The 135,096-nt window shown below is 40.7% G+C and overlaps 2 protein-coding genes and 1 long non-coding RNA gene across 3 annotated transcripts; 2 read left to right on the top strand and 1 right to left on the bottom strand.

Moving 5' to 3' along the window:
• The first annotated feature begins 33,115 nt into the window (after positions 1-33,115).
• On the top strand, positions 33,116-80,072 carry LOC142143845 (ovocalyxin-32-like). The gene is made up of 12 exons (XM_075202056.1): positions 33,116-33,438; positions 52,448-52,510; positions 52,638-52,812; positions 53,397-53,533; positions 56,116-56,178; positions 56,268-56,395; positions 75,338-75,488; positions 75,960-76,022; positions 77,272-77,443; positions 77,533-77,669; positions 78,680-78,742; positions 79,734-80,072. The coding sequence occupies exons 1-12, from the start codon at positions 33,223-33,225 to the stop codon at positions 79,836-79,838; spliced, it is 1,473 nt and encodes a 490-aa protein (XP_075058157.1). The 5' UTR covers positions 33,116-33,222; the 3' UTR covers positions 79,839-80,072.
• Positions 68,265-92,967, bottom strand: GFM1 (G elongation factor mitochondrial 1). Its single transcript, XM_075202055.1, has 18 exons — positions 92,583-92,967; positions 90,977-91,129; positions 89,929-90,061; positions 88,033-88,237; positions 87,820-87,936; positions 87,580-87,730; positions 87,320-87,474; positions 86,063-86,147; positions 84,791-84,928; positions 84,317-84,418; positions 83,746-83,802; positions 82,806-82,943; positions 79,898-79,980; positions 71,955-72,117; positions 70,786-70,930; positions 69,933-70,093; positions 69,669-69,722; positions 68,265-68,891 (listed from the first exon to the last, which is right to left on the bottom strand). The coding sequence occupies exons 1-18, from the start codon at positions 92,655-92,657 to the stop codon at positions 68,760-68,762; spliced, it is 2,247 nt and encodes a 748-aa protein (XP_075058156.1). The 5' UTR covers positions 92,658-92,967; the 3' UTR covers positions 68,265-68,759.
• Positions 92,968-101,942: 8,975 nt separating this feature from the next.
• LOC142142720 (uncharacterized) lies at positions 101,943-107,615 on the top strand. Its single transcript, XR_012689299.1, has 3 exons — positions 101,943-101,967; positions 102,637-102,708; positions 107,244-107,615. It is a non-coding gene; the product is annotated as an uncharacterized LOC142142720 (long non-coding RNA).
• Positions 107,616-135,096: the final 27,481 nt, after the last annotated feature.

The raw sequence follows: 135,096 nt of genomic DNA, 5'->3' as shown, positions 1-135,096 counted from the left end.
TGATTCAATTACATTTTTAACGCTCTTTTTTTTTTTCTTATGAAACAATCCTCTCGCGCTCCAGTAGAAGGTCCATTGAAAGTATAGGGTGGGTGAGAGCCCGCCGAGTTAAAAGCTATTCAATTGTTTTTCAACGCGGTGTGTTAAACAGGCCAATGTGCTGTTTTATCTCGTACCACTTTGGGGTGTGCTAAAAATAAAAAATCTAAGAAAACTATTTGAAATCATGTTATAATGAAAAAAAAAAGATATACTATGTTTATCAGTAATGCATAACATGAAAAAGTTGATTTTATTTAAAAAAAAAAAAAAATCATTAATCAAATATATTTATGTATGTTTTTTGTACAAATATGTATGTACTAATGTGTTTTGACAGGGTATAGATGATTCTATAGTGAAATAAAAAAATATGCTAAAGAAAGTACTGTAATGTAGATATTATCAAATAGAATGGTTGTGTAATGCAATCTAATGTATGCAAATGTATGCCAATCCTTTTTTTGGTTATATATGATCGCGTTAAACAGTCCCCTTCATTCCCCTAAAAACTCGCAAACACCAATGATTAACGCACGGGGGCAGCGTTATCTCTTTTTCACTTGAATTGCACAAGTTTTAACGCTGCGTCAACTAAAAACGGTCGCTATAGCAGTTAAAATTCCGCGTGCGATATTTTTTGTTAACGCCGCTGGAAAATAAAAAACTTGCGGTCAATTGAATTCCCCCCTCTGAATGCTTTTCCTAATTACTGTACCTGTGTATTCATCTGGCCTGTTCAGGATTGTTGCTTCGTTGTAGTTTTGCTAACATAGTTTATATTTTATTTCCCTTATAATTTATATGATTTACTTAATCTATTATTATGTTTTTTGCTATCAATACTGCTTTCGTGACATCACCATTTTGCATGTTAAACTCTGCGCTTGTATCTAGAGTCCACTATGGCTTAGAAAATAAGATATTTCCTCCAAAAGTTTGTGAAGACTTTAATAATAAAATTAGAATATTTCACTTGTAGCCCCTCATAGTAATGCTTCTGTTTTTCACAAGTCTATATGTGGCTGGGGATGTGGGCTAACAATAGTGGGTGGAAAGCATTGATTTATTAGTGTGGTCTATGTAATTTAATAGTGGGGTGATGTTAGTGCCTATTAATTTTAGGTGAGGTTATTTGACTAATACTGGGGAGGTTTGAGGGCTATTCATTTTTTATGGCGCTGAGTATGTTGGGAAGGAAAACTATTTATTAAACGTGAATATTATTTAATTTTTGAGCTGTAATGTATGTACCTTTTTTGGTCTGTATACTGATATTTTCATTCTATTGAGAATTGTGCCACATCATTACTGCCTGAGTTTTGTTTTTTTCTATTTTAGACTGCCTTGTGTTGCAAATTTATGCAGATCTCACACGACCCTGACTTGACTCAGATCTATCTCACTCTGTATGGGCTTATTCACACTTTGTCTATAACAGACAGTGTAATTCCATCCATTCACCACATTGATCATCATCATCACCATTTATTTATATAGCGCCACTAATTCCGCAGCGCTGTACAGAGAACTCACTCACATCAGTCCCTGCCTCATTGGGGCTTACAGTCTACATTCCCTAACACACATGCAGAGAGAGAGAGAGAGAGAGACACACACACAGACAGACACACTAGGGTCAATTTGTTAGCAGCCAGTTAACCTACTAGTATGTTTTTGGAGTGTGGGAGGAAACCGGAGCACCCGGAGGAAACCCACGCAAACACAGGGAGAACATACAAACTCCTCACAGATAAGGCCATGGTTGGGAATTGAACTCATGACCCCAGTTCTGTAAGGCAGACGTGCTAACCACTACGCCACCGTGCTGCCCACGGTGCTGATCTTGGAGTGGGCCATACGAATCACTGATACCTATGGCCAATGCATGAACACCGCATTTCTAAAAATAATCAAAGCATTGAAAAATTTAACCACACCACAGTTATGCCGCAAAGCGCAAATAAGTCCTAAATGTCAATCACATTGATGGTAAAGGAATTTATAGAGGGAAAAGATGAGGAAAACAAAAAGGTCTGAGGAATCCTCACGGATCAAAAACTGCAACCTGAATAAACATATTTTCTACAGAAGAAACTGCCTAATTTTGTACTTAAATGCAGAAATACGATTTAATTTAGCATGGAATTAAATATAAGGAGAAGAGCACATTTACATAGTTATTCCCAACTTTATGGACAGGAGCAAAGCTTTTTTCTTTCCAACAAAAGAACTTTAATTCTTCGGCAAATCTGAGGTCCCAGAAATCAGGTTTTAATTCCTATACTTATAATGGGATGCACTTTGCATCTTCCAGTTAAGCTCATGCAGAACAGCATATTTTCATTGTAATAGAAAGCTTCAAACACACAAAATTGACAAGATAGTCTTGATGTCCCGTCACTCAAGCTTCTTGGAGAAACAGGCCCTTTCACAGATGTGCAAAGTTCCAGACATACAATCTTTGAGTTCCAATTTTGGTCCTTCATTTTACATTGTATTTGTAAATTATTTTCAATATATAGTCTATTAATAGAGCTGTGTTGATAACGGTTTCAAATAATTCTTTGCTACAGAAAAATGCCAAATGTCGGGCCAAAATATGGGATGAGGTAAGTAGCCTGCTGAACAGTTTTGAAAATTTAGCTCATACCTTTGTATAGGGAGGCTTATGGTCACAGAGGACAGCTGTGTGCCATACCGGCATCCCTGACACCTTGCAAAACCCTGGCAGTCCTCCAGGTCACCTATACATTGACGTACCCATGAGACTCATCATCTGACAGAGAGAAACAAACATTAGCAGCATGTTCTGACGTGCGTTGCTATCAGAGTCCCCAGGACATCTGTTGCTTGGGACAGGAACCACTGTGTTGCAAAGATGCTGGCAGCAGCTCTGCCCCTTTAAAAGAGCGCTGCTTTACATGAGCCATCGCTTACTGGCCTTCCATAATATGGGCGCCCGGCCTGATTAAGCCATTAGCGTCCCCTAGATAGATAGAAAAACCCTTTAAAAATGTTTATATAAGTACATTTTACTCCACAGTAAAAATGAAGTGTGACCACTGAAGCCTTGTTTCCTGCGTCTGCTCCCTATCAGGCAGACATGAAAAGATATGCCTGGGAGCTGGCAGTCCTGGCATCTAGATCACCAGAGCTTTCTTCTTTGTTCCTTTGTGTGCACTAAATAGATAACGTGGAATTATCACTTGGACACAGGTTTCTGTGTTTGTCCATCCTCTTTCTCCAGTGTACACATTGATATATAATAGCATTGGCAGGAGCATACATGTTTTACAGGCAATAATGGAGCTGATTATTGTACACTGGTGTTCACACCAGCTTCTGTTTAAAATGGGCCAATAACTTTTAATTATTTCCCTATTATTTGCAATAGATAATGTTATCTCTCTTTAGCTTTACCATTTGATAGTTGACCAGAATGTCACAGTGCTCAGTAAATGTGTAAATGAAGCCATTCTCTGCAAATATCCATACACTATGATTATTTTTTGTTTTGCCGTCTGATTATTCCCATGGAGAGTATGGATAATGTTAATAAAGAGAAATTGTGGAGCACCTTATCAATCACACACGTTTCCTGTTTAACGGGACTTATCCAGCCATCAGTCTGGTCTTAGCAATTAAAAAATAAGATAGCTACAGAAGAATAAGCACAGTTACAGCGTACACTTTTCACGTCTGTTATTTTATCTTATTTATTTAACACATACAGAAAATTACATTCTAAAGATAACTTTTGGATTGCAACATTTATTGAACATTTTACTGTGTCTCCTAGTAGGGTGTGTACAAAGGTTCTGCGAAGGCCTTACCTGCTATAATATGTCATGCAGGTGTTTCCTATGTTCTGAAGACCTCACTATGCATGCCTGGGCAGTAGCCTAAAATCTCAGCTCTTCTCCAAAATTGAGCAATTGCTGAAGGCCCAAGGTTTCCCCGTGTGATTTTCCACCCATGGCAGAAGCGAGCACTTTCTACATATACACATGTGCAATGTCTGTGAGAGCGAAGTTTCTGCATTTTGAATGGCCACCCCATTCTCTCCTTGATCTTTTGTTTTTGACAACTCATCTTACTCTTGAACCCTCGCTATCCTTTGAACTATTCTACTGGCTGATGTTCAACACCCAGCGTCGGACTGGCCTGCCGGTGAGCCGGGCGAACCACCGGTAGGCCCCGACACTGGTTAGCCATGCCCCGCCTGGTCCGTGGTTCCGAACAGGTGAATATGTGATTTAAGTGCAGAGAGCCCAGACGCGACTGCGGCTCTCTGCACATGCGCCGTACAGATGAGTCATGTCACATGATATGTCACATGACTCATCTTGGAAGAAGAACCGCCCACGTTGAGGACGTCCTGCCGCCCAGAGGAGCTACACGCAGAATGCAGGAGCAGCAGGTTAGTAAAGCGCGCAGCAGCGAGCAGCCTGTCATTTTGAAGGAGAGGGGAGAGAAACAAATGTGGCATAAAAGATGAGGTGCAATAAGGGCATGAGAGAGATGGGCAATAAGGACATGAGAGAGATGGGCAATAAGGACATGAGAGATGCTGAGGGGCAATAAGGGCATGAGAGAGATGGGCAATAAGGACATGAGAGATGCTGAGGGGCAATAAGGGCATGAGAGAGATGGGCAATAAGGACATGAGAGATGCTGATGGGCAATAAGGACATGAGAGAGATGGGCAATAAGGACATGAGAGATGCTGAGGGGCAATAAGGGCATGAGAGAGATGGGCAATAAGGGCATGAGAGATGCTGAGGGGCAATAAGGGCATGAGAGATGCTGAGGGGCAATAAGGGCATGAGAGATGCTGAGGGGTAATAAGGACATGAGAGATGCTGAGGGGCAATAAGGGCATGAGAGATGCTGAGGGGCAATAAGGGCATGAGAGATGCTGAGGGGCAATAAGGGCATGAGAGATGAGGGTCAATAAGGGCATGAGAGATGAGGGGCAATAAGGGCATGAAAGATGAGGGGCAATAAGGGCATGAAAGATGATGGGGCAATAAGGGTATGAGATATGATGAGGGGGCAATAAGGGTATGAGAGATGGTGAGGGGGCAATAAGGGTATGAGAGAGAGAGGCCAGAGCAGCATGGCACAGGGTGATTAAGGGGGGTCAGAAGCAGCATGGAGGGTGCAGCGTGATCATAAGGGGGCAGAGGATTGTGATGAAGAGGCGCAGTAATGTGTGTGTGATGGCACAGCGGGCTTGTGACAATGTAATATGTGTGTGGTAGGTGGTGGCTAACTAATGGGTGCTATTTTGTTTGTGGGGTGATGGTGGGGCAATTTAATTTTATAGTGGGGACTATTAATTTAAGATGGGGTGGTTTGGGGGCTATTATTTAAATGTGGGGTTGAGTTTGAGGAGCATGAGGTCTATTTATTAAATGTGAATATGAATTATTTAATGGCAGTGACGGTTGCGGTAAATAGGTATATTTATTATACTTAAATGCTATTTATTGCTGGGACTGTCTGGAGGGAGGGAAATAGGTTTATTTATTAAATGTGAATACTATTACTTTAATGTTGGGGCTGAAGGAAGGCCTAAGCATTAATTGTGGGTCCTATTGACTTAACGCCAGGGCTGGTTGGAATTTTCTAATTGTACCCATTTTTTTTCCAAATAGGGAACATTCCAGGATCCAGACAAGCCGCAACTAAAGAAACCAGCAGCCACAGGTGGTGAGTGACAAGAACAGGTAGGACAGTCTGTCAAATGTTCTGAGTCTAGTGGGACAATCCCGATTTTTTTTTTTTGTGACTGTTCCGCCCAATCTAAGGGTCAGGTCAAGACTGTGTACTCTTTATATACACACTGCATTTTTTATATACGTACTATACTATGGTGCTAGTTGTCCTTCGTGGGCTGACCATTCCCCCTCTAGTGTCTGATCTTGCCTCTATGATGGCTGGCCACACCCCTTTGGTGGGCCCTAGCATTGCAGTCCCCTGGTGGGCCCTTCATGTCCCAGTCCGACACTGTCAACACCCCACTATGGAAACAATTCTTGCATTATACAAGTATATCACAAATATAATTGCGATACTACAAAAGGTCAGCTAAATATTATAATTTATTATTTTACTGTTCTCACAACATAATTTTGCCTTAATGTGTCATACATGGTATTGTATCATTGTTAATTGTGGCAAAGGAAATCTATTCACAAATACCACTGCTGGGTCGAAAGTAAAATGTTATATAAATTCTATATGTTCACATTATTCAGAATTATTATTTAAATACATTTAGGGATTGTGTGCATCTACCCACTTTTTTACACTTTTCAGGGGTCAAAGCTGCACTAATACCTAAGTGGCAAAACATTTAAGTTTGCCACTTTTAAATGGCTGTGGAGGAGTTGTGGGTATGAGGAGAGGGAAGGAGCTTATTAGTAAACTTTAACAATAGGTTGTAATGCAGCTTTATTAAACACATGACACACACTTAACAAATAGGATAATAAAAAGTCATGGTAGTGGGCTGTTCCCACTATTGGTAAGTTATTAAGATTCTTTCATCCCTATACCCCTCAGGTCCTTTCCAAACCTCCTTGGAAGAGTTCCATCTTAATGTGGTGACAGGGGAGGTCTGTGCCGGTCCCTTATTGGGTCAGGTCAGTGGTCCACCTGTACTATTTCCTCAAAGGTCGCACAAATGACGCAGACTGGGTTCACCATGTGCCACTATTAGCTGCACGTCATATAAAGGCACCTTGCGGTTACTCTGTTAAGACAGGGGGCGCCCATGCACGCCCCCTCTACCTAACATCACCTCTGCTCCTCCTGTAAGTATGCAGTGCCTGAGCACCTCTCTTTCTCCTCCTGTTTCTGTCCTTGTTGCTGTCCCCATTTGGGTATTCCTCTATCCATTACCCCCATCTCTCTCTATTTCTTCGTGTTTGCTTCTGTCCCCCAATGTGTTGTTCTGTCCCCCACTGATCTTGCCCCCACCACCCATTTTATTCACCCTGTGCCCCTCACAACCAACTTTTCTTCTTGCTCCAAGACTTCTCCCATCACCTTCTGCTTCTTCCGTTTCTCCCCTATTCACACTTTACCGTTCTCTTCTTCTGCTGGGGTTTACAAAGGAGCCCTGTTGGCTGCCAGTCAGAAGCGATGTCAATGAACTGGGACACAACGGTGTCCAATGCCTCATAATTAGTGAGGATGACAGGTAAGTACAATCTCCTGATTTCAATAATTTTTGCTTAGTGACTGAATACATTATTAATCAAGCTCAAAACCCCATTAGTACACTCACTATTGGGGTTTGGAATCTGCTGGTTAGGAATTCCTCATTGAGGATGTATGCACTAAGAGGCAGATCTGTCAAGGGGCAAACAGCAATATCACCATCAAAAACAGGTGTTTTGCCAGCATTAGGGTGTTTTTCATTTTATACATTAAAGGGTTACTGCCAGCAATAACACTGCTAGTGCTGGCGTTACGATTTGCCAGCTTAATGTTCTTAGTGGAATTTAACAAGTTTTATGGCTGTACTTGTATTACTGCAATACCTGTTCTCTTATCGGTGCTTTGTCCCGATAAGTGGGAAAGTTTACCATGCAGAGCAGCAGTGAACAGGTGCGTGTACGGAAATGAATGATGTTTGGAGGGGAGGAGAGATCAGGGCAGCCTAGCGCTTCAAAAGTGCTAGACACGCCCCCTTTGTGTGGCAACGCCACACCAACATATGGTCATGCCCCCTGCTCCAAAGCTGTCTACCCAAATGTTGGTAGGTTTGCTATGGGCCTGTGTTGTGTGCTTGCTTCCCCCAGGCTAAAATCTGACAGACAGCCCCTGGTGTTACAAAATTGTAGCAGACTCTAAGGGGGGTATTTAATTGTTGCCGTTAACGCTTCAAACGAGCACTCTAAAAATATTAGCGTTAATACGGTAATTACTCGCTAAATTTCATCTCGCAGCTCTGAAATTCAGCGAGTAAACTACCGTATTAACGTTATTTACACGCATATTACCGTATAAACTGTAATATTTTTCGAGCGCTCATTTTTTTTTGTTTTAGCGTGTTAAAAGCAAAAATTTAATACCCCCCCTTAGGGGGTATTCAATTGTTAACGTTAACGCTCTCAAACGAGCGCTCAAAAAATCTTAGCGTTAATACGGTAATTACTCGCGGAATTTCAGCTCGCTGCTCCCTGAGCGGCGAGCTGAAATTCCGCGAGTAAACTACCGTATTAACGCTTTTCGAGCGCAATATTCTTTGAGCGCTTGTTTTTTAGCGTTAACGCTAACAATTGAATACCCCCCTAATATATAACTCTCCAGATGGCACACTTTCTTCATAAGTAGGAAATGGATAAGCAATGCAGTTTTAGCAAAGGGGGCCTAGTCAAACTTGTTTGCTCAGATATCATCCTCCTGTATGACTCACCTTGAATCCCTCTATAGGATGCTGATCACTTGTTTTTCCATATATACAATGTACCCCAACTGTTTGCCCAAGTGCGGAAGGGGGTGCAGGGTTAAGGTGGATCTTTTCCACAACTTTTTGTCATTACAAAATATAAAATATAATAGGGACTGTATGAAGTTCAGCCTCTGCAAATTCACCAATATCTGCTTCTTCTCAAACTACCGTGATGAAACAGAACCTTGGCAACTAACTGTGTGCTACATTTAGACCCATTGACATTAATGATTAAAGTTTGAGCACAGTTCAGATATAATGGGTTAATATCTGCCAGAGACAGAAAACCATTAAGACGTTACAGGCCGTGTAGCATAAAGTCCTTGATCACGTCATTAAACCGCAGAATTGATTGCTGTTCGACAGTGTGTTGCAATAAATTCATTACTTATGTTTTCATCATTTATTACAACAACAATTGTTTAAAAAGGCCAAATGCCCAGTAAATGTCTTTGAAAACTAATGAGCCAAAGGCGGGGGAGAAAAACTATACCCCTTTATGCACTGCTGGCCACTGTCCATGGTTACAAATACAACATACAATTCCACGCCCAGAGCAAATAAATATGCGTTCATGTGTCGTCCTCTGTGTTTTCCTTGCTGAATACGTTCTAATGAGTGATTTCTATAAATATTTATATAAAACGAAATGAGCACAAGTGTGGTTGTTTCCAGCTTCTTTGTGATTTCTCTTGCCAAAAAAATCAGGATGATTATGACGATAGAGGAAAATGCATGCAATTGTGAATTAAGGAAATACATTCAAAGCACTAACTGACTTGTTAATTACAAGATCAAACATTGGTAACAATGAAGAGGCAAATAAGCAAAAGGAGGAAAGGGATCAGGGGGTAAATGTATTAATGTCCGGATTCTTCAACTACGGCGTGTTCAGCGTCTTCGGCGATTAAATTTAAAGCGGCGCTACATTGTAAAGGGAAGTTTCCCTTTACAATGCAGCGCCACTTTAATATTAATCGCCGAAGACGCTGAACACGCCGGAGTTGAAGAATCTGGACATTAATACATTTACCCCCAGGTGTGAATAACATGGCCTGAATCTAAGAGAAAGCAATGTAACCCCAGTGCAGATCACCTACTGATCTCTTCTCAATCACTTTGGATACACATATGTTTCTAAAATAGGAAACAGGATGTACATACACTTCTGCATTATGTAATAATTTACTAATTGCAAAATATGTTTCCATGTAACACCTTTCATGTCGCTCGATTTGACCATATTTATTAATTATTGTGCTTTTTCCCAATACATAACAATTGTTATTGCTGTTGGTTACTCCTAATTATAAGAGATATTATTTAATTTTGATAGCTAGGACAGCGCTTCTTAGAATAGGCTGCCCCAGTGAAGAAGTGTCCAGTGCATGTTCACTTTCACTGATGAAAGACTTGTTTAGCTGTACAGCACATTAAAATGTAATGGTTTTCTCCGGCGGGGCTGCATCATCCAGAGATGGCATTAGAATTTCACAATAAGATGCTTTAGAAATTGGGTCATTTCACCACCCGCATAGAGATCTATGAAGACAGCGGTATGCAATGTTAACTATGGTAACATCAGAGAAAACAGTGATTCTTCTGGCATAGGGCTTTAATAAATAGCCCCATTACTAAAATGGCCCTTTCACTGGTGAAAATTGCTCTTTTTGCCAAAGTTAGGACTTGATATATAGGCTATACTTGCCTACATTTGACAAGTCGTATCTGGGAGAGGGGTGTGTCTAGAGGGCAGAAGGAGAAATATTACATTTTGTCGCGGGGGCGGGGCCAAAATGATGCGATTCGCAGTGAATCGCGTCATTTTAGCCCCGCAATTGCGGGATGCGGGAGATTTGCCAGCTCTCCCGGGAGTCCGTGAGACCGACCCGAATTTCAGGAGTCTCCCGGACATTCTGGGAGAGTTGGCAAGTATGATATAGGCCTCTTACAGGCTGGTGTACACAACATTCTGAGGCTTCAAATGTCTTGTATTGTCAGCTGTCTGTGGATACAGTGTTATCCTCAAGGGAGCAGAGTACAATTCAGAGGAGATGTCAGAGGGGAGAAGGGCCTGGAGCAGCATGAGTGGCAGGTACATGGAGCCTGGCTGCAGAGGGTCCCCGACAAGCCATGTATATTGCTCACTGACCCCTGAGCAGAGACATGAACTAACACATCCAGGGTACTTTGGTAGAATATCTAAGAGCTCTCCCCACATCTGTCTGTGCATCTTGCAGATAAGCGTCGTGTTGCAATCAGATTTAGTTCAAATGGCAATTTTGTGTGTAGTCTTTTTATTTTATTATGATTCATGTTGATATCATGGTGTGCATTTGTTTCGGGTATAAGGACTTGCTTGCTTTCAGCAATATATTCTGTTCATAGGAAAAGCTGGCTTAGTTTTTCAGATGTGGGTCTCAGGCTAATTGCACACCTGAAAATTTGGAATTTACTACAGACTGTATCTAATGGTTAGCAGTTCATTTATCACTTTTTATTCAGGTGTGTTAGCTACATCTTGTATACCAGAGGTCTTTTATTGTGATTATCTGTGTATATGTTGTATGTACTTGCATACTTAATCTTAGTGGCTAAAATAATTTCTGTTTACCTTGGGTATATTATGTCTAGTGATATTTTCTGGATAATTGTATCACATGAAGCTTTTGTTTGTACTTATACACAAATAAGAGTACTTTGCTATGTATGACAGCACAAATCTTGAGATTGTGTCCTATGTGTATACACAAAAATCAGTGTGCCACATAAATTGTGGCTTTCTGATTACAAAAAATTACTCAGAAAAGCTTGCATCAGAATGATACACATGTTATTGTTATATATGATCATACAGAATCTGGTGAATGTGTGCTATGTCTATACACACCTACCTAATTACTCTTGGTGGAAGATGTGATTGGACTCTAATGATCTGACTGATATTGTTCATATGTTGCTCATCTGATTTCTTTATTAGCTTCCTGCTGCTTAACCTTACAGTTGTGGCCACAGTTATTGGCATCCTTGCACTTTTTTCAAAAAACTCACAATTTACTCAAAATATGAGTTGAAATTAGCATCAGTATTTGTTTTTCACAGTTCTATATCATTTAATATACAGAACCAGCTTCTGATTAAGGGTTCAGGGTCCTACGCTCATAGCGCCCCCTTGCCTTCCACACCAGGCTGATACGCAGTAAGCAAAAATGCACTTGTCTTAGTTAAATATCTGCCTTTTTTCACCTCTCAACCAATGAATATGTTTTCGAAACTCAGCTCTACTTGGCTTTTAAAAAGGTAACGTCAGTCTTTGTAACTCAATTAGTTTTCATTAAGATCGGAACTGTTTGAACGAGCGCTACTGAGGGTGAGGAGGTGGAGGTGGGCTGTCATACCTACGCCTGTCACCATCCTTGTCTTTCCCACTCGTTTATCCTCAAGCGCCCACCCAAGGATGAATCATTGTCTTCAGCCTTTACCATTGGAATATGTTAAGATTAAAACTTTACTACATTTTTCTTTCATGTTTTCCTTTTACTTTAGAGAACAACTATTCTCTTATATTTTAAAATGAATTCCTATCATAATTTTGCACCCCCCAAAATGTTACAAGTACATACAAAGTATACACAGAAATCACAGGAACATAACCATAACATTTGTGGTGGTGGTGGTGGTATATTTAAGGAAGCCAGATTTCAAATTAAGGTTGAGTTTTTACCTACCATGTATTATCCTGGTGTGGAAGGTGAGAGGGGCTACAAACATATTGGCCTAGGGCGGCCTAAACCCTTAATCAGGCCCTGGTCTTTGGTAGAAATAACTGCTATCAACCATTTCCTGTAGCCATTGATGGGCTTCCTGCATGGCTCTTCCAGATGTTTGTTCCACTATTCTTGTGCAGATTGCTCCAGTTCTCCCAGATTTGAAGGGTGCCTTCTCCCAACTGCTCTCCACATGCCCCATTGTTGGCCACTTCTGAGAATAGTCTAGCATGTTGTTCTGAACCATTCCTGGGTGCTTTTTGAAATGTGTTTGGGGTCATTGCTGAACACCTCATGACCTTTAACAGAGCCCAACTTTCTGACACTTGGTTCATTGTAGGGATGTGCACCGGCGACTTTTGGTGTCTCGTGTTTTGTGTTTTGGATTCGGATTTTCTCGATGTTTTGGGTTCGGATTTGTTTCGCAAAACACCTGCCAAAAGGTTTTGGTTCGGATTTAAGGTTTTGGATTCGGATTTTTTTTTAAAAAAGCATAAAAAGTTCAAAAATCAAGTTTTTGGGCTTATTTTCACTCCTACGCTATTATTAACCTCAATAACATTCCATAACAATCATTTCCACTAATTTACAGTGTATTCTGAACACCTCACAATATTGTTATTAGTCCAAAACGTTGCAACGAGGTATCTTTCTGGACTGCGTAGTGGAGTGGTCCCCACAATATAATAAGAAAACCATCAACTGGTATGAATCGCATCAAAAAATGTACCTGGACTGCGTAGAGGAGTGGTCACCATAAAATAATTTAAAAACCCTGAACTTGTATGATTCGCACCAAAAAATGTACCTGGACTGCATAGAGGAGTGGTCACCACAATATAATTAAAAAACCCTGAACTTGTATGATTCGCACCAATAAATGTTTCTGGACTGCGTAGAGGAGTGGTCACCACAATATAATAAGAAAACCATCAACTGGTATGAATCGCACCAAAAAATGTACCTGGACTGCGTAGAGGAGTGGTCACCACAATCTAATTAATAAAAAACCCTCCACGGCTCTGAATTCCCCCAAAAAAAATTCTGGACTGCGTAGTGGGGTGGCCCCGGTACCCAATTTGATACCGGGGCCACAATATAATAAATACACCCTCAACTGGTCAGAATTCCACCAAACAAGTATCTGGACTGCGTAGTGGGGTGGCCCCGGTACTAAATTTGATACCGGGGCCACAATATAATAAATACACCCTCAACTGGTCAGAATTCCACCAAACAAGTATCTGGACTGCGTAGTGGGGTGGCCCCGGTACTAAATTTGATACCGGGGCCACAATATAATAAATACACCCTCAACTGGTCAGAATTCCACCAAACAAGTATCTGGACTGCGTAGTGGGGTGGCCCCGGTACTAAATTTGGTCCCGGGGCCACAATACTTCCTCCAAGTTCCAAGTGTAGTGTTTATAACATATTAACACTACACTAATTCTAGCACGTCAATACCTCTTGTTTTAAATAATGACAGGGCATTTAACTTTTGATTTAATTTTTTGAATTTGTTGACATTTTCTTTTACTTTTTGAACATGGCAAACGACTGTTGAATGGTCACATAATGCCAAAAAAAGAGTTGCAAGATGGAATTGTCCTTGGGCCCTCCCACCCACCCTTATGTTGTTGAAATAGGACATGCACACTTTAACAAACCAATCATTTCAGCGACAGGGCCTACCAAACAACTGTGGCTGAAATGATTGGTTTGTTTGGGCCCCCACACCAAAAATACAATTCATCTCTCCATGTACAAACTAAACAGGCTCTACTGAGGAAAGATGTCGTCCTCATCCTCAACCTCTGATTCCTCTCTCCCTACAGTGTGTACTTCCTCCTCCTCACACATTATCAATTCGTCCCCGCTGGACTCCACAACCACAGTCCCTCTGTACTGTCTGGAGGGCAGTGCTGTACTTCATTGAGGAATTGATTATTCATTTTTATAAACATCATTTTTTCAACGTTGTGAGGAAGCAACCTCCTTCGCCGCTCACTGACCAGGTTCCCCGCTGCACTAAAAACTCTTTCCGAGTACACACTGGAGGGGGGACAACTCAGGTAAAATAGAGCCAGTTTGTACAGGGGCTTCCAAACTGCCTTTTTTTCCTGCCAGTAACAATATGGACTGTCTGACATGTCTATTTGGATGGTGTCAGCAAAATAATCCTCCACCATTTTTTCAATTGTGACAGCATCCAATGCAGCGACAGTAGACATGTCTGCAATAGTTGGCAGGTCCTTCAGTCCGGACCAGATGTTATCAGCATCCCCGCCAGCGGCTCTTTTAGGAAAACTGAGCTTTTTTCTCGCAGCCATAGATGTGGAAGAAAATGAGGGTGGAGCTGTTGGCATGTCACGGTCCTCTTCAGAGGACAATCTCCTGACCAGAAGGTCTTTGCACCGCTGTAGACTTGTGTCCGCCGGAAACAGAGACACAACATACGCTTTAAACCGAGGATCGAGCACGGTGGCCAGAATGTATTCCTCTGACATTAAAAGAGTGACCACCCTCGGATCCTGGCAGAGCGTACGAATGGCTACATCCACAAGAGCTACATGCTTGGTGTAATCGCAATGGTTTACCAGCTCCTCCCTCACTTTCTCCAGCTACTTCTGCAACAGCCTGATCAGGGGAATGACCTGATTCAAGCTGGCAGTGTCGGAACTGACTTCTCGTGTGGCAAGTTCAAACGGCTGGAGAACCTTGCACAACACGGAAATCAGTCTCCACTGCGCTTGACTCAGGCGCATCCCCACTCCTTTGCCTATGTCGTAGGTGGCTGTGTAGGCCTGAATGGCCTTTTGCTGCTCCTCCATCCTCTGCAGCATATAGAGGGTGGAGTTCCAGCGTGTCACAACCTCTTGTTTGAGGTGATGGCAGGGCAGGTTCATGCTTTTTTGATGTGCCTCTAGTCTGCAGTAGGCACTGGCTGAATGCCGAAAGTGTCCAGCAATTTTACGCGCCACCGCAAGCATCTCCTGCACACCCCTGTCACTCTTGAGGTAATGCTGCACCACCAAATTAATGGTGTGGGCAAAACATGGGACGTGCTGGAAATTGCCCATATTTAATGCCCGCACAATGTTACTGGCATTGTCTGACACCACAAATCCCCATGAGAGTCTAAGTGGGGTAAGCCACTGGGAGATAATTTCCCTCAGTTTCTCTAATATGTTGTCAGCGTTGTGCCTCTTATTAAAGCCTGTAATACACAATGTTGCCTGCCTTTGCACGAGCAGCCATTTTGTAGATGCTGCTACTGATGCAGCTGTTGCTGTTGCTGCGGAAGGGGATGCATCTATCCAGTGGGCTGTCATAGTCATATAGTCCTTCGTTTGCCCAGAACCACTTGTCCACATGTTCGTGGTTAAGTGGACAGTGGGTACAACCGCATTTTTAGAGCACTGAGGACACTTGATCGTACTTCTCTGTACATTTTTGGTATCGCCTGCCTAGTGAAGTGGAATCTCAACGGGATTTGGTACCGGGGACACAATACCTCCATCAACCCTCTAAATCCCACTCCACTGATGGCAGACACCGGGCGCACGTCTAACACCAACATTGCAGTTACAGCCGCAGTTATACGCTTTGCAATAGGGTGACTACTATCGTATTTTGTGGTCATGGCAAACGACTGTTGGACAGTCAATTGTTTTGTGAAAGACTTAGCGGTCTTACGACTTCCCCTCTGGGAAGATGACCGACTAACAGCAGCAACAGCAGCAGTGGCAGTAGTAGGCGTACCGCTGCAGGATTCCTCGGATGAATCCCGTATTGAAGAGGACTCAGTCTGGCTGCTGACTTGGGCTGCAGGACTGAATCTGATGGAGATCGTGGAGGAAGTTGACGAGGAGGGTGTTGCTGGTGTGTATCCAACTGGACCACGAGATTTAGGTGTCCCTGTACCGATGACGGTCCTAGCCCCAGTTCCTGAACTAACCACTGAACTATGAAGGTTATTCAGGTGACGTATAAGGGAGGATGTCCCTAGGTGGGCAAGATCCTTACCCCTGCTTATTTGAGCTTTATATAAGCTACATATGGCCATACATTGGTTGTCCGGATTTGGATAAAAATAACTCCAGACCGAAGAGGTGCATTTTTTGGTCTTCTGACCAGGCATGACGATGGGCTTTTTCATCCCATGGACATCAGCTGTTTCCCCCCCTGGTGCCTCATTTTCAATAACCAAATCACCATCCTCATCATCAAGTTCCTCCACAACGTCAGTTACATCATCAATAGCCTCCTCCCGAGCCACCTCTTCCCGTACAGTGATGGGAAGGTCAGGCTTGACAACCACCAACACCCTTGGACTCGCCTTGGGGATTTGTGATAATTTCTCTTTAGAAGGCAAAGTTGTTTGCTGTTTTGTTGCTGACAGCATAACTCTCTTCAATTTTTTGTAGGGTGGGAGGAGAAGGAGGGCTAAGATCCTTGGGTGAAGCTGGACCACTAGTCATGAACACGGGCCAGGGCCTAAGCCGTTCCTTGCCACTACGTGTCGTAAATGGCATATTGCCAACTTTACGTTTCTCCTCAGATGATTTTAAGTTTCTCTTTTTGCTATTTTTTGAGAACTTGGGCTTTTTGGATTTTACATGCCCTGTACTAGGAGATTGGGCATCGGGCTTGGAAGACAACGTTGATGGCATTTCATCGTCTATGTCATGACTAGTGGCAGCAGCTTCAGCATTAGGAGGAAGTGGGTCTTGATCTTTCCCTACCTTATCCTCCAAATTTTGGTTTTCCATTATATGTAGCACAAGAGAGCGTACCCCTAAGCCACACACACTCGGCAAAGCCTTTAAAAATTATATGCGGCACAGGAGAGTACCACTGGACTTATACTGCTGAATCAGTGAACTTTGTAATAGCAGTACCACTGGACTTATACTGCTGAATCAGTGAACTTTGTAATATATCAGTACCACTGGACTTATACTGCTGAATCAGTGAACTTTGTAATATAGCAGTACCACTGGACTTTTACTGCTGAATGTGTGAACTTGGTAATATTGCAGTACCAATGGGCTTATACTGCAGGATTGGTTTTGCAAATTTTGTTGTAATTAAAAAAAAATTTAATTAGTTTTTTGTATTTTTTTTTATAACTTTTTTTACATTTTTTAAACACTTTAAAACTCAAAATTGACAGAGCACAGCACACAGCACCACTGGACTGATACTGCAGAACACAGCACAGCACAGCACAGCACAGCACAGCACAGAACTAAACAGCACAGCACGAGATCTACCAGGACAGAGGACCACCAACACACCCTCCCTCTACCCTGATCACTGCCCGAGTGAAGATGGCGGTGACTAGCGGGGAATTTATAGGATCCGAGTATCGCAAGATCCGACAGCGGGATTATGACTCCGAGCCTCGTTTTCAAGTTTTCATTTGACGCCAATACCCGGATCTGTCTCGGATCCGACTCGGATCGGCAACGTTCGGGTGGGCTCGGATTCAGGAAATCCGAGTGCGCTCATCTCTAGTTCATTGATCTCCAAAATGGCTTGGTAATATCCAGATTTCATGATGGCATGCACACGTTCAAGGAACCCAGTGCAAAATGTAGCACTGCAACCTCAAAACATCACTGAACCTCTTTTATGTTAAACTGTAAGGAAGGTGTTATTTTCATTTTGCTTTCTGTAAACATAGGGATGATGTGTTTTATCAAATAGCTCTAATTTGGTCTCATATGTCCACAGGAAATTCTCCCAGGCAGTATTTTGGCTTGTTCAGTTATGTTTTGGTAAACTCCAGTCAGGCTTTCTTATTATGTCTCTCTATCAAGCATTGGGGCCCTCCTTGGCCTCCTACCATATAAACCCCATTCATTGAGTTGGCGACTGATGGTGTGAGTTAAAACTATCATATATTGTGTCTGAAGGTCAGTTTGAACCTGTTTAACAGCTGAGCAAGGTGCTTTGTCCACCATTTGATCAAAATTGCGCTGCAGTCTTTGATCAAGTTTTCTTTTTCCAGGGATGTTGTCTACAGTGTCACAGGCCTTAAACGTCCAAATAGCTTTATGTACAGTAGAAACAGGAACATCAAGGTCTCTGAAGATTTATTTGTAGCCTTGAGATTGTCCACGCTTGGCTATAATATTCTGTCTGACCTCCAGACAATTCTCTGGCTTTCTTTCTTTTCTCCATGCAGTACACACAGTGACACAAAACAGGAGAGTGAATCACATTTAATGAGTGACTTTTTTATTGCAGGCACCTGCTACTCACCACAGATGAGTTCAGTTTTTAAGTGAAAAGGAGTCACCCGCTTGAAATCTAATTACTTCCAACTACTTCTAAAATGTACCAATCATTTTTTCCAGCCCGTGTAAGGATTTCTGTGATGAACAAACTGCAACTTACTAAATGTTTCTGCTTTTTGTGTGTTCATTCTGTGGAAAACCATAAAAAAACATATGTGGATACAAAGGGGCGTTTCTGCATCCTGTAATGGGCAGCAATGAGGGCTATTTACATTACTTTAAAAGATATATGCTAAGACACAAAGACTGACATTTTTTGGCTGGGTGGTGTCTTTGCAACAGGTCTGTAACCAACCGCTCTGCTCACATTACATTGTCTGTCATGGCCAGAAAACCTCATGATATGCTGGAGGACCTTAATAACAAGTTTCCTTTTCCCATTATTTCTGACACACTTCCTCATCATACATGAATGCAAGAGAAGGTGGGCAGTGAACTAATCATTCACTGACGTGTCACTGTACATGGACTACATCTCCTAGATCTCACAAACTGTGACAGGCAGTGGGAAGAGCTGGAGGGTGGCTGGTTGCAAGTTGGGTTTACATGGACGTGATCCTGCCAAAATAGATTTTTTGTAAGCGAGAAATGTGATTTTGCTGAGCTGACGCCATCTTGTTACCTGTCAGCCATTTTGTCCTTGTATAGCTTAAAGACATCTTAGATATAGCTAGTTTGTGGAGGTTATTCATTATTATCTTGTTGTTTACAAGGAGCTGAATCCATGACCTTGGATATGGCAGACAGGAGATAAACCACCAGCCCCCTTAAGAGAATTCCTGTGAGAATGTAGCAAGGTCTGTGTAATGAAATCATGCACAATGAGTGGTTAAGACAAAGATAAGACAGTTAGGGGCGTAGTTTGCTGAAGTACGTGATTTTGTGTAACCAGAGTGCTATAAGTATGTGAATTTGTAAACAATAAAGTAGAGCTTATTGCACGCACAGAACTTGCAGTGTCTTTTATTCTCTCCTACTGATGAGCTCATAAACTGGTAAACTGACGCTTACAGGTGAACTTACTGATTAGATCCGGCATAAGGAACAAATAAATACTAACTTGTGCCCACTGTTGACAGGTGGTTGGCTGTCTGGAACAACCCTGCTATGACCTGCACAGATATGAAATGATATATTATAATACATGTTTAACTGTATTTTAGTTTTTTTTCTTCATGACAGCATAAAGTTGATGTCGTGGAAACAAGAGGTAGGTGGAGTGTAGAGGTGTCCCCGGGAGCCCTGGATCCGGTGCTCGGGAAGAGGGCGAAGATGAAAGCTGCTGGCGTGTCCCTGGAGGGACAGAAGATGGCCCTGACTGCTGTGCCCATCAAGCGGGTGAAGAAGGAAGAGGACGTTTACTTACCGATCCAGCGTGGGTGAGTATTCTCTTCTTCCTGCAGGTCTGGGCAGCGGAAGAAGGATGAGCCAATCAGGGCTCGCCTATTTCCGCTGGCCAATCAGCGGCCGGATAGGTGAGCCAATCACGGCTCACCTCTGGGCGTTTGAAAGATTGGCGCCGCGGCGAGCCAAACAGCACTCGCTGTGATGACGCCGCGCCGGCAAGTATAGAAACCGCCGGCCGGCGCCATCTTCTCAGAAGTTCGTCAGCGGAGAAGAGTGAGGACGTCGTGGGAAGTCCGGAGCTGTGGCTCAAGACAAAGAAGACGCCGGAAGTGGCAAAATAGAAGACCGAAGGAGTGTCAGGATAAGCCAGCTCAGAAGTGAGCAGGTAACCAGTTTCAATGCAAAATGTAAGAGGTCCACTGGAGGAGGGGTGGGGATGTCCAAGCGCCCAAATGCCGCAGGGGAGGAAGACCCCTGACTGTGTGCAGGGCACTCGTTTTGATGTAAGGGAAAAGGGGAGAATACGGGAGGGACAGCTCCACAAGGTGAGTGCACCAAGGGAACAGCCCTCGCCGCGGCTATACTCACGTACGCGGGTCTACGATGACGACTCCCTCTGTTCCTTCCGCACACCTTGTCTTACGACCAGCACCTGTAAACCAAGAGAGACAGCACAAAGACAATTCCTTCCCAACACCCCAGATACTTACTCAATCCCGAGGGATCGCTATGGACTGCACCGTACCTTGCTTCTCCTCACATGGACCACTCTCACATCCTGAGACGCTATACCTCACAGGCCTTCGCCCGCGGCCCGAGCCCTGGCTTTTAAACCCGCCTTGTCCTGGGGCTCAGGACTTAGAAGCCCTTCCGGATGGATGGAGGGGTTCTGTAAACCGCTCCAGACTCTGCCTCTTAACTACCAAGGGACCGAGTATCCCCTACACTACTTCGGGACCTAGACTGCTAGTCCTGCTAGACCTGGGTCGAATGTCCACTACACACTAAAAGGGTCTACTGCCCGCTCACCATCCGAGACCTTATGTCCCTCTAACCGCAAGGACCCGAAGTCCTACTATGATACAGGGCAGCCGCCATGCTACGCTTGCGGGAGTATATACCTCCCCTTGCCAGAGGCCTCTGCCTCTCTACACTTCCAAGGGCCTCGTGCCCTGCTACGCTCAAAGGGCCTCATGCCCTGCTATGCTCAAAGGGCCTCTTGCCCTCCTCAAGCTCAGGGCCATGCGCCCTCCTGACTGACTAGGGCCTTGTGCCCTCCCCAGAGAAACTATGGGAGCCTTGTGCCCACTGAATACCTACAATGGCCACCGCTACCTGTGCCACAGGCCTAGTGCCTGAAAGGTGCCCCCGGGCCTTGTGCCCGACCTAATGGAGTATTTTATACTCGCCTGCTCTGCGCAGGAAACTCAGCTTGACTCGCCGTCTTCGGGTCTTCCAGACCCCCCAGCCGCCAGCGCCTCTTCTCCTGTTCAGCCCTCCTTGAGTGTTCTTGGCGGTGGCGCTCTAAGCCCTTACAAGGACTCCCCGCCTATGTTTACCGCGCCGGCGTCTTCGCATCTCAGAGTAGCTCACAGCCCTTACAAGGGCTCCCTGACACTACTGGCGGCTTCTGCAGCGCTGGGCGCCGCTGAACGTGTTCTTAGTTCTGCTCCGCCACCGGACTGAGGAAATGGCGACACTCGGCGGCTTATAAAGCCGACGTCATCAGCTGTCGCTGCAAGCTGATTGGCTCGCGGCGGCGGCGCCAATAGTTCAAATGGCCGGAGGCGAGCCAGAATTGACTCGCCGGTCTAGCCACTGATTGGCCAGCAGCGGGAAGTGAGCCGTGATTGACTCACTTGCCAGCTGCCACCGGGAGCTGTGGAAGCAGAGAGAGAATACTCACCGCTGGAACGCCGGCATGGTGAGTCGCTCCTGTCTTCTTTCTTCGCCCTCTTCTCTACTCTGCTATGTGCTGCTGCTATAAGAGTGCATCAGTGTCAAAGAGATGACTGCGGACACTGGGCTCCAGGACCTGCGGAGAAGAGGACAGAGGGAGTGAAACAGACACTGGATCCGGTAGGTGACAGTCGGAATCCTAGATCAAAGCGTGATATTATACCCCCCCTTAAGGGTGGACTTTAAATACCCAACAAAAGATGTAGTAGTATTTTTATGGAAAAGCCTAAAAAGATATAATCAATCTGTTGATGGTGAACCTGTCGATGGCCAGACTGTTGACAACAAAGAGGCTACAGTCCGAATGACGACAGGTTCAGTATGTCCACATGGTTAAAATGGTGACATTGTGACTGTCGACAGTTGCACTGGTATGTTTTTAGGGGATTTGTGATGCCCTTAAACCCTTTCCCCAAGACATTTTGTCCAAAATTACAAAAAATAACCTAAAGTACCACATATGACCACCATGTGTCAGTGTATAATATCTAAATCTAAAAGTAATGTACAAATGAGCTTGTAGAATAAACTAGGGTTTGATTCTTGCATGTAGATGTGGTATGGTATTTGACAAATAGTAAACATTTTAATGCCACCCATCAAAATCCACTGCTGCACCATGCTAGTTCACATGCTACTATACCATTTATATTTGGAATTCCCTTCTTGAAATTTCTGCACTTGCTCTATGTAGCTATGGCAGACCTAGATTACGGATTACAGGAAAAGGAGACAACTTCTTAAAATGATTGGGGGTGCTCATGTTACCGCCCTATCTGATTGAAAATGCCATATATAGACATAGCTAGTGGCTCACAGTGACACAATATTGGGGGTGTTCAAGCACCTATAGAGCTAGCTCCTACAGGTAAGGCAGAAACATTTGAACAATAAAAAGTTGCCGTGCTAATCTCTGTCCTTAATAAATTTTGTACATGCTGAAGAATATATAAGCCTGGTTGTAAGAAAAATGTTGTGAAACTTGCAGAGTAGATGTGATTCTTTTCGAATGAGGAACTGTACTGAAATTTCAAGTTATATATAGATGTGAGGCTCGTTAGGTTAGATTACCTATAATTTTACAAACCGCTAGCACTAAAAATCTACAAGTTAGGATAAAAAGACAGTAGGGATGCTCAAGCTCGGTTCCCCCGAGAACCGAACACACCTGAATCTAGCAGATCCGAGTACTGAGCCGAGCCGGTACTTTCGCGCGACCTCGGAATTGAAAATGAGGCAAAACGTTGTTACTTCTTCGGATCTCGCGAGTTTTGCATATTATAAGTACCGCCCTCCACAGCAATCCAGTGCCATATCACAGAAAGGGGTAGAGCAGTTGGGCAGCGTCATAGGTAGAAAAGAAAGAGGAGGGGTAGCAGTGTTCAACAAAGTCTACAGTGACATTCAGGAGAGTTCCATTGCTAATTGGTATTGCTGAAATAGAATTAATAGGTCTGGCAGGCTTGTTTTTCTAAATCTGCAGACACATAATGTACTGTGTTATATAGGTAACACACAATGAGGAGAGTTCCATTGCTCCATTGCTAATTGTCATTGCTGAAATAGAAATACTAGGGCTGGCAGGCTTGGTCTTCTGAATTTGCAGTCAAATTGTACGGTGCTATATAGGTTACACACGAAGAGGAGAGCTCCATTGCTAATTGTCATTGCTGAAATAGAAATACTAGGGCTGGCAGGCTTGGTCTTCTGAATTTGCAGTCAAATTGTACGGTGCTATATAGGTTACACACGAAGAGGAGAGCTCCATTGCTAATTGTCATTGCTGAAATAGAAATACTAGGGCTAGCAGTCTTGGTGTAAATCTGCAGTCACATTGTACGGTGTTATATATGTTACACACAAAGAGGAGAGCTCCATTGCTCCATTGCTAATTGTCATTGCTGAAATAGAAATACTACATCTGGCAGGCTTGGTCTTCTGAATTTGCAGTTAAATTGTATGGTGTTATATAGGTTACACACAAAGAGGAGAGCTCCATTTCTCCATTGCTAATTGTCATTGCTGAAATAGAAATACTAGGGCTGGCAGGCTTGGTCTTCTGAATTTGCAGTCAAATTGTACGGTGCTATATAGGTTACACACAAAGAGGAGAGCTCCATTGCTAATTGTCATTGCTGAAATAGAAATACTAGGGCTGGCAGGCTTGGTCTTCTGAATTTGCAGTGAAATTGTACGGTGCTATATAGGTTACACACAAAGACGAGAGCTCCATTGCTAATTGTCATTGCTGAAATAGAAATACTAGTGCTGGCAGTCTAAATCTGCAGTTACATTTTACTGTACCATAGCTCACTCAGAAACAGGAGAGGTGGCAGGGTTCAGTGCTTAAACAGAAATTGTAATAATAGGACTGTCAGTGTTCTTAAAAGTCTCCAGTGACATTATACTGTGCCATAACTCATACAGAAACAGGAGGGTTAGCATTATTCTTGTCACTTTCCAGCCTCAGTCATGATGATACTAATGAAGTGGGTGGTAGAGACCCTTTTGGGAGGGCTTACCTGGGACGTCTGCGCTTTGTTTTGTTGTTATGAAGGTAGGTGCTGCCTTGACGGATGTTCCGGATGTTCCAGTTCCGTTTTTTGTTGGTTGTTTCCTTGTTTCTTCCGTGGCGCGACCTGTGAGGAGAAAAGATGGGGAAGGGGGGGGGGGGGGGGGAGAGAGAGAACAGGCGAGACAGTATACACGATAGCGGCCGGTCCGGTGGCTCTGCTGGAGTGGGAAATGTTTATAGCTCCTTTTGCAGTATTGGTCTATAGCTCCTTTGCCTTGTTTATAGCTCTAGTGCCGTGTATACTGTGGTTATACTAGGGGTTCTCAGAGTAGAAACTCTTGGGGATGAGGCGGGCAGGGGGATTAAATTGCCCTGTTCGAAGCTTTTGGTTTTAAGCTTTGCAGGAAATCTGCTAATTGGTATATATGCTTGCTTGTTCTATATAAATAATAATAATATGTATGGCTATAGGGTGACGGTGCAAGCTTTAAACAATTTAAAGTATAAATTTGGTTGGGTTCCCTTTAAGGGATATGGTGTAGGGATGTGATGAATGATTGTGTGAGTATTGTGGGTTAAATGGGCTGACTCTTAAGGAGATTTATTATTTGTAAACCTGTGGGGAGTACAGGGATGGATTTGTGGAGTAAAGTGTGGTGTATGGGCTTAATAAGTGTAGGTGGGTGGATCTTATCAAGATGTTACAGCGTTTTTGCTTATTGCTCTAAAAAGGGCAGTTAGAGTGTTTTTCTTGGTACTTCACTGTGGGTGGGCGGGTTGGCTGCTGATATGGGTGTTAAACCGTAGCGCTGGACGAGCGGTCGGGGTGGCTGCGGCCCAGCGGCTTCCTTCCTGTGTCCTTGGAACGCAAGAAGCGTTCCAAAAGCCTCACTTCCGGTTTTTAGGTTTGGAACGCACAGGCGCCTGTGCGTTCCACTCAGGGATCCCTGACGAAGTCCGCCCGGACGAAACGCGTTGGATTTAAACACTTCACCAGACCTGTCTGTTACAACTCTGCCTGTTATTTGTACCTATCAGCAGTACCTTATTCCACCAGAGGTGCTGCTGTTCTGTCCTAGACTCTTCTGCATGCCTGAAGGAGTTAATCTCCTTACCTGAGACCTAATTGGAACTGCACCTGTGGCACTGCTTTAAGTACCTGCCTCAAGCTGTTCTCTGAGCAGTTCATCCTTGTTTACCTGGCTGCTGCTTGTGGTCCCGTTTGTTCCTGCTCATTTCCCCTTCTCTGCCTTTGGATTGATCTTGCTGTGTATGACCTTGGACCGTGTACTGGACTCTGCTGTATTGCTTATGACCTCGATCTCTGCCTGTTTCCTGGATTTGTTGTTTGCCGCCAGCCCTGACCTTTTTGCCTGGACTTCACCACCGCTGTATGCTATTTCACAATATCCCTGGACTCTATCTACTTTCCTGGACAGCCTTGTGCCTTCTGGACTGGGGTAAAAACTTATACCTGTTTATGAAAACCTGCATGTTCATGGAACCATTCATTTCTGTGTACCTTCCTGCCATACCTGTTCATTATACCTGTTTATGAAAACCTGCATGTCACTGGAACCATTCATTTCTGTGTACCTTCCTGCCATACCTGTTCATTATACCTGTTTATGAAAACCTGCATGTTCCTGGAACTGAATCCCTGTTTATATATTTTGCTGGAATAAAGACATTTGTATTATCCTTCCGTGGCTGCTTGCTGAGGTTACTAGGAATCATAACACTGTCTACACAAAAGACCAGAAGATCCTGTACTCGGAAAAGCTCCACAAAGCATCAAGCTCCCCGACGAAAGGCTAATCACACCAAAGTCAAGAATAGCACGAGCGGAGAACCTAGCTCTGCAGTGGAACGCACAGGCGCCTGTGCGTTCCAAACCTAAAAACCGGAAGTGAGGCTTTTGGAACGCTTCTTGCGTTCCAAGGACACAGGAAGGAAGCCGCTGGGCCGCAGCCACCCCGACCGCTCGTCCAGCGCTACGGTTTAACACCTATATCAGCAGCCAACCCGCCCACCCACGGTAAAGTACCAAGAAAAACACACTAACTGCCCTTTTTAGAGCAATAAGCAAAAACGCTGTAACATCTTGATAAGATCCACCCACCTACACTTATTAAGCCCATACACCACACTTTACTCCACAAATCCATCCCTGTACTCCCCACAGGTTTACAAATAATAAATCTCCTTAAGAGTCAACCCACAATACTCACACAATCATTCATCACATCCCTACACCATATCCCTTAAAGGGAACCCAACCAAATTTATACTTTAAATTGTTTAAAGCTTGCACCGTCACCCTATAGCCATACATATTATTATTATTTATATAGAACAAGCAAGCATATATACCAATTAGCAGATTTCCTGCAAAGCTTAAAACCAAAAGCTTCGAACAGGGCAATTTAATCCCCCTGCCCGCCTCATCCCTAAGAGTTTCTACTCTGAGAACCCCTAGTATCACCACAGTATACACGGCACTAGAGCTATAAACAAGGCAAAGGAGCTATAGACCAATACTGCTAAAGGAGCTATAAACATTTCCCACTCCAGAAGAGCCACCGGACCGGTCGCTATCGTGTATACTGTCTCGCCTGTTCTCTCTCTCTCCCCCCCCTCCCCATCTTATCTCCTCACAGGTCGCGCCACGGAAGAAACAATGATGATACTAATCCCTCTACTTCATGTGCTAAAGCCTATGTTCAAGTGCATAGTGGTTTTAAGTCAGGGAAACAAAAATGTAAATAAAAAGCTTGTACCTTTGTGTTACGACCCGAGGCGGTACGCCGCATCCTGGCGTGAGGTAGCAGCCGAGCACGTGCATTAGTTACAATGCACTGTTATATTTTTGGCATAGAGTAGGAGGGTGTAGGGACATCCTCCAACTCCAGGGGGAGCTCTCGCATGGTTCTATTTGTCATTTATACATGTTCCTGGTTTGTGATATGACCTATGCTAATTCTAAGTTAGTAATTAATTAGCAGCCTCCTGAGGCTGATTGTCAGCCCTGTCCTCCTCCTTTCTGATTTATACATCATAGTTTAAGGCAGTGAGGACTGGGCCTCACTGCTTGTTATAGTTCCTGCTCTGTGCATACTTACCTGCTCCCTGCTCTGTTCCTCTTCTCTGCCTTTGGATTGATCTTGCCGTGTATGACCTTGGACCGTGTACTGGACTCTGCTATATTGCCTGTGACCTTGATCCCTGCTTGTTACCTGGATTCGTTGCTTGCCGCCAGCCCTGACCTTTTGCCTGGACTACACCACCACTGCCCGCTGTACCCCTTGACCTTAGCCCGTTTGGACTTTGTTATTCTTCCACCTGGCCCTCGCCTGCGCTGTGGTAGGGTTATAAACTTGTACTAACTTTGAGCTTAAGACCTGGGGGCATCCGAGTACCTGTGAGCACGTTCAGCTCTACGGGAAAGGTGGCTGCTATAGGCGAAGACCTCTGTGACCTGTTCTACAAGTTTATGACACTTGCCGACAACCCTAACACTTTGTAAAGAAAAAACACCTCTCTAATAAAGGTGAAAGTTTACTGTAGAAAAACATAAAATTGCCAACATGCCATTCTACCCAAAATATTACCAAGCACACCAGCATCAGCTAGCTAGATCTCAGCTAGATCTCAGCACCTGCAATCTACACTGTCATCATATTCACCCTCATCAGTGTGTACATCATCCTTAAACAATACTAATTCGTCCCCGCTGGAATCCACCATTACAGAAGTCTGTGTACTTTGATGTAATTGCAGGTAATGGCCTTCCTCATGGAATTTGTAGTTCATTTTACGGAAGAGCTGTCACGATTTTTGGAAATTCTTTTAGACCAGTCCAAATGTCAAAATGTTGTGCAGACTCATCTGCATCACCACTGAGTGTCTTGGGAAAGCTAAGTTTTTTCCTAGCAGCAATTTCCAGAGAAACTGAAGTAGAAGACGTTATTGTGTCATGTACCACTTGAGCTGTCAGCTTGCTGACCAGTAGCTCATTGCATCTCTTGAGATCTGGGTCAGTTGGAAAGAATGAAAAGAGATAGCTCTTAAACCTAGGATCAAGCACAGTTGATATCTATGATATCTGCTGCGATGCAATGATAGTAAATAAGAATTTTGCGGTTAAAATTTTTGGGGATTGAACACACTTTTTATTTTCATAACTTAATTCATGTTAATAAGTTCTGACATTATTTACTATTAAATCACCAGACAAAGCTAGAAAAGTGGTGGTTAAAAACCCAAATAATCTATACATTAATATAAGTTAAAAGGAAACACACAGAAAACATGTACTGAAAAAATGAACACATTTAGAGAACGTATATCTGTTTTATAAGAATAAAGTACGCTATTCAGTACTGATATTTTCATTTGGATGCTGCAGGAAAGAATATTTAAAGGGGGAAATAACAGATTTTTATTTAATTGAATTTAATAACATATTGAATGGTAAATTAGACTTTTGTATTTATTAACAATACTTTTCAGACACTTTTTTAAACTGTTTATTGAAAGTACAGAAAAATAATATAAGAATAATAGAGTAGCGTGAATATAGATTTTGGACATAGCTTTTATTTTTAAATATGTTATGTTCAAGCAAGGTAACTGTTACAGGAATCAAAGAATACAGTCTTAGACATGAGCTTCCTATGCAAATTATTACATAAGGTAGGGGTGTAGGAAAGGAAGGGGGGTAAGATAGGGGTAGCCCGCAGCTGGACAAAGGTACTGGGAAAGGGGGGGATTGGGACCACAGGTGAAAGCTTACAGGAGGAGCTTTGATCCTCAGGTGAAAGGAGCAGGGCAAAAAAGACACTGACTCAGTTTATGGGTATGTTGGGGGAAGTCTGGATTTATCACGGAAAGCAAAATATATTTAGGATTATAAAAGCTGTACAATTGAAAGCAAATGAAATTACTTCATTCCAAAACAGCTGGAGTTTGGGACAGCTTCACAAAACTTGTATGAATGACCCCGGCTGACCACAGTTTCTCAAACAAGCATCTGTTGCATCGGGAAAGATGCTACGGAGTTTGTTTGGAACGTAGTATCACCGATAGAGCAATTTGTAAGCGTTCTTCTTGATTTGTATGTTAATAGATTTCGCAACCGCATATCTTATATATGTTAGCCCACTCTTGGGGATCCAAAGGCTCGTCAAGGTCCGATTCCCATTTCATCTGATGCCATTCGAGATAGGAAGAAGAGCAAAATAAGGCCCCTGGATTTTAACTGAATGAAAAAATGTCTCCAGATACTGGTGAAACCATCCCTTCGACAATCCAGGCAGATTGTTCAGATCACAGAACTAAGGTAATATGCCTGTCCTAGGGAGGCTGTTCAGGAAATATATGCCTACTTTGGACCACGTTGTGGCTATGTGTGATGAGAGGCCTGGGGGGAATCCGGGTTGCCCCATAAAGGAATTATAGGGGAGATAGGAGGGATAGATTACACCTCCTATTACAGCAAGACCAGATGTCTATGGACAGAAGGACAACATAATGAGAGCATGCAGGAAACCCACCCAAAGCTTCTATGTCCACCCAAATTCTGGCAACTGGAGGAGAATGCTATTGAACACATTGCGCCAACTGGGCTACATAATAGCATTTGTGAAAGATCAGGATGCCCAGGCCACTTGATTCTGTTGCTCTCTGGAATATGAGAGCATGAATATGCGTTTTTCTACCAGACCAGATAAACTGCATCACCAACTTTTACAAAGGAGGACCTTGGCGGGGAATCTGATAGGCAGAATATAGAAGTGATATAATAACCTCGGAAGGATCTTCATCTTTATTGAGGTGATTCGACTGATCCAGGACATAATTGGACCATGCCATGAAGTCAGGTAATTTTTAATGTGATTCAGGAGGGGAGGATTGTGGCTGGATCACTTATAAATAACTTATTTTATAAATTTATTTCAATTATTTGCTCAGTGCACCAATGTATACTACTGATTTTTGTATTAGACATGTATTGATTTCTGATGCAGCAGACATATGTTGGTTGAAATGTGTTTTTGTAAGAAAGAGGAAATCACATGAAAATTAGGCCTTTTCATGTGTGAGTGACCAAGATCTCTTTCAGCCTGAATGCACAGGAGGGGGTCGCTAGACTTTCATCCTGTGTCTTAGAGAGATTGGAAACCTTACAGCAAGTAATTTAGAAATCACAGATTGATGTCAATTCTGTTAAGTTTAAATTGCATTTAAATCTAAGTTTAGAGAACATATTACATCCTGATGCTAATCATTGAATGTAATATCTCACATTGTGGTGCCAGGTAGGAAAGAGGTTAGTTTACCTCCTGCCAACATGTGTGTCAGAAACAGTATATAAAGAGCTCTGTTTGATCACGTAATGTATTATACCATCTGTACTTCTGGATGATCACTAGTACCTCCAACTAGTGTGTAATGGTCCTTGTCTCCTCAAGCAAACATCACTGATTTAAACTTCTGTCTGATGCCTGCTGTATCCTGTGACCCACAGATAAGAGCTTACACTCTAATCCGTTCCCTGGCTGTCCTGTGTTGAACCCAGAGTCTCTGTGTCAACGCTCTGCCTGCTACCCAACAGTCCTGATCCATAGTAAGCGGTCAGGAGCTACCAGTCAGCCCACAGCAAAGAGGTACTGCAGCAGCTATACCAGCTACCCAGAAGTGGTTCTAAGTGCCGCAAAGGAGTCTAGTGATGGCAGTGAGGTTCTCCTACAGCTATTGCGCAGTTGGCATTCGCAGTCAGCGCGTGTCTGGTGGCCGGTGACACCAGGAGGAGTGGTCAGTAATTGTCTGTTACTGATGGTGCGAAAGAAACCCAGATAACCTGTTCAGAAAGACCAACTCTTCATCCCTCTTTCCTGAAAAGACAGAGGGGTGAAGTAAGCCCATCCGGTCACAAGGATAATTAGCTTGGTAGAGAGTTTCCACTTTCTTAGTCACAATAATCCGCAGGTACTTAATCTGTCTGGAGTGCCTACTGACTGAAAAGCTCCCCTCTTTGGAGGGATGAAATCTAAAATCTCCATCTTGTCCATATTTATCTTAAAATTTGATAAAGCTAAAACGCGCTGAATTTCATTGAACAAATTTGGGAGTGAGATCAGGGGCTGACACTTCTGTACATTATTATATTGAGTAGAAATAGAGTAATGGAACTCGACGATCAAAAGCATTGGTGGTCAGTGGTTAGCAACACACAGCCAATCGCCAGGCTGCCTGTTGCTGTGCAGCAGACCGGAAGCAGGACGTCTTCACTTCCTATCTGCTGATCTGAGGAGAGGAGCGACGCTGGCACAACTACAGGTAAGTGAAGGGGGGAACTGCCCTGCATATCTATAGGGAGGGGGGGACGACTACCCTGCATATCTATAGGGAGGGGACGGCGACTACCCTGCATATCTATAGGGAGGGAGAGGGGGACTGTCATGCATATGTATAGGGAGGGAGAGGGGGACTGTCATACAAATCTGAGTGAGATGGGGCTGGTAGAGGTTTGTATTTGATTGACAACAAATATTCAGATATTGCTTATATATGCCTGTCCAATGGGGTACTTTTAGCTGGCCATAATGGAGTGTTTTGTTTTAACTAAAGGGCCTAATCATTCAGGGTTTGCATTATAATACATTTTTGCATTTTCAAAACAGGACGCCAACTTTCCAGAAGCCAGCGAGAGGATAACAAAGTTGCAAGAGAGAAGAGCAAGAACAGGTAAGAGACAATGGCACAATCTGTCTAAATTTGAATGCTGGAGAATACACCTGAACATTCATATTCAGGAGTGTTCCTATACACCTATATATTCGGAGGAGGGGGGGCGCTGCGGCCGTATTAGCCTAGGGCGGCCAGAACCCTTAATCAGGCCCTGTCTGTATGTGTGTGTGTTAGGGAATTTAGACTGTAAGCTCCAATGGGGCAGGTACTGATGTGAGTGAGTTCTCTGTACAGCACTACGGAATCAGTGGTGCTATATAAATAAATGGTGGTGATGATGATGATGATAAATATTTTATTCCTTATCATTGCAATAAGGAGAATGATTGTGTCAAAAATAAGGTTATTGTTAAATATGATTTACAATTACGTAAACACCTTATCCACCATAATTTCATGTATATTCACAAGCAATATATAAGGACATTAGAACATGCTGTGAATTGCTCTGATGTAAATGTTTTGCAGAAAAATAAGGTCAGGAAAACTTTGATATTGATATCAAATTTATGATTCATGTATTGGATATTTTTATATAGTACGGTGTGATCATATGACATGTATAGTCATCCCCAATACAACCTTCTCATCTGTCCAGTTAAGTACTTGTGACAAAGTTATGTTGCTCGAGTGAAATATCATATTTCACTCGAGCAACATAACTTTGTCACAAGTACTTTTTGGCTATATCTTGATGACATATTTCAAATATGTCATCAAGATATAGCCAAAAAATAAAAAAACGAGGAAAAAAAAGACAAATGCAGCATTGTGGATCTCAGGAAGGAATCAATCGGTCTGGGGGGTAGATACCAGTCAAGCATAAGCTTATTTATGGGAAAAGACGCTCCGGAGCTGGAGGATATCACGTCAAAGACCTGGCATAGCTCAGAGAGATAAGACTGGTGGGGTAAGGAGGAGGGGGTATATCTTTCCAGTAATGACAGCAGGCTGATGGGAGGAGCTCACAGGCTCTATTAGTAGCAGGACTCAGCACTGAGAACGCAGAGACACAGCGATATTCACTGTACGACCGGATTATAGTCTGTGCATCACACAGTCACCATGCAGAGGGTTCTGTGTCTGCTGGCGATCATGCCCTTTGCCATACAAGCCCTGCCCTTTGTCGTGTCCCCAGGCTCTTGGTCCTCCCGGGAGATACCCACCAACAACAGAGAAGCGAGGCAAGCTGCCCGACTTGCTATTAATTACCTTAACTACCTCTCCGGGTCTCCCCACCAGCTGCTGGAAGTGGTTGAGGTCAAGAAAACAATCCTGAAGGTAAGTGACCATTATGTCTATAGGTCGGTTCACTCTGCATACATGACATCATGATGTTCATCCTGAGTGTAGGCTGTGCATGCAAATCTGGACCAGTCCTGGCTAATAATGGTAACCGTACACTAGGGCACATATTAAAGACATTAGTATTTTACATGTTTACTCTACACGACCAAACCAACTTTTATATATTAGGGTAGATTTTGGAAACAAGTTGGAGAACTGTCAGCCTCTGCTGCAACACTCCCACGCATGATGGTCTTTGTGTGTGATTGGTATTTCTCATGTGCCTCTCTTGTATCTGCCTTTCATACGAAACAATTACCCTGTTCGCATAAAATAAAAAGCTGTGAATTAATGAAAAACCAACTGGTTGCTATAGCAGTCTTTGCATAGTTGAAAGGTTGCCGTAAAACACACAGTCAATTGGTTTTATTTTGGATGCATCACCATTATTTGGGCAGCAAGATTCTGTTTAACCAAATTTATTTGCTTCTTTGCTTTTACTTACAAAAGAATAAATATGTAGATGCAAAAGTTAAAAACTAGGAAGACTGCGCTAAATTGGATCCATAATGACAGTCAACATATATAATGCAATAATTATGTTGCAATAGCATTAATGGTAAATTATTGTTATCAAATAATTGTTACAACTCCTTTATATATACAACTATCAATTTCTTAATAATACTACCCTATTAACAAATACACAATTCAAATATTTCTTGTATCTACATATATGTGAGGTCTGCACATTGTCTGACAATTAATTTATATTTTCATACAGCCAAGGGTATTTTGAATCTTCATATATCTGGAAGTGGATAAACTGATTGTCCCTTTGGGTTGATTCATATATCTATTAAAAGAATAAATATCCCTATTCAGACAGGGGGCTACAATAAAGCCGTGCACTTGGGCATTTCTCCAGTTGGTAGTATTGGTTAGAGATGTATCACAGGTAATAATGAGGTAGAGATGTGTCACGCAGTGGGCCCCATTATCTCCTTGGGCCCTGCTGTGCAGCACCAATGGCAGTTCCGCCACTACCCCCCCCCCCCCCCTTTTAAAATGTGTGCCCCAAATGCAAGCACATTCATGCCATTAATCCTCACCAGAGTTCTCCTTTAAATCTGCAGGTGTTTTTGAACTAAGAGGTCACATGATACACCTATATTTGGAATATAGGAGTTTTATAAGGATGAGCTGCTCTGTAAAATTATTGTGTGTGTGTGTGTGTGTATATATATATATATATATATATATATATTGTTTTAGGGGTGATTGGAACAAGACAGTGATATGTGAAACTCTATAGAGGTGATAACTACTAGTTTACTAGTGGCTAGTATGGAAGGTAAGAGGTATATGCTGTAAAAGGATAGTCAGTTATGTGAAAAATAAGGTTAAGCTGAGACTGGGGGAAAAATCCATCTATGATATAAACAATGGGAGTTTTTAGGGTGAAGTATTTTGGAAACTGTATTTTTGTATCACATGTTGTTACTGTAAATCATCCACACATGCCTGAGACCCATTACAATGTTTGACTTATTATACCTCTTTCTAACTAACTGGCAGTGAACATATGAAATAAGTCAGATAAAGTTATATATTGAAGATTTCAAGTAACATATTTCCTTCTGGGATGAAGAACCCTTTGGTTATTTATTAAACTGATATGTGGTTCCTATGGTGCAGAACTTTCTTGTAAAGGACAAGAATGTAGTTAGCCCACACTATGAGAGGTGAGCTGTCAACACACGTCATAGATTAAGAGGACACATGAGGCCCTGCTTTGTTCTAACATAAAGGTCACTGTACCAGTAACTTCTCAGCTCCTTCGCTGTGAGGCTTGGCATGTGTTACTGAGTTGTTATCCTAGCCCACCAGTCATATCAAGGTTATGTTTCCCAAGTGTTCCTCTTTCTCCTGTGCTAGATACTGGCAGCTGATTTCACAGGAGGACATGGCTAAGGCTCTTATCACTTCCACACTGTAACTTCACCTTGAGAAGAAGAGCTATAACTCCACCAATCAAGGCCGGACAATAAACATGCATCTATTGTTTTTTCTGATAAATTTGTAGGTCATGTATTATGTCAAGGGTGTAAGAAACAAAAATGTTCTTAATTCTGTCTCAGTAACAGGACTATGGTGAACCTGTGTGTTATTTCATGCTGTAAATGCTCAATTTTATCTATAGTCAGTGACGTACACAATGAAATATACAGTCATTTTTTTTCTTAAAACTGTCAATTAATATAGTAGTATAGCTCCAGCCTTAACAAAAAACTATAATTTTATATGATTTTTTTTCCCCATTGAATATCCGCCAATAAACAGAACAATGGGACGGATCCCGGGGTTCAGCAAATACTCACCTCTGCCAGCTTTGCATCTAATACTTCTCCCAGGCTAACAGCCGAGAGAAGGTAAGAGTTAATTTCATCCATTGTTAGGTCAGTGAAGCTGATAGCTTGGCTGCTGATATTGTCCAGCCGATTTTATCAACAACCGTACAATGCATGCGGTTTACTTTTAAAGTTGTCAGTCTGGGAGAGGCATCAGGTATATCAATGGTGGCTGAGTATCTAACAAGAGCTACATCAGGATAACAAGTCCGAGTCTGACACACATTTAGTTTGTGCTACACTAGAAGTACACGCTTTTCTGTGGTATTCTGTGCATCTGTGCTCTAAATCAAACAGCGCTACAGCGGTTCATCTCTGGGAATATTTAATGCTTTCATTTCATACAAGTTAGTGCAACAAGTGGATACTTCCATACTGTCTGTTTTCAGATTTTTACTTCCAATCCTCAAATATAAAACTGAGTCGTTCAATACATTTAATAGCATCAGTTATTTCTCATAAAATATTTCATATGCCTCGACTTGTAAACTATGCAGCCAATATGGTCAGTTCCCTGTTAGATTTGTCTAAAAATAGAGATAACATTTCACTTGGAAATTCCTCTGGGCAGAATTGGCAATTCCTGTATGGTAATTACAATGCTATTGCCATGCTTGTTGATAGTGTTTCTAAAAAAGAGAATAATCTAGATAACCACCTTGAATGTAGCTTGGTCCTAAGTGAGTGCAGTAAGAGAGTTACTATGGGTTTGAGTCTCCAGGGCTCTAGGTATCCCCACTCAGCCGTGAGTAGGTTAGGGACTTGTCTATTCCTTGGCAGACCTGTTGTCATGGCAGAGAGTGTTTTCAACAGTATACAGTCACAGATTGCATTTGTTCTGTATTATACAAAGAAGTAGTTCATACTTGTTTTCACGGCAGCATTTAAGATTTTCCTACACCTATATACATACATGTGCTTAGAGTTTCCATCAGTAACACTGGGGCTGCCTTACAGTCAAGATGAACGTTTAATCTACTGATTGAACATGCAGACATACACATAGCCTGTCCATGACATACAGACATAATGTGTGCACCACTCAGACCTCAGACATGATACACATAGTTACAAATATATCAATCCAGTTCTCAGGACATTTTGCAGCTGCTCAGCCATGTTGGCTTATATGGTAAAAAGCCTGATGAGAGTCACTGCAAGAGAGAGACAGAAACCTTATAGTATATAAAAAATTTAAATTGTATCAAGTATATAGGACAGAGTCTCCTGAAGAACATATATATATATGGTGAATTGCTGGACATCTAGAGTCACCTGAGAGCCACCACAGAGAGCCAGCGATAGCTGCTGCTGGCACTAAGCCGTATCTCTGGTGAAACCATCCACTTGTGCCAAAGGACTTTTCTCCCATTAATAAATATAGATACTAGATGTACCATCTTCAATAAAATAGAAAATTGCCTACTTTAAAAAGTAGATAACTGGCGTATTTGAGAAATAACTGGGTGTACCACATAGCAGAACAACCTTGGTTGCTTCCAATAAGGACATATAGCAGTTAACAGAACATCCTTTCCCCAAGGGCTCCCTTGAGAACATTTACCATTTTGTCACCCACTGTAGAGTTAGTCAGTCTTTATTGTACTGCTCTTTATTATTCTTATGTTTGTATTAAGCTATGTATGCTAATGAGATGCAGATCTCGCAACAAATGATCAAGCAAGTACAGTCCTTGTGTTCGTAGCTCTAGGACACTGCACCAGAAGTCCTGCTCCAATAAGAACAACTGTAAAAATAATTAATCAAAAAGTACACTTTCTCCTTTATACTTTAAATGCCTTGTTATAACCTCATGAGAGCCAAACATAAGCTCACAGTGATGTTGATAGCAACATGAGACTCACATATAACCAATTCAATTTATCTCAAAAACAGTTTTTTTCCTCCTGGTGTGACATAACACATCTAATTTTGCACTTTCACCAAATATGTTGTATTATTTTTGCTCTGAATGGTGGGAGGATTGGGGAATGCCTTATGCATAATGATACTGGGCCTGATTCATTAAGGAAAGTTAAGCAAAAGTAAGCCATACTTGCCAACTTTGGCAAGTTGCGATGTGGGAGATTGGGTAGAGAGTTGGGCGTGTGGGAGCGGGGCTTGGTGAATGGCATCATCGTGGCCCCGCTCCATAACTTGTCCTAATCTTTCTAAGCCCATAACAGAAAGGGCGGAGCCACGATTATGCAGGAGTCACGCCATAAGCCCCGCCCCCGACACTCAAAGAAAGACATTGCCAGTAACTGGGAGGTTTGCCCGATTTTCCTGGGAGTCCAGGAGGGGTTGGGTACTATTTAGCCACTACCCAAAATCCTACAGCACTTTAGCTGATAGTATAACTCCGATTGTCATGTTCCCTACCTTGCTGTCACATCAACTGCTTGCAATACATCCTGGAAACAATTGCAGCCAATGAACATGCCGCCGTGGAGAAATGATGTCAACTTGAACTGCGACACTGACATCCTACGTATTAAGGTGGTCATTTAAGGAAGCGCAGCGTCTACAATGTAGAATAAACATTGTAGAAGCGGACAGGGCATGTCCTAGAGCAACTTTAAATTTCAGTGTACAGATAAGCCATCAAGCATTTGTGTGCTACATGAAAAAGCAGCCAGTGTTTTTCTTATGTGCTAAATAATAAACTCATTGCACCCCTTGCATTGCAACATGATTTTGTCCAGAAATCTTGAGTAAGAAAACGTACTCAATTGTTTGCTTAACTTTCCTTAATGAATCAGGCCCATTGTTCTTGTGTCGGTAAGCATCCCTAACGTGGCAATACACAATGTCTAATGCTTTAGTGGCATTCAGATCATTTATATGGCAAGAGGATGGGGCAAACTGGAGCATAACATAGAGTGGGTGCATAGGTGCAAGTAAAGCATTGTCCTTGAAAATACAAAACCCATGAATACAACTGAAATACTGCACATTACAGGCAGCATAAGCTCTAAGTTCCTTTCTGTTTTGAAACATCAAATAGATATATGAGGGTAAAACACGCAGCTCATGGGAAACAGAAAAAGTTCAGCAGCACTTAAACATGACCATTTCACTTTTGTATCTAATACACTTTGGAAGTGCTGTAAACAAGGCACAATGATTGAATAAAAGCATTTCATTGTTCTATAGTGTGTAGGTCTAATTGTGTGCTGTGAGCAAAAGTTGGAGCAGCCCTGAAAACTAAATCAACATGACATTCCCTTTAAAAGTAAATGACAATTACTTAACACCAAGGAAAAATGGAATAAAAGGAAAGTTGTGTAGGGCATGTAAAGTAAACCACACCATTATTATAAGGAGGATTTCTTTTTATATAAATTTTAAAGAAACCATATGAGCATATCTGTATCTCTTACTTATTACAGTAGAAATGATCTCGCAGTGCTCCTTTTACTCCACCCTTAATCAAAAGTACAAAAATTTGTGATCAATTTTTAAGGTTTGTGCACGCCGGCATTTCTTTAAATTATTTAATGTGTATTCTCAAAGTGAGACATTGATAGTCCAAAAAAGAATGTAAGCTTTGCATCAATTTCAGCATTGCCTGAAGTGTTCAGAAGTTTTAAATTCTAAGTCCAAATTTACAATGGAGTTCTGTGGGAACATTATTATTATTATTATTATTATTATTATTATTATTATCATTATTTGTTTGTTAGGCGCCACAAGATTTCCACAGCGCCGTACACAGTACAAACAGTAGACTATACAGGGTGAAACGGTACAGAACAATAAACAAAAATACCAATACTTCAGAAACTCCAGGCAGGCTAATGCAATAAACACGGAGCAGAAGAACAGGTGAGGAGACAGGAGGGAAGAGGGCCCTGCTCATGTGAGCTTACATCCTAAGGGAAGGTAAACAGAACAGGCACAAGGGGAGCAACAGATGAGGCAAGGGGGAGAGAAGGGAGAGCGAGTGGAAGAGATGAGGGTGTTAAGTGGATGGTTGGTAGGCCTTGAGGAAGAGGTGAGTTTTCTGTGCACGTTTGAAGGAGCACAGAGTAGGAGAGAGACGGGTGGAACGAGGGAGGTCATTCCAGTGAAGGGGGGCCGCAAGGGAAAAGTCTTGGATTCTGGAGTGGGAAGAGGTGATAAGAGTGGAGGAGAGGTGGCGATCATTGGCTGAGCGCAGGGAGCGTGCAGGAGTGTGAATGGAGAGGAGGTTAGAGATATAAGGGGCAGTAGAGTGGGAGAGAGCCTTGTGAGTGGTGGTGAGGAGTTTGAAAAGGATTTTGTAGGGGAAGGGAAGCCAGTGTAAGGCGAGGCAGAGGAGGAGCGGCGTGAGAGGAAGATGAGTCTTGCAGCCGCATTGAGTATAGAGCGGAGGGGGGAGAGATGGGAGTGGGGGAGGCCAGTGAGGAGGAGGTTGCAATAATCCAGGCTGGAGATGATGAGTGCATGGATGATAGTTCTGGTGGCATCCTGAGAGAGAAAAGGCCGGATGCGGGCAATGTTGCTTATTTGGAAGCGACAGGCTTGGGCAAGGGAATGAATGTGGGGGCAAAAGAGAGAGAGGAGTCGAGGGTGACACCCAGGCAGCGGAGTTGGGTGACAGAGGAGATGGTGGTATTGTTGACGACAATAGAGAGGTCATGGTGGGATGGGCGTCTGGGCGGAGGAAAGACAATGAGTTTCGTTTAAGAGATATTGACATCCATATTTAGAGACATTGAACATTCAATTAGCACTTTCTAAGCATTTGTCAGGAAGCCTCTGACCACACTGAAGGCTGCAGCAAGGCTCTGGTGAAGCGTTCTGCAGCCCATTATCTATGTACTTCTAATGCAATGTGAACGCAATCTCTGTGCACTAAAAAAAAATTAAAGATTTTGTCTATTGTGTTTTAAAATAATCAATGTGTAAAAACCCTGTCTGTGATCATAAATGTTAAGGAATATGGCAACTTCTCCTGTCTAAAAGTTTTTCTCTCTTGCCATGTTCATTTCCTTAGTTGCAACCCAGAGAAATTTGATCACCACCGAGACATATTAGAGAGGATACCGGTGGCAGTCATTTTTCCGACCCTATAAATGTCGGCACTTAACCTGCTGACATGAAAATGTCAGCAGGCTAAATGCCCACACTTTCAGTGTGTAAACAGGTGGACGATGTCGTCAATGTGATTAACGACATTACATTCACAATGTCGCCATTCACAATGCCGCATTAAAAGACTAATACCAGCGGCTATGTTGCCAATCACACCAACGAGATTGTCCACCTGTCTACACACTGCAAGTGTCGGCATTCACAGGTTGGAGTAATGTACCCTACCCACTGTAACATCAGAATACAACTGGATTCACTGGTGCTATTACCATTTGTTTTGAAAATGCAGAATTTGTTAACTCATTTAGGTATGAAAGCTCTAAGCTTGTTAATTGTGCCTTTAGCACGTACATGCATAAATACATACTCATAATTCTTTGCAGTCCTATGCTGACATATCACATGCTGAATTCCACATTTCACATAGCTGCTACAATTAGACCTGAATGTTAGACACAAAGATTGTTTGCTGCGGTTTCATAGTGATAATGTTTGGCATTTGTATTTCCCCTTTCCCTTTTACAACCACATGATTATTTCTTATCATTAATGTACACAATAATTATACTGGCTGGTAATCATTTCCAATACTAATGCCCACATTTGCTAAATGGTGTTATGGTTTTTAGGTTTATATTCTTTAACAGGCCACATACTTGCCTACTCTCCCTGAATTTCCGGGAGGCTCACAAATTTTGGGGAGTATTCCCAGACTTCCGAAAGAGTAGGCAAACCTTCCGGATCCTATAAAATTCCAAAATTCACGGCATTGAATAGCGGGGGTGTGGTTTAATCATGTCATTAAGCCCCCCTGCCGCTAGTCAATACCTTACATTTCTGTAATTTTATTAGATTATAAGTATTAGGTTGCACTTGGGTGTAGACAGGTGAGTGACTAGGAATAAAGGGGTCCCATAGCAACCTTTTGAAGGGTTCCTATCTCTTCTTCACCTTCCCACACAACACTGCTCTGTGACTACTCTGAGACCAGTGAGTAGTCTAACGGAATACGGGTGGTTTGCTTAGTCTAGACAACTCTGCTCTTACATGTTGTGTTCCTGCACATAGAGGGCAGCATACACTGTAATGACAGACTGTAATAAGGATAGGTGTGGCCGCATTTCTCCATCCATTCCTGCACGATGTTTAGCTGATTGTGCCCAGCACTGGCTAGCACTCGATCTATGTCTTTCTTCTGATGCTAGAGCCTGTAGTTAGCCAGCAGAGCCTGGGACAACCATGACAGCAGGGACTGGCTGGCAGACGGTAGCCCAGGGGGAACCACACAGAACTGGCCCATAAGTAGAGGCCCATCCTTAACGGGTGGTTTTCAGGACAATATATAATATAAAATAATGAGGCTTTTTTAGTGCTGCTTACCCCAGCGGTACTTTATTATTATAAATGATAAATCTTAAATAATAAAAAAATACAACAAAAAACAAACCTCACTTTATATTGTATTTTATTTTTAGATGTTCCTTCCCCCTACAGCACCTTTTGGTTTTTTTTACATACCTGGTTGATTATAATGGGGTATGTATATAATACTATAGCAATAGATTATATAATATTGTTCTATTACAGTTCTGAACACAGGGGCTGATTTATACATGCAACCGGTCGTTTTGCTTTAAAAAACTGATGCTTTTTGCCCGCAAAAGGACTTGAGCAGAGCACTGGGTGTCAATCTGATACCCTGGCCCGGAGCTGGATTAAGGCTCTGGGGGGCCTGGGGCATTAAAACAGGGGGCCCCTATGATGTAACATGGTTTAATTTTAGGCAAATTGTAGATAAATACACTGGCAATATTATTTGTACTACTGTTAGGCGCAGGCAGTTATGCCATCACGAGAAGTACAGAGTGAAGCAGGACATACCTCCCAACTCTCCCTGTAGTCGGACCAAATCATGGCTAAAGGACACATGACTATTTTCATGATAGTCACAAAGTAATATTGAGTAATTGCTAATACTCCTAGAAATAAGTGCACGCAAAATATTTTTCACAATCATCTCAGTTTAAATGCGGTAGATGACTGAATCGATTGCAGTAAGAAACATACACAGCCAAGAAATACTGCAGCCTATTCAGTGCCTGACAGTCTGTGTAACACACTGCAAGCCTTTTCCAAAGCATGCTATTGTTCCCCATTCTGGATAAGGGGCACTGCTTTTCTGCTGGTAAAAGCAATTAAGTATGAGTTTGTTCAGAGAAACATAGGCGGAAAAAGAGAGGTCAAGGGATAAAGTAGAGAGAGACATATTTGGATGTGTACCCAGGATTATCTCTGCTGCACAGATTTCACCACGGTTTTGATTTAGTGGATTGAAAAGCTGGTATTGTAGTTTGTCTCAGTAAGTCAGTGACAGACCTACAACCTTAATCGGCTGGAGCAAAATTTGCATTCGCTGATCTATTCTGCTTGTAAGGCAGAGTTGTATCTAAAATAATAATTTCTTCTGCTTGAAAACATGTGTTATAATGGTAAAACTATAGGGATAACCCTGTAACCTTGCCAAATGTAAATACCATGTGCTGTTTTCGGTACCATGGCAGAACATTTTGTGGATGGCACTTTCTCTGCATAGACTATTGAAAACGCCCTCAGAAGCAATACGCATTCATTTAATGACAGTGTTGTTGGAATGTTTATTTCTGTGTGTATAATATAGAGCTTTACTTATAGCACAAAATAAGTGGAAATTCTACATAGATATTTATTGGAGATATAAGATGAAAGATCTAGGACGTGGATAATCTATCTTATGTTCCTATGGGAAGACTCTGCACAGTTCTTGAGTGAAACTAAAGTTCACAGCTATTAATATCCTCAGCAGATTGAAAGTGTATGGGTTTAGGAAATAACACGGACACACATTAGGTAATAGGTGCCTGAGAACTGCATCTTGTTTTACATGACGCATTATTAATTTTTAGAATGAGTGAACAATCACTTACTCAAACTTTATAAACAATATATATGAATCAGTCTGTAAAGTTAAGCAATAGTATGAAATTCTTCTGAGATTAGAACATTCTGTTTTCCTTCTACTAGGATTATTCTTTTCCTTCTCTGTTTTTCTAAATCATGTGTTTCCCCCAAAGCCTAAAAAGTTCACATTGAAATTAAACATTTTCATTTGAAAAATCATCATAAAATGAAGTTAAATCATTAATCTCTCCTCAGTTCTGTTAAAGCAGCAATTCCACATAGATTTAGGTTTGTTTTTTAAATTGCAACTTATGTACCTTTTAAACATTATCCCATTGTCATTTTAATTAGCTATCTTCCTACAAATCATTTTTTCAAAAGCTCTCTGGTTCCCAAAAATAAATTGGCTGCCAGACACAGTTAGTCTGCTACACAGACACAGGTCCACAGCTCTCAGTTTGTCATATGATTATGAGAGTGGGGAGAAGGATGTCACAGTACAGACAGAACTCAGGGGAGTGTTCCAAATGGATCACTATATCATGTGCCATGAGACTGTGATTGCCATGGTAGTACAGAATCATAAATCATTAATAGTAGTCTTTAGAAAAACAAAGCAAGGGTAAATATCAGCATTCTTCTTATAGCCTCTCACAGCGATCTATGTTTAAATAAAAAACATTTTTTTCATGGGATTGCTGTGTTAACAATTAGGCTGACTGGCAAATATTAGCCTGGGGGTAAGACTCGGCTCAGCAGCCCATTAGGAACATTTTAAAGGGAAGAAAAATGCAAGTAAACAAGTGACTCATTCCAAGGTTCCCACTCTGGGAATGGCCTGGGTGGCACATGCCCCCCCCCCCGTGCAGCCAGCTCCTGTTAACGGTGCTATTCCCTCTCCATCCTTGTGTCCCTGTCGTCTTGCTATTTCTCTGTGTCCTGGGCAGATTTTCAGTTTGAAAGGCTCTAGTGCAAGCCAGTGTCTAAAATAAATACGTATATGGGACTACATGTTTCTTGGTTTTAATAGAACGGCCCCAGTTCAAATAACTATTTTCTCAGAATTCAGACTTCTGATTGGTCAACAAAAATAATCAGAATCGGATAATATAACTTTATTACAGCATTTGGTACCAAAAATAAAACCAGGAGTGGCTGTTTTGGAATGAGGTCATCCTCAGTTTGAGAGCCACTCTTCTAAACCACTACTTAAATTATATACACAACAGTGATTACATGTTTGCATAAAAGGAATGTGAGTCTTTTCATGTTGTTAAAAGATAAATCCACCAAAAACTGAAAATTCCCATGCCAAAAAATGACTTACTTTGTGTCCAGCAATCAGGCTACCCATCATGTCCCCCAACACCGTCTGCGAGGCTGCAGGTGCTCCACATGCTTCTGCATGCTTAGTCTTTGGGAGCATATGAGGGCAATAAATAGAAGCCAGACCCATGTAAGTAATCTTTTGGGACTGAATTGTTCTTAAAATATTAAGGAATTAAAATTTAAATGTAGCATATGTTAATCCATGTGCTAAACATATTGGTTCTCATTCATGCTAAACGTTTCCTGCCGTATGTAGATACACACAATAGACTGCAATATACGCACAAGCATATTATATTTTTTACATTCGGACATAAATTGCATACAAATACATTCATTGGCGTAATGTCAGTTTCTGAGCATGCGCTGAGCTATTTCATGCAAGATACGGCACACAAAGACCTGCGTCCAAACATTAATCAGGACCATTGAATGTTTTTTTCTTTTCAGAACCAAACAAATTTGAAACCATCTCCATATTAGAGAAAGTGCAAGGTGTACATTGCAGTTTATAGGGAGACCATATCGTATGCCTCTAAATAGCTCCTTCATTATCATTAAAAGCTTATATTTTTAGAGCCTTACTTTCCCTTAGGCTCTGTTACAATAATTAATATACTGTCAAAAAGAATCATACCTGGTGAACCCACTGTTGTCAGACTGCCACCCTTCAGCGAGAGTGTTGTGCTTGGTAGGGCGCTGGGAGTCCATGGATGCAAAAAGCCACAGTGAGGCCGGGTAAGCTTCGGCTGATGGTGATTCTAGGCCCCTGGAATCTGGTCGGATCTTCTGGAGCAGAAGACATAGATATAAAATGAAGAACTAATTTATACATTTGTAGGTAGAGATATGCAAATCACACGCTAATTTCTCTTTTTATTGTTGTAAATCCACCATTTTAACAGCATAAATATAACCAGGCTTACAAAACCGTAAATTGAATTTGCAAAGAGATTGCTTAATCTTATTACATTTTACTGACCATCCCGCCACCCTAAAAGCCTTCTTAAACAGAACATGCTCACATGCTCATAGGAGGATAACAATGATCCCAAATGGTTTAATACTAACAATTGTTGACAAAGACATGTAGATCATTATTGCATACATACATGCAAACAGATTACTCCCCTGATAAGATTATGGAGATATTTACTGTAAGTAAAACACAGCAAAAGCCATCTTTAAAAAAGACGTTATTTGCCCATAACTAGCTTGTAACAACCAGCATTATCTCACAATAACAGAGAGTGAAAGATTTAATCACACTAGGATATATGGGCGGGGGTGTAGAAATCACCCTCTTTTGGTCAGTCTGCTTTGTGGGCATCTCTGCATATGAAATCAATATTTTACCAGCCTAGAAAAAGACAAAGATGTAGTTCTATAGATTCAACTTGCAGAGAGATGGTTCAATCTTATTCAAGGTTATTACTGTCTGCAAGGAGCCCAACAGACATTCATTGTAAAAATATAGTAAAAACATCCCTATAATAGAAGATATTCATGCGGCAATGGCCATTTTATAACAAACAGCAATATCAGACAAAAACAAAGATTGAGGGATTAATTCATCCTTTTTCTGGGAATTGAGAGTAGTGACATACAAAGAAAATCAACAAAGCAGTTTCTGTTATAAACACATGTAAAGTAACAACACATTTACTAAATTTTTAGTTTAGAAATATTAGAATATTCAAGTTTTAAAACCAGGAAGACAAAGCAAAGAGCAGTAATGGAATCTCATGTACTCCCCTTTACTCTTCCTCCTGGGAGTAGCCAGTGGTTTCCCATGTATCTGATTGGTAGAAATTTCATGGGTCACTTTACTTTTGAATACATTTGTTTAAACAATTGTTTATTTTTTATCTAAAATAATTAGCACATAATATTTTTTTTTCTATTAATAGTCATTTTTATTCAACAGAAAATGAAATTTAAAAATGTATTCACAGTAGTTAGCTAATGATAGCACTTTTGATACACCTAGTTTTTTCCAACTAGTTTTAATTTTGTACACTATGGTGTTTGAATCATCAAATGAGTGAATTTTTGTTATAATAAACATCTTTTTAAATTATGACATTTTGTTTTTTTGTTTTTTTACTTTGCCACTTTTGAGAATTTGACTTATTACATCCAGGTGCAAAACTTCCACTGAACCACAGCAACCAATCAGCAATGAGCTTTTATCGGTCTGGTCCAAGTGGTACAATGAAAACTATTTTTTATTTGGTTGCTATGTTAAATTGTCAAATATTGTACCTAAGCTCAGTGTTCATATATGAGCTGTTTTGTATGTTTAAGGTACTATATATATAAACAGTGACTTGTGTCTCTTTTCCCTATGTGCAGCAGTTATTGGTGGAGCGACTAGACACCCTAGTAATTATTATTCTTGTCTTGTGTTGCAGCTAAGCAGAATGGAACAGGCTGCTGTAGAGACAGCTTATTACATTCCACACTTCTGCCAACACTCTGCTCAATTACAGATTTAAAAGGAAATAATACTTTCTTGAAACAAAAAAGAAACTTAAAATAAACACTACACTAGTAAACAGAAACAATTGTAATATTCACAATTTTAGAAGAAACGTATAGCTTGACATACAGTTTCACATTTTATTTTCTTACATCATGAAATCAAAATGGATTTATGCAGTAACTCTTACCACTGATCAACACAACATACGCTATAATGTCAAATAAATAAAAGACCCAAAAGCTTTCTCTTGATTAATTACAAATAAAGACAATACTTGAATACATAAGTATTCACCTGCACCATGCTTTGTGTCATTATCCTGTTGGAATATAAATATTCAATCTTCAATCTCCAAAGTTCCAAGGTGCAGACTGCAGCAGGTTGTCCTACCGAGATTTGTCTAAATCCTGCTCCATCTAATTTACCCTCAAGACAAGTCTTCCAGCACAGAGCAATCCCTATAGCATTATGATTCAACCCACTCTATGGTAGACAGGGCTATCTTAACACCACATTATGGGCCACCAGGCAAAGCAGTGCACCGGGGCCCATATATATATATATATATAATGTATACATGTAATATAAAAGTGCTGCATGCATATATATATATATATATATATATATATATATATATATATATATCTATGTGCATGTGTATATATGTATGTATATGTATATATATATATATATATATACATGTGTGTGTAAAAAAAGAGTGGTTATATATATATATATATATATATATATATTTATCACTTCTTTTTTTAAATCCCCCTTAACTTACCTTTCAATCGCCTTGTTCTCAGAGTCCGATCCCCTCCTCCTCTTTGTCACTGTCCTGCGCTCCTTCGTGCTGTGCTCGCAGTGACTGTCGGGCGTGATGACGTAATTCACTGCAAGACTTCTTGCAGTATGGAAGAGGGAGGGAGCCAGATCACCATCTGACCTGAACGGTCAGATGACCACAAAATTTAAGTTGTTTTTTTTCAAGGAGTCTTGCCTCGGGCTCCCTTGTCCGCTGGGCCCTCGTGCACTTGTCCATCGTGCCCAGTCAGAAAGACGGCCTTGATGGTAGGGATAGTGGCTTTGGGATGAAGTGAAGTGTTAAGCTAGGTACACTCTACAGAACATTTCTCCTAATGCCATATCATTAATGATTTTACCAGCGACTGAAAGTCCTGATCAGCATGTTGATTCATGTGTACACACTATACACGTTTGACAAGATTTACCCTCAGATCTGTGCTCTTCATCTGTCATATCCATCGGCTGAAGATATTGTGACTCTGTAAATTCTATGGAGATCTGCCTACATTGCTGGTTGTACGGGCATACACACTTCAGAACTACAATCTTCCATCGTTTATAGAGATTTTTAGTCCATTTATAAAAGCAAATTAAACTATACGATGTGGTTTGGAACGATAAAACATAATCTTGGAACGTACACACTAATGTGATATCAGAGAGTCGCTTATCATGTGATTGGCACGATTATCGGGTGAAAAACCTTTAGTGTGTACCTGCCCTTAGGAGCATGTCAAACAAAAGGCTTAGTTTTTCAAGCCAAAAAGTTCAATCTTGGTCTGATCAGTACGTGGACTCTTCCTCCACTTGCTGTGTGGGTCTCCCATATGCTTTCTGGCAAACTCTAAAGGACTGATTCATGTTCAGACATGCGTAGGTTTGCCTGCTGTACCTTGCTTGAAATAGTTCTGCTCATGCCCAGAAAAGAACATTACACCAATTTACACAATTGCAAGTAATTCATGTCCAAATGCAAATGACACAACTGTCTGTGACTTGAGAGGCGAAACAGGGGAGGGAAGTGGCGACTAACGTAAGGCAGTACAGTAAGGGCGCTCCAACGCAGATGTGGACAATTCAAGTTCTGCGCGTGTTTTCACCCATATCTTTGCCCAACTACAGGGCAGGTGTAAATGCCGACTGATAGTGATGACTGAGAAGGCATAGACTTTGTTTTAAAAATTACATGATGTGACCTTTTATTGTACATATGCATGTGCGTATTCTGCAGTAATGTTTAGGCAGAGCGTGCTCCCATCAATATTTGAATGGAAACATATCTTGCGATTTGCTTGGTTTGAATACAGCTGGAACTATACTCAAGTTACATGCTCTTATTTAAAGCAAAACTTATGTGCAAGTTGCATTCGGCATCATTCAGGGCCTAACTGAGAATTCATGTGCATTTTCTTCAACATTTTTTTTTATTTTTTTTTAAATATATTTTTATTCAGATATTTGTCAAAAATAAATGGTACAGCATATGTTATGATCATACAACTCATAACAGTATTAACATCAAGAGTTTGTAATATAGGTAAGGTAAAGAACTCAGAACCATCACAAACAGAGTGGTCCTCAAGATTAGTAACATACAGGAAAACGAGAATCAAAAGAGTTATAGTTATGAGATATCCGGAGTACCATGAAGGGAAAGTGGAGAGGGGGAGAGGAAGAGGAAATAAGAGAAGTGGAAGACAGAGAGGAGACGGTTTATAGGGGGGGGGGGGGGGGGGGAGGAGGGTGTGTTAGTAGGGGGAAGAACAAAAAAGAAGGAAGGGGAAACAGGACCTAGCGAGACTCAGCTCATTTCTTCAACATTTTTATTATTTTCGCAACCTTTCTTTAAAGCGCATCTTTCTTATTGTTATTATCATAGATATGTAATGTGCCACAGTGCTCCGCAGGACGGACAGTGGGGAAATCAGGACAAACCTAAAACTAGGACATACAAGGTAGACAATATACGGTAAATGCAGACATGAAAACAAAGGGTAGGAAGGGCCTTGCTCATGAGAGCTTACATTCATTTGTGAACCGTTGTTGCATGTACAGTTTCCCCAACTGTTTCAGAGTTGTCATAGGCTGTTTGGTGGCCTCCCTCTCTAGTGACCTTCTCGCATAGATGCTCAGTTTTGGAGGATGGCCTTTTCTAGACAAATTCACAAGTGTGTCATATTCTCTTCATTTCTCTGGTGGGAAATGAAAAGTCTTTCAATTCTTCTCATATCCATACCCCGATTGGTGCTTTTCAATAACTTTTTCTCAGATTTGCTTTGAATGATCTTTGATCTCCATGATGAAGCTTTTTTTTAGGAAATGCACTCACCAAATGTGGGAACTTTCACAGACAGGTGTATATTGTAAGTCATGTGTGTGAGATGTTTGAAGACAGTACAGGCTCAGGATTAACACTGTCACTTTCCACATCTACTAAATTTGCATAGGAATGCAGAGATTTGGCTAGGATAATAGTTCTCTGCCCTTTGTTTTCCTGCGTGCACCTTTTAGGGATAGTTATGCATTGTAATTGCATAAGAAAATAATGAAGCATATATGTAAGGTTATAAATATTTTTAATTTTTTTAAAACTTTTTATTTTTGGTATGCCATACACAAATATTCCGCATGAACACAAGCAGGCAAACATAAGTGATAACTCGAAAGCTAAATAAGGAAATTACACCATTCTCGGAAGGAGCACATTGTACAAAGGTGAACGTATGATTCTCGCTGAGAGCAGATAAACAAATTGAATGAGGCATACAATAGTATATGGGTGTATGTAATAGTTAAGGGGGAGAAGAAAGGAGGGGAGGGAATGATGAGACCGCACGTGGAAACCCTGGTGTTCGGCGGCCAGTTAGACCAGTGAATCATTTGTTATCCTACCTAATAATGATAACTATAATAGAATTGAATTTGGCCTACCCAACCCAGTTTATAGGAAGAGAGCTGAAATATTCTGGGCTTGGTCAGGCAGTGAGACGGGGCCAGAGGGTCTACTGTAAAGGAACCAATTGACCCAAAATTGTCACCAAAAAACAGATTTTATTGAGGAGTTGCTGTCTGGAGGGGGATTTGGATTTTCCAGTGTTTTGCGACTTGGCATGTAGTAGTGTTATGTATTTGGGCAGACTGTTTCTTGGTACTTATCCAGGATCTCTATAGCAGAACCCAGGAGATAAATATTTATTTTTAGGTTATTGTCTGATCCTCTCATTAAACACAGGACAGTCTAATGAGAGGATTAAATATTGGCAATAGCAAACTTCTAAAGCTGGGTACACACTACAGGGTTTTTGTCCAATAATCGGCTCAACCAGCCGACATACGACCGCTCGTTTGAAAGTCGGGTCAGTGTGTGCAGTGACACGATGGTCGAAAGTCTGCCCAAATGGACGATTGTCGCCTCATTTGGTTGGTCGTACCATTGAATATTTTCGTTCCAATTTCCTTTCTGTTGTGTAGTGTGTATAAGTTTCCGACCGATCCACAACAGTGAGTACGAAATTACAATCATTGCTCATGACAACATGGCTGTAAAAAGTCGCTAAAGGGACGTCCGCTCTTCCCTTTATCGTCCTAAACAAGCCTAGTGCGTATGCAGTCCATGGACCGAGCGATCGAACCATCGATCGGATGTAAAATCGATCGGCATAAAAAGTTGGTGGAAAATTCTGTAGTGTGTACCCAGCTTAAGAGCCTGTGGTAATAAAAGTTGATTCCCCAAATCGTTCTTCAGTAATCTTGTTTATTAAAGTTTTGTACAATCATAGGAAAGTTTAGCACTGGTAGTGTTATCAATACCATAGAAACACATTACTAAACAGTAATTAAATGCTATTATTACTTTAGTTGAGGCACATTTACTTATTTTATCAAAAATAAAATAACTGACACATATGTAGCAACAGTTTGTATATTAATGTCAAACATTTTTTTCTTGCAGTCTGTCCCAGAAATTGGACATAAATACTATGTGGAATTTACAGCCAGAATCTCCCAAACTATGGTAAGTCCATAATTTATCTTGATTGACCGTATAGTAAATCCATTTGACACGTCTGACAATTTGCGTCAGACTTTGCAGCGCCCCATATACTACATTATCTAACGCCTGAGGACTTTCCCGTCTGTAGGAGAACATAGGACTGTGCACAGCAACAGTTTTCTTCCAACAAGAGAAACCGCGACCTGCCATTAATGTCAACTGTTCTAGCAACAAAATCCAGAAGCAAGCCCGTGACGATGACTACAATTTCTACCAGCTGATGAAGGCACAAACTACCCCTATTACTGGAGAGCACATTCCTGGTGAGACTTTCCTTTTACAGTGTTACTTAAGAGTTAGTATTAAACATTAAATCAGTCATTTTCAATACAAAATGTGACTCTATACTTTTAAAGTTGGTTATAACTCTAAATGAGCTCACTGAGGTCATGGCTTAACTACTGTCTTCTGCAATTATCGCAATGAGAAAGTAATCGCATTACTTAATATATATTTGTAGTTAAATGCATCACTGCTTTGCTCGTGTAATGAGATAATTTATCTCTTTGCACCCATAGTATTACACAGCTATGTTAATACTTGTTTTGCATGATCTACAGTCCCAGCAGTGATAACCTTGAGCCCAGTACATATTTCCCTAATGGCATACATGGCCATACTGTAACTGAAGCGCTGCTTGGTCACCACATTGGTTAGCTCTGTTTAGTACAACACATTATAATGAAACATATGGGCATTTTACAGTATATGAAGCCACATATAATGCAGAATAGATTATGGTGCCTGTTTAGGATGTTTCCCTTCCCTATGTGATTATGTATATAAAGTACAGGTAATCTGACATCATGGCGTACATGACTGATTGGTTTCCCATCTGATTTCTCAGACAGCTTTGGGTACATTGAACCACAGTTAGAACCTGTGTGGAATCTGGCTATTTTAGGAAGCAGCTATGTTATATGGGAAAAGACCACAGAGAACCAGGAATACAGCATGGCACAAATCAGACGTGTAAAGCAATTGGTAAGAATGAACTATGTATTATTAAAATAAAAAATAAAAGACATTATTTTCTACATATCTACAACTGCACCCTAGCTGTAACCAGGCTGCTAGACCGTGCTAAATTACAGTAGGTTAGGGTTAGTTTTGCAGAAGTGTTAGGGGTCTGTTAGGTTTACACAAGATGATATGGAGGCTACAATGGGGAGATGAAGCACTCGGACTGGTCATTTTTAATCAATGGCTCACTCTCCAATTGAAGCCAATTATTTCTGGGTGACCAATGTACATAAACTGTCTGTTTTACTCCTAAATTAATAATAACATCTACATTATATATTTATATGTACAAATCTGTTTTTTAAATCATAATTTGTATCCTAAAATATCTGCTTAGCTGAATGCATATGTCAATAAAAGAAAAAAAGGTATCTATTATAATACAGTTATGTGTTCCTTTATAGCCATTTGTAATGTTTAGATGTGTTTATTATCAATTTATACAAAGCCAACATATTCTAAATTGTTGTTCATTCACTATATATATTATTTATTCATGCACATCAGGTCTTGCTGCAGTAGAGCTTTCATTATAACTTTCCTGACACAAACATACTAGTTGCAATTTATTCAGAATCCAATTTACCCATCAGGGGAACACATACAAACACCATAACAATACATAAACATTAATTAAATGTCATGAGGCAGCAGAGTAAAATTTGATCACCTTTGTTGGTATATACACTGTAGTTTAACAAGGCAAGATAGTGTTGCCCAGAACATTGTGAGATACCACAAAGCATTGTGGGAGATTACGGTGCAGCATATGAAATCAGAGAGCGGTAGGCTGTGTCACATGAGAGGAAAGCAATGCAGGGGGTCAGGGGCATCGAAACGCTGCCTTTAGTATCCCGGCTTATATTGTATGGCAGACTTTTTCATGTAACTGTGTATACTGTTACTGAGCAATTTCATTTATTGCATTATAGTGAATGTGTCACAGGACAGCATAAAGCATCATTTAGTACATAGAACAATGTACCGTGACATGTATAATCACAGAGTAGCATATGGTCTAACACTATATTATGGAACAAGAGATTACAGAGCATTTTAGGTAATGTGGACACTAAATGTCTGATCCATTTTCGAACGCAATGTGAATGCAACCTGCATTGAAAAAACCTGTTCATATTCAAATACAAGCGGATGTCAAGAAACGTTTCCATTTGAATCTGGGTATAAGCACACTCTGGGGTATATTTACTAAACTGCGGGTTTGAAAAAGTGGAGATGTTGCCTCCAATCAGCAACCAATCAGATTCTAGCTGTCATTTTGTAGAATGCACTAAATAAATGAAAGCTAGAATCTGATTGGTTGCTATAGGCAACATCTCCACTTTTCAAAACCCGCAGTTTAGTAAATCTAGCCCTCTGTCTACACTTTCCGTATGTAGACAGACAGAACAGGCTGCAGTATACCTACATGCATATGTGTAATATAAAGTCCCATCAGAACATATGTAACTTTTTTTTATATAACATTAATCATAATACTATAATCATTAATAAAAATATATTTTTAGAAAATACTTTTTTCCCATGAGATACCTAAATCAGGATGCTCTTAAGGCATACAGTACATAAAATGCATTTCTATAGTATCTCTTACTTGCATACACATGTTCTGCGCTATCTTGTGACATGTATACGTGTAGTCATCACTATCAGTCAGCACGTACACCTGCCCTGTAGTTGTGATACCGCTAAAAACATGGTTCTTAAAAGATGCCCTGAACTTGAATTGGCCGCATGTGCGTACGCTCACTCTCGGCACACCCCTAAAGGATGTTGCCTAAGTTAGTCCACCCCTTCCCTCCCTCGTTCTGCCCTTCAAGTCGTAGGCAGTCGCAAGTGTCATTTGTGTGTGGACATTAATTGCATGCAGTTGTGTTTACTTGCGTAAATCCCATTCTGGTACACGCGCAGAGCAACCTCACACATGATACCACACTTGTGTTCAAAGATGAGTCAGACCCTATAGCTCTGGATAGAATTATATAAAAAGCACATTGTCTCCAAACTGCAGTTTCAGCTTTCCTGGTTCTGAGTGGGATAGAGAGAGTGAGAGTGAGTACCCCATTGCCAGAACGTGCTGTAATTGGGCAGGTACCTACTGGGACAGCACAACATGGAATAGTATAATAAGGGTATTCTGAGCTGCTACCCTGGGCCTTGGACAATAAGGGGGCCCAGACCTCACCACTGATGCAGGAATGCCCACTTACTGTATATGACAAAAACCTGGCTAGATTTTTTTGTGTCTATTGCAATTACTTGTATAAGTATGAAGCTGCCTGGATATATTAACAACAGGTTAGATATTGAAGACATATTAGTGCTTTAGTGGGTAACCAGACTTTAACAATTATATGTATTTGGGGCCAATAACAAAGCACCACACAGACCCATTGTGTTGTAATTCACCACTAACAGCACAACACATCACTATATAGTTATATCAGGGTTTGTATTAATCTACACCAGATGCAATTGTCCAAATAAAAATCACGCTTATTTCTTTTATTTGTTTTTTTAAGCTCCGAAAGGATGATTTAATTGCCTTTGATTATGATATCGATCTTCATGAAAAGCCATCAGAGGTAAGTAATCATGTAACCATGTATTTGTGAAAATAATTGGTGGAAAGACTGTTCATTACCACATGAACATATTACATGCTGTATTCCAGGAAATGGTGCCCTGCAGTCTCCATGTTGTCTGGATGTCTGGAAAGTCGCCCAAAGTGGACTATAGCTGTACAGAGGACGGCTCAGGAAACAAGGCAGAGGAAGGATCAGCTTTCCTGGGAAATTTTAAGTAAACATACAATATTTTCTGAACTATAATGTTAGGGGTCATTTATGAACAATGCTAGTGTCTAAGGTAAGGGTGCCACCACTTGTGCACACCAGGCATGTCACAAAAGGTGCTGCAGTTTTTATTTTACGACAAGCCCAGTACTAGGTGTAGATTTTAATATACTTTGTAACTTCTCCATTTTCTCATCTGTCTCTGTTCTGCAAACAAAATAAAATGAAAACTACCAAATGAGTCAGGAGAAGATCACATGACAACATGATTTCTAGGCCACAAAATTTACCTGGGTACAGTTTTCAGATTTCTTAGAAACCCTACTTTAGTCCATTCTAGACTTCACCCATTTTTGAGGGATATTTACTACAGCGCATACTTCGGCTCAGTCCAGAGTATGCCTCGGCTACACCTCTGGCAGAGTCTCACTGATAAGCTGTAGTCACAGTGATGTGAACTGTCGGCTACTTCATAGATAATGTTTTTCTTACACTTCGACGGCCAAGTCTTCATACACATTGAAGCTCGTAATACATATTCAAGGCGCCTTCTTAAATCTTGCTGTGGACCCGTGCACAAACTTTCTTTGGGGGAGATCCAGTTGCCGGCTATGTGGCGCGCAGACATCGCGACAAGCTCTTTTCCGGCAATTACAGTAGAAATCTCCACTCATGAAATGAGCAGATTTCTGTCCAATCTCTGCCGCAAAGTGTCTCGTGGAACATTCTGGAGACCTTTTGCGGCTAATTGAATCTTCCCCTATATGTCAATTTTAATGTTGCATGCAGCGTTCAGAATGGCTAACGTTCGGTAAACATTACAGAGCTTTATGAGAGTGCTCATTAAGTACATAGTACATTAGGTTCCAGGAAAGATTTGAGAACACTCTTCGAACACTTTTTTAAAACAAAAGACAACGTACAAGGTTTTTTCAACATTTCTTAACTTCCCATGTCTCCGAGCCCTAACAGCCATATCAGTTTTACTCCACCAACACTAGAGATGTGGTTAGTCATGCTGACAAAGGTTATATGTACTGGTGGTGCACACACACACTATATATAGTGTAGATCCAATGTAAACTATACACAAAGTAAAGCTACATTGTAAGTGTATGAAAATTACGTATTTTCATAGCTAGAACTATAGAAGCTTAATTTACTAGTGTAAGATGTATATATGACTCAACAGCACAGAATAAAATGGGTAAAGTGTAATTCAAGTAAGTTAGGATAAAATATAGTAAAAAAAAAAAAAAAGCTTATGTTTAGAAAAATATACTGCATTACTGATAGCATTTTACCCACACTGATGCAATTTGTGGTTTTAACATTGTACTAAGAATAATCAATGCACAAAAAGTTTTCACTTGTGCACAATGTAACAATTATATTGTGCGTGTTTCTTTGACTTTTGTTATAAAAGTGAAAAGGTCAAAATTGTGCACATTTTTATTGCACTCAAGCACAAACATATATATAAGGATACATGCACAAAAATCTGTTTAATTAAATACCATCTGCAGAGTAGTTTAGTCATCAACCATGTCAGTAACAAAACCAGCTTCTTCGAGGCTACACCATAGTCATGTTATAAATCCCTGGCAATTGTCAGAGAGTAAATTTTATTAAGTAACTATAATGATTTTGCAACCTACTCGATTTGACTTAAGCTTTGCCTGGTAAAATGAATTGTCCAGTGGCAGGGTGTGGACTCCAAAACTGATTATGAACAAAATCCTGCCCTATGAGGAAATAGTTTGACTTGGAAATTCAGACAGCTTTGAAAAGAATTGTGATCCGTTTGTTCATTCAAGTATCTAAACCAGGCCTGGACAACCCGTAGCTATTAGCTCATACTTGACTACCTTTAGCAAGCTGTATCCGGGAGAGGGGCGTGTCTAGAGGGCGGGAGGGAGCGGGGCACAGTGAATCATGTCATTTTGGCCCTGCCCCCGCATCAAATATGCCGTTTTGTCGCGGGGGCGAGGCCAAAATGACGCAATTCACCGCGAGTCGTGTCATTTTAGCCCCGCAATTGTGCGATGCGGGACATTTGCCAGCTCTCCCGGACATTCCGGGAGAGTTGGCAAGTATTTATTAGCTGGCTTTTTGGCTGGCAAAGCTTGCTGGCCTTGTAGTTTTACAACACCTGGAGAGCCACAGGTTGTCCAGGCCTGACATAGACCATTGGGTCAGTACAGTTTGACATTCTCCTGTCGCAAAAATGCTCACAGATAGTCATTGTTTGAGCACCAATTGTTTCACATGCGTCTGGTTGACAGTGGCGGATCCAGGGGGGGCGATTGGGGCAATCGCCCCCCCTAGCAGAGGCTTGCTGCCAGCGGCTGCACACTATGTGCAGGTCCGCTCGGCAGTGACAATGTGCTGCCCGGCTGCTCTGATTGTGTTTTAAACACAATCAGAGCAGCCGGGCAGCACATTGTCACTGCCGAACAGAATTGCACATAGTGTGCAGCCGCCGGCAGCCTTAGAAGTCAGAAAGGGGCGGGGCCTAAATCACCCCTCCTAAATCACCCGGGGTAGAAAAATTTTCTAGATCTGCCCCTGCTGGTTGATTGTTGAATATGACAAGCTTATTTTCCACACCACTCTCTTTTTATTAAATAAACATCTACTTAATTTAAGTTCTATTTCTGCAGACTTGCTACTTAATCTGATGCACATACTTTCAAGGCCTTAAGAGAAGTAATATGGCTAGAATTCCCTTCTGAACTGTTACTCAGTTTTGGTTTGCAGTCAGTGTCCCACAATAGTGCATTACCAGCATTGAGTTAGAGGCCATAAGAAAGGTTAATAATAACGAATAGAAACAGGTTCTAGAGAGCAGGTCTGAGAGCAGCACCTGTGTTTTGAAAGCCAGCTGTAGTTTGTACTTTATGTAATTGTAACCAGCGATCACGTCTATTGAAATGTAATCTGTTGTTCCATTAATCTATGTCCAGAAACTACATGTAAACCGCCAAATGAAAATATATCAAATAAAATGTCTATTATTTTAATTACAAAAGTGGTTTTGTGCATCTAAGATTCATATGTGCAGTTTTAGCGAACAAATATCTTCTGTACTTGCTTAGGTGTTCATAGTTGCAAGCTGTCCATACTTTCCAGTCTTCTCATAGGAGATGTCCCTATTTTGTATATTAACTAACTGCTGTGTACTAATCTTGCATTGGGTGTAACTCTTAATATTCTTTTTTAAAACATTCTTATACAACAGCACAATAATCAGGTTCATAATGGGGATTGCAGTGACACCAAGGTGCACCTATGTAACACTACCTGTGACGTGCCTGCAAGTGTTGGATAACTGGATATGAGTTTAAAATTTTGGGAACTACAGATGCTAGAATAACCTTGCTTTGCTGATAAATGGCTGCAAGAGTAGGACCATTGAAATACATCTCGGCTGCCAATGGGCATGTCTACTAATGTAATTTAGAATGAGCAAAATAATTTAAAATTCAGAAACCCAGGAACACACACCTCATGATCTTTGGAAACACCATCCAAAAATGAAGTTGTTCCTAGCTTTGAGTATATACTCTATATATGTGTTACTGAAAATGCACATGGTGGAAACCGTAAAAACATCATATTGAAGTTCAAACTACCACTGTTTTATGACTACCACCTTAATTATACTGCCTAGTTTAGTATTATTCATGGTTTTAATCATGACAATGAGGGGGCATCATGACTGTCTTCCTACTTTTGTGTGTTTAAAGCTTTCTATTACATTAATTGAAGTGTACCTTTAAATGCGCTGAGCAGCACAGTGGCTAAGTGGTTAGCACTTCTGCCTTACAGCACTGGGGTCATGAGTTCAATTCCTGACCATGGCCTTATCTGTAAGGAGTTTGTATGTTCTCCCCGTGTTTGCGTGGGTTTCCTCTGGGTGCTCCGGTTTCCTCCCACACTCCAAAAACATACTGGTAAGTTAATTGGCTGCTAACAAATTGACGTGTGTGTGTGTGTTAGGGAATTTAGACTGTAAGCACCAATGGGGCAGGGACTGATGTGAATGAGTTCTCTGTACAGCGCTGCGGAATTAGTGGCGCTATATAAATTAATGATGATGATAATGATGCCTTATCTTGTACAAGTACATCATCAATTCAATCATATTTTCATATGTAAGTTTTAAAGTCTCCTCCTGGCATTACCATACCACCAAGTACCACCTTGCCAATGATTTTGAGTATTGGCTGAGAGGAGATGAATCCCAAGGTTTCAGGTTAAGAGGGTCTAGTTATGTCCTCAAAGTCTTTCCTTTTGAACTGAGATTGTGCCTATAAGGAACAAGAGGCAGTCATTCTAATACAGAGGCTCATGTTTTCTTTCAATGCAAACTCTTGCAGATTTTATTCTGTCAATAATCACATAATCTACTTTCTCAGTGTCAATGGCCATAAAAGCACCCCAATAACCATGACTAGATGGACACGCGTGTTATCCTCATTGTTATTCAATTTGGCCCTCATTCCACTACTTTATATTCTAGAGACCATGCCTGATTTTAAGGGTATCTAGACTAGTAGATCAGAAATAAAGATTACGGCATTTGCCGATGATCTTCTGCTATATCTATCCAATCCTAAACACTCTCTCTTGTTCTGGATACCATTAATCGGTTTGGCATGGATTCAGGATTTACCATTAATTGAGATAAATCGATTGCCATGATTCTTAACTCTACCTCCATACCTCATTGCCTTAAACATCTAAAATTATCTTGGGGGAACTCTACTGTTACATATTTAGGAGTTCAACTTCATAAAAATATCCACCAATTGTATTCCATAAATATGAGGGTACTTATGAAACATGTACTGAAAGAAATCCATAGTTAGTCACATTGTCCCTCGTCTTATCTGGTCTGAATCAGCTTACTGAAAACTGTTGTTTTCCAAAATGATTATATGCCCTCCAAATACTACCTATAACTTTAACTCCCGTTGATGAGACACTTCTTAATGGCGAATTCCGCAACTTTATCTGGCACAACAAACGTATAAGTCTTATTAAACTTCAACAAAGCTCCTCTGGTTTCCCTAACCAGAAATTGTATAACTATGCTAGTATCCTACAAATCATTTGTGACTGGCCTACATTCTACAATCTCCTATACTAATATTCTCTTACACTACTCATTTCTGTCTGACTCAGATCATGTCTCTTTCCAACATACACACAAAGCTGAACTGTCTCAGGAAATCTTAGATAATCTCCTACTGATGTCTGCATGGACAACATGGAAAGCTGTTCGGGAAAAAATGCAATCTTAATAGTTATCTTAATAGTTATCAATCCTTGTTTCTGCCATTTTTAAAGAACCCTGCTACCCACGATTGTAAAGCCTCCTAGTCCTTACCCACAAGGTGTGGAGAATCTTGTAAAAATATGAGTTACCAGGGACACGTGAATCTCTTCAGGCTAAAAAATATGCTATAACAGTTTCGTAATATTTTATCCCCACATGACTGGTCAACTGGCCTTGATTCTTGTCTACATCCTTATGTAACTGGGGAGCAATTTCTCTACATAACAAACTCCTTTGTACTCCATTTGACCATAGCCTGGCTCCAACAGGCCCATCTCATTGGCTCACAATTTTTCTGGGTATCTCAATTGAACACCTTCTCAAAACCTTATGATATCAAGCTCTACCACATCAGCTATATAGGGAGATGTTCCTCAATATTTTTCATCAAGGTTATCTTTCCTCTCAATGTCAATATGCCATGGGATTATCTGACAATGATGTATGTTTGAAATGTGGCTCATCAAGGGCTTCCTTTGTACATTGTATATGGGTATGTCCACAAATTAAACACTTTTGGAGACAAATTCAAATTTGTGCCTCCAGTCAATTCCTGAATTATATTCCACTTTCACCTGAATGGGCTATTCTTGGAGTGACTGACCCTCTTTAAAAATGTCTAAAGGGGGTAGAAAATTGTTGCTCACCTTTTTGTCTGTTTTACCCAGTTTGTTTATTAGTTCACTGTGTTTGTCCCCAATTGTAAAACACTACGGAATATGTTGGCACTATATAAATAAATGATTATTTCCGCAGTGACTACATTGGTGTATTACACCAATTGATATATGATCAACCTCCTACTCTATCTTTATTTAAAACAAAGTTATTCTTTGTCTTTCGGATGCATTGGCTGGAGGCATTGTCATGCAAAGAATCTCACACGGAAAAGTTGATTTTTTTAATAGTTTACCAGATTCCACACAACGCCTTATTTGCCAATGCTTCAAACATACTACCTGGTATGAAACAAGATTGTTATTAGAAGATCCTCCGATACGATTGAAAGCCCCGAATTGAGATGTCCAAACCTGCCATTATGCATTATGCTTTTTCTTTTCATACATACAAATTAAATGTCACCCCTTGTAATTGTAATTTCTGTTTTGGTTCTCCATATCTGATTGTTCTGTTGGGTGATTCTGTCTTATTGTCACGCGTTGGGCACACCTGGTACCTTCGCGAACATTTGTTTATGCCACATAATGTTATCGACGGCTATTTTTGGTGCTGCCTTTTCATTTTGGGTATTTATCTTTACACACTGCAAAGTATTGTTCATGTTTATTTCTCCTGCAATTGTATATTATACTCTATGTATGGTTGCTTTTTTATGTGATTGGATTTATTGAACACTATTATACTGTATTTTATGTCCTATACTCTGTTTTGCTATGTTACTCCAATAAAAAAATATTTATATAAAAAAAGAAGCTGCCACCTAGTTGCGAGCTCTGGTGACATCGTTAAGATAAAAAAAAGCATTGAGTACAGATTTACCTAGTGCGCTATGATTAATTTCTCTCTTATGTTGCTGCATGTACAGCTTTGCAGCAACTGAAGTTTGAATGACATACACCCGTCCACAGAGGCACTTTGAGTAGTACCCTACATCTGCTGTGTCACAAATACTAGAATGCTAATTTGTTACATTTAGTGGGATGAGTGACATACTCATCTTTAATAATAGAAGAACTTTAAATTACAACTTATACATATGAATGTGCACCATTTTTAAATCATGTTTACATAAAATGTCTCAGATTTCTGTCCATCTAGATAGAGGACTAGTAAATTAGGAAAATATAGACCATTTTTATTTTCATTTTGAATAATGGGCCAACACATCATTTATTTTTTGTTTGATCGCAGTGTGTGCGCCTTCGCTGTATGGTTTGTCCTTCAAAAGTGAATCAGGATTTTTGAGATGCAAATCACTTTGGATTTTGCTTCCTTGCAGGGATATTGTAACAACCAAACAATTGGTCTCGACAGAAAATTCCTATGCAAATTTAGTAGCAGGATGTGAAAAGTGAGTTCAATTAAATTGTACTGTTTGTTATGAAGAAGTTCTCTAGTGTAGTACAGTGGCGGATCCAGGGGAGGGTGATCGGGGCAATCGCCCCCACCCCAGCAGGAGCTTGCTACAAACAAGTCTTCATAGAACGGATCTAGACATGTCCTCAGTGATGTCTCCTGTATCTGGACAAAAACCAGCTCTGTGCAGTCCAACATGAAATAAAAGTAAATGGTAAAGTGCGATCACAATGGGCCCTCAGTCTACAGCAAGTATCTCTGCGACAGCCCCTTTGTCACCCTTAAAATTAAATGGCCGTATTTTCCTTCAAGCTTCCAAGTGTTCTCCTTTCTACAATAGGAAGATTATCCCGTCTTTTTGATATAATCTGCCTCAATTTTACTTTGCTTTTTACAACCTTTTCAACAGTATTAAAACTTCTCCACAATCAGTATAAAACCACTGTTTTCTTAAACCGTAGTCACTATTCATAGATGTCATTCACTAAAACTTACCTCTAACTTAAGACAGCTATTTTGCTATTAAAGAATGTTCAGCTAATAAGTTTATGATAGGGTCAACTACCAACTGAATCTACAGCAAATCTTTATTGCTATGGGTGCCCTCAGGGTGTGTATTGTTCTTCCTAACATTCTTTCTTGATCCCTTTCATCTTTGGGATACATAAAAAAAAACAAAGTGACTTGATCATGAACTCCTGGGAGTCACTTTCACTCCCAGTGGTTGATTAATTTTAGTACTACCCTCTAAAATCTCAGAGATCTGTAGTCGTTGATCCCTGAATCTTTCTTCCATCATGGGAGCTCACTGATTCCTCACTTCCATTTTCCTGATCTTTCACATAAATCATCTTTTAAACATAAGCTCTCAATTTTACCTTTGTTATTCGCCTTAAATGTAGCATTTTAACAACCAAGCTTATCTAACACATGAATCCTTTAAGAATACAGGGACAGAACATTACAAAATGGAGTTTAATATGATGAGGAAAGTCACAATGCTTATTGTATGAAAAAAAGATAACAAAATTGAATAAAAGAAATACAAGTCCAAACAAGTATCTTAAAATAAACAGGAATAAAGCTGAAACCAAAAATTCACATTCATGAAATCTGGACAGGGAACGCTGGAAAATGGAGAGAACTTCAATAGATTGATTCCCAAGAACCGACAATTGACTGAGGTCAATAAAATAAAGTCTGTTTACGTGAATTGTTTTTTTTACAACCCTTGTATATTCTTTGTTCAAAACACATTTCTATTCAGGAATGCTTATACTAAGCGATTTCTCTTCTGGAACATCATACCTCCAATAAACAGAGTATGGTTTTCGTCACAGCTATGGGACAGGATGCAGAAACTAGGCAGATTGCTATAGACATCTATGTAGTTAACCACTGGTTTACTTACACACAATGCTGTCACATAATAGAAACAATTCCTATCTTTGGGATTATTTATGTTTTATTGTCTTAACTCCAGTTTATGTGATAATCACAACAACATGGGTTTCCCAATACTAGTTTTACCACCCTATAAATTGCCTTACGCCAGTCATAAGTGCCTAGGTAAATTTCTATTGGTCTATTTAGGCCTTCCTTTGCATCGCTCTTTCACTGCTTAGGTTGTTTCGTTATCCTCTTATATTGTATTATTCTCTTTAAGTGATAAAAAAAACCGCTATTACTGTAGTATACATCTGCATGTGCATAATTTTGTACTTTATATATTGCTGCACTTTGGCCCTTGATGTTTTCTTTTTCTGTTCAATTTAACCTCGCATGGTGAAAGCAGATAATGCCATTGACTGAACTGCTCAAAGCCTTCTTAGCATGTACGATATTCAGACGCATTCTCTGCATGGTGAAAACAGCTTAACTGCATCTTCGGTAGCGGTTATAGAATTTTATAGAAAATACAGTTACTACACACTACCTGTTTTTCTAGGATGGAAAGGACCAAAAACACTAAAAAGAAACCACGCTAGGTCCTTCCCATATTATTTCGTTACCACTGCTACATAACCAATGCTAAACAGCCACTTGTTGTTTTTCTCCCTCAAACTCAATGGTTTGACTTCTTTCATTATACTGCAAACGATGAGTTGTTTTATCATCACTAATTATCTAACAGGCAATTAATACCCACAGAGCTAGTGAGTGAAAAGTGCAAGATATATCACAAAGTTTGAGCTGCCAATCCAGAATGGCTCTGGTGGAGACACAGTGGAGCTGCATACACATTGATTTCAAATGAATAAAACAGAGATAGCTCATGACATAGGTGTAGAGGAGTTTCTGGTGCCTGTACTTTGATTAAACTACAAGATATATGCTGGCATCTCCACTATATTAATGCAGCAAATGTATACTCTACTCACAAAACTTTCCACAAACTTATGATAGAAACGGTAAATAGAAAGAAATTGTACCTATAGCCTATGCAGTGGGCTGACACTATATTAAAAACGCAGCATCTGTGTCACCAGTTCCTAGTAAATTGATAGCTGCATGCACAATATTGGTTCATGGCTGCCTCTACTGTGAGTATGTGAAGTGTAGACGTTAAATAAACAATATTGTGTGGTCCTTTAAATAGATGAAAACTGGGGAAACGGACAAACAAGTATTTTCAGAGTAACACCCATCATATGACATTATTGGCAGATCTTGCACTTATAAAACAGAGAAACACACATTGCACAGAAATTTTTCTTGTGTTATGTCACAGGCAAAACAATCAGTATTGAAAAGAAAAAAAAATACAAACCAGAGGCTCACCCACGTGACATAAACATGATGATACATCACTTCTTATGGACAACTGAAATCTAATATACTGCATAATCAGGCTGTACTCTGGTAACCCCTATGATATGTAGGTGGAGAGCATGGGGTAATAAGAAGAAATAGCCCATACTGTAGGAGGCAAAATGAATACACTAGAACATATATTGCACATATAGGAGCATTACCTCTCCCTTATAACAATGTCGGTTAGGGTGTAGAAAATGTACTTGCTAAGGCTAGTCCCTTAAACTTAATAGAATAAGCTGCCGTTTGTGCGTTTTTTGGGGGAGGGGAGAGGGTAAGTGTTTTTCTATTTTATCTTGGGTAATGCTGCTAGGAAACAATGCTGAATGTGTTAAGACAGTGGAGGGACAGTTAAGAGTCGGAAGTAAATCCATATAGCAGGTGGCAAAAACATTGCGCTGTGAAGGAGGGAATTTAAAATTAAAGTTAGATAAATTACAGTGCTAAGACAAAGCTGCCCAGTGAGTGTGTTGCATGCCATATTATCCCTGCAAAAAAAACAATTCAATTTGCACTTCTTGCATCACAGCATGGCTGGATTTACTAACTCTGAATGTGGCCCATGATATAGAACAGCATGTGACTTTGTGACTTCACACTACGGATGTGCCAAGAGTGCAGGATAGCGTTTGATGGCAAATCCAGTTATAAACTGGCAGCCAACTGCAGTAATGTTCAGGAAACTTCACAGGAGAGCCATCAGACAATGAGAGCACACATTGTAGAACTACCAGCATCCAGTGGGCGTGGTCAGTTTATAATATGTGCCACGTGGGAGGGGATTAATGGGGTGTGTTTCTTTGCAAACAGGCCCACCAGGAAGTGATTGTATGTAGGGGAACAATTGCCCAACACAACTGATTGAACAGATGTGTGACAATAACAGCTTACACCTATAGCTGCTGGGCATCTTGGAGGTGTAAATAGAGGGTGCACTCATTTAAACACACACTGCAATAGTGAATCAAATGTTTTGTGATGTACAGTTTATGACCAATAGATTTATGGAGTTGGGGTAGCACAGTGGCTAAGTGGTTAGCAATTCTGCATCACAACGCTGGGGTCATGAGTTCAATTCCCGACCATGGCCTTATCTGTGTGGAGCCTGTATGTTCTCCCTGTGTTCGCGTGGGTTTCCTCCGGGTGCTCCAGTTTCCTCCCACACTCCAAAAACATACTGGTAGGTTAATTGACTGCTATCAAAATTGGTGTGTGTGTGTGTATTAGGGAATTTAGACTGTAAGCTCCAATGGGGCAGCGACTGATGTGAATGAGTTCTCTGTACAGTGCTGTGGAATCAGTATGCGCTATATAAATAAATGGTGATGATAGATGCATTTAGCAAAAAATGTGAAATGGAGCCTGTAATCACAGACTTGCTCTATGAAAAACATAACATAACATGGATGGGCATAAAAATAGGCTACCGTTTTGGCATCTGTAAATCAATATACAATGTATCCATTGAAGGGATTTAAGTCAGGTAACACAGAAAAGTTGCAGCTACCATCTGTGTAACTAAAATCCTTTGAGCTACGGCAGAAACTGAATATAGAACGTAGGATGATTACTGACACGAAGCTTATTCTATCATATTACACTGCTGGAAATGTAAATATAAACAGACACAGACAATTAATGAACTCATTGTAAATAAAAAGAACAGCAAAATGGCCACACATGTATTACATATTCTTTATTCCATGGTGGGTCATTGGGCTTGGCTGTTTTCTTGTAGGTGTATAAAAAGCTTCTGTATTACAGGTAGAAGTAACCTGTGGCTCTCTCAGCTCTGTCGTTAGTCTAGAACGTCCACTATATTCTGCCAGCCAATCAGAATTCAGCAGCACCTAGCGGACTGCCATAGAGTAAGGATGGAATGAATGCTGTTCAATTTCCCACCTATGCTACAGTATTCAGTAGTTAAGAAATGATTGCATAATTTATACAGTGGCTTCCTCCTTAACCAAACCCACACAAGATTTGCATGTATTATAACTCCATTACATGTTCAAGGGGTTTCACAAAAACCAACAATGAACTCTACCTATCTGCTGTAACCACCCTCCAGAAAGTTCTGTAATGTAAACATAACACAGCGGAAAGGCTATAATTTGTCAGATAAAAAAGCTGGGACAGGCTCAGGTCTCTATAGGGGGAATCATAAGAAACAATGTCAGCTTTTGTATTTTCCTTTCTTTGCTGGAAGTTGTCCAGTGGCTTCCAGATATTTGTTGACCATTTCATCTTGGGTATTAGACAAGCAAGGTTGATATTTGCTGTACTCCATTGTGTATTCACCTTTCCCCTAAACAAAAAAAAAGGATTAAAATTAGCTTTAATGAATAGTAAAAGGTTTTAATTTCCTGTAGACTGTGGGCAGTTAAAAGATCTGCAAAATAAACAAATTCACCCCATGCTTGATGTCAGAGACGATGAATAGGGTGGTCACATAACCTGGTAGATAACAGAGGTATAAAGTGTTTTCTATATACTTGGGCCCCAGTTATACTTAACATAGCATAATCTACCTATACTTTGCAGGAATTTGATATACTTATATAGCAGGGCAATAGCAGTGTGTACACAATAAAAATAGCAGCACAGGTGGTGGATGCAGAAAGCTGAACCAGTGGTTGACCAAGTAGCTGTACAGTCTCCGTAATCTCTTAGAGATTCACTGTTAACAAAAACCAAAAAGCACTAGCCCAGTGGATTCCAAACTTGTTCAGCTCAATAAACCCTTATGGTCTCCATAATTTTTTCAAGGCACCCCTAAGCCAAAATAATTACCAAGTAATCCCCCGCCTTGCTTACCACTGGCCCTGGCCGAGGCACCCCTCTGTGAGATCGCCGAGGCACCCCAGGCGCACAGTTTGGGAACCACTGCCCTAGCCTAATCTTTTCCCTAAAACGTTATTTCTGGTTATCAGACATTTCTTTGAGCACAATATGGACAAAAACTACATGGTCTAGTTGGCTTTCAAGATCACAAATATTACAGAAGTGCAACATATTACTTGTAACTATCCAGCCTGGCACTGTTCTTAATATTGAGTCAGTACCACATACATAAAATACATACCTCTGTACAAGATCGCAGTTCACTTGCATAGCCAAACATATCGTTCAGTGGAACCTGCAGAACAAAATAAGATGTCACCATATTGCAGTTTAAATACAATTGAAATCCAATCAGTTTGAGTTTGTACAACGGTCACACTTAGTATTAACTAGATTTACTGTAGTGCGTCAGGGATAGAACATGATGAAACATTTAATAACTTATGAGAGATTTGTGCACTACAACTTGCAATGAGTTCTGTCTGTTAGACATAGACATACTTACATCCGCATAGAGTGTAAAATAGTCCTCTGATCCGTCTTGACCTACAATCACTCCATGTCTGCGGTTAACGCCAGCAATTACAGGCCCTTGGAATTCATTTGGTGCATTGACTTCTACAGACATTATTGGTTCAAGGATAGATATTGTTGCTTGCTCCAAAGCTGTAGTAAGAGATGCCAGATCAGAGTTTAATTTTCTGTTTGTACATTTTAGAATTAAGACATGTTTTAAAAGGTTTGCCTTTGTCTTACTGAAAGGTGAAACAATCAAGAGAATCTCATGAAGAGTTCATATAGCTAGATTGTAATCAGTGCCTTCAGACACTAGAAATTAGGATAGATGGAATTGTGCACACAATAATCTAGAACAGGAGCGATAGCCTCTGCAGAACAAACAACGGAACTTATTCCTAGGCTGGGTACATCTACAGTGCTTTCAGTCGATTATCGGGCCAAGCAAACAATAAACGACCGTTTGGCCCAATATTGCATTAGTGCGTACGCTGGAACCATGAGCGATTATTGTACCAAAGCTCATCGTATCGTTTCACTTGATTTTCAAACCGCACTAAAAATTTAGTTCAACAATGGAACAATGTTGTTCCAATTCTGCAGTGACTGGCAGTGTCCATAGATCTCTATGAAGTGTGCAGTCACAATCCTTTCAGCCGATAGTTATGACAGATGAAGAGCACAGATCTGACGGTAAATCTTGTAAAACGTGTATAGTGTATACACATGAATTGGCATGTTAATTGGGACTTTCAGTCATTGGTAAAATCGTTCCCAATATCGCATCAGGAGATATTTTCTGTAGTGTGTACCCAGCCTTATTCTTAGCCAGATATGAATACCTTGCTTTAAGGCTCCCTCGCCAGCTCTGATAAAGGAGATTTCATTGGAATCCACAATGTGATTGGCACCATCTTCCAGGACAAAGCGTATGCCAGACACCTTGTGTCCAGTAAGAGGACCTTTCTCACAAGCATCAAGGAAACCCTGCAACAAACAGATATGCACCTTATACAAACAGTACTTGCTGATAAATAGCGGAAAGAAGTGGCCTCTTTACACTGACACATGACAAATTAAGTTTAGTAACCAAGTACACATATGTATAATGCTTCACAGAGAAAGCTTCAAATTGTGCAACAAGCTCCACCTAGTGACACTTCGCACTATCCAGAAATTAAGTAACAAGAAATTACACACACACACATTATATATATATATATATATATATATATATATATATATATATATATATATATATATATATTTAGCATTGGACTGGCAAGAACTTAAAATTCAGCTAAATTTGCCTCACTGATGTTTATTCTAATTTGGAAGTTGCTAACTTCTTACTGCCATAAGTGCCTGTCTCGTATATCATTCCAGTTTATAGCACTGCATTCCATAGCAATTTTTATTACTATTTAAACATAATGGGCCTGATTCATTAAGGAAAGTAAAGCCAAAAAAAATTAAAAAATGAGTAACTTTGAACCCTGGCAAAACCATATGTTGCAATGCAAGGGGTGCAAATGAGTTTATTAATTTGCACATAAGGAAAATACTGTCTGTTTTTCCATGTACAATGCAAATACTTGATAGCTTTATTTTTACACAGGCATTAAAAAGTTGCTACAGAACATGTTCTACCAGAACTATAAATCTGTCCTCACATTTTAAAATTTACCTCCCCACAATGCAACATGGTTTTGCCAAGGTTCAAAGTTACTAATTTTTTTTTTTTTTTACTTTACTTTCCTTAATGAATCAGGACGAACGTTTTTATCTCACCCTCCTAACACACAGAAAGGAGGGGGAAGACGTTAACTATTATTAACATTCCAGCTGTATGAGTAGATGGACTTAAAGATTTATATTTTCTGTTTCTAATTCAGCAGATCTCCAGCTTATTTTCTGGTTATATATGGTAGTGTCTGCAGATTCCAGTTAACATATTCTTCCAATATGCATGTGGTTATTTATAATAAAGTTCCATTTGTCTTTGGCTTACTTTCTCCACAGCGGGGACATACTGTTTGGGGACATTTGTTCCTACTGTTCGATCTTCAAATTCCACCTTTGTGTAATTTTCGGCTTCAAGCGGCTCAATAAACCCAGTGACTCTACCATACTGGCCTGATCCTCCAGACTGCTTCTTATGTGTGAAGTCAAACCTGGAGAGGAAGAACAAGAGATTACAGTTCTCCCAAAGCAGATACATGTTACTTCTCCCCATTTACAGGGAATAAAATGCACCTCATACCTTCAAAATACAAAACAGACTAGGTGCACTTCATGCATGAAGGTGTCCAGGAAATGCCAGCGATAATAAAAGATATTAACACACATTAAAATGTAGAGACTTAATTCACATACTTACACTGCAGCACACCTACCTGCACTTCTGATAAACATGTTAGGTACAAGTATATGAAAAATAATGCTTTATGTGGATGTATGATGCATGCTTTGTGATTATTGTCTCTGCTCATTAGAGAATAAGATACATAAGGCAGAAAGTAAGTCTGTATTCTGGGGGGTATAGCAAGAGTGTCGGCTCCTAGAGCAAATGGATAAGGGCCCATCAAGAAATCAACCTCCTAAATAATGCCTACTCTCCCAGAATTCCAGGGAGGCTTCCGAATTTCGGGAAGTCCTCACGAACTCCCGGAAGAGTAGGCAAAACTCCCGAAATTTGGCGAAATTCACAGAAGTGAATGGAGGGGGTGGGGCTTAATTGTGTCATTAAGTCCCGCCCTTCCCTTAAATGCCATGAATTTCCGCTTTTTATAGTGGACTTCTCCTCCGGGGTAGAAATCTTAAAAGTGGGCATGTATGAAATAATGGTTACATTAAGACAAACATTATATCTATATATATCTCTATATCTATCTATCTCTATATCTATCTATCTATCTATATATATAATCTATCTATCTCTATATCTATATCTATATATATATATCTATATCTTGTGTATGCGTGCTCATGTTTTTGTATATATTGCTTTTGATCTTATACATTGCATGCTATAACAGGAGTTTGCATGTTTTATGTTGTATAGGTCCTTGTTATCCAAATGTGTTTTCAGTTGTTGTCTTTAACAGGCCTCATGCCTTCAATAGGCAGCCTGACAGAAAGTTCAAGCGCATATGATAAAACAGGAACATAGAGTTTGACAGCAAAAAAGAGCCTACATGTCCTTTTTTGTGTGTGTTTTTTATATTTTAATCTTAACCATAATTTTGTCCCATGCATTCTTGAATTCTCTTACTATAAGGAATTCACACAACCGCAGAGAGACTACATAGTGGATCTTAGGCTGGGTACACTACAGATTTTTCAGCCGATTATCGGGCCAATCACACAATAAATGAGTGTTCGTCCCGATATCGCATTAGTGTGTACTCTCCAATGATGAACAATTATCATTCCAAGGCTCATCATACTGTTTCATTTGATTTTTAAACTGAACTAAAAATCTTGTTCAACAATGGAATGTTGCTGTTCCAATTTTGCAGTGTGTATGCACTCACGACTGCAGTGTCTTTATGGGCAGAGTCACGATCTTTGCAGCTGATGGTTATGACAGATGAAGAGCACAGATCTGAGGGTAAATTGTGTAAAATGAATCGGCATGCTGATCAGGACTTTTTTTTTATTTCATCGTTGGTAAAATAGTTAAGGATATCGCATCGGGAGAAATTCTGAATAGTGTGTACCCAGCCTTAGTCTTACTCCCAAGGTGTGTCCCCTTTTATTTTTTCAAAATACAGCCTTCCTGACCTTTGTCATCATCATCAGCTATTTATACAGCGCCACTAATTCCGCAAAACTGTACAGAGAACTCGCACACATCAGTCCCTGCGCCATTGGAGCTTACAGTATAAATTCCCTAACATACACACACACACACACAGACCGAGAAGGACAAGGGTCAATTTGATAGCAGCCAATTAACCTACTAGTATGTTTTGTGGAGTATGGGAGGAAACAGGAGCACCCGGAGGAAACCCATGCAAATACGGGGAGAACATACAAACTCCACACGGATAAGGCCATGGTTGGGAATCAAACTCATGACCCCAGTGCTGTGAGGCAGAAGTTGTAAACACTAAGCGTATTAGTAACTTTGATATATTTTAATGTTTCTAGGATATCCCCTCTATCACTTTTCTCCTCTAAGCTGCACTGTTCAGCTCTTGAAGTCTTTCCTGATTAGGTTAGTTATACAACTAGTGCACCATGTAAGTTAAATATCTCTGTACGGTTTGTCCTGACTTTTTGGTTATGGAGATCAGGCCTTCAGACATTGCTGGAAGTGAGGCTTTACCAATGATATACAAAGCGGCAATATATTCCCCTCTTACTATGAGGAAAAACCTCTTCTTATACAACCAAGTTTTCCAGTGGCATTTCCCATGGTTTGCTTACCTTCATACTATCTGAGCCTATAACTCTGCTGTTGTTGACAATACCATCAATTCTGCTTCTAGATTGCTGTCCCCCACATGCAGTATTTTACATTTCATGTATTAATCTTAAGAATCCTCACTTTAGTCCATTCCTCTATTTTCTCCACATCACTGAGCATTTGTTTTACCTCTTCTGGGGTATCAACCCCGCACGATATGTTTACCAGCATTTCATCTACGCTTACACCACTGACTATAGCATTAGGTCCAGCCCTTAGCCAAACCTTTATTCCACTATCTGATGAAAGGATTCTCAGTTTCTGATATCATTTACCGAAGGATAGAAATATATCAAATGTTTAGCAAAGATGTAAATAAGCAATGTCCACTGATCCCCCCCTCTATCCCTTTAGTTACCAAGGCAAAAAAAAACCCACTATATTTGTTTTACATGATTCCCCAGCAAATCCATGCTGTGCATTGGATCTTGTAATTTATTTGACTCTACCTGAAACAAAATACAATGTTTGTCTATTGACAGCGTTTCCATTAATTACCCCGATATTGATTAATCATTACTTATGTTAAGATCCTATGATGTTTTAGTTGGTCCTACAAACCAACATGCTTTGTCTTTAATAATCTTAAATGCTTATTCACAAAGGTTATTTATTCTTATATTTTGAATGTACAACTACATACTTTAATTAAGCTCAAATGAAAGCTAGAACTCTGTAGTCCAATAAACATTTTCCCCTGCAATTTGTGTCTCTTAATGCTATTCCACGAGTCCAAAGTCTCTCTCCCCGTCTAGCAAAGACAAGCTCCTCTCTCCTCCCTTCCTGTGATGTCAGCACTTTGCAGCTTCCTGATTGCTAGCTATACAACTCCTGGCAGTGGTTTTGCAATCTCATTTGTTACAAGACACTGCAGCTCTCGCACACTGTAAGAACACAGCAGATTCATTGAGTTCTCTCAGTCTTACATCTACAGGAATTATGGAACCTATAAACCCAACACATTACCCAGCTTCCAGAGCTGCTGGTGTGGCTGTGAACTACATCAACTACAAACTGGGGGGCCCAAACCGAATTTATGAAGAGCAGCAGGTGACAAGTGCCAGCAAGGAGGTGAGATTAACAGAATGAGGTTTGAGGCCAAGGCACACAACACATATGTATATTAAACTGCAAACCTATATTTCTCTTCACTGTAAAGTATAACTTGTAACACACATGATCATTTATCTAGAAAGCACCAACATATTAGACAGCGCTGTACCATTGTCATGTACATTGTACATGACATGAAACAGAAGGCAATTACGACCCTGTCCATATGAGCTTACAATCTAAGAGGTGAGGAGAACACTTGATACATAAGATAGTGGAATAACAATTCTAGTTGGTAGTGGGGAAAGTGTGTGTGGCTATTGTAAGGCAACAGCATTACCAGCCACCAATATTAGCGCAGCCATGGGGGACTTGCATTTTGTGCAGCTTACGTGGTGTGGTCCGGTTAGGAAATATAACTCAAAAAAGGGAGTTTTCTAATTCACAGGACAAAAGCAGTAAAATAAGTTTATTCCTTTTCTTTGACAGAGCATTGCAGGAGTGGGCACTAAATATCAACTCACATTTAACATAAAAGACTTTGTGAATGAGGTAAGTGAAGAATGTAAGTGATCCTACAGTACACCAACGTGGGCTATGCACTATCTGGCATGTTTTTATTATGCAGCCTACATTATACCAATTCTTAAGACACTGCTGGCTCAATTAAATGGGCGATACAATAAAATGTTCCTATTGGCCAGTCTAACAGATTCAAGTTATACCAGTGAAACCAGTAGTATTAATAACAAATCCACACCTAGGTTTACAGGCTATGCCATCTCCTCCTTGAAACATTATTTATCTAGGGCAGAGCAAGTGATCTATACCAATACACAGACAATATTCAAAATGATTATATCAAAATGCAATCCTTTAATAACTAGGGAATATAGATCTGTACACATGCAATATGGTATTACAGAATAATGAAGATTACAACGGATTTCCTCCTTTAGTCAATAAGCTACTTTCGGCTGTGTCTCAATAGTTTTAAAGAGGTCAGGTCTCCAATAATTTCTTCACATGCACAAAATGCTTGAGAAGAATTGAGTAAGTAGAGCGAGACTCTCTCTCTCTTGATCATTGATGTTGCCCGATAGTGCCTGACATAGCTGTTACTAGGGGCACAGGAAAAAGAATATATGTAACAGAACTTTTTATTAAATAAGTACTTAAGCATTTATGGGATAGGTGTATGTAGGTCCACATTTAAAACACTGGATAATATATACAAGTGTATATTAGACAGAACCTAACCTATTACTTGCACACAATGGAGACATCCAATTTGTTTGCTGAACTAATATGTATGAAAATGTAACCTATCAATTCAGTAGAAATCAGTACCTCAGTGATGTCACAGGTTCCTAGCAAAACGATAGGCTGCAAACTGGTTCAGTCAACAAATTGTCTATAGGCGATTTGTCTACTTTTAATCAGGACTTGCAAACAAAAATATAATCTGGGCTCCCTATTCGCCAGACTGTATTCATCCATCCAACCCAGCGACATGTTCTAAAATGAACCAGACTGATTTTCCAGAATTCAGTATAGAGAGGGCTACAATTCCAACAGGACCCCTAGCAGGCGCTGGCTGGCAACATGCAGCCTAGGGGGTGCAAAGGCGGCCGCATCACGTGACACGCGATGCGGCCGGCCCGAACAGTGGTCACTCTGATCGGCCCGGGGAACAGATGCCCCCCTGCCCAGCCCGCCCCTGCCCCCTAGTATGTTAATCAGGGGGGATCATTTATAGATTGAGGTGGATAGCTTTAGGAACTTGTTCTTTTCTCCCCAGCAATCTCCAATAGCCTGCACTGCAGAGGTCCTGTACTACACAAGTGACCAGCCTCCTAAAGTGACATTCACATTACAGAATGAGCCGCAGAACTACACAGCGACAAAAGACAAAGAATTTTACAACAGAATGAAGAACGTTTCAGAACCACTTGTTGCTAAAGATATTCCAGGTAACCTAATACATTTAAACCATGGAAATGGCAATACAGAAAAGAAGCTGAAATTCCCTCTGATGTTTATTTGCAATGTAAATCTGTAGATAAATTTGGCGAAGTAGCACCAGGTATGGAGCCTGTACGATATTTGTCGCTGGCTGCGGCTGGTTACTCCAAGTGGCAACATTCCACACAGAACACATTCTACAGAATGACAGTTATTGAACGCGTGAAGCAGCTGGTAAGTCCTATAACCTCTATATACTGATCTAGTAAGTTCTGATGTTCTGGTTGTGAGGGAGTGGGGCTAACAGAACAAGTTAACCATTATATACGTCTTAAGATGTGTTTTCAGTTTCAGCTCTGTCACTTCTCTAATGTGCTAGAAGAGATCTGTCAGATAAAGAGACTTCTTTAATAAGATGAAGCAGAAATAGATTTGTGAATATTTCATTAATTAATTCAGTGTTCATTAATCTAAAGTGTACTAGACTGACAAAAGCAAATATATCCCATGCTCAGGTACAGGAAACCAATGCTATATTCATCACAGTGCTGCATAATGTGGGTGCTTTCTAAATACATAACAATAATTGTGAATATACCTCACAAAAATCTGGTACATAAAACATTTGTTGTAGTCGTCTTCTTTTATGGAGTAATTAATTCATGAATGTGAAACCAATGTGACATTACACAATTGTATATTTCCTCACATTTGAACACTGCCACCTCCTTAATTCAGGTGAAGATTAGATTCAGCATTTACAATGTGGTCTGGGAAATCATGATGATCTAGCGGTCTTAGCTCTCCCTGACACTGGGGCGGTATGATAGTTAGTGGTTTGGAGCAGCTGTCTACTTTTGGACAGCTCTGGATATTCTGTCCCCCCCCCCCCCCCACGCAGTCCCAAGCTCTGTAGGCATGTACTGTATATGCACCAGCTCAATGGTCAGGAGCCACAGTCCATGCAGTTAGCTGCTGCATACAACGTACACCCTGGCCCTAGCTGCTTGAATAGCTAGAACAGGTTCAGTGCATAAGACAGTAATAGTAAGATGTAATCACAACTTTAATATCTTAAACACGAACTCCATTCTAGAGAAAAATCATCTGCAAAACAATGACCCTGTCTCTCTGGCACCATCTCAGACTGTTTCTCATGCTGGTTATCTATTAGTCAAAGGCTACGTGACTGATATACTTTTCTTGTGACAGAACCCCTCTAAAGCTGTGCTTGTTTTGTGCAGATCAGACAAGATCATTTCCTGGAATTCTATTTCGATATGCTGATCCATGATATGGTCTCACAGGTAATATTTATACATATATAGTAAGAAAATAAAGAAAAAAAAAAATCATATAAAAATAATAATAATAATTTAGGCATGGGATGTATTTTTAGTAATTTGGAACTCCATACTTAAAATATACTAAGGGCTAGATTTACTAAGCTGCGGGTTTGAAAAAGTGAGGATGTTGCCTATAGCAACCAATCAGATTCTAGCTGTCATTTTGTAGAAGGTACTAAATAAATGAAAGCTAGAATCTGATTGGTTGCTATAGGCAACATCCCCAGTTTTTCAAACCCGCAGCTTAGTAAATCTAGCCCTAAGTAACATTTAAAAGTTACCCCTACCTTTTCCACACTGCCCCTGGCATTTCTCTGTTCATTAAATAGTTTAGCAGTGCTCCTCACAGTGACCATAGAAGGAGACACTTGGTGATGTCTGTGTATATGAGATTATGACCAAGCAGCAGTAATGGTTTATTTTTCTGCTTGCTGGAAAGCTGGTTTCCAGAGAAGAAATTCCATATCTGTACTAGGTTAAGACCAGAAGTATTTTAGCATTCTTTTCTAGTAACAATCCATACAGAATGTAAATTGTCTTACAATGTGTCTGTAAAAGAAGAAATGCAAGTTACAATATCAGGGTACATGTTCTTTTTACTGTTATGCTAGTCACAGACACAGTGATATTGTAGCATGTGGCCCAAAAACCACCACAATGTCTGATTACGTATTTAAATCAATCAAGCAGGTTGGTATACGCATTTGGGAAATGACTGCAGAGAACCACTACTGGTCTGTGTCTGGTCATCTACCCACCACAGTAATTAGCCACAGTCATACCAGAAGTGATCCAGCCCATAGCCCAGAGGGGCTAAACATCCAGGTTTCATCCAAGCCACATGCACATTGGTCCTATTGCTCAGCTGGCCACACACTGGCCAATCCAGCCTTATAGATGGAACTGTGTGATAAACCAGTAGATTTTGCACTGATAAACCTCACCATTGCAGGAAATGATTCCATGGCAAATCGTAACTATATGGGACCCAACAGAAGGATTGAAAATAAAATCTGAAAAGCAGCTACCAAAAAGGAATCCAGATGAGAACAACTGACCTGCAACACCTAAGAAACCAGCAAGAATGTAAAGTGAAATATAACAAATACTACTTACTGCACCGGTTTTTGAAGTGTTTCCCTGAATGCAACTTTAGGTTTGCCTATGGTGCAAGGACAGTCGTATTCCCTTTCCATCCGCTGAGGTGATAACAAAAAAATAAAATAAATAAATAAAAAAATGGACATGAACTTTACAAACAAATAAATATTGTCAATAACCATCATCAAAATGTATTCTTATTTGATTGAATTATTTATATTTAAATTTAGACAACATTTCTTCATACAGGTAAACCAAGGTGACTTCACTAGTCACTAAGACCCCTACTACAGTCTGGAGTTCACTGCAAGCTAATGGCACTCCATGTTGTACGTTTACTTTGTAGTGATGCATCGAATCCTGGATTCAGTTCAGTGTTGGGACCAAATGCAGCCATTGGTCCACAGATTCAAATTCAGCCAAATCCTTTTCAACACTGAACAATTACTTATTGAATACATTCATTAAAGACAACAATTACCTGGCCTTCAGTAACAGAAACAGCAATGTGGTTGTCACTCCCGCAAAGGCTGAGCTGGCAATGCAGGAGGGACGGTCACACTAGCGCAGCACCACTTGCACATCTCCACCCAAAGGCAGGACTAGGGAGCTGTGGGCCCCAGTGCATGGAATGGGGGAGGGGAGAACTGGGCCCCACAGCTTGCTAGTTCCGACCCTCTGCATCTGCCCTGCAGCGGGCTGCATTATGTCCATGGGCCCTGGTGCACTGCACCGCCCGCACCAATCCTAGCTCCGCCAGTCTCCACCCCTCCTTGTTGCCAGGCCAACAGACACCGGGGATAAAACAGCGCACCTGGAAATATTCAGCAGTGGGCACCTCTCATCTCAGATAGAGATATACTATTTGGTATGCGTCTGCAAATTGCCCATGTTGGAGAAAAAGGTTCTGGTTTTTCTTTAAACATGGGGCATTTACTCAGACAAGTAAGGAGTTTTCTGGTTACAAATCAGGTGCATAACAAACTAGAGATGAACTTTATCTTTATTCTTACATATTCAAAGTTCAAAGATTTAGATACTGTTTTTGTTGATTTATTATAACAGGTGGATTTGGTACATCCCTAGTATTTCTGCTTGGAAATAAGCCAGTTGTTATAAAAGCAGATTAGATGTTCATTATTGCAAAGTATACACTCACATACATGTATGTGTGTGTCTAGACAAGTGTATATGTTTGTTTTCGTTAACACAAAGCACCTTTCCCTCCTGATTTCCTGCCAACTGATTCAGTTATTCTGTGCAGCTTTGGTTTTTTTTTGTCTTTTTTAGGGGGAACGGGAGGTGGGATGGACAACACAATAACAACAGTATTTTTTTATCCATTAAAGCTGCAAAACAATTAAATTTCGAAATAGAATGCAAAAGAGATTTCATCTTGATACAAGATAACAGTAACTGCTCGAGATCATGATATTAATGCACCACTATAAACACCAAATCAAGATCACCAATTAAGTGACTGCGTTTGATAAAACGTAGCCACAATGAGCCAATTTTATTAAAAAAATTGATTCACAAGCCATAATCAAGTAGAGATGAAAAAGAATTGGAAGGGGAAATGCTACTTTTTGGTGATTTACAAATCACTAAATCTAGCAATTTTACTAGATTACTAGTGGAATCTAGTAAACATACACGAAAATCTCCATTAATGAACTCACACTGGTTTCAGACATATGAGATATGAGGGAGAGAAAAAAATTAATGAGACAAACAAAACCCTTTCATGCATATACAGAGCTTTGCCATTTATTTCTAAGACCATTCATATCAATTATGCTTCCAGTGTGTGTGTGCTACATGCAGAAAACCATTTGAAATGAATGCTAAAGTTCTACCAAATAATTTTTTTTTTTTTTTTTAAATTAGATATTGTGGCCCTGCAAATTTCTCAGCCAGTCCCAGCATTAATTCCCATGAAAACAGGGAGTGTGGGCTGGGCCCAAAAAACAAACAGGAACCAGTGTGGGGTCCCTGTGCTAGAGGGAACACCAGACCCAGCCTAGGTGGACTGGGACAAGTGTCAATATTTAAAAGGGAAAAGAAGTGCGTGGGTACCCCAATTCATTTGAAAGGAGTTTCTGTATGTAGCACCAGCTGGAAGCCCCACTGAAGCCCCAATGAAATGAATGGGAAAAGCTCATTGGTGAAAATATGTTTCTTCAAATGAATAAAAACCGCCACAATTCACTTGATTTAGGAAAACAAGTTGCTATTTATTAATGTAAATAAAACGAAATAAAGCCTTGAAAAAGACCCCAGTCAGGGGTAGAAACGCGTTGGCTTCTGCTGCGATTCCCGTTGTCCTATTGCTGTTACAAGGAAGGAGTTTGTCCCGCAGTATTTACGATCACTGGCTGGATACCTTCTATGTGATTTGGACTTTGTGGTACAGGCAATATCCTCATTTGTTTGAGGATTTTTATGTTTGTTTTTTATACTATAGCTATATACTATTTATTTTATAAGCACATGATTAATAGAATTAGCTACACGAACACGTTTGGTGTTGAAGATTTACTGGATTTCTCCACCTCTTCTATTGGGAACTTTGGTAGCCTTTACTATTAGGGATACCTATATTGTCAACATATTACACTATAATATTTTGTATTTTTTGTATATATTGTCTGATTAAATAATTGTAAGAAGAACCGATCCTTTTTGCTCTATATGGACATCTTTGAGCGCCTTTGTATGTATTATTTTTATATAAAAAGACATAAAAGTTACCCTTAAGGGCAACCCTGCTGCTCTGAGAACTTGCAGAAAAGCACTCACACTTTAATATTACTTTACATTCCTAAATTATACAGGTATTTTTGTTATTTATTTTTTAACACACCTGTATAAACCATAAATGTCACTAGACTGTAAGTACATATATATATATTCCAGTCACCTGTGCATAAATCTCCAAGTGCAGTTCTCCCATCCCAGAAACGATGGTCTCCTTGCTTTCCGTATCAAAGAACACTCTGAAAGTAGGATCTTCTCGAGTAAACCGATTGATACCTTTAGAAAATTTATCCAAATCATTCTGGTAGTAGAAATAAAATAAATGTATAATTTACCTTTTGTTTCTTTAAACCCCCCCAATACATTATTAACAGTATTCACACATATACCATACAATTAATAGATAAAGAATAATTAAGGAGAACAGCAAATATAAAGATAAAGTGGATGTGGCATCCCCACATATACTATATTCATGAGTTTAAAACATCAGGTAAGGATTAGAAACTCGCACAATAATAGAAACATAACAAGACGGCTGCAGAGTCACAAAGTAACAACTCTTTCTGATTTACATGGGTGGTGGGGTCAGGGCAATGGACAAGACTGAATCTCCTGCCACCCCAGGGGTGGTTATGCAGCCTGTTTATTATACCACAAACGGAATATAGATAAAAAGACAAATTTTAAAACTAAACTGTGCACATCCACAATGACGTGACGTGCACGCCGACAGTAATGTTTGTACACTTAAGGAGGCAGTTGAAAGAGGCACCGCCTCTACAATGTTTATTAGTAAGGCTTACATAATGTAGCCTTAAGCTACTCTATAACTGCCCCCTGAAGTGTAAAGATTACTGTCGGCGTGCACATCCACGTCATTCTGTGCTGCCGGCCTGTTCATTCATCGCACTCACTCCAAGTCACTTTGCTAAACAGTCGTGATTAACAATATATCGCGCTGCTGAGGATCCGCAGTGAAGATGTTGCGGTGAGTCTTGTCGGGGTTACCAGCATCAGGAATAAGAGTACCACTGATGCAAATAACGCCTCTTCCATCATGAATTGATTCAGAAAGTTATGTGATATCAAAAACATGTTACCTTGTTCACCGGCTTTATCGCTACAGAAATGACTGGGTCTGGCACATGGATGGATTCCTGTGATCAGAAACAGATTAGAGAGACATGTAAAGGTACCTAGTTATACACATAATACATGTATGCAACAGGCCAAGGATAATACACATGTATCATTTGCTCATATCCCATGTCTGTCTTCTACTGGTAATGTAGCCCCTCACTTCTTACACACAGTACTCCCTATGCTTACTGCCAGTAGGGAGGGTGGCATATAATGGGATAAATACATTTTCATGCAGAGAATTTACCAGATGGTAAGTAATGCAGCACATACTGGAGTTATGGCTCTGGTAGACACTTCAATTATCCCATGATGAAGAGAGCCCCAAATTGATGTAGAGGTCTTGGTGTTCAAGGATGATTAGAAAACAGATGACGGAAGCAGCAAATACAACTTATCATGATATTTAGGTTATAAAATAATGTGTTCTAACAGTCGACATAGGAATCAATTATACCGGTGTTCTACTATGGTCCGTCATCTCCACTCCACAATGTTTTATTTACATGGCATGAGCACATTACAACTCACCATAGAGAGATTGTCAATGGATTTGCTGGCAAAGGTGTCTCCACTTGCACAATCAATCCCAAACAAAGCACAGATGTCTCCTGCATAGGCCTCTTCCACATCCTTTGTGAGGAGAGGAAACAGAAATCACAAGTTAAACGATGGTTTGGGTGACAGTATTATGAATAAATGTATAGCTGTCTGTTGAAGACTATGGGGCTAAGAACCAAGCCAAACGCTTTTGTTACATCAGATAGTTCTAGTGGTGCATCCAGCACAAAGTGTAATAAGCCACTATTGTCTTGTTAATAATAGGTCAACCGCTAGCACAATTCAGGCAATTTACGTTATTATTGATGCTACATTGTTAGTAGACCATTGACTTTTAGTAAAATGGTCAAAGATAGACCACCTCTTTCACATGTAAATGATTGTGATAGCTAAATTACTATACTTTGAGCAATCTACAATACGTTTTACAAAACAGCACTGTACCTCCATCACGTCAGCATGAAGACGAACCAACCTCTGTACCCGCACTCTCTTGCCAGTCCTTGTATTGTATATGTAGTCACTTTTCTTCAGCATTCCCTGGTACACTCGAACATATGTTAGTTGACCAAAGCGACCAGCCTGCAATAGACAACCCAGGGAGAGCAGTTTAGCGGTTTAGAAGAACAGAACTACTGTTTTGTAACTGGGGACACATGAAAGAATTTAACTCCTGAGGTCAAACCAAATAGGTTAACCTCCCACAAAAAAATCCTGAACAGTAACAAGAAATAAAGGACATTTATACAGCACACTATAACAAGCATATATTTGAAGCCACAAATTAATCAGATAAAAAGTTCTCCAAATGCATTAGTAAATGATGCACAGAAAAGGAATGGTCAGCACAACATAAGTACCAAATACACACAAAATGTATAACCGAGACATCCATGCCAGGGATACTGCCATAGTCAGAAGACAGATTTTTTTTTTTTTTTAGTTGCACAATCTTGCCATAAAAAAAATAAAAAATACTGTACAATAGGCAATTAGTGAAACAAACAAATTGGGCCTAATTTACATTTCAGAGCAAATCCAGCTAAAGGATACACAATTGTACCTGGACAAACCCAAGTTGTGATTCAAGGGGGCCAAATGCAATATCTCTCAAGCAGAGACAATACTGCCTGCACGTAGCATACACGTACTTGGCAGCCTTATTTTTACACTGAAATAAGAGCTGAGCTAGGATGCCCCCCCTCCTTCTAACCTTAACTATTCTTCCACATTTACCCCCCCCCCTTGCAGTGTAACATGGGATCGCCAAGTGCAAAACTGCACCATGTTGGTGGAGTTACTCCTAACTCTAAATGAGTGCACTGTCTGACTGGGTTATGTTTCTTTAACACCCTATGTGGTGCTTACTGAGATAGGGAGGCTTTACCTATACAAGACCCTTGGTCAGGTTAAAGCCACATGCCCTGGGGGTTCAAAGGATTGGTTTGAGTGCCTAATATGTGTTACCCCAAATTGTACTACTTACATAGACTAAGAGACACAGCCAAACACTGACCAACATGTGCTTCAGAGTGAATTTCTTATAAACACCATGGGCCTGATTCATTAAGGAACTTAAATTAAGAAGTTTCTTATTTCAGTCTCCTGGACAAAACCATGTTACAATGCAAGGGGTGAAAATTAGTTTTCTGTTTTGCACATAAGTTAAATACTGACTGTTTTTTCATTTATATTTACTTTAATTTATACACTTACTTCCAGTTTAAACGCCAGTCCAACAAATGGTTGGGAGCCATCCCTGTCAGAGCTCATTAAAATCTTTGAAGATCCCTCTGCAACTCTAGAAAGTAAAACATGTTACATTATTATTAGTGTCCACGTGAAGTAAACAAGGGGAAAGAGATACATTTACATTTTAGGAATCAAGTCCATGTTTCTGAAATAAATAACTCTTGTTTTTCTCTTATTAATAAGAAAGAAGTATATCACAGTAAGAGGTGATGCATTAAGGTATTGCTGGAATTGTACAATAGACAATATAGACAAACCTGCATTATGCAGACATACATCAAACTGTACAATTCGGATCACACATTATAGAACAGTGATGGGTGACAGGCTGCCATTGGCTTGTCAACAGCACATCTGATCAGAGGAGTAGAGTGCAGTCTGCATCACATAATCTTCCTGCACACCGTGTCAAGCAGCACATCTGATCAGAGGAGTAGAGTGCAGTCTTCATCACATGACCTCTCTGCACATTATCTTCAGATGTGGGGGCAGTCTGAAGATAATGTTGATGGGTCATAACTTCTACTGTCTCACAATCAGAGGCATTTTAAACCTTCCTGGATTTCTCTTGGAAGCACATAGAAATAAATCTTATTTTAAGTTAAAAAAAAAACGAAAAGCCAAGCATCTTCCACACTTCCAAACACAAACATAAATTAGTATTATTTATATTTCATAAGGTCCTACAAAAAGCAGCAGCACTGTACAGTTGGGAAGTGGAGCACATTGCGACGGTAGAGGACCAACAGACAGAGTACTGGACATCCAAGCAGCATAAAACTGTACATAAGACGTAATTGACAAGGTCTATAACATGTAAAGAACATGGCGGAATCAAGGTGCAAGGACACAGGTGGACAAGGTGGGAGTAAACAAGATGCATTAGCTACTACTGTATTGCAGGGCTGACACAGTTATCAGCAAAGAGGTACAAATTGAATTCAGATATTTTTAGTCATTTAAATAATACAATTAGTGCTAATATGTGTCCCCTGCAGCTCGGCCAAAGAAGTCCTTGATGACATAACAACTTTGATCTCAAAGACTTCCCTTTAACAATGCAGAAGTGTATTGAGCTGTACACAATACAAAACCTGCCAAACAAATATTCGGGAGGCGAGTGGGGTTATGTTTATTTTAAGATCTTTGAACGCCAAATAGTGAAACATTTTAATACAAGTGGTTTAGGGACAAACAGCTCCTCAGCTCTATAAGACTCACTCTTTATTGAGAATAGCATAGTTTGATACTTCCGATGGGTTTGGAAGATACTCTAACACAGCGTCTAGAAGAAGCTGGACACCTTTATTCTTCAGGGCACTTCCTACCAGCACAGGGGTAAACATCCTCTTCAGAGTGGCTCTTCGGATCGCTTGCTGATGAACAAAGCATTAGTTTAGATTTACACTAGAAATGCAAGAAAACAAAAGAAAATAAAGGCAAGAAATTCACAGCTGAACCATTTCGGTTTTGCAGCCCACCTTTAATTCAGAGGCAGTAGGGATTCTTTCTTCCAAGAACATCTCCCCTAAAATTTCATCAGAATTAGCCACGCTTTCTATCAGCTCCTGCCGTCTATCTGCTACCTCCGCTCTGAACTCCGCTGGAATATCTTCATAGCGCACATGTTGCCTGAAAGAACATTAAGTGCTTTGTCTCAAGACGCTGTAACAAGCACAACAATAACACAGTAACACACAGAAACTATGAAATACACATACCCAAACTCTCCATCAAAATACACGGCACGTTCATCCACAAGGTCTAGAATTCCTTTAAAGTTACCCTCAAGTCCCATAGGAATCTGGACAAAGGCTGCATTATGGTTTAATTTAGACCTGATATAAACGAAAACAAAAACTTGTTGATTGATGTGCTGCAATTACTAGATTTTGACTTTGATCTTTTACAGCGAGTACAGAATGCTGACTTACTTCAGCTGCTGCACCGCCCGAACGGGATTAGAGCCCTGTCTGTCCAATTTATTGATGAATGTTAGGAAAGGCACATTGTATCGCTTCATTTGTCTGTTCACAGTCATGGTCTGGCACTGCACTGCTCCAACTGCACACAAAACAAGTACAGCCCCATCCAATACTCTCAGGGCTCGTTCCACTTCAATAGTGAAGTCCACATGTCCTGAGATATTAGATAACACAGTATTCAATAAAAATAAAAAAAATTATGTAAGATAACACTATGCAATTATATATAATTAGATTCAAATAAGCATCTAATATATCAATGGACAAAAAAATGCAGATAAAACAAAGAGGACATAAGCTGGGAACACTCAAAGGTGTTATTAATAATCTATGTTTTCCAATACGCAAACACTAAATCCATGAACTGAACCCCTATCTTTAAACATAGGACTCAATAGGTCCTGGTTGTAGGGGCGATTTAGAAATGTGCCCTGACAATGGAGCTTACCCTCCTTCCCTCCTCCCTAGTATGTACGGGCAGCATAGTGGCCTAGTGGTTAGCACTTCTGCCTCACAGTGCTGGGGTCACGAGTTTGATTCCCAACCATGGCCTTATCTGTGTGGAGTTTGTATGTTCTCCCCGTGTTTGCGTGGGTTTCCTCCGGATGCTCCAGTTTCCTCCCACACTCCAAAAACATACTGGTAGGTTAATTGGCTGCTATCAAAATTGACCCTAGTCTCTCTCTCTACCCCCATTGTGTGTGTGTGTGTGTGTGTGTGTGTGTGTATGTTAGGGAATTTATACTGTAAGCTCCAATGGGGCAGGGACTGATGTGAGTGAGTTCTCTGTACAGCGCTGCGGAATTCGTTTAGTTAGCCATTAGAACAGATTTTTGGTGATCACAGTTGTAAAGCACAGAGTTAGAATATGCTGTGCTGTTACTGTAGCCGGAGCTGTAATCTGTATCCTTCGGAAACCCAGATGACGTGTGTCTAAGGGGGCTGATCCGTGCAGGTGTAAAGTGTATGATATAGAAAAGTTGGGTTATTTATATGCTGAGCATTATTAGGTTATGACATACATCATCACGCCTCTAAAAATGTTTGTACAAACTGAATAATTGTTTCATACAGGATTGATGACTTCCAACTTTTGAGGACGTTTATCTGGGCCTGCTCTAGGGCTCATTAACACATATGTACTGAGGAAAAGGGTAAAAACACATGTAAATCAACGGAATTTAGACACGTTTACAATGTGCGGTGCTTTTACCAACACAATCTAGAACACTGAACGTGTGTGATGACTCATAAGAAATAGTTTGTGCTTCCAAATAGGGCGTTCAAATTTTATAACAAAATAGTGTAAACGAGCCGACAAGGAATCATGCATCCTATATTAATGTGCTTTTCAGCTGATAGTGGCTAAACAGCACATTAACAGTGAGAAGGTGTGAACTAGGCCTTAATATAAGATATGTGAAAGGTTAATTCATGCACCATAGATTAGCAGAACTATACATATTACTGTACTTCCATTTTAAAGACAGTTTTCAGAAAAACAATTATAATTAGGCTCTCTATCGCTTTTCAATGGGTAGTAAACAATATAAAGGTTGTTTTGAGGACAAGTTTGTGTAATACTGCCAACTGAAAACAATATACCATATACATATAAATAACAGCAGCATGGAATATCATATTATTGTTCTTATTGTTGTGGAGAATAAAATAGAAAAAACAGCATACACAAATCCAAAGTTAAACATACAAGTGAGAAGTACTAAGCATATTAGGCTGCCATGAGATAGATAGATAGATAGATAGATAGATAGATATCTTAGTCTGTACTGAAGTATGGATATTTTACACCTGTGTTCTCTTTACTGGGACATGGCACTGTACCTGGTGTGTCAATGATGTTGATGTTTGTGTTTTTCCACATGGTATAGGTGGCAGCAGACTGAATGGTGATACCTCTCTGGCGCTCCAATTCCATTGAATCCATAACAGCACCGACACCATCCTTACCTTTCACCTGAAACACAAATGGAATAACACCACAGTGCATGTTAAATATATTGTAGCTTCCATAGGAAAGCTTGACAACATTGCACAAGCAATAAGGCCATCATACGTAAATCTACTCATTTCCTTTGTGCTCTCTTTGTATGACCTGATTGATATCGTCTCTGACTTCATACTGTCTATATAGCTACTAAACTCATTTCAGCAGCTGAGAACACCTCCTCGTGTGCTTAGCCCATATGATGACATTATCATGAAGTTTCAAGTCTTAAATTATTCTAACAATGTGGATTGGAAAGATAATAATGATCAGTTTTCCATATTATCCATGTTGCTTGAATAATTAACAATCCTAAACTTCCTTTCAGCATAATTGTGTCCTTTTTCAGAAAAGCTCAGAAAAGTTTTGAAGACTCACCTCACATCTATTGCTTAATATGCTGTGTGCAACTTTCACTATCTGATTGTATGCTAAAAAAAAATATATAGAATTAAGTGATTATGAATATTTAAAAGTGAATAGGTCAACATTTTTTAACTTATTCACCTATTCCTAACCACTGTGGACACTGAGTGAGAAGCACATCAAGGGAACATTTATGAAGACTGTGCTATATGTAACCGCATAGAAAAATATAAGATTCTGTAACTTTTTTCAAACAGTTTAGAAAACGAAAGCAATCATCTGATTGATTTGTTTGCTATTGGTAACACCATTTGTTCTACAAACATAACTAGCAAATCAAATTATAACATTTTTGCCTAGTTGTTGGGAAGTGAGCAGGTCAAGGCACATGATGACATGAGAGGAGTCATCACAGCAAAACCAGAAAAACAGTTTTCATAAATATCCCACATAAGATGTACACCTGCCCATTGGCCTTGAAACGGAAATGCCATGTTTATTAGAGTTGTCATATCTCACCTCGTGCATCTGCGCTATACGGCCAGTGTAGTAAAGAATACGCTCAGTCACTGTTGTTTTGCCAGAATCAATGTGGGCCGAGATTCCTATGTTGCGAATCCTTTCATTGGGAACTATTCCAGAGGAGCAATGCCGGCAGAGGTTCAGAAGCAGCTGCAAGAGATAGACAAGTCATATTACCTATTGCAAAACAAAGACCATTGGTTTTCCCGAAACATACACAGGTAGTGTACAATAAGATGGAAACACATTGGTAAATAAGGGACATCAAGCATATTGAAAGCAAGGGCTGCCACACAGGTGTTGCTCCATGCATTGATTCAACAAATCACATCCCAGCATGGTCAGCATCATATATAAGACTGCTGGACTGGTTGTGTATAACTATGGCTGCAAGGCAAGACCTAAATTGCTCTGAAAGAGGGGTGATTTTTGGGATGTGTCTGGAAGGATTATCAGTGACCAGATCAGCTCAATTTGCTAATGTTTCAGAAGCGTCAATGGCTAAGAAATTCTAAGGGGAAAACCATCCTCAGCAACAGGAAACAGATCGGGAGATGAATGCATTAATTGGAAGGTGAACTGCAGATCAACTGACTGTAAAGCTCAATCTGAGGCATAGGCAGCCAGGTTCATTGGACTAATAAGTGGGGAAAGAAGGTGATAATTGCATATTAATGATCTTTAACTAACTACAAACAGACTAATGCATAAGTGGTGCCAACCTCAGACCTCTAGCACCAGTATGGGGAGATTCAGTTCAGCACAATGTGTCTCTGGAACAGTTTACGGAGACACTGCGCCGATGTTGCTGCAAAAAAGATTCCTTACCGTAATAATGGTACGGAGTGGATCATCTTCACCAAATGTTTCAGCAGGAAGACACACAATCTTCCAGGATGACAGAGCATGAGTTGTTACCCAATGGTTTGATAGGAATAACACTAATGTCATAGCTTTCTCAGTCTCCAAATATGAACCAAATTAAGCATTTATGAGATATTTTGGAACAACATTTTCCACTACCATTAACCAGGAATCCGTTGAATTCAGCGGTGTAACAAGAGAGCACTAGGCCACATAGAAGAATCTGTGAGGGAGGAGCAGCAATACTTGCGCTCTGCTCCAGAGCATGTGCACCATTTGGACTTTCAATTCTGTGACCAGTATTGCCAGGCCCCTCTCACATCATGGGCTGATCCGGTATTAGTTACGGCACTGGTCAAGTGATGTTCTTGTGGAAGAACAGTGCTGTATCCCTCCTGTACATGACCAGACTTTGGAAAACTCCATGCCGCATACAAACTGCATTGGCCCAACATCCTATTAAATAACTTTATATCAGTATTTCCATTTTTTGTTCCCTACCTGTGTATTATAAATACCTGAGTACACATTAGAATACCTATCATTGGGGGTACTGAAAAGGCTATAAAGGCACAGTGAAGAAGCAGACAGCCGTCATTCTACTATAGGTCCCAGCATGTGACCCAAGAATTACCAGCATGCTGAGGCTTGTAGTTCTACAACTGGTAGAGCTCAACAGACTGCCTACTAATTCCTGTATAATATCGCCGGTATAATGTTTTATGAGATCTCCTCTCACCTGATTTCTAGCAGCCACCTTGGTGTGACATGACAGCCGCCGACCGATCACCGATGCCACCCGCAGAAGACGCATCGTTCCTCAGATCCCTGTGAAAGTCACGCTGATCTCTGTACAGTGACAAAAAAACACTTCCGGGAGTCAGGAAAGCCGGCAAAGGTCACACCAGTGACTTCCGGTGAGTGGAACGCACGGTCAATGATCCCGGATGTATTGCCGTGCACTTAGTAAAACGCTTCTTCTACAATACCGACCTATTCCCATAGGTGTCATGTATTTCTGTCATAGGCTGTAGTTTCTCCACAACGTATACTTATCGGGGCGACCTAAGAAACACAGACAAATCGTTCATTGACCTTGAGGTTGTCACCGACAGCCAGGTAGGGCTGTACGGAGGTTGTGTCACTTAGCGCCCTCTAGCGAGCATGCCTTGTTTTGCTGCTGAATTGAAGATGAATGCCACTATACTAGGACAAGTTTAGGGCGGCAGTGGTAAAGTTGCAGGCTTGCAGCATAGAGTGATCAGTCGGTATAGTATAAATGTGGTGAGCACCTAAGGCATATCATCTCATAGAGCTTGTTGCAGAGTTAGCAAAATTGTTGTAAATTGCGCTACAAAATAACACACACACAAAAACAGAGTATTTCCATATGCAAACCTGTACACATTTTGAGGTGTGTCCGGCTCCACATCAGCAGAACAGCCCAGTTTAATCCAAGTCATTGTCATCAATTTGTATTTTCACCTGTCCTTTAGCAGGTGCAAAAGATAAGCCACCAAAAATGTGTGTATCATACTGTGGAGTTTTACACAAATTTGATCAATTTTGGGTGGAATGGGGGCTAATTTTGAATCAGTATTATTTACCATTAGTGTAATTATTGGGAACAAACTCAACCCATGTAAATCAATAAGACCAGTTATTCTAATAAACCTCAAATATTGCTCTAGAATTTCGTTAATTTCCAAAATCTCAGGATTTTGGCCAAAACATGTACCCTACTAGCTTAGACTATTTCTTGGGGGAACCAATATAAATGAAACATTTCATTGGGACATTCTGGAAAAAACAATTTACTATGACTCAACCAAAAAAAATTGGTAAATTTAGGATGAAGTTCATTGAAATGTGTGTTCAGGGTTTACCAAGAATGAGAAACAGCATTCGACATCCTGCAGAACATTGATGGAAGGCCTTGTTTTGTGCACAGGTTGTAGAAGCTGTTTGCAGCAGATCTCTTCAATTTTTTTTTTCCCCTCAATCATGTTCCGGCTAGGATCTTACAAATCTGGGGCCCACGATGGCTTAGTGGTTAGTACTTCTGCCTCGCAGCACTGGGGTCATGAGTGCAATTTCCATCCATGGTCTTATCTGTGTTGAGTTTGTATGTTCTCCCTGTGTTTGCATGGGTTTCCTCCAGGTGCTCCAGTTTCCTCCCACATTCCAAAAACATACTGGTAGGTTAATTGGCTGCTATAAAATTGACCCTAGTCTCTGTCTGTCTATGTGTGTGTGTATGTTCGAGAATTTAGACTGTAAGCTCCAATGGGGCAGGGACTGATGTGAGTGAGTACAGCGCTGCGGAATTAGTAGCGCTATGTAAGACTTATCACCAGATAAGAAATAGACCCCCTAGTAGTTAAGGAATGAGGGGATGGTAGATGAAAATATCTAGATTGATTGCAGTTTATTTTCGTCTGTTTGGAATAGGGCCTTCAGAATTGTAAATGGTGAGGTTTTATTGTAAAGTGTAAATATAACCTCTCTTTCCCTGCGACAAATGTCTCTTCCTATACAGCCCATTATGCTACTGTCATTTATCACCGTTTGACTACATTGCTTGCTGACATTCATCTAATTTAAAACTTTAACTCCAAAGTCCATTGTCTTTTGTGTTATTGTAATATTTCATGCCTCCTAGCAAATTCAAACAAATAATGGGGAACACTTACGATTGGTTATAATAAAACACATTTTATTTTGCGCACATAAACATGTGCACACCCATCAATGACATAAGCATAGCACACTATAGAAAGCTGCAAACATTAGTAAAAACTGAAACACAATATAAACCGGTATTTAAGTCCAAGTATGAATATTTGGGAGGTGCAGCATTTACCATTTATTCTGCCTTACGCATATGTTTTCTTTATCCTACATCTATTAAAATTATTATTATTTTTGATTAAATAAAATGCTTAGCGGCTGATATCCCTTATTTCACTTAAGCTCTTCTATTCATTTAACTACTTTGAATGATTGACATCTGCAAACGGGTGGCAACCATAACACACTCCAGGTGCACATATCTACCTTACCAGGACATCTGTCCCAGACACTGCAGAACCCGCAATCCTTCTGGGCTAAAAGGAGTGCAACTACAAGCCGACCCACAGGGTCGGTACTTGGACCCAGACTATAGCCGACTCCTGGAAGAGAGGCGAGTTCAGCGTGCCACTAGCATAATATGCGCCCAAACCGCTGCCAGTTGACTGCACTACGTTTTCCGGCAACTTGCTATTAAGGGTCTCCACCAGCAACGCCAGGAATACCAGGGACTGGACATCGGTCCCTGTCACGAACGCGCTCCCAGCTGCCGTGACGTTGGGGTGTTTGCTGTATGAGGTCACACACGATTTCAGCCCGCAGTCTCTCTCACCTATCACACAGGTTCTTAGACCTACGGAATCGCCCCCAAACACAGCGCTCTCACACCCCCAGACACTTCAGGTACAGCCACCACCTATTGGGTACGGGCAATAGGACCCCAATATACTATCCCACACTGGCACACAGGCTTCTAGTTCCACAAACTAGCAAGACTCCCACCAGCACACACAGGGTTAACTCTTCACACCTCCAGACTGTTACACAAATGTACATACAAGCACACACAGCTTGTTAATCAAATGTATCAACAAATCACACACTGGCATTCCAAGGGTTTACCTGGACGAGCAATCTCCTCTACAAAGGCTATGGATTATTTAGAGTATCAAGGACGCAACTTATTAAATTTTAGATTTAATATACAAAAGGTACAGGGCATTCAGATAAAAAGAAAAATAAGGAATAAACAAATAATAAATTTGACATAACAAGCAGAACAGTTTAAAATAAAAGAGAGAACCTACAGAGCATTACTTACATATAATAATCTGTATGCCTGGGGCAGGCAGAAATAATGGACAGTCCTTCAATTACATTGATCCCCAAAAGTCTGACAATTTGTTCCCTCAGAACACAGATTTTTAAGCAACCTCAAATGGGTGCGGCATTCACAGGGGCAGGGTTAATGCTAATCGGGGTTGTGTCCTGGGACACCTTTTCAAACCAAATTTACCTGTTGCCTGATTTATTAACCAATTCTACAATGTGATATATTTGGACAGCGTTACATCGATCCAATCTTATCATTAACAAATCCCCTATGACTTTGTTCATATTTTCATATCAAACATGCCTAAGTACAGGGCATTCGCAGAGCTTCCACTCCTTTTCTTCATTTCTCTGTGGGTCAGAATTCTTAATTTACCATATGAGCTGCCCTTCATCATGCTATTGAGGAATAGGTGGTTGATCTCTGCTTTTATTGATTTTAAGTGGCATATTTTAAAACTGAATTCTTTCTGTCTATACAGTATTACATATAGGCTATGTTATCCCCTGGCCTCATTGAGCCAGGCCACATGCTGAGCGGTACCTACAAGTCTATTTAAGTGTCACAAGCAAACAGTGCTATGTCCTGAAAGCTGCTAAAAGTGGCAGGCTTATCTCCGCACACTGGGATGTAAAAACCTCCAAACACCATTACATCAGACTCTGCGTCTTTTACTGTTACACTAGCTTATCAATGGATTCATTTGATACAACCTATTTACCCTGCAGTTATGAATTATCCCTTGTAAATAACTGCAAGCTCTCTAATTTACACCTAGGGGTTAGTTTGTGTTTATACTACCTATTGAAGGGAAGTACTAGCTAGGGAAATATATGATCAAATACAATGGATGTCTGTGATCTGCATATCTAAAGCTGGTCTCTGCACAAAGGGTTTACCTAACTCAATTACATGTTCTTGGCCTCATTTGGTCACACCTTTATCTGAATTGACCATCAGGTTAATTTAGGTATTCATGCAAAGATTTATTTGGGTCCTGACATCCAATATTCTATTTCAGCATATCAGATCTATGCTTTATCTTGACATCTCCCCCCTTCAAGAGATGGCATGGGCATTGACTGACAGGTCAGTGCCCAAGATCATCTCATCTAATTTCCCCCTGGGTCCACTGTAATAGCTGCTAGCTGGCTCTCACTGTCATTATGAGCCTTCAACCGATTATCATGAAAATTTCTCTCTATCATCCTGGCAGGGGAATCATACCACTGCTTCTGGCTGGTCTGGGCCTGCATCACGTTCTCATGTACCAACCCTGTTACAGTGTGCACTTTGTCTCTAATCCTCATGTCTTCTAAGTGAAAGCCTGAGGGAAAAATGGCCAGGAATTCCTGATACTGTACTTCTAAGTGGGAACCCCTTAAGGCTGGCACAGCAGAATACCTACTTCTACTCTGCCCTGCTCCCCAGTTACAACCTTCCCTGTCAGTGGGACACCCTATGCACTTCTTATCTTGGGGCCTACATAACAGGACACTCCCCTCCCCCTTGGACTCATCTATCTGGGGATGTAGAGTAGCCGGGAGTATGGGCCCCTCATGTATCTCCTCTAAGCCGTTAGGCGGCTGGCCAAGTGAGTGTGGGCTAGCAACTGACCCCCCTGTCTCAATGGAAAACTCAGATGAATGGTCAGAACTCAGATGTAGATCTGAGTGGTGAACATTCGAACTACAGGTCCCAGCAACAAAGTAAGAATTGCTGTCACTCGCTACTTCCCGTTGGTCAGGACTATGTGTCTCCCCCACATGCTCAATCGCTCTGTATGCAGCTGGTTCAGGCACAGAACACACATCTTCACTCTGCCCTCCCTCCCAGTTACCTGGTACAGCATCTTTCGAGCACATTACCTGGGTAGAAACATTGTCTTTCTCTAGCACAACAGAATTAATCACATTGTCATCTGTCCCATTTCTAGTAAGCATATTATCTACACCAGTATTAATGCCAACATCTGCAATAACAATGTCCGCTGTCCCTATCCCATGACAAGATGTCAGTGTAAAAACAGGTTTGGATTCTAACACAATACTGTTATTGACATTATCCTCATTATAGGCAGTAGGTCCAATAAGACATTCTCTTTCCTTATCACATCCTGGCACCTCGGGTTCTTCCCGTAAATCATCATAATTGCCAGAGTTAACACTGGCACGTATCAGCTTCTCATCATCACATTTCACTCGCACAGCACCAGATGCAAAATGATTACAGAACAGTTCAGGTTCTTTACACAAAGTCACATCATTGGCAGGTTCAGCATTATCCCATACTACCTGGGCTGAGTCACATGGTGTAACAGAATTAGAGATAGTAGGAACAACATTTGCGGGAACATACTGAGAATTTAACCATCCAAGATCAGTAACTACTAAAACATTTGTGGGAATATCTTCAGGCACTTCCATTTTTCCCCCAGAAATAGTCTTCTCAACAATTATGTCCTCTTTAAAATCAGCCTCCTCCAATAGCAAATTCTGTGCAGCATCTGGTAGTATGCTGCTAGCATCATCAGCTTCCCCCAGCAGATTAAAAGGGGCCTCTGGATGCAAAATCTCGGTAGCATATTCCATGTTATCTGTAGCTGGCAGGGGTACCTTTTCCTCGTGGGCCACCCCTACAGGCTGGGCGATTACTGCTCCAGCTTGTGAAAGAAGCTGCTGCAGGTGCTGCCTTTCGTCAGCCACCCGGCAACACAGATCTAGCCAGAATGGGGTATGAAGTCCACCCCTGAAAGATACCTCTTCCTGAGCGTATTCAAAACTCTCCTCCAGGTAGTCCAGCCGTTCCATAAGACTCATCGTGTAGCCCGGAATAAGGACCATCATGCGATACTCGCTGAAAGGATGTATCGGGCTTTCCTCTTCCCAGTCGAGGTGTTCGATGATCTCCCTGCGTGTCTTGTTGTGGCAGGAGAAACCTCGCAGCTGAGCTTCTTCAATTAGCTCTGCCATACTCATCATGACAAGTGGATTCTTTGGATTTATGAAAATGTACCTACTTGGATCCTCTGGTTCAGTGACATTATCCACACCTTGATCCTCTGGGTCTGTCTTGCTCCCCAGCTCAGGTTCCATATCACATTGCTTCTTTGCATCATCCTCCAATAATGCGTGAACCAGCTCCTTTTTAGTTTTATCTGTCCAGTCGAGACCTCGCTGCTCACACAGGGCAATTAAAACTTCTTTGGCTTTTTTCTTGTAAGCAGCTGCCATCCTTGCAGTCACTTTGCAAAATAAAAGATAGAAAAGAAAAACAAGAGAGAAGGGAAGGGAACTGCTTTGCACGTATGTCTTCAAAAATTATAGCCCTAAGTTTCGTCCTTGTAAAACTATTGTATTCCTCGCAAGGTTACAATCAGTTTATAAGTGCAAGGGTTAATTGCTTAAACCATGCACTTAATACTCTAAGAAATTAAATCATCCCACCGCTATGCCACCAATTTGTCACGAACGCGCTCCCAGCTGCCGTGACGTTGGGGTGTTTGCTGTATGAGGTCACACACGATTTCAGCCCGCAGTCTCTCTCACCTATCACACAGGTTCTTAGACCTACGGAATCGCCCCCAAACACAGCGCTCTCACACCCCCAGACACTTCAGGTACAGCCACCACCTATTGGGTACGGGCAATAGGACCCCAATATACTATCCCACACTGGCACACAGGCTTCTAGTTCCACAAACTAGCAAGACTCCCACCAGCACACACAGGGTTAACTCTTCACACCTCCAGACTGTTACACAAATGTACATACAAGCACACACAGCTTGTTAATCAAATGTATCAACAAATCACACACTGGCATTCCAAGGGTTTACCTGGACGAGCAATCTCCTCTACAAAGGCTATGGATTATTTAGAGTATCAAGGACGCAACTTATTAAATTTTAGATTTAATATACAAAAGGTACAGGGCATTCAGATAAAAAGAAAAATAAGGAATAAACAAATAATAAATTTGACATAACAAGCAGAACAGTTTAAAATAAAAGAGAGAACCTACAGAGCATTACTTACATATAATAATCTGTATGCCTGGGGCAGGCAGAAATAATGGACAGTCCTTCAATTACATTGATCCCCAAAAGTCTGACAATTTGTTCCCTCAGAACACAGATTTTTAAGCAACCTCAAATGGGTGCGGCATTCACAGGGGCAGGGTTAATGCTAATCGGGGTTGTGTCCTGGGACACCTTTTCAAACCAAATTTACCTGTTGCCTGATTTATTAACCAATTCTACAATGTGATATATTTGGACAGCGTTACATCGATCCAATCTTATCATTAACAAATCCCCTATGACTTTGTTCATATTTTCATATCAAACATGCCTAAGTACAGGGCATTCGCAGAGCTTCCACTCCTTTTCTTCATTTCTCTGTGGGTCAGAATTCTTAATTTACCATATGAGCTGCCCTTCATCATGCTATTGAGGAATAGGTGGTTGATCTCTGCTTTTATTGATTTTAAGTGGCATATTTTAAAACTGAATTCTTTCTGTCTATACAGTATTACATATAGGCTATGATATCCCCTGGCCCCATTGAGCCAGGCCACATGCTGAGCGGTACCTACAAGTCTATTTAAGTGTCACAAGCAAACAGTGCTATGTCCTGAAAGCTGCTAAAAGTGGCAGGCTTATCTCCGCACACTGGGATGTAAAAACCTCCAAACACCATTACATCAGACTCTGCGTCTTTTACTGTTACACTAGCTTATCAATGGATTCATTTGATACAACCTATTTACCCTGCAGTTATGAATTATCCCTTGTAAATAACTGCAAGCTCTCTAATTTACACCTAGGGGTTAGTTTGTGTTTATACTACCTATTGAAGGGAAGTACTAGCTAGGGAAATACATGATCAAATACAATGGATGTCTGTGATCTGCATATCTAAAGCTGGTCTCTGCACAAAGGGTTTACCTAACTCAATTACATGTTCTTGGCCTCATTTGGTCACACCTTTATCTGAATTGACCATCAGGTTAATTTAGGTATTCATGCAAAGATTTATTTGGGTCCTGACATCCAATATTCTATTTCAGCATATCAGATCTATGCTTTATCTTGACAGTCCCCAAGAACAGCCTGACAATCTATTGCAGACACCTGAGATCAGCCAACCAGAGAGTGTGGGTGGGCAACTCCACGAACTCCAGAGAGTGATTTATTCCCTGCCCATCCTTCTTATAGACTATACCTACCCTACCCTGTGACATCAGATGTTAGTACTCCTCTCTAGTTAAACCTTTGACCCCAGAAGGCTAGCTACAGCTTAGTGATACAGCCTCAGATATGACTCTCCTTCCTGCTTCTAATCAGCCCTCAATTCATATTCACCCCACCCCCAAATATGAAAAGTTGGACATGCGTGACATATGAGAAGGCGACTACATGGTGACTAGCAGGTGTCCTGAGTATTAGGAGGTCTCCACATAGGGCCTTCTCATATGTACAGTAAACCCAGATTAGACATTATTCATCTCTCTGAGCCATGATCCCCTCCACCTCACTATGACGGTGGTGCTCCTAGACATCAACCTCCACCATAACTCTGTTGTATAAAAGAAATATCAAATAATTACCAGTCTTTCCACCAGAATTTAAAAAATATATGTTATATGCTGGTAGGCATACATAAGAAATAAATGTGCTGAGACAATGAAACAATTGGCAGACCTTGTGGTTATTTTAGAAACCCATGTGTTAAAAAGATCCTATGTGTCAGATGCACTGAATTACAAAATTCTCCTGCCATCTATTATAAAAAAAATACTAATTTGAGAGGAGGCAGGAGAACAAGGGGTTGACTGTGGCAGGTGCATGGTGATCAGATTTGTGCTGTTTTGGTACTTAGAGGAGTTTTTTTTCTAAAAAAAAACCTCCCATCTATTTGGATAGATATACCGGTATCTTTCAAAAGTCCATTGGTTTGGTCGATTCCAATTTTGAAGCTTACATTGTCAAAAAATAAAAGGTAATTACAATTTATTGAACTGCCACGTTCATTAATATGCGCATAGAGTACTGAATTTGAAGTCACATGACCAAACATTCTATCTGGCATGAATGAGGGCTCGGAATGAAGAATGGAATGGTGATGTAACAATGATTATTATGACGACTGCTCACGACACATGGTTATAACACTGTGTTTTTCTAATTTGGCAGGAAAGAAATCTTTCAGTTCAACTGGTAAGTGCACATAGGTCATGGTATTAGCAATATAACTTTGTTGCCTAGATGATTAAATTAAAATGAAATTCCCAGATTTGGTTTAATTTTTTTTAACTATAACAAAGGTGATAGTTTCAAGTATGTAGATGTTGACTGTATATTTCTGACCCTACTTAGGCTGATATCTGTTCTGAAATGTTGAGTGGTAAGATTGACAAATATATTCATACCACAAGTGTCAGTACTAGCACTGATATTGTACATAACTGTATTTTTGCTTATATATTTCAAAAAGTCACTTAAATAAGGTTAATACTTATAGTTTATTACAAGGTATGTTAAGGTAGATTGATATTAAACCAGCATTTAGTAAGTGAAGTAGTTGATTTACTTTCTAAAGCAATGATATCACAAATTGGACTACTTGAACATGTAGCATTTTATTTAGTAGCCACATCTAGGAGTGTGGACTATGATGGAGGCATCATTTTCCATATAAGCAAACATTGTGATAGCAGAATCAAGACTGATAGTTGGGGAATTATGTTACAACAGAATTTTTGTATTTAATATCTGAAATGTGAGTTCTACTTTTTATCCAAAAGAAACAGTAAACAACCTTTCTGTCTCTGCCACAGCCATACACACAGGAGCACATTAATATTTCTTCTGTATATTTTCATCTAGTGAAATCACGCATAAGCAAGAACACAGGAGCTCTTAACCCAATGAGTGCCAAGCAATGCAATGCAGAATTAGGTAAGTCATTTATCTTACTTCTAATTATTCTTTTGTGCTAAATATTGAAATGATGTCATCCTTTATAAATTAGGAAAGAGAAAAATCAGTATTAAGGCTAGTGACACATGGACACTTGGAAGCCTGAGCACCTTCTCCTCCTGGAATTTGGCACATACCCTCTGTATTTACCTGTATGTAGTAAGACACTGTAAACCAGTGGTTCCCAAACTTTTGCAGTTCGCGGCACCCTTTAGAGTCTCCAAATTTTTTCAAGGCACCCCTCCAATATAATTATTGAGCAGTCCTGTTTTAGAAGTAGTTGGGTCAAAAAATTGTAATAAGTATTTAGGTCAGGACAGAAATACTTATTTAGTTGTATGCAAAAATGCCCCCTCTGCATCCAGACACTTTGCTCTGCATCCAGACACACTGCCCCCTCTGCATCCAGACACTCTGCCCCCTCTGCATCCAGACACTCTGCATCCAGACACACTGCCCCCTCTGCATCCAGACACACTGCCCCCTCTGCATCCAGACACACTGCCCCCTCGGCATCCAGACACACTGCCCCCTCGGCATCCAGACACACTGCCCCCTCGGCATCCAGACACACTGCCCCCTCTGCATCCAGACACTCTGCCCCCTCTGCATCCAGACACTCTGCATCCAGACACTCTGCCCCCTCTGCATCCAGACACACTGCCCCCTCTGCATCCAGACACACTGCCCCCTCTGTATCCAGACACACTGCCCCCTCTGCATCCAGACACACTGCCCCCTCTGCATCCAGACACACTGCCCCCTCTGCATCCAGACACTCTGCCCCCTCTGCATCCAGACACTCTGCCCCCTCTGCATCCAGACACACTGCCCCCTCTGCATCCAGACACACTGCCCCCTCTGCATCCAGACACACTGCCCCCTCTGCATCCAGACACACTGCCCCCTCGGCATCCAGACACACTGCCCCCTCTGCATCCAGACACTCTGCCCCCTCTGCATCCAGACACTCTGCATCCAGACACTCTGCCCCTCTGCATCCAGACACACTGCCCCCTCTGCATCCAGACACACTGCCCCCTCTGCATCCAGACACACTGCCCCCTCTGCATCCAGACACACTGCCCCCTCTGCATCCAGACACACTGCCCCCTCTGCATCCAGACACACTGCCCCCTCTGCATCCAGACACTCTGCCCCCTCTGCATCCAGACACTCTGCCCCCTCTGCATCCAGACACACTGCCCCCTCTGTATCCAGACACACTGCCCCCTCTGCATCCAGACACACTGCCCTCTCTCACACTGTCCCCCCTCCTCTGCCGTCTGTCACGCTGTCCCCCCTCCTCTGCACTCTGTCACGCTGTCCCCCCTCCTCTGCACTCTGTCACCCTGTCCCCCCTCCTCTGCACTCTGTCACGCTGTCCCCCTCCTCAGCCCTCTCTCAGGCTGTCCCCTCCTCTGCCCTCTGTCACGCTCCTGCTGTCACCCTCCTCTGCCCCGCTGTCACTCTCCTCTGCCCCGCTGTCACTCTCCTGCTGTCACCCTCCTCTGCCTCTTCTCTACCCCGCTGTCACTCTCCTGCTGTCACCCTCCTCTGCCCCGCGGTCACTCTCCTGCTGTCACCCTCCTCTGCCTCTTCTCTACCCCGCTGTCACTCTCCTGCTGTCACCCTCCTCTGCCCCGCTGTCACTCTCCTGCTGTCACCCTCCTCTACCTCTCCTCTGCCCCGCTGTCACTCTCCTGCTGTCACCCTCCTCTGCCTCTCCTCTACCCCGCTGTCACTCTCCTGCTGTCACCCTCCTCTGCCCCGCGGTCACTCTCCTGCTGTCACCCTCCTCTGCCTCTTCTCTACCCCGCTGTCACTCTCCTGCTGTCACCCTCCTCTGCCCCGCTGTCACTCTCCTGCTGTCACCCTCCTCTGCCCCGCTGTCACTCTCCTGCTGTCACCCTCCTCTGCCTCTTCTCTACCCCGCTGTCACGATCCCTCTAACTCCTCTGCCGCAGGCCATCCATATAAAAAAAAAAAGAAAAAAGAAAGAACATAGTAACTTACCAATCCGCCGGGCGCCGGGACCCAGCAGCCTCCTCTCTCCCGCAGCAGCTGTCACTGAATATCGACGTCAGTGACAGCTGCTGCGGGAGAGAGGAGTCTACTGGGTCCCGGCGCCCAGCGGATTGGTAAGTTACTGTGTTCTTTCTTTTTTTTTTTTTATATGGCTGGCCCGCGGCACCCCAGTGACAGCGCCGCTGCACCCCTGGGAGCCGCGGCGCACAGTTTGGGAACCGCCGCTGTAAACCCTGAGTTGCTGGTATCCTCTATACACACTGCCAGCAGCGCTCATAAGTCGTATCAGTGCTGGTGTGCCAGTCACAAGGCATGTACACTGCCTGCTATGTGCATATAGTATATGTAAGCACTGTATGCCAGGGAGTGGATATATGTAGCCATTCAAATTGTCACTATGTCACTATCCTAACGGTGATGTGCATCCAGCTGCTGATTTGCAGCTTAAATATATCTTGACAATCATAGTACAGTTGTCAGATCCACAGTTTGCTGTCTGAGGTGATGACCAATCACAACATAGTAAATAAAGCAGAATGTGCTGAGGGATGGAGAATGGAAACAGATGTCGAGGGGCAGCTAAACTGGAAGCCAAGGAGGCCATGTTACTTTATATATTGTGTAACCATATATTCCTAATTATGAATTATGTGCCTCTATTTTGACTATAGAGACAATAGGCTGTAGATAAATCAAGAGTCCCGGTCACAAAATTGAATTGCTGCACCATACCTCCCAACATTTGTGTAGCCGGCATCAGAACGGGGGCGAGGACATGTCATGGTGGAGGCGTTGTCACATTATGACAGGACGTGGCAACACCCTAGTGGCACCCCCAGTGTTTTTAAAGTGTTAGGCTGCCCCGCTATCTCCTCCCCTCAGCTCCAAACCCTTTCATTGCCATGCAAAGCAGTACGAACAGAACACTTCCCAACTTTCCCACCGATTGGGACAAAGCTGTCTTTATATGGGACGGTTGGAACGTATGCTGCACTTTTTTAGCTCTACATAGATCTGTATATATGTATTTATATATATATTATCTATTCCCTGAAATTGACAATTAAACCCAATTTACAATTAACTTAACACTTGCTGCCTACAAGTCCATCCACTCTTTAGATAAATGCCATATTGGCCATGTATTTTCTGGTAAAGCTTCTTTTATTTTCCTCATAATCCCACCCGTATGGTGTTGATATGCTTTAAATCATTTGCAATGTAATATAATACAAAAGATACTACATTTAAATTGAACAGAATAACATGAGCCTTGGTCTAGGGAAAAAGCTGTAGGTTACATTCTGAAGCCTGAGTCCCAAAAATCATCAGGCGTTAACCTCTCATCCATCTTTACTGGTTCAGACCAAGTAAGTACCACTGCACCTGATTTACAAAGCTTCTATTAGCGGTGCTATATACATAGCTTATGATAATGATGATACTAAGCAAGCTGTGCTGGGGCTTCTGAGGTCACATAAAGCAGCCCCTAAGCCTACATAGCATATAATGGTGATAGCAGGGCCCACAGGGATGCTGCTACCACTGCTATCTCACTTTATATACCTCTGCATGGCAGCCATGTATCTTATACCTTTTATATTTCGGTATGGGTTCATATCTCACTGTATAATTTCTGATTCAGTGAAAGGCATGGTGACTCTAGTAAATTAGGGATGATCACCTTAAAATAGTCAATTACAAAAATATCTGCAGTGTTAGAACATGTTTTTCAGAGAATTGACATAAAAATCATTGCAACATTCCCATCCCAATATGAGCCATTATATGTACGATGTAGAATGTTGGTCATGTGACTTCCAATTCTGTGCTACAACCATATTAATAACTGTAGTACTTTTATAAATTCTTAATTTATTATGATTCATTTTAGAATTACAAGACTCTGCATAATAGTGTGTTCTTGATACCAGAGGGTCTGCTCTGAATAACATAATTTATCACAGGGTAATCAGTAATCAGGTTTATATCACACCTCCCAACATTTGATTGGGAAATCCAGCATGGGGACAGAGTGCGTGGCCACGTTAGGATGTGGGTATAACAACATTACGATGAGGAACATGGCCGTGTCACAATGAGAGGGTGGCCACATCCCTGGAAGCATATCTAGTGCTTATCAAGCACTAGGCTTCCCCATACTCTCCTCCCTTCCCTTTACCTCCAAACACCTCTATTGGCACCTGTTCACCACTGCTCTGCGTGGCATACAGTATCTCACACATTTCCCACCCGCAGGACAAAGCTGTCAGCATGGCGGGACACAGCCCTCAAATCAGGACTGTCTAACATAACTTGGGACAGTTGGGAGGTATCTTGTATGCAAGAATGTATACAGTCATAATAAAAATAATAGCAATAAATGCTTCTAGAAATTTATCTAAATGCTATTATGCCAATCTAACTAAATAAAAACAATAAATATCCAATGACTGTATCTAAAAAAATATTTATGTTGTACATAGTTCTTCAACAGAACAAGGACACCACTAATAGACCACAGGAGTTGTCTGACTTAAAGCCTGAAGTTGCTTCTAAATCAGATGCAAACATTCAAAATGCTGAAAAAGCTCAAGAACTTGTGAATAGCTTCAGCCAAGCAGTAAGAGAGGAATACCAAGGACCTACTGCAGAGAGGGTCAATGGTTTTAATACAAATGCATATGATGAGCAGCAGTACAGGGAACACATGCATTTATCTGAACTCCTGGAAAGGCGCTTTGCAGCAATTCATTCTGAGCTGCACCTGCTGGGTAGAAGTGTGTTTCAGTTAGCTGACAACATAAAGTCCTATTCAAAAACCATGGTCCACTTCATGACATCGATGCAAATATACAATAACGAAATGCTTGATACACTTAGCAAGAGAAACACTTCACTGCAAACTATAGTTCAGCTACTAAAGGAAATCAAAGTAAATGAAAGGCAATGCCTTAGAGACCGCAGTAATGCCACCCAGCGGCTTGCAGTGGAAATGCAATCTGACCTGTCTCATAATGCCACCAGGAAGAGATGTCATAGTGATACCCTACAATGTTCTGTGGATTGTAGCTCAAGTCACTGTAAAAAACAAAAAGAAAAATAAATTTATGCAATAATAATAGTATAAATAATAAAAGTATGTAACATGTGTTTTCTAATTCAATAAATTGTAAAATAACAGTGTAAAATTGTGTGGATGTGTGTTAAGTAGGACGTGTCCCCTTTCTTATACTTCCTTTTCTAAGTGTAATGCCCCCTGTGGCATAAGGGTGTATAACACTGAGAGTGAGAGGGACGCCATTCTTGACAGTGGGAGAACGTGGAGGACCATGGGATTTCTTAGTTAGGTTCAGCATTAGTTGAGTTTGCTGTGAAGGTTGGGTGGAAGCAGAACAACACAAACGTTCCGAGTAGAGATGAGCGGATTGGTTTCTGAGAATTCCAACAGAACCGAATTTTAAGATACAAAGTCGAACTGAATCATAACTCGATTCACACCAAATTCAGATCTGAAAACAAGGCAAAACATAATTTCCAATGTCTGTTCTTGCAAGTTTTCAATCGATATTTTCTCTATATATCCCTCGCTCCTGTGCTCCGATGCCATTTTAGAATTGATAGAATGTGGGGAGGTCACAGCGGTTGGGCAGGGTGCAAATGGCAATGTATGTGTGATTTTACTGCACAAATCATAAAAGTTTATTAACAGATCAGTCTTTTGGAATTGTGTGCTGATAAATTGGATGTGAGAGAGTGAAAAGCAGACAATCAGTGGATACTGGTAGTAATAGGATATTAGTAAACTAGTTATTAGTGGGCAAAAAATATTATTTCTTGCTGTTATAATGAAAGTGTTTCAATCTGAAGGCAATTATATGAGGGTCAGTATCACTGACATCTGAACTATTTAGTGGATGAGTATAAATTTTAATCATTTTGTGGAGCAGTGTCAGAAGAATTACAAGGTAATTGTTCCTCCTCTTGTCAGATCAGGACCATCACAGAACTTGTACTGACAGTAGTAGCACAAAATCCAAATCCAAACACTGTTTGCAATTTTAAAGAAAATGTGGTGATTTGTGCAAAAAATGAAAAAAGCAAAAATTTCATACACCACCCGCAGTGGCAAGAAAAGGCTCAGAACAAAACTAAAACGCATGGTTTTTGCTAGTAGTGTCCCTGCTACAGCTATTACACATATTAGAATGTGTGAAGAGATCGCACAACACAGTCATGCATCTTCTGTGACTTCCCATGCACCACCTTCTCACTCTGAGTGTAGGTCTGTCATCTCCAAAACAGCCACATCAGTGCATGAGAAGAACATTGCTGCTGAAGAACACATCGGAAGTTCAGAGAATCCTAAGGAGAGTCTAAGGGTATCCATGAGTGCTATATGTGAGTGTTAGAGTGGAATTGTATGATTATTGATTTAATATCTATCATGTGCTAAGCTTTAGAAGCTAATATGTTATGCTATAACTTTAAGAGAAATTAGCAGATATTATGTTCAGTTTAAAAGACAAATTATTCAAGGTTGTGAAACTACATTGCAGGATGTTCCCATCAACAGAAATAGACCAAGGGCATGTAGTAACGTTCTTCATAGATAAAACCCAAGGACTCAAAGCTGGGGGCAGCACAAGAATATTGGCAGAAAGCCTGGAAAGAGATAACGCATAAAGAAGAAAGAATTGTTTGAACTTTGATGGAAAACTGCAATATATAATTGTTGATTGACTTTCTTTCATAATTTTACTGTCTTATAATTGGTTGTTCAGAATCTATACCCCTAGACTTACATGTATAAAAATAGACGCTGAAGCGGTCTCACATGGTAACAGAATAAAAGCTGCTCAGCATTTTATCATACAGGTGTTGAGTATTTTCTGTTCACCAGTCAACTGAAAACAAAGAAAGATCTGACTGACATTGAAGGTGATTGATAGAAGTATCGGTGAACCCCGATACCCCAACATTTCTGGGGGCTACGTCTGGGATGCTCCAATATCTCCACACCTGACGCCAAACTCCAGTTCAGTATTTCTTTGTATGTCTAAGGAAAGTCAGTTGAGGTGATTAGAGGGTATTCTATGAACTCAATCTATAGTCAGAGGAAAGGATAATGAAATGATAAATGTATGGATACTGTAGATTATGATGGATGTAGACAATTTGAGTTAGTAGATAATAAGAGAGGTGTATGTAAGAATTGTACCTACTGCATTGTTCTGAGAAAATATTCAGGTTGCAAGGGACCTAGACTAGAGTGTGTTACAACTACAAATGCATATTACGGTTTTGTAAGTAATGAAAAAGAACTATATTTTACGTTAGGGTGCATTTGAATGAAGAAATACTACATACTGGCCACAAAATCATATGTTACCAGATTATAAACCTATATGTCCATACACTGACTTGAGGGGAAGAATCGGATCAGCCATAAGTGCCAGCCTTTTAATCTAAAGCCGATAAAACTCACATCTGGTGTTCCTATGGCAGACTAGGAGGTAAAGGATTAAAGACACTTGAAGTCTGTACAAAGGGGAAAATTATATTACCTTATTTCGCTTACAAGACATTGTATCCCAGATACTCACAGCACTGTGACCACCAGTAACCCAGTAATGGGGGCACAGAATATTAAAATGCCTATTATAGGTAAACCCATCGATATAATGAAGGAGAGAGAAGGTAGTACAGCTCTTAAAAGAAGTCATAAAAAAAAGTACTCAAGAGAACAGGATTTCAGGATTTCCCCCCCAGAAGGAACATTAGACTTAGAGAAATGGTATGTTTTTTTTTGAATAATAAAGAATGAATAAAAAGGCTTAGCTATGAAGATCAGGTAAATGTGTGGATATGCTATATGTATGTTTGCGCAGTGATATGTGCCCCCCCTTATTCTGTGTAAAAGATTTCAGTGTGTTGAGATAAGAATAATATATTGAAGCTAACTTGTATTTAGCTTAATGCTGGGACTTTTAGTTCCACAGCTGTGGACTGGAAGATATCAGTCAATTTTTCTCTCTCTGTATGCTCCGTCTTACTGCGTGTGAGGGAGATCCGTGTTTGTCTGCCTTTTCCGTTTTTTTTGTCTGTTTTTTTTATTTTACAAGAGACATGTTTCAAGGTTAAAAAGTTGTACATTTTGTAAATAATATAGTGCCTGCCTGCTTAATTCTAAGCTTTTAAAGAGATGCAAAACAAGTGTTGAAATGTTTGGTCCGTCATTACACTATTCAGTGAACGGACAAGTTGGCTGGGGTCCAACAAGCCGTTTCTGTATTTGAACAAAATAATTTTGTTTCTGAAGTTGAGAAAAATAGCTTTCTCTTTAATGAAGTTGAGAATTGTGGGAGTGAGCTTTGACATGCAGATATTAAAAGTTGTTTTAATCTGTGTGAAAATGGCGCTGATGAATGTTCTCAGGAATAAGGAGGGTTTGTTATGCCCATAAAGTAATGTTACGAGATAAAATGTTTGTGAGTGAGAGTTAAGTGAATATATTTGTACTTTCAACACGGAAATCACAGAATCTGAAAATGTGTTTGAATATTTTATGACAGGAGCAGTGTTGCTTTTAAAATGGCTGTATGATTAGAAAGTGTTCCGGGGCTGTTGGTGATGAATGATTCATAAAGGAGTGGCTTTTGTTATGTGCGTTTTATCGCTAACCAATAACGATTGTCGAACCTCGATTTGTGTTTCCAAAGCACAAAGATTTATTATCAATAAGTAGAATAATATGCTCAAGCGAAGTAATAGTAAATACAGCCGTTACTTATCGCAGGCGCTCTGGATCCAGTGCAGTCATTCAATCCTGAAGTCTGGGGACAAGATGTCTGCACTCTGGATCACAAGCTGCTGTTATATACACAATCACATACAGTAATACAATGAAGATGGAATAGCTTGCATCTATTGGTCCAGGTCTCAGGAATGTCCAAGGGGTCGTTCGTCATCATTGGCCAGTTCATACAAAGGAATCCAAAGGAGGGGGTCATCTCAGCAGGGGGTATGCTCTGCTCTTCCCGCCAAGATTCCTTAGTCTTAAGTAGTTCATAATTCCCTATCATTCATAACTTGCGTATGCACTCTGCGATTCCCTCGCAGAGTGAACCAAACAGTAGGATATGTGACAAGGTTCATTATGATACCACTCATGATGTTATTCCTTCAACCCATTCCGTGTATTTCACTAATATGCATGTAACTCTGATATAACATATAAATACTACTATATTTCGACATAACTGACTATGTGTTGCAACTACCATTAATGTGTACTATTTTATAAGTATGCGTGTTTGTGCGAATGTATGGTAAAAGACCGATTACTGTTGCTGCCACGTGTAGTGGAGGCGCACACCCTTTCACGCCGTAGCGTGCCCTTGTACGCCGTAGCGTACCGTACGCATCTTTTCAGACAAAGACAACCAAGTTTGCTAGACTTTAATTGAAATGACTTTATCCAATTTGCTGACTTCGACACTTTGAACACTCGTCCAGGTCGTGTCACTTTGACATTCCCTGTTTGTGAGATTAGGGACTGCCCCTTTGAGGAAATCATATTTTCATGGCATGGAACGCATAAAGTCACAGTTATTAGCAGCCGTCCACTGAAAAAAAAAAATGTTTACTGGTTACCTGATAATAGTATACTGAAATTGACAAACATGTTACATGCAATACACACTGATTGGGAAATGAGAATTAATGATAGTTATTGTAATCCCTAATGAATAAATATTAATCACTATGCAAAAGTTTTTTTTTCTCTCTTCATAGAAGGTCTCCAGCTGCAAAGACCATTTCAATCCAGATTGAATTTATCCAACGTCCAATGAATAGAAGTTTGAATGAAGGATTTAAATAACGTAGACTCTGCTGAGTAATGATTACCTTGTTTTGGAAAGAGATATTAGAGTTTATGGGCTATTCGCTTAGCAAATGCATGCACTATGTGGTTTTTCTCTATGTCATAGAAGGTCAGGCGGTATGTTTTTAAAGAGAAAAGGAGAAATGGACTAACATAGTTGAATATGAAATAGTGTTTGGGTTTGTTTTTGTTTTTGTTTTTTTAACCAAATTTTATATCAGGTGGTTTGAAAGAAAGTAATGCAATTTAGTGTCAAATTATGTCAGATAACAAAAGGTTTTTTTTTTATCCTCATTACAATTTTGAGTGAATCAGTGTTGTAAACGCATTCACTGCCCTTATTTACTGTGCTATAATAGTAATATACTGCAAGTCCTTCTTTGTATCTTGGGTATGGTAATGCATTGTTGGGGATTCAATATTTGTACAGAAATGAAAAAGATTTAAGACTTTAAGAACTATTATCTGTGCTCCTGCATTAGCACTTCTGGATGATAGCAAGCCATTTACAGTACTCTGAAATTGAAAATGCAGAAAATAATGGCTGAAACAGGTCTGCCATGAATCTCATGTTTACCTGCACTCAAAAAAAAAAATACTGCTAGGAAAGACATTTACACTCTCCACTGAGCAAAACCAAATGTTTAACCAATTTTAAGCTAAAGCAACTTCAGCACCAGCACTGGCTTTGCCAGATTGTGACAGAGCTACTCAAGCACACGAAGTTGAAGGTTTTACTCGAGATAAAGCCCAACATCGCAGACTGTTTAAGACCATATTCCTTAATGACCTTTCTGAAACATATCATCAACAATTGTTCCTTATAAGACCAGAAGCAGTAACAATGGAAATGCAATCCATGCTCCAAGTCCTGGAAGGTATAGAAGACCGGGAAAAGGAGAAGCAGAGGAAAGTCAAAGACAAGTCCCAAACCGTTCATGTGGTCCAAGAAAATCAAGACTGAAGGTTCGTACAGACAGAAGAGGTGCACCTGAGCAACAAATAAAGGAAAAAGGAAACATGACTCTGGCAGAAATGAAAAAACAAGGAGTTTGTTTCTTTTGCAAACAGAGAGGCCACATGAAAAGAGATTGCAATAAGCATAAGAAATGGCTGGAAAGAAGAAATCAACAAGCTACAGACCAACAACTGGCATAGTAAATTGGCACTCCAACGTACCTCCGGCTCACAAATAACCAAACTCTGAAAGATGACTTAACTAAAGGCCTAGTGAATATCATGTTACCTAATGGTCAAGAATGTGAGTGTCTAATTGATACTGGAGCAAGCCGCACTGTATTAAGAAAACAGGAGGTACCTCAACAACTATTAACAGAAATTGATTTACCTGCTACAGGCCTAGCAGGAAAAGAAGTAAAACTAACAGAAAGTAAACCAGTTACACTTTTAGTAGGTGAAGAGACAATTGAAGTACCAATACAATTTCTCACTTCCTCATTTTGTCCCTATAATCTGTTGGGACCAGAAGTACTTTGAAAGATACAAGCCAGTATCAAATACACCCCAACTGGAGTAAAACTCACAAGTCAACTCCCATCTCCAGTCCAAGAAGAGCTTACAGCAGCAATCTACATGCTGGAGCAGATTAGCACATGTCACAAGGATAAGACTGTTAATCTACCAGATTGGCTGAACATAGTACCAGACAAATTATGGTCCAAAGGAAAACAGGATGTGGGTACACTTAAAGTAAGTCCTGTAAAACTGACACTAAAACCAGGAACACACCCTGTCTCAATTAAACAGTACCCACTTGCTGCAGCTCAAACCAAAGCGATCTCAGAACAAATACAAGAATACCTACAATTAGGGGTGTTAAGAAAATGTCGCACTCCTTATACCACAACCCTATTCCCAGTAAAGAAACAAGATGTCGGACAAGGGGTGCAATACTGGATGGTTTATGACCTAAGAGAGGTCAACAAAAGATTATTGATCAACACTCCCATTGTGCCCAACCCCCACACTTTGCTTAATCAGATACCTCCAAATGCAAAATGGTTTTCAGTAATTGACTTGGCAAACACTTTCTTCTCAGTACCATTACAGAAGATGGTCAACTTCTTCTAGCCTTCACCCATGATGGAAACCAATACTGTTGGACAAGACTCCCTCAAGGAGGAGCCACCAGCCTATCAGAATTTTCAGAAGCAATGGCAGTAATTCTCCAAGGATGGAGGCCTATCAATCCAACTACTCAACTCATTCAATATGTAGATGATCTCATGGTGGCTGCGGAAGAATGCAAAGCAGAAAAACTGTCATTACTTTGTTTCCTGGCCGAACAAAACTGCAGAGTATCACCAAGCAAGTTGCAACTAGTACAGGAAAAAGTAAAATTTTTGGAACATTGTATCTCTGCAGGGGCAAGACATCTTACAACTGAAAGAGTTAAAGTTATACGAGACATGAAGACACCAAAAACAGTCAAAGAAATCAGAGCCTTTTTGGGGCTCCTTGGGTATTGCAGAGAGTGGATTCCCTCAGCTTCAATTCTTATGCAACCACTGTATGAATGCTTGAGGAAACAACAGGTAACAGAACCGCTCAATATAACTGAAATAGAGAGCGCGGTACAAGCCTTGAAACACACCATCACTACTGCACCAGCACTTGGACTACCACACTACCTGAAGCCTTGCACATGGTTCTGCCAAGAACAGTCAGGACATGCTCTAGGAGTCCTCACACAGAAACATGGAACGAATCAAAGGCCACTGGCCTATTATTCTGCACAACTCGATCCAGTTATAAGAGGCTCTCCATCATGTATACAAGCAGTAGCAGCGGCAGCAATACTGAAAGAGAAGGTAGCAGATATGGTATTGGATCATGCACTTATTATTCAAGTTCCACATGCATGTCCCAGAAATTCTCAATCAAGCAAAGACAAGACATTTGTTTGCAGCTAGACTAACTAAATATGAGGTAGCCTCGCTTAGCGCCTCATATGTAACAATTACTAGATGCACAGTCCTCAATCCAGCAACCCTGCTCCCCATTGATGATTCAGAAGAGGAGTAAGGGGAGTCACAAAGAAGATGAATCATCAGACAGGGGATCTGAGGACCTGAGTGAAGCGTCTGAAGAAGAAACTGAAGAAGCTGAAGAAATACATACACAAAAATTTTCACATGACTGTTTGGAACTTACGAAATTAGAAACCTCAGCTTTGCAAAATGTCACTGACACATCACTTTTAGATGCAACCCTAACTCTTTATGTCGATGGATCTAGAATCTAGATACTATGTGGATGGAGTTCCATATACAGGTTATGCCATCACAACTGAGGAAGAGGTGCTTGACTCGGGAACACTGTCTAATGGAGCATCAGCACAAGAAGCAGAATTGATAGCTCTAACTAAGGCTTGTGTATATGCAGAAGGACAAATAGCCAATGTATATACAGATTCACGTTATGCCTGGGGAGTGGCGCAAGATTTCGGTCCCAATTGGAAAAGTAGAGACTTTCAAGGGTCAAATGGAAAACCCATCAAACACGCCAACTTAATTAATGAGCTATTTAGAGCATTGGAACTCCCTAAACAAGTGGGAATTATAAAAGTTCAAGCTAAAGAACAAACTCCAGAAGCAAGAGGAAATAATCTTGCAGATCAGACAGCAAAAAAGGCAGCCCTCCAACAAAAGTATACTACTTTTCTAGCAGACTCAATGGAAGGGGACCCAGACGAATTTCAATTTCCAGATCTACAAAGCTTTAAAGAGTTTCAGAAATAAGCATCAAAGGAAGAAAAGAATAAGTGGGAAAAAGAAGGCGCACAGCTTGATGAGCAAGGAATATGGTCAAAGGAAAATAAATGGTGCCTACCAAGAGCTTTATACCCAGTTATGATTCAAATTGCATATGGACAAGTACATCATTCCAAAGAAGCAATGACCAATAGGGTATGGAAAAACTGGATTGCCCCTGGATACAACTCTGCGGATATGTGGAATACACAATCCAGGGCAAAGAGTAAAGACCCCTAGGAGGAAGCATTCCAAAGGCTTTCTATCCCTTTCAGAGACTTCAGATCGACTATATACAACTTCCTAAGTGTGGTACCTACGAGTATGTGTTAGTAGGAAAAGCTACTGCCAAAAATACAGCAAAGAAATTAATCTCAGAAGTCATCTGTAGATATGGCATACCTGAAGCTATTGAATCAGATAGAGGTACAACCTTTACAGGAGAGATACTGAAGCATGTAATGAAGGACTTGAGAGTATCACAAGCTTTTCACACTCCTTATACGCCACAAGCCAGTGGGTGGGTAGAAAGGCTTATTGGTGACATTAAATTAAAACTACAGAAAATGATGCAAGAAACCAAAAAAGACTTGGTTAGAATGTTTACCAATAGTTCTGTTTAACATTAGAACTACACTTATGAAGAGACACAGGTTTAGCACCAAATGAGATACTGTTTGGAACAGCACACCGAACAGGCTGTTATTTTCCATAGCAACTACAGCATGTACGTGGTGATTTGTTGAATTATGTTGCCTTATTACAGAAACAACTAACTGAAATACATGGTGAAGTGTTCTCGTCCATTCCAGACCCTAATTTTGATATAGGTACCGACAGACTGCAATCTGGGGACTGGGTGGTCGCGAGAAAGCACATCAGGAGAAGTCTTGAACCCAGATACAAGGGTCCTTATCAAGTCCTGTTGACAACTCCCATGGCAGTGAAAGTACAGGGAAAAAGACACCTGGATTCACGCATCACACTGCAAAGTCTTCAAATCAGGGGAGTCTTGTTCTGATAAATAGAAATGACTGTCTTATGGTATTGATATGTCTTACCAGGATATTTGTGCCTGAAGTAGGGGTCAAGGCCTCCCTAACCCAGTGTGAAACAAACAGATAAGTGACAAATTGCCTATGCCACTGTGAGAAACAGAAGGGGAAAAAGTGCTCAATAATTTGCACTCATAATAGAGTAAACTCTGAAAATGCCTTTGTGAATACATAACCTCATTGGCAAAGTTGTCAGCAATGATTCATTTTGGATATTGGGAATATTGCCATTAGTAGCAAAGGGTTTGGCAATCCTGCTGATTGTATATGTGGTAGCGAAATTTCTTACTGTATATGGCTGATTAAGAAAATACTGACACTTGATTGTTGTTCCTGCATGAAAAATAATGAGCTTCCTGAACCAGTAATGATCACAGAAATTTCGACAAGTTTAATGCCTGAGACAAACAGTGAACATTATGTACAATGGTCAGCAATCAAACCAAAAAAACTGCACAGTCAGCAACAAGAGATTGACAGTGACCATCGAGAAACCAGAATGAAAATTGATGTCCTATTCATTAGTGGGACATATTTGTTAATGGATCTTATTCCATGAAGAAAGCAATGAATATTTTGATTCATCCATTGATACTAATTCTTCTTGTACTAACTATAATGATTATATGGAACTGCTACTTAACATGTAATACAAGAAAGCTTTTGAATAGATATAAAAGTATTCCCCTCTATGCACCTAGATAGATATTGAATAGGGAAAGAAAAGTTATGGTGATAAAGTACCAGAGATATGTGCTTAATGAATTCTTGTTCTACTCATATGGGGTCCTTATGATACCATTTGACGTAAATATAGGTACTAACTGTCTTCTGCTGAGTATCGCCATGACTGATAGGTAGAAGTAAATAGTTGATATTTAATCAAAGAGGGGAGTGTTAGAGTGGAATTGTATGATTATTGATTTAATATCTATCATGTGCTAAGCTTTAGAAGCGAATATGTTCTGCTATAACTTTAAGAGAAATTAGCAGATATTATGTTCAGTTTAAAAGACAAATTATTCAAGGTTGTGAAACTACATAGCAGGATGTTCCCATCAACAGAAATAGACCAAGGGCATGTAGTAACGTTTTTCATAGATAAAACCCAAGGACTCAAAGCTGGGGGCAGCACAAGAATATTGGCAGAAAGCCTGGAAAGAGATAACGCATAAAGAAGAAAGAATTGTTTGAACTTTGATGGAAAACTGCAATATATAATTGTTGATTGACTTTCTTTCATAATTTTACTGTCTTATAATTGGTTGTTCAGCATCTATACCCCTAGACTTACATGTATAAAAATAGACGCTGAAGCGGTCTCACATGGTAACAGAATAAAAGCTGCTCAGCATTTTATCATACAGGTGTTGAGTATTTTCTGTTCACAAGTCGACTGAAAACAAAGAAAGATCTGACTGACATTGAAGGTGATTGATAGAAGTATCGGTGAACCCCGATACCCCAACATGAGCCTGACATTTCAGATTCTGACACTGTAATTATAGAGCAGCCTCCCTCTGAAATTTCTCAATTATTTGGAAATGTGACAATGAGTAGTCATGATGATTATTTCAACATAGAAAATTGACGATGCTCCTTTGAAAGTTGCTAATGTGCAACAGGATGAGGAGGATATAGGTGGATCAGACAATGATGAATGTGTTGTACTTGATAAAGATAATGAGGATGATGATGATGATGATTGTGTCTATGTAAGGCAGCCACTAGTGGTACCACCTCATGCCCATTTAATTCCAACTGAAACAACATTCGTCAAGTAAAGGTAAGGACATTGCCCATCTAGGCATCTCCTCCCTGTGTTATGGAAGCCAACCTGACTGGCACAATATTGACTGTTTATGGTTAATATTGTATCAATTAAGCAATTTAATATTTTATGTGTCCAATTCTGTTCTTTTCAGAATGCAGCAGAAGGGGTCAAAGGTTGACATGGTCTGAATAGATGTATTCTTAGTACAGAAGGGAAACTTATTTTCCTTTAGATTTAAAGGACAATGAGAAAGGTCAAGCTAAATAAAGTGAAGTTAGAGTTACGTTACCAACAGTTATAACAATATTGGTGTATGTGGTTTCTTTATCTCAAGGTAGCCAATGTTTATTAGAAACATCTTTACCATATTAGAAAACTGTAAATAAGAGTATAGATCATCATATTGTGTAACAGATGCTGTTAAAATGTATAAAAGCTTGTACTGGTCTGCACAAGGACACACTTCTCTCTGCTTGAGTGTATGTGAATGCATTAAAGACTTCCTACTTCAGAAGACTTTGAAAATACCTTTTGCCTTAACACCTGTTACTTCATTTGCAGTGAGTTTATTCAAGTAGTTTATTAAAAGGTAGAAAATCATCTATAGGAACAAGCAGCCCAGCATCAGCTAACAGCAGAATGGATCAACACCTCATGCAATCTTTACCGTCCACACCTTCGTCATCAACCTGCTCATTAATAGCACGTAGTCCAGCATCCCATTTTCAAATGCAAACTGTCTCCTCTAATGCAATCCATGATTCCCAAGAGACATCCTTGTGCACTACAGCTACTGCTGCTGGGGGTGGAACTACTATACAGAAGGGGACCAAGAAGAATAGGCATATATAAATATTGGCAGCACTAAACAAAACACCTTTTTTATTTTACAGTGATAAAAATAGTTATTATAATACATATAAAATAACAGTAACTTTAAAAACAGTAGCATTTATTAAAAAATATTACAATAAAACATTTGAGATTAACAGAATTAAAAAAGGAGAAAATAACAGATAGTAAATCTATATGGAACCCATGTGAAGCCCTGTGCCCGCTTGAGCTAGTATTTCTATATCTGCCGACCTACACTATATATGACAATATTATACTGGTATCCAGCAAGCATGGGCAGAAGGAGATGCCCAATGCTACTCAGATTTGGGCTTATACTCTCTAGGTCCTATAATTTTTTGGGCCCTCCCTGAATAAGCTGGGCTCTTATAGAATGTAAGTTATAATATATGGATTTCAGATCCGATTTTACAATATGATTTGGTCTAAACTGCATGAGGTTTAGGGGTTTACAAACTGCCACTCATCGGATGGACAATTCCATGTTACCACTAGCAGCAGCTGCTAGAAACTCACTCTAATCAGTCCAATAAATCCAGGGCTCACACTCTGGTATTTGAATGTATGCTCCTACAGATGACGTTTGCTAATACAGTATCTCCAGTCAGCTTTCAACAACCTCCATCTGCAGCAGTTTACATTAAATCTTGGGACTATAGGAGGAGGTAAGGGTGAGTGTCCCCTGATCATTGGGGCTCCTAATCATGGGACTCCTGTTGCTCTGCTAATGGTTTCAAATATCTATCTATCTATCTATCTATCTAATAACCCAGTATTGTTTTATTAATATTTGTTCCCAATTGTAAAGAGCTACAGAATTTGCTGCCACTATATAAATAAATGTTGATGATTAATGATGATCTATGTATGTATATATTGTGGCAAGGGCACACTTCTGGTGAAACACACCCAAACAACTTCTTGCCTTTTTACTTAATTTTTAATGTCAGGATGGTAAAGGTATTTGACCTCATACAGATTCCACACACTTTATGTGATCCTAAACACTAACTAGACAAAGACCAGCTTTCTAAAGACCAGCCAGCTTTTCCAGCCACCCTGAATAGTGAAACAAATAGGTTTTTATACCTGGCACTCCTCCCACAGCCTTGCTGGATGGACCTTCTCTTTAAAAGGGAATACTCTCAGGTGATCTGTTTAATTAGCATTCCTGCAGATAGGCCCTACAGCTGTGTGGTATGTCTTCTAGCTTTAAACTGGATGCACTGCAGCCCAAATATGTAAATCTGTTTGCATACTTTCTCTGCAGATTGCCATCTAAATGCCTCAATTTGATACAGTTGAATCATCTTGTACTATCTGTAGATTGAAACTGAGCTATACACAATCAAAGGAATGCTCTACTGCATGCATGCTTTACGATCGGAGAAAACACAACACCATCTCTTGTGTTTATAGAAACTGTTCTGTTTATTACAATCAAGATTACACATTTTTATAGCACTCCGGACATGCATGACATATGAGAAGGCCCTACATGGTGACTAGCAGGTGTCCTGAGTATTAGGAGGTCTTCACATAGGGCCTTCTCATATGTGCAGTAAACCCAGATTAGACATTATTCATCTCTCTAAGCCATGATCCCCTCCACCTCACTATGACGGTGGTGCTTCTAGGCATTAACCTCCACCATAACTCTGTTCTATAAAAGAAATATCACAGAATTTCCCGTCTTTCCACCAGAATTTAAAAAATATATGCTATATGCTAGTAGGCATACAGAAGAAATAAATGTGCTGAGACAATGAAACCATTGGCAGACCTTGTGGTTATTTTAGAAATCCAGCTGTTAAGAAGATCCTATGTGTCAGATGCACTGAATTACAAAATTCTCCTGCCATCTATTATAAAAAAATTACTAATTTGAGAGGAGGCAGGAGAACAAGGGGCTGACTGTGGCAGGTGCATGGTGATCAGATTTGTGCTGTTCTGGTACTTAGAGGAGGTTTTTTTCTAAACAAAAAACATCTATTTATATTAGAGATGGGCGGGTCCGGTTCTCCGAGAACCGAACCCACCCGAACTTTGGGTATCCGAGTACCGAGCTGAGCAGCTCGGTACTCTCCCGCCCATTCCGAATCCAAATCGAGGCCGAACGTCATTGTGACGTCGTCGGATCTTGGGGCTCGGTTCTCGCGATACTTCAACTTTATAAATACACGCCTCCACAGCAATCCATTGCCATTTGACAGAGGGAGAGAGCAGGGTGTAGTCATAGGCTAATTAGAGCAGGGACAGAGAATACAATATTGTTCTTGCAATTGCTCTAACCAAAATCGCTAGTGCAGAGAGGAGGATAGAGGTTTATTATTTTTTCTTCATATTTGGCACTCCCCAGCGCTTTTGGGGTGTCCCCCATAATTGTGCATAAATATTTCTGGCTGTCAAAAGTCATTTCTGTCAGCAGTATCTACTAAATAATTTTTAGCACACCTCAGTGCTTTTGGGGTGTCCTCCCTAATTGTGCATTAATATTTCTGGCTGTCAAAAGTCATATCTGTCAGCAGTATCTACTAAATAATTTTTAGCACTCCTCAGTGCTTTTGGGGTGTCCTCCCTAATTGTGCATTAATATTTCTGGCTGTCAAAAGTCATATCTGTCAGCAGTATCTACCAAATAATTTTTAGCACACCTCAGTGCTTTTGGGGTGTCCTCCCTAATTGTGCATTAATATTTCTGGCTGTCAAAAGTCATATCTGTCAGCAGTATCTACTAAATAATTTTTAGCACTCCTCAGTGCTTTTGGGGTGTCCTCCCTAATTGTGCATTAATATTTCTGGCTGTCAAAAGTTATATCTGTCAGCAGTATCTACTAAATAATTTTTAGCACTCCTCAGTGCTTTTGGGGTGTCCTCCCTAATTGTGCATTAATATTTCTGGCTGTCAAAAGTCATATCTGTCAGCAGTATCTACTAAATAATTTTTAGCACACCTCAGTGCTTTTGGGGTGTCCTCCCTAATTGTGCATTAATATTTCTGGCTGTCAAAAGTCATATCTGTCAGCAGTATCTACTAAATAATTTTTAGCACACCTCAGTGCTTTTGGGGTGTCCTCCCTAATTGTGCATTAATATTTCTGGCTGTCAAAAGTCATATCTGTCAGCAGTATCTACTAAATAATTTTAGCACTCCTCAGTGCTTTTGGGGTGTCCTCCCTAATTGTGCATTAATATTTCTGGCTGTCAAAAGTCATATCTGTCAGCAGTATCTACTAAATAATTTTAGCACTCCTCAGTGCTTTTGGGGTGTCCTCCCTAATTGTGCATTAATATTTCTGGCTGTCAAAAGTCATATCTGTCAGCAGTATCTACTAAATAATTTTTAGCACACCTCAGTGCTTTTGGGGTGTCCTCCCTAATTGTGCATTAATATTTCTGGCTGTCAAAAGTCATATCTGTCAGCAGTATCTACCAACTAATTTTTAGCACTCCTCAGTGCTTTTGGGGTGTCCTCCCTAATTGTGCATTAATATTTCTGGCTGTCAAAAGTCATATCTGTCAGCAGTATCTACCAACTAATTTTTAGCACTCCTCAGTGCTTTTGGGGTGTCCTCCCTAATTGTGCATTAATATTTCTGGCTGTCAAAAGTCATATCTGTCAGCAGTATCTACCAAATAATTTTTAGCACTCCCCAGTGGTTTGCGCTCAGAATGGATTCAAAGCAGTCCACATATGATCAGAATGAGCAACCAGGTTCTGTCACCAGTCCTGATGTTAGTGTTCCCAGTACGTCATCTGGCCAAGGCGATGTCAAACAACAGAGTGTTTTCAAATTAGTGCAAAAAACAAAAACCAAAAAATTTTTTACTGTATTGAAGCGAAAAAGAAGTGTAACTGAGCAAAAGTTAAGTGACGATAAAAAAAAAATTGCAAGCATGCCATTCTACACACGCAGTGGCAAAGAGAGAATGAGGCCTTCACCTTTGGCTATTCGTGGCAGATCCCAAAAAGTTACCCAGCCTACAATTGGTGCACAACTACTGTTACGCGTCAAAGCCGAGTGGCAAGATAACAGTGAGGCATTACAGGAGAATATTTGCTCTGATTCACAAATGACAACAATCCCTGTGGAGAGTCCATCCAACAGTGGGATGTCTAATCGTGAGCATTCTGCTGATGTGTGCCTTAATAGCCCGAGTGTAGCCGGTGATACCCAAATTGAGGATGCCACTTTGGAATTAGAAGAGGATGAGGGGGAGATTTGTGTAGGCGACGAGGGCGCTAATGAGGATGTTGATGAGGATGAGGTTGTTTGTGTAAGTCCTGCACCAGTGGCAGCAGTTCTGGCACGTGACAAGAAAAAGGCCATTGTCATGCCTGGGCATAAAACAAAAAAATCCACTTCTTATGTGTGGAATTATTTCTACCCAAATCCAGACAACAATTGTATAGCCATTTGTAGTGTATGTGAAGCCACAGTCAGTCGAGGGAGGGACCTTAACCATCTTGGAACCTCGTCTATGTTACGCCATTTAACGAGAGTTCATGGCAAAGTGTTGGGAAAAGCTGAAAGTTCTTCCCAAAAGAATACAAGCACTCCCTCATCAGTTAAGACCCTCCGCTCACCGACATACCGACGGCTACAAAATACACCCACCACACCATCCTCATCAATATCCTCAGTAGCGCTCGGAGTTAGCCCGGCATCCCACTTAAGGCTGGATGACTCTGGCACTATTATTGATTCCTCTGAAGAAAGCGTTAGTCCTGCTGCTGCTGTTGCTGCTGCTGGGGGTGAATCGTCATCCCAGAGGCAGGTTAATAAAATGAGCAGTCCTACATTTCAGCAATTAACTGTGAAACAATCATTTGCGAGGGGAAGCAAATATGACAGCAGTCACCCAGTCGCCAAGCGAATCACAGACGCCATGGCTGCAATGTTAGTGTTAGATCTGCGTCCAATCTCCACAATAAAAGCAGCTGGTTTTTCACAGTTAATTGAGGTTTTGTGTCCGCGTTACAGAATTCCATCGTGACACCATTTCTCCCGTAAAGCTATTCCACAACTATACCAAAAAGTGTGTAAAAATGTAGAGATTGCGCTGAAAAATGCCATTCTGCCCACTGTTCACTTAACCACAGATATGTGGACAAGTGGAAGTGGCCAAACCAAAGACTATATGACTGTGACAGCCCACTGGGTTGGTCATTCACCTTCACCAGCAGGAACAGCAGCAGCATGTACACCACTACGTAACATTTGTCACAGGCAGGCCACTCTTTGTATCACTGGCTTCACTAACAGGCATACGGCTGACAATTTGTTACGCAAACTGAGAGATGTGATTGATGCATGGCTTATACCACTCGGACTCTCCCCAGGGTATGTCATTTCAGATAACGCCAACAATATAGTGCGAGCATTACAGCTGGGTGATTTCCAACATATTCCCTGTTTTGCTCACACCATCAACTTGGTGGTGCAGAGCTTCCTACGAAATAACCGTGAGGTGCAGGAGATGCTTTCGGTGGCCCGTAAAATTTCAGGCCATTTCAGGCATTCAGCCACAGCATGTAGGAGATTACAGCAGCTCCAAGAGCAGTTTAACTTGCCCTGCCACCAACTTAAGCAAGAGGTTGTAACTCGGTGGAATTCCACCCTGTACATGCTTCAGAGGATGGAGGAACAGCGCAAAGCCATCCAAGCATATTGCACAAGTCATGACATTGGGAAAGGAGGGGGGATGTATTTCACTCTTGCACAGTGGGGAATCCTTTCAGTGCTGTGCAAGCTGCTGAAACCATTTGAAGTTGTGACGTGTGAAGTGAGTGCAGATTCTGCTAGTTTGAGCCAAGTCATTCCTTTAATTAGACTATTGGAAAAGCAGCTTGAGAAAATGAAGGAGGAGCTGAAAGCAAGCAATTCAGCAAAGTATGTTGGCCTTGTCGATCAAGTACTTAATTCGCTTCACAATGATCCTCGAGTTATTAAGATCTTGAACTCGGATCAGTACGTTTTGGCCACTGTGCTTGATCCAAGGTTTAAAACCTACATTGAGTCTTTACTTGTAAATGAGCGAGATGTGAACTTTTGCAAGGAGCTATTGCTCAGCAAGTTGGCCGCTGAACTGGGCCTCGGCTTGACGACGTGTCCTCCTTCACTTTCTCAAGCTGTTGCTCGTAAAAAATTAAATTTCCAAAAAAGAAGCAGGGAAGACACAGGGGGCAGACCAGAACAATTTAACATCTGGGCTGGTTTGAAGGATTTTTCAAAAAAATGTGTCACTTTGCTCATAACTCCATCCAATATGAGTATAAACATGCAAAGGATGGTGGAGGATTACTTTCAAGAGGTAGGTGATATGGAAATGTCAGACAGTCCCTTTCCTTACTGGGAAGAAAAGCAGGCCATTTGGAAACCCATGTACAAACTTGCTTTGCAATACCTAAGCTGCCCACCCTCCAGTGTGTACTCTGAACGAGTGTTCAGCACAGCAGAGAACTTAGTCAGTGATCGCCGTAGAAGGTTACTTCCCAAAAATGTGGAGAAAATGATGTTTATAAAAATGAACTACATCTTCCACGAGGAAAGCCTTCACCATCCAAGACATCCAAGCACTGACTGTTCTCTAATGGCGGATTCAAGCGGCGATGAATTGATAGTCTGTGATGATGACGTACACACTGATGAGGGTGAGGATTAAGCTGAAGATGATGCCGATAACATCTTTTTAAAACTTTCTATGTAAGTGTAGGGTGCAATCTACCCCCAAAGAGGAAAGGGACTTGTGGCATTTCCATATCACATACCATCTTGAAAGGCTGCTGTTAGGGCAATTTATCCTTAAGGGTAGGGTGTCATAGACAGAGTGACCCTAAACTGGCTTTGTCCATTTTTCATAATATTGTACAGTCTATAATGGCTGAATTTTTGGGTATTTTATACAAGTGGAGGGGGGCCTAGAGAGACAGAAACCAAACTGGCTTTTTCCATGTCAATTAATATTGTACAGTCTATAATGGCTGAATTTTTTGGTATTTTATACAAGTGGAGGGGGGCCTAGAGAGACAGAAACCAAACTGGCTTTCTCCATGTCAATTAATATTGTACAGTCTATAATGGCTGAATTTTTGGGTATTTTATACAAGTGGAGGGGGGCCTAGAGAGACAGAAACCAAACTGGCTTTTTCCATGTCAATTAATATTGTACAGTCTATAATGGCTGAATTTTTTGGTATTTTATACAAGTGGAGGGGGGCCTAGAGAGACAGAGTGACCCCAAACTGTCTTTCTCCATGTCAATTAATATTGTACAGTCTATAATGGCTGAATTTTTTAGTATTTTATACAAGTGGAGGGGGGCCTAGAGAGACAGAAACCAAACTGGCTTTCTCCATGTCAATTAATATTGTACAGTCTATAATGGCTGAAGTTTTTGGTATTTTATACAAGTGGAGGGGGGCCTTGAGAGACAGAAACCAAACTGGCTTTTTCCATTTCTTTACATATTTAACTATAAGTGTAGGGTGTAATATTCATTCAAAGACGATGGCTGCATTGCCAATATGCAAAGATGGAGAGGAAGACAATCTGTTTTGTGTGTAGAATAGGCCTACCAACGAAGAATTAAACTGTTTTTTTGGATGATTTATTACCTCAACAATTAGATTACTTGTCTCTAAAACAGTTGGAGCACTAAATTGGGTTAATTTAGGCCCAAAAACATGGATTTTCCAAAAAAATAGCAAAACAAAACCAAACAAAACCAAAACCAAAACCAAAACACGCAATGGCGGTTTTGCAAAACCAAAACCAAAACCAAAACACGACGGTAATCCAGATCCAAAACCGAATCCAAAACCAAAACACGGGGGTCAGTGACCATCTCTAATTTATATAGATATACTGGTATCTTTCATCCATTCCAATTTTGAAGCTTACATTGTCAACAAATAAAAGGTAATTACAATTTATTGAACTGCCACATTCATTAATATGCGTATAGAGTACTGAATTTGAAGTCACATGACCAAACATTCTATCTGGCATGAATGAGGGCTCGGAATGAAGAATGGAATGGTGATGTAATAATGATCATTATGACAACTGCTCACGACACATGGTTATAACACTGTGTTTTTCTAATTAGGCAGGAAAGAAATCTTTCAGTTCAACTGGTAAGTGCACATAGGTCATGGTATTAACAATATAACTTTGTTGTCTAGATAATTAAATTAAAATTAAATTCCCAGATTTGGTTTAATTTTTTTTAACTATAACAAAGGTGATAGTTTCAAGTATGTAGCTGTTGACTGTATATTTCTGACCCTACTTAGGCTGATATCTGTTCTCAAATGTTGAGTGGTAAGATTGACAAATATTTGCATACCACAAGTGTCAGTACTAGCACTGATATTGTACATAACTGTATTTTTGGTTATATATTTTAAAAACTCACTTAAATAAGCTTAATACTTATAGTTTATTACAAGGTATGTTAAGGTAGATTGATATTAAACCAGCATTTAGTAAGTGAAGTAGTTGATTTACTTTCTAAAGCAATGATATCACAAATTGGACTACTTCAACATGTAGCATTTTATTTAGTAGCCACATCTAGGAATGTGGACTATGATGGAGGCATCATTTTCCATATAAGCAAACATTGTGATAGCAGAATCAAGACTGATAGTTGGGGAATTATGTTACAGCGGAATTTTTGTATTTAATATCTGAAATGTGAGTTCTCCTTTTTATCCAAAAGAAACAGTAAACAACCTTTCTGTCTCTGCCACAGCCATACACACAGGAGTAAATTAATATTTATTCTTTTATTCTGTATATTTTCATCTAGTGAAATCACGCAGAAGCAAGAACACAGGAGCCAATGAGTGCCAAGCAATGCAATGCAGAATTAGGTAAGTCATTTATCTTACTTATAATTAATCTTTTGTGCTAAATATTGAAATGATGTCATCCTTTATAAATTAGGAAAGAGAAAAATGAGTATTAAGACTAGTGACACATGGACACTTTGAAGCCTGAGTACCTTCTCCTCCTGGAATTTGGCACATACCCTCTGTATTTGCCTGCACATAGTACAGTGGCAGATCCGGGGGGGGGGGGGGGGGGGGTTGGGGGGGGGCGATCGGGGCGATCGCCCCCCCCCCTAGCAGGGGCTTGCTGCTGACGGTTGCACACTGTGCAGGTCCGTTCAGCATTGACAGTGTGCTGCCCGGCTGCTCTGATTGTGTTTTAAACACAATCAGAGCATCGGGACAGCACACTGCCAATGCTGAACGGACCTGCACATACTGTGCAGCCGTCAGTAGCCTTAGAAATTAGAAAGGGGGCGGGGCCTATATCCCCCCCCCCTAAAATCGCCCCGGGTAGAGCAGTTGCCTAGATCCACCCCTGACATAGTAGGCACTGTAATTTGTTGGTATGCTCTATACACACTGCCAGCAGCGATCATAAGTTGTATCAGTGCTGGTGTGCCAGTCACAAGGCATGTACACTGCCTGCTATGTGCAAATAGTATATGTAAGCACTGTGTTCCAGGGTGTGGATATATGTAGCCATTCAAATTGTCACTATGTCACTATCCTAACGGTGATGTGCATCCAGCTGCTGATTTGCAGCTTAAATATATCTTGACAATCATAGTACAGTTGTCAGATCCACAGTTTGCTGTCTCAGGTGATGACCAATCACAACATAGTAAATAAAGCAGAATGTGCTGAGGGATGGAGAATGGAAACAGATGTCGAGGGGCAGCTAAACTGGAAGCCAAGGAGGCCATGTTACTTCATATATTGTGTAACCATATATTCCTAATTATGAATTATGTGTCTCCTATTTTGACTATAGAGACAATAGGCTGTAGATAAATCAAGAGTCCCGGTCACAAAATTGAATTGCTGCACCATACCTCCCAACATTTGTGTAGCCGGCATCAGAACGGGGGCAAGGACATGTCATGGTGGAGGCGTTGTCACATTATGACAAGACGTGGCCACACCCTAGTGGCACCCCCACTGTTTTTAAAGTGTTAGGCTGCCCCGTTCTCTTCTCCCCTCAGCTCAAAACCCCTTCATTGCCATGCAAGGCAGTACGAACAGAACACTTCCCAACTTTCCCACTGATTGGGCAAAGCTGTCTTTATACGGGTCGGTTGGGAGGTATGCTGCACTTTTTTAGCTCTACATAGATCTGTATTTATATATATTATCTATATATATTATCTATTCCCTGAAATTGACACTTAAACCCAATTTACAATGCCTACAAGTCCACCCACCCTTTAGATAAATGCCATATTGGCCATGTATTTTCTGGTAAAGCTTCTTTTATTTTCCTTGTAATCCCACCCATATGGTGTTGACATGTTTTAATACATTTGCAATGTAATATAATACAAAAAAAACTAAATTTAAATTGAACAGAATAACATGGTCTAGGAGAAAAGTCCCAGTAATCATCCATCTTTACTAGGCCAGACCAAGTAAGTACCACTGCACCTGATTTACAAAGCTTCTATTAGCGGTGCTATATACATAGCTTATGATAATGATGATACTAAGCAGGCTGTGCTGGGGCTTCTGAGGTCACATAAAGCAGCCCCTAAGCCTACATAGCATATAATGGTGATAGCAGGGCCCACAGCGATGCTGCTACCACTGCTATCTCACTTTATATACCTCTGCATGGCAGCCACGTATCTTATACCTTTTATATTTCGGTATGGGTTCATATATCACTGTCCATAATATCTGATTGAGTGAAAGGCATGGTGACTCTAGTAAATTAGGGATGATCACCTTAAAATAGTCAATTACAAAAATATCTGCAGTGTTAGAATAATGTTTTTCAGAGAATTGACATAAAAATCATTACAACATTCCCATCCCAATATGAGCCATTATATGTACCATGTAGAATGTTGGTCATGTGACTTCCAATTCTGTGCTACAACCATATTATTAACTGTAGTACTTTTATAAATTCTTAATTTATTATGATTCATTATACAATTACAAGACTCTGCATAATAGTTTGGTCTTGATACCAGAGGGTCTGCTCTGAATAACATAATTTATCACAGGGTAATCAGTAATCAGGTTTATATCATGCCTCCCAACATTTGATTGGGAAATCCAGCATTAGGACAGAGTGCGTGGCCACGTTATGATGTGGGTATAACAACATTACGATGAGGAACATGGCCGTGTCACAATGAGAGGGTGGCCACGCCCCTGGGAGCATATCTAGCGCTTATCAAGCACTAGGCTTCCCCATACTCTCCTCCCTTCCCTTTACCTCCAAACACCTCTATTGGCACCTGTTCACCACTGCTCTGCGTGGCATACAGTATCTCACACATTTCCCAACCGCAGGACAAAGCTGTCAGCATGGCGGGACACAGCCCTCAAATCAGGACTGTCTAACATAACTCTGGACGGTTGGGAGGTATCTTGTATGCAAGAATGTATACAGTCATAATAAAAATAATAGCAGTAAATGCTTCTAGAAATTTATCTAAATGCTATTATGCCAATCTAACTAAATAAAAACAATAAATATCCAATGACTGTATCTAAAGAAATATTTATTTTGTACATAGTTCCTCAGCAGAACAAGGACACCGCTAATAGACCACAGGAGTTGTCTGACTTAAAGCCTGAAGTTGCTTCTATATCAGATGCAAACATTCAAAATGCTGAAAAAGCTCAAGAACTTGTGAATACCTTCAGCCAACCAGTAAGAGAGGAATACCGAGGACCTACTGCAGAGAGGGTCAATGGTTTTAATACAAATGCATATGAAGAGCAGCAGTACAGGGAACACATGCATTTATCTGAACTCCTGGAAAGGCGCTTTGCAGCAATTCATTCTGAGCTGCACCTGCTGGGTAGAAGTGTGTTTCAGCTAGCTGACAACATAAAGTCCTATTCAAAAACCATGGTCCACTTCATGACATCGATGCAAATATACAATAACGAAATGCTTGATACACTTACTAAGAAAAACACTTCACTGCAAACTATGGTTCAGCTACTACAGGAAATCAAAGTAAATGAAAGGCAATGCCTTAGAGACCGCAGTAATGCCACCCAGCGGCTTGCAGTGGAAATGCAATCTGACCCATCTCATAATGCCAGCAGGAAGAGATGTCATAGTGATATCCTACAACGTTCTGTGGATTGTAGCTCAAGTCACTGTAAAAAACAAAAAGAAAAATAAATTTATGCAATAATCATAGTATAAATAATAAAAATATGTAACATGTGTTTTGTAATTCAATAAATTGTAAAATAACAGTGTAGAATTGTGTGGATTTTTGTTAAGTAGGACACATACTTCCCTTTGTAAGTGTAACGCCCCCTGTGGCATAAGGGTGTATAACACTGAGAGTGAGAGGGACGCCATTCTTGACAGTGGGAGGACGTGGAGTACCATGGGATTTCTTAGTTAGGTTCAGCATTAGTTGAGTTTGCTGTGAAGGTTGGGTGTAAGTAGAACAACACAGACATTCCGAGTAGAGATGAGCGGATTGGTTTCTGAGAATTCCAACAGAACCGAATTTTAAGATACAGAGTCGAACTGAGTCATAACTCCATTCACACCAAATTCGGATCTGAAAACAAGGCAAAACATAATTTCCGATGTCTGTTCTTGCAAGTTTTCAATCGATATTTTCTCTATATATCCCTCCCTCCTGTGCTCCGATGCCATTTTAGAATTGATAGAATGTGGGGAGGTCACAGCAGTTGGGCAGGGTGCAAATGGCAATGTATGTGTGATTTTACTGCACAAATCATAACAGTTTATTAACAGATCAGTTTTTTGGAATTGTGTGCTGATAAATTGGGTGTGAGAGAGTGAAAAGCAGACAATCAGTGACTACTGATAGTAATAGGATATTAGTAAACTAATTATTAGTGGGCAAAAAATATTATTTCTTGCTGTTAAAATGAAAGTGTTTCAATCTGAAGGCAATTATATGAGGGTCAGTATCACTGACATCTGAACTATTTAGTGGATGAGTATAAATTATAATCATTTTATGGAGCAGTGTCAGAAGAATTACAAGGTAATTGTTCCTCCTCTTGTCAGATCAGGACCAGCACAGAACTTGTACTGACAGTAGTAGCACTACTTCACCCAGAGCTGGATTAAGGCTTCGGGGGGCCCGGGGCACTTAAGACAGGGGGGCCCCTAAGATCTAAAATTATGGACATAGTGACACATCCTGCATTACATCACCTACAGCCCACAGTATGACACTTACAGCTCTCCCAGAGGGCTCGCTTAGGTTGTCTGCATAAGAAAAATCATTGCTTCCACAAACTAAAATACTGTACATTAAAACAATCATCAAAACACCACATTAAAATGGGTATTGACACCACACATTAAAACTAGTAATGATATCACACATTAAAAATACCATTGATAATGTACACTAAAACTAGCAATGATAACGCACGCTAAAACTAGCAATGATACCGCACTTTAAAAATAAAATTTATAATGCACATTAAAAGTAGCAATTATACCGCAAATTAAAATACCATTGATAATGCATCACTGGGCATGGCCAGGCCACCCTCCTACAGACAAAAAAACTGCATTGTTGTGTACACCATTGAACGGTCACCAAAAATTGGGATTGTCCCACTAGAATCACAACATTTCACAGACTTTGCTGCTCTCTCCTACCTGTTCTTCTCACTTTCACCACCTGTGCTGCAGGTTTCTTTAGTTGCGGCTTGTCTGGATCCTGGAATGTTAGGGGCCCTATTTTGAAAAAAAAATGGGTACATTTAGAAAATTACAGCCACCCCCGGCGTTAAATCAGTACCACCCATGATTAATAATTAGGCCTTCCTCCAGCCCAAGCATTAAAATAATAGTATTCACATTTAATAAATAAACCTATTTCTCTCTCTACAAACAGCCCCAGCAATAAATTAATAGTATTTACATTTCAGAAATATACCTATTTCCCGCAACCGTCACTGCCATTAAATAATTCATAGGCACATTTAATAAAGGGACCTCATTCTCCCCAAACCACCCTATCTTAAATTAATTGTCCCCACTATTGTGTCTCCCCCCCTTTTTCCTCATGCTGTGTCTCTCACCATTTTTTCTCATGCTGTGCCTCTCCCCCTTTTTCCTTACTGTGCCTCTCTTCTCCCCCTTTTTCCCCCATAGTGTGCCTCTCCTCTCCCCCTGTTTCCTGCATAGTGTGCCTCTCTTCTCCCCCTTTTTCCTACATACTGTGCCTCTCTTCTCCCCCTTTTTCCTCCATACTGTGCCTCTCTTCTCCCCCTTTTACCTCCATACTGTGCCTCTCTTCTCCCCCTTTTTCCTCCATACTGTGCCTCTCTTCTCCCCCTTTTACCTCCATACTGTGCCTCTCTTCTCCCCCTTTTACCTCCATACTGTGCCTCTCTTCCCCTTTTACCTCCATACTGTGCCTCTCTTCTCCCCCTTTTACCTCCATACTGTGCCTCTCTTCTTTCCTTTTACCTCCATACTGTGCCTCTCTTCTTTCCTTTTACCTCCATACTGTGCCTCTCTTCTTTCCTATCTCCTCCATACTGTGCCTCTCTTCTTTCCTATCTCCTCCATACTGTGCCTCTCTTCTTTCCTATCTCCTCCATACTGTGCCTCTCTTCTTTCCTATCTCCTCCATACTGTGCCTCTCTTCTTTCCTATCTCCTCCATAGTGCCTTTCTGCGTTATTCCCTTTTTTTTTTGCTTACCTTTCTGTTAGCTTAATTCTTCTCCTCTCTTCTGTCTTCTTTTTTCTTTCCTGGTCCTCTCTGTGCTGCTCCTCACTGAATGACAGGCGTGACTTGATGACGTCACGCCTGTCATTCAGCATCAACAGTGCAGAGAGGAGGGAGGAGGAGGGACGCCAGCGCCGCGGTGAGGTGAGTAGTGTATCTTTTTTTTTTTTCTACTACCCGGCTCCCCCCACCAACGAAGGGAGCCCCGAACCCCCTCCCGCCGGCGCCGC

The sequence above is a fragment of the Mixophyes fleayi genome, chromosome 3 (genome assembly GCF_038048845.1).
Source record: "Mixophyes fleayi isolate aMixFle1 chromosome 3, aMixFle1.hap1, whole genome shotgun sequence".
Taxonomy (NCBI): Eukaryota; Metazoa; Chordata; class Amphibia; order Anura; family Limnodynastidae; genus Mixophyes; species Mixophyes fleayi.
This window is presented reverse-complemented; position numbering and strand designations above follow the sequence as displayed.

Excerpts from the sequence above, each read along its gene's own strand:
- LOC142143845 (XM_075202056.1), top strand. The coding sequence starts at position 33,223 with ATGCAGAGGGTTCTGTGTCTGCTGGCGATCATGCCCTTTGCCATACAA. Across the intron at positions 52,813-53,396 it reads TACTGGAGAGCACATTCCTG|ACAGCTTTGGGTACATTGAA; the intron begins GTGAGACTTTCC and ends CTGATTTCTCAG. Across the intron at positions 76,023-77,271 it reads TAAAAGACTTTGTGAATGAG|CAATCTCCAATAGCCTGCAC; the intron begins GTAAGTGAAGAA and ends TTTTCTCCCCAG.
- GFM1 (XM_075202055.1), bottom strand. The coding sequence starts at position 92,657 with ATGCGTCTTCTGCGGGTGGCATCGGTGATCGGTCGGCGGCTGTCATGT. Across the intron at positions 84,929-86,062 it reads GACTGGCGTTTAAACTGGAA|GCTGGTCGCTTTGGTCAACT; the intron begins GTAAGTGTATAA and ends TGTCTATTGCAG. Across the intron at positions 70,931-71,954 it reads ATGTCCCCGCTGTGGAGAAA|GGTTTCCTTGATGCTTGTGA; the intron begins GTAAGCCAAAGA and ends TGTTTGTTGCAG.